Source organism: Barbus barbus (genome assembly GCF_936440315.1).
Source record: "Barbus barbus genome assembly, chromosome: 26".
Classification (NCBI taxonomy): Eukaryota; Metazoa; Chordata; class Actinopteri; order Cypriniformes; family Cyprinidae; genus Barbus; species Barbus barbus.
In genome coordinates this window covers 12,648,850-12,788,856 of record NC_136754.1, presented here as the reverse complement: position 1 = coordinate 12,788,856, position 140,007 = coordinate 12,648,850, and the positions used below count along the sequence as shown (strand labels likewise).

The window sequence follows — 140,007 nt, the reverse complement described above, 5'->3', positions numbered from 1 at the left end:
ATACTAACAAATATGCAGACTGTATACACAACCGTAGTGCAATTAAACTCGTAACACAGCTCAGTTGTGAGCTAGTATTCATGATGCATATTTTCCTGTGCTCTTTCCACAGGCTCACGCGCTCATACCTCTGCTTCAGATAAACAGCGAGCACACAGCAGCACATTCCTGCTCTCACATGGATGCAGTATGTGTTCTCCACTTTCTGAGAAGGAGGCTCCTCTCTCTGGTTGCTGTAAATCATATTTGTAACCTTGGACCACACAGTGTAGTGAGCTCAGTCCAGGCCACAGGCGCAGAGGACGGGACATTGAACGTAGAGATGCTAAACAGAGCAGGAAGTGCACTTAATAGAGACTCTGCCGAATTATTAAAGGAAATAAGTGCCCTCTTTTGTGGCTTGCTCTGGAAATTCTCTAGAAATACTGCTATGAAGTCATGCATTGATGTGTTTAAGAATTATCAATCAAACTCTTTCAGTGTCTCTCTGAAGTTTATCCTAATATGTAAGCGGACTTCAAGTTGATTGGTCTTGTGAGATTTTTGCTTAAACCAGTGTCCTTGTAAAGGTGGATTACACTCTTACAGATTAAAGTATACAAGCAAGGAGATTTCAAAAAAGTCTCTCTGCAAAAAAGTGTTTTATGACAGATCCAATAGTTCATCCCATCAACTTTCTCTGAAAGAAAAACATTCTATAAAGACCCTTTTCAACTCAAAATCCTGTGGTTTATAATAATAAGCCTAGTTGTGAGTCACTGCTGCTTACAGTACATGGTAATTCACATGGACATAATAAAAGGGCCATTTCCGCGATGCCAAATTTTGGATGGATACATCAAAAATAGGTCAGCACACTTAAATCAAAAAGCAATTTTGACTAGTGTCTGTGAATATTAAGCCGCAAAAATACCATTTAAATATGAATTCTTCATGTTCTGTGTGAATGAATGGCTCAGACAAGCGGTTTCATTTACTACAAACATTCTGAAGCATGCGTGACACTCACGTGTTTTCAGCCTCTGCCGCCTCAATATACGAGTACATGAACACATAAACATAATCTCTAGAACAGCTAAAATAAAATAATACAATTTCTTTTAATAAAATCAATTCATTGGAGATGCTTTTGATTGTTAATATTTAATATTTAATTTGATTGTTAATATTTAATTTTTAAAAAGCCGTAAAATTGAATCCAGAAAATTAATGGAAACAGAATTTCATAACAATAAAACAGAATTTGAGAAAAAAATAAAACATATTTCATAGGGCCTTAAAAATGTATTTTTTTGTTAAACTTATAATAAATAGCTGTTTAAGCTGTTAATAGTAGTTTCATGATTTCAATTAGTCAATTAGATATACTTTTTAGATATGCTAATTAATTGCGTTTTTAAGTCTGGGGGGGAGGGCAATATTAAAAAATTAGAAATTAGAAAAATTAAAACGTGAAAAATAAAATAAATTTGAGAATAAATACAACTGATTTCATAGGGCCCCCAATGACATATGTAGAAATTAGTACAGATAAAGGCAATTTTCTTCAAAATCAAAGCATTTTATTTATATTTTGTTCCATTCTATTCTATTCTAAAAGTCCCCAAGGGGAAATTTGGTGTAGACTTCATGTTCATGTACATATACATATGTTATAATGGCAGGGAATGTCACACCTTTTTGCAGCCAAAGTCTCACCACCTACTTTTGTGGGTTTGTCACACTGCTTGTTTACAAATAGACAAGTGATCAATTAAACTTGTGCCTATAGCATTTCTCACAGGTTACGTGTCATGTATTGCAACACCTTTGGCAGCAAATAATGAAGCTTGTTATAAAAACTTGAGGAACTTAAACCATGAACAACAATCAGTCTTTGTGCAGCAAAAAATTTAACCACACTACATTTGTTTGGCTGTGTATAATAAGTCTTCTAAGGTAAGAAGAACTTATTAGTCACTGCCAAGGTGACTTCAGTACCAACCACAGAAATTCCTAACCTTTTGTGCTCTTAACTGTTGAGTTAAGATGGTTAACATTCACCTGCCGCAGACAGTTCTGTGCACCAACTGCCTCTGTTTTTTGTTTAAAAGCTATGTAAATTAAGCTCACAAGTACAATCAATAGTCTGGGCCAATATTCTCACATTGTTTGGAAAATGGGTGTTTTTTGTTTTGTTTTTGTTGCTCTGTTTTGTTTAATATTTGGGTTTAATAGAACACCAAAATTACCTCAGTTAAAGCAAAGAAAATCACATTATATCTTATTAGCATATTAAGCACACATTTTCTTTTACTTGCATCTTGTATAATAATTTTATCATTTTGAAATGTATAGTAATAATCATGTATGGTTTGAATATCTGATTAAAAATGCATGTGTCCTGTTAAAAAAAAAGAAAGAAAGAAAGAAAGAGAAAGAAAGAAAAAATTAAGAGTAATAAAGATTCTCTGTCAGATGTAGCCTAACAGTTACTGTACATTTGGGGGAGCTTAAATGTCACTGACTACAAAGATCCTTTTCAGCACTGTGCCACCAAACGGATCAACTGTCCGAACCCCTATGCAATTGTTTTACAGTTTAATGAAACCACATGAAGAGCAGCACAGCTATTTAATATCCATAATGGCAGCAGGCTTTAGGTGTCGGCACAGAGTGAGCAGTACTAAGTGGTGTATCTGATAGCTTTATCTGCTCCTCTTTAATTAAAGTGAGTGAGGTTTTTTTTCTTTTCTTTTTTTTTTGTCGGACCAGAATATGGTTAAGTGTCACTGTCCTATTTGCCATATGTCACGTCCATGCCATATTGTGCATGTTTCAGTAAATACAGCTTGCATGTACAGTAAAATTAGATTTTGCAAGCCTTAAGATTATCATTAAAAAGAGAATAAGGATTTATAAATACCTTTTGTTTAAACCCTATAACCTTAGTCCCTGCTGATTAGAGTTCCAGTAAACTCCAGATGAACTTATTCATTTTTAATTTCACACCACTGACTTATTTATCAACCAGACGTCTGTAGAATCCATTTTTTTGCAACTGTAATGTTGTAGTGTCTGTGAAGTCAAAGCACGAGACAAAACATTTAGTGTGTGTCTTTGTTTTGAGCCAAAACATAGAAGGAAATTAATGAAACTGTTTACCCACCTGTCCATCTTTAACTACCAATAAAAACTGAGTTGGGATCAAAACAGTGTGTCTAAGAAGATAAAGCAATAATTGTGATGATTCATAGTCATTCTCTGTTTTCTTGTCCCCTATCAAGCTTGGCACATTAATTCAGCAAACTCTGTTTTCCAGTAAACCTGTGGTTCAGTATTACCTGTGTTCTTTGGTTATAGAGCACCCTGTGGTCATATGGGAGGGGAGGCTACACTCTAAACAAAATTAAATTCACAATGCTTGGCGCCATTGTGCCCTGGCAGCGGTCATGCTGTGCAGCTGACTATGTCAGAGTACATTACACCCGATGTGGTCGTCTTTTTATATGGGGCAATTACGGAAGACACCTACTGGTGTCATAACTATTATAAAGGGACACACTGACCAACTGCCAGGTTGTTTGTGTTCCCTATACTACTTTTGTGAAAAACAAGGGGGCCTTGAGTTTATATTTAACTCCTGGCTGATAAAATCACACAATAAAATCCATATTTCTTCATACTGAAAATTCAATTTGAAGATACCTTTTCAAACTGCACATATGATAGCTGTAGATCAACCAACCAGTACCAGCGATGGCAGTGCTGACCAACTCTGACAGGGGTCATGATGAATACGGCTTTCAGAGCTGAACCTGTAAACAATTATGGATTAGATGACTAGAGGGTGGTCTTCATGAGGGCTGACCACAAGAGGATAAATAATCAAACATGTGGCACACAGTAGCTGGAGCTACGGAAAAAAATCAAGAGTTCACAAGAGGCCAGTGTGGTCACAAGACTTCTTTGTCGTTTCAAAGGTTTGGTTTGGGTTGTTTTCCATTGGTCAACTGCATGCCTTCCAGATCATTTTGATCTTCAACATCTGCAGTGTAACATATATTTGATTGCATGCCATTCAAGTAACTATTGACAAACTGAGTGCCTCAAGGGACCTTTATTGTTCTGTCCCATTGTTTGCTGCACGGCAGGGCTGTAAATATCTTTGACAAGCATTGTATTGCTACTTGGCCCCTTATCTTGAAGGAACATAGTTTAGATGAATGTTCAAAGAGCGGCATGCGTGGGCATGCGGTGATATGTCGACATATATGTTTTTAGTGTTTTATTTTTTTCCCTGTAGCACTTTTGGCATGACTTTGCTTATTTAGCTCGTAAAAACAATGTTAACGGATTCCAGCAAAAAAGGCACATTTGAAGAAACTCTGACCTGGATACAGATGTGCAGATTCAGTAGAATCACATGCAAGTGTGACATAAATGCGATTTCACAGCTCAGTTGAGTAAACCTGTCTGATAATGTGTACTTGACAACAGAAGATAACGACATTAGACAGCAATGGCGGCAAGCACATGCAGGAAACAGCCGTGACAGCTGCGCTTTGTTCTTTGTGTACCCAAAATGCAGACCCTTTCTTATCTTAAAGATATATGAGTGATTTCCTGCATTCTCTTGGCACACATTCACAGCCTGCTATGTGCTATTTACTGAGGAAGGAAATGCCATATATGGTCTGGCAGATCTGCCGCGCTCTGATATAGTACAAAGTATGCCGATACAGCTTTTATTGTTGACATATTAGCATATGAATGTACTAAAATGCTTTCAGTTAAATGTAGTTCAAGGACATTTTACAGTGGTGCCAAAATATCAAACCAAAGGGCATCTGGAAACAACTACTAGACCTTTTCCCAGCACTAACGTCGCTTTTCTTCTCATCTTTTTTAATCTACTGTTTTATCAATTTAAAACTAATAAATTTTATGTAAAGTATTGTCAATCCTATCTTTTTAAGTCAGACTTTATCTAAATGCTTATTGTGGCATTGTCATGAAAACTAGTGCGATTATTCACAGACTTTTAACTGAATATTTGGTGAGAGATCATTATGAATTCTAAATATTTGAATTATATCAAATGATCTGGCACAGACTGCACCTTCCACATCAAATGCAAATGAGAATGTTATTCTAACAGCACACCACCCACACTGACAGATCAACTTTTATTCAGCCATATTTCAAAGAAGCCCATTGTCGTATATCGCATTTCACTGCATTGAGGAAGTAGCGGCGGTTTATATCTAAGATGTGCTTTTTGACTGCTTCGCTCACATTTGATACTCAACTCCTTTTAACTCCCACAGCTGCCAAAAGAAACCTCTTTGAACTCTAGCCTTGAGGTCAGCCCTGCTTAATGGCTTAAAACTCCATACTTTCCTCATTACCCCCACAGACAGTTGACTTTACTTGATCTGTCTGCCTGCAGAGAACTTGATACTGTACCTCTGTCACTGCTGACTCACAAATATGTGTTGCTGTCACTCAGCAAACTTTGCATGACAAAGTTTGTTCATACTGCTGTGCTTCATCTGTAACAAAACTAGAGTTATGATAGCAGGATTTAAAGGGGTGTCACATTTAGTTTTGTTTTATCTGGCCTGCAACAGTGGTACTGCCGTTCTACCATTAAATGGCTCCAGACACCAGCAGCGCTGATGTTCCATGTTATTGGCAGAGCTGGATTTCTTTTTCCAGTTGTTATCAGCCCTCCCAGACATGTAAAGTGGAGCCAAGTGGATAAAGTCATCCTGCCAGTGAACAGCAACCTGAAACTGGGTCAGGTAGTTTTGCCAAGCAGCTGGAACAGCAACCAACAGGCACATAGTTAGGCATATCTTCAGTACTTTATGAATATCTTTTCAAATTTTTTGGAAGATGTTAATGATTAGGGATGCACAATAGATCAGTACCATACTGGATATAGATTTTAAAATTTTATCACATTGAAAGATTTCTCTTATGCTCACCAAGGTTGCATTTGTTTGATCAAAATACAGCAAAACAAATATATATTTGAAATATTATTATATTTTGAAATATGTTTTCTATTTTAATATATTTTAAAATATGTCTTCCTGTAATAGCAAATCTGAATTTTCAGCAGCCATTACTCCAGTCTTCAGTGTCACACGATCCTTCAGAAATCAGTCTAATGTGCTGATTTAATGCTCAAGAAATATCTCTTTATATTATTATCAGTGTTAAAAACAATTGTGCTAAATCAGCATACTATCATCTCAAAAACATTGCAGGAATTAGGTGTTTTGTTTCCAGTCAAGAAACTTGTTCATGCCTTTATCACCAGCAGGGTTGATTATTGTAATGGTCTCCTCACCGGCCTTCCCAAGAAGACCATTAGACAGCTGCAGCTCATCCAGAACGCTGCTGCCAGGATTCTGACTAGAACCAGAAAATCTGAGCATATCACACCAGTCCTCAGGTCCTTACACTGGCTTCCAGTTACATTTAGGATTGATTTTAAAGTTCTTTTACTCGTTTATAAATCACTCAGTGGCCTAGGACCTAAATACATTGCAGATATGCTCACTGAATATAAACCTAACAGACCACTCAGATCATTAGGATCGAGTCAGTTAGAAACACCAAGGGTTCACACAAAACAAGGGGAGTCCGCTTTTAGCTATTATGCCGCCCGCAGTTGGAACCAGCTTCCAGAAGAGATCAGATGTGCTAAAACATTAGCCACATTTAAATCCAGACTCAAAACTCATCTGTTTAGCTGCGCATTTGTTGAAAGAGCACTGTGCTACGTCCAAACTGACTGCATTGTATTTTATGTATAATCATTTTTTATTTCTGGCTGCTCTAAATTCATTTTAAATCAATTTTTAAATAATTTGAAATGTTTTTAAATTTCTGGTTTTATTGCTGTGATTATTTTACTTCCTTTTATGTAAAGCACTTTGAATTACCATTGTGTATAAAATGTGCTATATAAATAAACTTGTATATAAATAAACTTGCCTTGCCTAATATTTTTGTGGCAACTGATACATTTGATGAAAAGAAAGTTCAAATGAACAGCATTTATTCAAAATAGAAATCTGTCACAGTAATCATGCTCATTTCTTAGTTTTTTGTAATATAATTAATTTTTTTTATATATAATATTTAGTAGTATCAGCCAGAATTTTATTTCATCCCTACTTATAAAATATGTAAGCTATGCATGGTGAAACCCATGACTTTGGCATTGCTAGCATCAGTTTAGCAAAATCAATCCATTTCACTGATCACTTCATGATCAGGTCTACATATGCACACTGTCTCTGATACAACAAAAGGCTTTCAGAATGCTTTGTCCCTACATGTTTTAGGTCCGAACAGCTGATAGCTCTCCAAAATGTCAGACACATAAAGACCAGCTGTCATAGTTGAAGTTGGCCAGTGCTAAAACTTTACTAAGGGCTATAAAGCTCTGTTGTTAGTCACCCTGAGGTGCCTGGGTGTGGGTAAACATAGCTTTGTCAGGGCACACAGGGTCATGGATAAACCATACATATAGTATGTACATTGACCTGGAAACCCTGAGCATCTGCCATGAAATGTGAGATATAATGAGATGAGACAGACCTAATCCTGGGACATGCTCACACAGGACTTAAGAAGAGATGTGAATGGACTTTAATGTGGTATTGCATGTATTAAATGCAAAGATGGGCATGTGTTTATAACGAATGGGCATGTTCATTGAGATGCCATGAATGATTGTTGACCACCGAAGCATTAAAAAGGTATATAGCGTGTTGTGGCACTGAGCTGGTGAGCACATTGGGAGAATAATTAAGCTGTGTTTGTTTTTCTGTCTGTTTCAGTGTAACACTATTGCTGCTGTCCCTCTCTTATGAGTGTGCAGGCGATTGTGAGCAGCTGCTCTGTCTGCAGTAAACGGTGTAGAGCAGATTACTCTAATGTCCCATAATCACAGTTACATAACCCACACACTAATCCTTTGTTTTGATTTCAAATTCTCTTCATTAAACTCCACACAGCTTTGCTTTCAATGCAGCATTGTAGGGAAAGTAAGGTTGCGTTTTGCTTTCATCAGCCATAGGTAACAAAGTAACAAGGTGTCCTGCCATGTTTGTGGATCATTTTGGTTTTTTATTGCACTTCATTTCATATCCTCAGGTGCATTGGATAGCAAATTTTCCATATCAAAGTTTCCAACAAATGATCTCCTGACAGCAGGCTTGAATTAACATCATACTGTTTTACTATGGAACAGAGGATATCTTATAAAAGTAAGAGTGTGGTAAAGCAGTGTGTATTTTCAGAGGGCTAATGAAGCTTTGCGTGACCAGCAATGATGTGATTTTGGGTGCCTCTTTAAATTAGTAAGATACAAGCTGAAATGATAAAGAACCATATGATGCATTGTGCTGTCTGCTTCATCTCAGCTTTTTATGTAATTTCTGTAATGATGTCAAATAGCATTTCAAAAATAATGACAACTTTCAATCAGATTCTCACTCACTGTTGAGCCAAATAGATAACCCTCACCACTGATATTTTATTTTATTTCAGAGTTTAATCATATTTTGTATCCCTTTAGATTTAGTTTGTGTATTAAACCTGATGTTTTTTTTCTTACCTAAATTCTAAACGTTGTTTATTTCCAGGTTAAAATGACATTTTAATCCCACATTTTCAAAATGTTCTCAGACATATTGGAAGCCACTCTTTATATAATGTGTACAGTATATCTATATATAACAGCACATATATACAGTATGTCAATACCTTAAACATTTACAAGAAATGTCTCATGTTTCCTGAAGCATGTTGTAATGTTTGAAACGTATATGTTCTATGGTGACAGCACAGAATACTTTCCCAGACTGTAAGAGGCCCTTCACATCCTGTCAGGCTTACACAGAAAGGGTTTCAAAGTTAGCCGTTACCAATATACCATGGGCACACCTGTCATGCTGGCAGTTAAGTATCAAAACGAGTACAATCCCAGGAATCCCACCATGTTAGCGCCAAAGGGAAACTCCCATGGATAATATGAAGACCTCCCTCCTCCTTTCATGCACTGAGGAGCAAAGGTGTGACTTGGGATGGGAGATGTAGTACACAAGTATCTATTTAATCAGAAACTGTAAATGATTTCAAAATGATAAGAAAGGTCTAGAAAATTGAATTATAGTACTTAACCATAGCAGGTCCATTTCTCGGGATTAAACACTGTGTCTTAAATGAACACTCATATTAAGTCTTACATATCTAAATCAATGCAAAGCAGCTGTTCTTAAAAAATATGTAAGCATACCTACATTGTAATAGGTTGTACTTGATACATTTCAGTGATATTTAGTGAACTTAGGCACCTTTATCTCTTTATTGTACTTGCGGCACTTTAAAGCTCAATTCATTGCTCCTCTTTGAAGATAAGGCATATTTGACAATGCCGTCTGTGATTTCACAACTAATGGATTACAGAGTTTGCTTTTCTCAGACTAGTTAAAAGACTGTTGACTTACTGACAGAAGTGACAGTTCACTTTTAGTTTACTTAATTAGTTAAGAGATAAAAGCTCAGTTTTACAAAAGCACATTTGCACTTTACTTGCTGATATGCAATTGATTGTATAAGTTTGCATGTATATAGTTTTTTTATGATTTTCTATGGAAATAACTCCTTAATTTTTCTGTTCGTTGATCCTAAATGATAATTCAACAATCCTAATAAATGGTTCGATGCAGAGCAGCATTGAAATTGTTAGTGTTGCATACTTACATTATTTACACTGAGAAAAAAATGTCATAGAATGTCCTTCCATTATTTTGGAATTATGAATCAAATGTGTTGAGCCTAGAGAGCTTGACATTTTATCCCTTTGAATTAGTTTTCAAGAAATCTAGAATAAAAGACTGAGTCACTGACATCAGATAAAATCTGTGCGATAGGATTAGATTAGAGTATAGATTTTCATGTGACGCATACACATTGCTCTTTTGTTTCATTGTATTAATTTCAGTAAAACATGAGGAGGTCATGATCCCACTAGTGTCTGTAATGGGACAATATTCCCCGGGTGCCACAGCATTGGCTGCCCACTGCTCCGGGTGTGTGTTCGCGGTGTGTGTGCACTTTGGATGGGTTAAATGCAGAGCACAAATTCTGTGTACGGGTCACCATACTTGGCCATATGTCACTTCACTTTCACTTTCATTTTCATATGATTTGTCTCTGTGAAAGACGGCTTGCGTTTCAAAAGCCATGCTGATATCAGATATCTTCTAAAGCAAGTTGATAACAAAATAAAAGCTTATAATTATTCAACAAATCTGTAAGTGAGAAGTGTGTGGTGTAGAGTTCCAGCTGAAAAGGTGCATGGCTAATTCTTTGGTTCTGAATAGTAGCTTAATCTTCATGGTGAGCGAAAGGGACTATATGGGACCCTGAGAACGTTATGATGAACATGACATTAACATATGTAAGAATATTGTGTATTTCTCTCCAGAATCTACATGTATTGTGCATTTTCAAATATACATTCATCTCAAATCTGCTTCATTTAAAACACAGGCCAGTGAGTCAGCAAAACCTTCTGCTTATCTTCTGTCAGTCCTCCTGATGCATCCAAATTGTGAGCAAATCATATTAAATGTAAGGCTATTTGTTGACATAAGGACTGGCCACATGGCGAAGCGTTGCTCAAAAGGAAACTATTGTTTGCCCAGTTTCTCCGAATTAAATCATTCACATGCATAAAAGGAAGTTCCTGACAAAGAAAAATATTTGATTTGACACCATGCAACACATTGTACAGTACAATATTTCAGAATTTCCTTCAAAGAAAAAATAAATGTATGTGTGTGAGTGTGTTAACCTAAACTGATTCGTTCTAAAACACATCCTTTATGAGTGAGTCATTGTATTATTCACTCAGTTAACTCATTCAGAAACAAAATTTACCGAGTCACTGAATCATTTACTCAACTGATTTGCTTGGAAACAATGTTTGTTTACTGGCAGAGGAAGAATAGACAAAGTAACTGGCTCTGTCGTGTCTTGTGTAAGTTACTCAGTATAAACAGTTTATTAAACTGTTGTATAAAACAATATCAAACTGGTGTTTGTGCTGTTATTAATTTTAACATTAATTATTGTTGTACTGAGTAGGGCTGTAGCTATCGAATATTTTAGTAATCGAGTATTCTACCGAAAATTCCATCGATTAACAGAGTAATTGGATAAGAAGAACTTTTTCTTTATTAAAGAGTAATCCTAAATATACAAGAGAAAATAAGACAGGTCTCTTAAAATGAACAAGTAATTTGTTTCCTTTTTTAGAAAAATTAACATTTTTATTGCTGAAATTGCATATATTAATACCTGTGAAAACTAAACCCATTTAGTGCATTTAATTGCCATTTTACATTCAAAATACAAATACAAATATATAAATAAAAAATCCTTAATAAAAATATAAAAATCAATTTCAGATTACTTAAAAAAAGGTAAGCATAGTACAACCTAAAACTAAGACATAAATCAAAATAATAGTAATAAAAAAAAATAAAACCTAAACAATGTGCAACTTAGCAGCTACAGCTCAGGCATGACATAAGCATTTACTGTCGTCTTAGAAGGCTTTGTGGCTTTTGTAAGAGGCAGAAATTAGTGGACAGGAAGCTAACGTGGAACAAAAACAAGAGTCCATACACATACAATTTCTTAACACATTTTTCAGCAACATGAAATTAAATTAAATCAAATTTGCCTCGATTTTTTTGTATTCGAGTTACTCGAGGAATCGTTTCAGCCCTAGTACTGAGAATGGATAAGAGTACAGAGGTAAAACATTGTGGAAATGACTCTGAACACATATGGAAAGTGCTTTGCAATCATAATCTCATGTTATGTGATAACATTTTGTCAGTTCAACGCCCCCTTCTTACAGATAAATGGGAAGAAAATCCCAGTCTAGCTCAGTTAATGTGAAACCATTTTAGAGATGATTGATCCCTGTTGATCATGAAAGAGACTTGATATGAGGATGACAGACCTTTGAGTAGTCAACAGTGAGATGGGGGATCTCAATAATGCTCCAGAATGAATCAACTGAATCACTTAAGTGGAACTGAACTCAAGTGCAGATGTTTGCACTAGAAAATTCCTCCACATATGAATGAAAAGGCTTTATTGTGAAAGAGTAAGCCCAGCATGTTCCCAGGGGTACTGACATCTCCTGGGACTGCGGGCACAGGTCCAGCATTGTGCGCTATTTGTCATGTAATGACCGAATGAGAGTTTGATGTTATGGTAATCCCATAAAAGGCCTCTGTTGTGTTTGAACTCTCCTCACACAGAGGTGAAGAATGACCCCCGCTTGGCCTCTAACACATCCTGGGAAGTGAAGGCACGCTAGCTTTGAGAGTTGAAATTCAGTGCACGTGCCCACATGGCTCTATTTTCATTTCCAGTCATCTGGATAAAGACTGAAAGAGGAAAAAACAGAGCCACAGGTCTCTCTGAGCATCTGACTACCTCTTCATCTATGAATGCAACCCTCTCTGACCCTCTCCACATAATACTGCCTTTGTTGTCGAAGCCGTCTGTGCAGATCTTTACTTGCACAAGTGTAACTTCAACTGTCGCAGACTACAACTGACTCCAGAAGGAGCGTGTGTCTGTTTATATATATCAGCAGGCAAGTGTTGTTTATTTACCCTTGTGTTCAATCGGCAGCCCGCCGGAGTCATGGACCGTGGCCGTGGAAGATCCCTAAGGACTCAATGTGGTACCTTCAAGCTGTGCAAAAACTTTCCACCTAAACACATCTGATTTATGGCTCATATATTCAGAAAGCAGACTTCTATACTACCTTGCAAAGGCAAAGTGCTCTAGGTACATATTTTGTCTGACATCAAGTTTGACAGACTGTTATCTGTTTTGTGACATTTTATTAGTTTCAGTGTTGGCAAATTTTGTCTTTGTTAGGCTCGTCTGTATTTCTGAGGAAGAAACTCTCCTGTAGGAAATCCAAAAATGAATTACTTAAAAAAACTCCCATAATGAATGACTTAATCTCAAAATCATGATCTGAAATTTATCAGCAAAGTTAATTAATCAAAGACTTAGGTTAATGTTTAAAGGCAATTTGGGTTGGACATGAATTCGGACTGGGCTGGTTTGAGCACTAAGAAAACTATGAGCTTAATCATTTTTATAACATTCCAGCAATAATGAGTCATATACCGACACAGCACTGGTAATGTTGTGAAAATAACATCAAGAATCCAGGCTGTCTGACTTAATGTGAGATTAACGGCAGGTGTGAGGAACCCACATTTTATTTCACTCCTGTTTTGTATAAAACATAAACAGTTTGAGTATCGTGGTTTAAATCTTAATGGCATAGATTACACAAAAATATCAGTTCTGTCATCATTTACTCGCCCTCATGTTGTTTCAAACCCGTATGACTTTCTTTCTTGAAAGAAGAGCATCAGGTTTGAAGCAATTTGAGGACCAAAAAAAAAATGGTGGCAAATTATTCATTTCTGGGTCAACTGTCCGCTCTTTTCAGCAGTCATTTTAGTCTGTTGAAGTCTAAGTGAAGGTGGAGACCAGACAGTGAGACAGAGCTGTTTGCTCCTCTGAGGTGTTCAGAGGCAGAAAGAGTTGAGCCAGAGAGCAGGGGCATGGAGCAAGGCCAGCCACTGACAACAATGACAACTTCCAGGATTGAACTGTAATCGCTAGTCTCCTAATATCTTTTGCACTTTGCCCCCCATCTTTGTGTGGGCAAATAAATAAAGAAAGAGAGAGAGAAATACCAGAGGAAATCATATTAGAGGTAATGAGGCTGTTTGTTGACATAAGGGCTGCCCACATGGCAGAGCATTGCTCAAAGGGGAACTATTGTTTGCCCAGTTATTCAGTTAAATCATTCATAGCAGACTATCACTGAATGCATAAAAGGAAGTGCTGGTTCCTGCAAAGTGCTAATTAAAGAAAATATATTTGATTCACCCAACACAACATTTTTTATAACACAATATCTCAGTAGCTTTTATAAGAAATTGACTGAATTATGTAAAATCTGTTTTTCCTTTAAAAGATTATTAGTATATATAAAATTATATGTTATGACATATGTATATATTATGCAGTAAAAACAGTAATATTGTGAAATATTACATTTTAAAATCACTATTTTCTATTTTAATATTTTCAAATATACCGTTGCGCGATCCTTCACAAATCATTCTAATCTATTTTATCGTCAATGTCAAAAGCTGTGCTGCTTAATATTTTTGTGGACACCATGATACATTTTTTGGTGAATAGAAGGTTCAAAATTACAGCAATTATGTAAAACATTTTCTTTTGATCAATTGAATGCATCCTTGCTTAATAAATGTCATTATTTTTTAAAACACCACAAACCTTTGAATTATACAATTCTCTCTCTCTCTCTCTCTCTCTCTCTCTCTCTATATATATATATAGATAGAGATATTTTTAGTAATATACACGACATAGAACTTAACATTAATTGCTTTTGGCATTTCATTGAAGATAAGAAGATAGATGCAAATCAGGTTAGATAGACAGATGAGATAAAGATAAATTAATCTCATTTATTTTGATCTAAGCGCAAATAGAAAGTGCTGTGCAACCATAAACCACCCCTTTCTTACAGACAAATGAAAAGAGAATCTCAGACTAGGCCAGTTAATGTGAAATCACTGGAGATGATTGATCAGCATAGATCATGACAGAGATTTGATGTAGAATGGGAGTGATTTAACCTCATCTTCCCTCACAAGGGCAGAGTTTGTCCTCTAGCCTATTTGTCTCTCTGAGAATCCATACACAAAGACCAAATCTTTATCAAATGAGCAAACAGAGTGCATGAATACATTCATATAGTCTCTGACATAAGGCTTAACCTATAGATGGTGTATAAGCTAGTGCTGTTGCTCCACCTGCAGGCCTCACACATAAACTCTAACCCCAGAGAACTTTGACACACTTATAGACATTCAGCCAAATACCCTTGATATTGAAAACCAGAAAGACACACAATGGCAGAAATGTTATGTATTTGTTTGTCAAAATCAATTTCTTCCATGTTAACTTTATTATAATCTCTAATTATGTATTAACCAGTCAAACTATAGAGAAAATATCCACACCCTATACAATATTCATGAAGACTCACATAATGAGCCGTTCGTATGCTTACACCCAGAGAGACAATAAATTGGGAGGTGAAAATAGCACGATACATGGGCCTAACCCTTAATTAATTCACACAGAATTCATGAGCTAGAGCTGCTGAAGAAGAGAATCTGCCTGTTCGTAATTGATGACAGAGGCATAAGGGTGAGTCAGACAGGCCAGTGTTTTGACTGAAGTGGATTAGGGAGTACACTACCTAATTACAGTAATATGATTACACAGCGACAGCTGGACCACTGCCACCATCCTGCAGCCCAATCCCACCCACGGTGCAGCTCAGAGCACCTTAAACACCAGCAGATCTCTGAACAACTCTCTTAAAGCGACAGTTCACCCTAAAATTCTCATTTTCATGATGCTTTCAGGTGCTGATGATTTCCAAGTACATGGAGGAAAAACATAAGTGAGGACAAACTACCTGATCACAAACAAGTAAGTGGTAAGGAAAATGTAAAAGAACGCTTTTCTTGTGTGGTCTTTTGTTCTTGCTACTGAAAAATGTCTGAGTAGACCTTAGGGACATAAGAGCGGATGTCCCATCAGGAAGCCCTCCTTGTAAGCGGTCTTTTCATGCTGAGGGTCCTTCCGTTAACATTGACAGCATCTACTGCGCTCGTGGCTCAACAATTCACTAAAACAGACGGACCTGTTGCATAAGATGGTGCATTAGTGTGACATTGAGTCCAAGATCAGATGTGTAGGTTTAAGACAGGACTCTTATGGTATTTTTCCTCTGTCATAAATCTGTATGTTGGGTCAACATATGGATTTACAGCGTCTCACAAGTTACTGCTGCCATCTGCAGATTCAAGGCTGCACTTATCATATATAGTATATGCACAAACACACTACAGGAGAATAGAAGACATCAGAATGTGAGCTATAGCTGTGGGGTCACAGCAGAGATAAGTCCAAAAACATGCTTCCCATAACAGGATGTAGGAGTGTGCTAAAATACACCAAATCCAACAGTGCTAGTGCTCTCATCTAACTGACTCACAGTCCAAACATTACAAAGGCATTAGTTTCCAGCATCATTTTTCCATTTCAGTTCCAACATTATTTAACATGTTGTGAGATTCAGAATGATTCAGAATGAATCTCAGAGGGCAAACATTCCTCAGTCTCAAATTCTTCCAGCCATTTAAAGGTCAGAAACCTTCCACATGCGAGAGAGTGCACTTGATATAAACGCTGTATTTTTGTATAAATGTTTCTGGATCGCTGGCAAAAGAAAGGCAGGCAATGTCTCCAAATACTGGAAATGTCTCTTGAATGGGGAAAAATGCTATTATTATTAATATAAATTTCATCAGTAGTAATTTATTATTTCTAATTGTTATTCTTTTTTAAATTAAAGCACAAACGTATAATGTATTATTATAACAAATGTATAATACATTTATTTTAGTGTTATATTACTGTACATATACTTGATTCATTTTTCATATAACAGTTCATATAAAAGTCTCATATTAATAAAACTAGTGCCCACAAGCTATTTTCATTATCGTCATATTATCATTTAAGGTCTGACTTAACATTTTAATTCAGCTTTTTGGTTAATGGAATAATTTAAATTTATAGTACTATTTGTGTTGTCAAGGGTGGAACTTGCCTCTTCAATAAGTGAGCAGGTCTGGGTTAAAGGTATAGTTCACCCAAAAATGAAAATTCTGTCATTAATTACTCATCCTCATGTCATGCCAAGCCCTAAGACCTTCGTTCATATTCGGAACATAAATTAAGATTTTTGATTAAATCTGAGAGCCATCTGACCCTCCATTGACAGCAACGCAACTACCACATTCAAGGCCCAGAAAGGTAGTAAGGACATCAATAAAATAGTCCATGTGACATCAGTAGATCAACCATAATTTTATGAACCTACGAGAATACTTTTTGACACAAAGAAGAACACATCTCTCTTAGTTCATCGTCTTTATATTCTGGTTTGAATAAGTAAGGCAAAAAAATCCTCTTTGTTGAAATCTTTAGACATGTTTACGAAGACTGTTTTATGTACAGTGTGCCTCTTCTTCTGCTTGTAAACAAGGTGCAGCGCATCCGGGTTCTACATCAGAACGCCGGCTCCTGTGGTTCTCTCTCGAACACGCAGTGGAGACTGACACAGAAGAGAAGAAATGGTTGAATTAAGTCATTATTTTTGTTATTCTTGGTGCACAAAAACTATTATTGTAGCTTCATAAAATTACGGTTGAACCACTGATGTCACATTAACTATTTTTACAATGTCCCTACTACCTTTCTGGGCCTTGAACGTTTCAGTTGCTTTGCTGTCTATACAGGGTCAGAAAACTCTCGGATTTCATCAAAAATATCTTACTTTGTTTCCGAAGATGAACGAATGTCTCACAGGGTTTGGAACAAGAGGGTGAGTAATTAATGACAGAATTTTCAGGTGAACTATCCCTTTAAGTACAAGGTCCAGAAGTTGGCTAAATACTATGAATATGTAGTCATCATCAAAACTATCATAGTATGGAACCTCAAACTAGGATTTACATGCTCTTTTGTCTCTTTGTGCTTGTTTTTGCTTACTTCTTGTGAAGTCAGAATCCAGGCAGCAGTGGGAAATCTAATGAACATATGGTGTTTGGTCTACATTACAGCAGCCATACGGTGAGGTAGTGCTCTGGAGTTATTGGCAGGAAGTCATCAGAAGTTGCTCTTCTCACAGAACGCAGAGAGGAAAGAGTAAATAGACAAGAATATGGCCCCACGCCAGCCTCCTGGGAAAAGTGTCCGAGCTCATCATGAAAGCCATTATAAAAAACAGTGTGATTCCAACTAGGAGGAAGAACAGTGGGGGCAAGAATCACACACTCCACAGTGGGGAAAGTATGCGCTCGCTGATGACACACGCTGAGCAGCCAGACAAACAGGAGGAAACTGTGTGCGAGCCATCGAGTGAGAAAAAAACACAGTGGAGGTCACAGATACAGAGCAGATAGGATGGCAATACAAACTGGGAGGGGCATCCCGTGCAGATGGAGCTTGTTCCCAGCAGGACCGAGATCAAATACTCCAGAGTGTTGGAGCAGGGGATATATTACTCATACTTCTGTAGAACTAACTCTCACTTCCTGTGCTGGATGATGTGAGAATATCATTCTCCTGACTAATCGAGCAGAGTCAGCTGACCATCAAATGGACAGCTTGGAATTTCGGAACATTCTGCTTTTGGTTTCTGGGGGAAAGTTGAAGAGATGCTAACTCATTACAAGGCTAAATTTCAACCACATGTTTGTTTATTTCTGGCTCCAAAAAGCAAAAGAACGGGAATACAGCCTTGAATGGACGTTATACGATGACGTTCTGGAGAAGACAGTCAGAGGAAATGAATAATCTTGAACTCTGTTAGGTAAAAGGATGTGGGTTTGGAACTAATTATTTTGTAAGTAGTAAAGTGGTGAGAGTACATGGTGATTTAAATGGCCTGTTTCGAAGAAGCCCTTCCTGTATGAGCTGTCAGCCATTCACAGTCCTTTTGGTTAAAATAGCTTTATTCAGTTCAAAAGAGTCATGTTAATAAAAATCACAGTAAATTATGTTATTTAAAAAAAAGCAATACATTATTTGTGGTCCTGCCTGGGCACTCAGTCAACTGTAGAAAACATGGGAAGGGAATGAACGAAACTCAAATTTGTTGGACGCCACACAACAAAGCATCTTTGAAATCTAAAGGTCACACATGACTAAGTCTAACTGGATAAGATGTAAAAAACAAAACTACAACAGTAAAAACAGACTGATAACAGTAGCTGCCACTTGATACATGGCTATTCTCATTGTATTACTAAAACTGCTGAAGCGTCTCGTCCAATGTATTCGAGAGGTAATACTTTTGGCAGACACAGTCAAGCTTGTAACATGTTTTTGATTTGCTTGGAGGTAGTCTCATCGTTCAAATGTTTTGTTGTGTACCTGTGAGAGTCAAGAGAGAATGTTTACTTAATGCATGCTTATTACATACTGCATGGTTTTTGGCAGAAACAAAGACTTGGATTTCTATCATGCTATAAGAGTCCAGTAAAGCTCACAGACCTGAGGGCATTAAGAAGCCCCTCCACACTGTTGGGCGGCTGATACCGCAGTACCTTAATGCATCCTTTCATCTGTGTCATACAAAGACAGACAATAATATTATATCATTTGTATTTGTATGCAGTTTGCTTTTAATAGGGGTGATCACATTAATTTAGTAAATTACTGATTTAAATGCTTATTTGGTGATCAAATGCATTATTTTTTTTTATGTTTTTAATGTATTGTACTGTTAAACTGACAGCCCTAATTAAATTATTTACACAAAATATATTAAAAAAACTTGATTTAATCTCTGTATTTGTATTTTAACTCAGATTTGTATTTGCTTTGTAATTAGACACATTAGCAAATTCATTTAGTTAGTCCCTATTTTGAATTTATTTTAACTGTGTTAAATTGAACCCTAATTTTTAATTTGACCAACTAATCAGCATATTAATGTACTGTAATTGAATTAAAGGAATACATTTAAATAAAATAACTTTTACTAAAAGGACCAGAAAACAGAATAAAGCATACATCGATTTTGGAGGATTTTACGAAAGCTCCAGCTGGATGGACGTAGTCATATAAGATGATCACCCCCACCATCACACGCAGACAGAATAACACTGTGTCCTCACTGGCAAAACGACTGCTGTACTCCCTGATCAATACACACACACACACACACACACAGACAAAGACACAGAGGATGAATTAAAAAGTTACAGGCTGCTACAGAAGAAAAAAAAGGCCAGTGATAAAACACAAACATATAACTTACGGTGTCTCTAACATGACTTTACACACACTTGCCATCGTACTCAGACAATCTGTTGTGTTCTCTACAGGCAGTTCTGCATGCTGGTCAGATAGAGAGAGCAAAATATCTTAGTAACGATTGTTTGTAATGAGAAAACAGTGATTTGGAAGTGAAAGTGATGGAGAAACATTTTTATGTAGATGCATTGCCGAAGTATGTATGCATGTTTTGAGAACTAATTAGGTAAAATTTATTCATGAGCATCTGGAGCATCCATTTATTTAACACCCATTTGAGTGGTTTGTGTTGTGTAAGCACTGGTATAATCAAAATAAAGCAGAATTTAACAACCACCTACCTTTGATACAAATTTAGTTGTGGCATCGCTTAACGTTTTCAGCATGGGCGTGGCATTAGCATAGAAGAGAGACATGCGATTGGCCAGTTCGTTGTCAACCTCATTATGCTCTTCTGTCTGTAGAAAGAACACACGTTTCGTTTTTTTTCAGTATCTAAATGTGAAAAATCCATACTTTTGAAGATTTAAACTAAAGGGGTCAGTTAAGGCCTTGGGCTTTTTGGAGGTTACGAATGCACGTTTCCTCGGTCAGCTTTACTTAAGTAGTTAATCATGGAAATGGATGTAGAAATTGGGCATTCTGGTGCGCTGAAAATGCATTTTAGCTGACTTGAAACATTTAATTCATTACTCTATGCTAAAACGTGAATGTAAATCCTGCTTTAATCCACAGACTGCAGACATGTCCAGAATTCCTAATACGTGCTCTTCCAGAGCCGAGCTCATGTTTCATGAGATGAAAGCGGCTTTCGTAATTATTCCTTGCAGAGAGTGCTTTTAATTGGCGAGGCAAGGTCAACGATCCTTGGTGTCAACCCCTGCTGAGCCGCTCCCTGATGATACAGCACACGCTAATGAGCCTGAAGTCGTTAGCACGCGTTACTGACTCGACGTCAACCGAACGCACTTCAGCTCTGTGTCAGCTAAAAGATAAAAGCGGGAGGGAGACGTACAAAATAAATAGCAGGAAAAGATGGAGAGGATGAGATGAGTGCGATATCTCATGTTTCCCTGACTCAGGATCTTGTGCTGCTCTGCCACCTAATGATCCAGACCATTAGAGAACAGAAGAGCTCCCATTAACCCCTGTGACACGGGGGAATGAGGTATTACTAAAACATAAGCCGTCTGATAATGAGGCACATTTCCATACAGAGCAGGTTTACTCACTGTTTGGTTGATGATACGCATGCGGCTCAGGGTCCTTCTGTAGTAGCTGAAGTCATTCTGGATGGCTGGGTTGGTCATCTGGAGAGAGAGAGAGAGCAGGTGAGCATTTAAATGCAGAACTGGCAGCTTAATATTGCATTTCTGCTGAATATGGGAATGGGAAACATGTTAACATGGCATTCATGCATTTTTCATTTTACTGTGAATGTATGAATTCGAGTGAGCAGCTAGAAAATGAAAAGAGCATATGGGCATTTCATACACCGCTGGGTTTTGTCACAGACTTCATCAGTGCAGTAATCTAGACAATAACAGATTCTCTATGGCACCTTTGAAAGAAAGTGTACTTAGTTTTCCATTAATTTGACTAATTGGTGGCAACTGGACTTTGTGTTCCATTAGTTCAACTAATTAGCTGAATCACTACAGAGCTAATTAAGTTAACTATTTTGATACAAAATTCAGTGGCTTACTAATAAATTCTATCATGCACCTTCTCTATAGCAATATGTGTGTTACAGCGGCTGCTATCAGTTTCAGAACGAAACTGTTAAGAAATAAAAGCAGCTTAGGATTCAGCACTTTTTTTAGAAATGAAAATTCACCCAATCTATTTTCTAAATGCATGTTACAGATGTCATCTTTTAGTGAATTTTTGCAGTTTTAAAGCTAAAATATATCACTTAGCCTAGATGGAATTTTTGTATGTGTGGTTGGGGGAAATCAGTGTAACATTTTACTAAATGTTGATTTTTAGCTTTTTCTGAGTCCAAAATCAGTGCATAATGTGTGTTGCAATGCAGCATGTTTCCTTGAAGGATTCACAAATAAATGTGTTAATGTATGATTCTACTTTAAATCATAATTTATAAGAATATAATTGGATCTGAAGACAGTAATTATTACAGTAGCTGTTTCCTTCCAGAACTGCAAATTTAACTTATGTGCAAAACTGGAATATTGGAAAAAACATTTGCGAATAAAGCACAAATTGCGAAGTCCATCCAGCGAGACGAAGACAACAAAATCACTTCATGACAAACTGGCACCAAATATCACTCAGAACAAGGTAATTTGCTGCAATAGGAGAAGCCACTGTGGTATTTAATAAATTACTTCACCTCAGAATGCGCAGACATAATGTAATAAACGCGGTCATGTTTTACTGTTATCTTACTTTTGGAGGCAGATGCCTGCTGTTTGGGAGCGCAGTCATGTAAGACAGTTCTGAGAGGTTGTTATATCAAACCACTTTGACAACAGACTTTGTCTCAGGCATTTCAAAATGACCAAAACAACATTTCAGCTGTGTAATGAGAGCAGTTAGTCTTGTTATGCCATCTCATTGTGCAAAGTCACATGACTTTTTTGATGCACAGAGGAATTTATTAGGTAAATGTGATTTCATCATAGAGCCTATGCACATTTTTTTTTCGGATAAAGAAATGTATCTGTATCTTTTATCTAGAATTTATGCACGTCTTGGCGTTTCTATTCAGCATTTTTTGTGCGATAGCCCAAAAATGTACATAAAAATAGGTAGATGGAAAGTGTTTTTATACCTTCCCCTGCGGTTTAAAAAGATATTGCATAATCACTGCCAGTATAAATATAATTTACAGATTTTTAACGGTCAGATGAGTTAATTACAGATTTTTGAAGGTCTGAAATGCCGGAGACAGGATGCTGGAGTTCCACTAACAACACTTTTGCTCCACATCCTCTCATTCTGCCTAATTGTTGATTTTGCCCATCTTGAAGCAAGAAAGATTAGACATGTGCAGAATGGGTGTGACCTGAGGTTGCCTGGTTACCTTCAGCTCATCGAAGCGCAGCGTGAAATGCAAAATCTCAGCGAACTGCCGTGCCAGCGCCTGCTCCTGCTCCAGATGCTGAGTTGGGCTGCAGCGCGAGCTGGTGAGAAACTCCAACAGGCCCTGCAGAGCGTCTTCTACACAAGACACAAGAAATAGGACTGCCAATGCTTTTGGTGGATAATACTGGGTTTTGGTCGCTCTGTTTTGACAAAAAAATGAGGCAGAGAAACAGAGTGTCTGGCAGAGGAACACAGCTGTGTGTTTGACAGAGAGATGTTAGGTCAGTCTGACCCTTTGATGTTTCACCAGAGCCTCTCCTCCAGAGAGAGCACTGCCATTGGCTGGTGTTGATGTGTGATTAAGGGCCATGTCATGTTTAATTAGGTCATGACCTATTTCTCAACATCAAACCCTCCATCTGAATCACTCAAACCCACAGATTTACAAGCACAGACAGAGCATAAAAAGTAAAAACCCACCACATTTTTCACAGAGCATATCACGTACTTTGAGACATACAAGAGTATAAGACAAAATATTTCTGCAAATACTGATTAGCAGAACAAATTAGTTAATATGGCATTTCCCATTGCTGCACCAAGTACAGAATCACTCTTTGGATTTTATTGGATATGAATTGTCCAAATGCTATGTGATTTTCCATATCAACCGTAACATCGACGCCACATGTACTCAGTTGTCAGATTTTTAGTGCATTCAAGGTATATGTTTTATCAGTAAGCATGTCAAACTCAGAAATTACATTTACATTTAGTATAAAAAAAAAATTAAATTAAATTGAACTCAGAAGCTTGCCTTTGTTAGAATCAGCTAACATATGCTACTGTTAGTTTGGGGTCAGTAAGATTTTTTACTTTTTTGAAAGACATTAATATTTTATGCAGCCAAAATTACAGTGACCGTAAAGACATTAATGTTGGAAAAATTTCAATTTCAAATAAATACTGTTTTTTTCTATTCATCAAAGGATGTATCAAGCATTTTTAACATTGCTAAGAACTGATAATAAATCAGCATATTAGAATGATTTCAGAAGGATCATGTGACGCAGAATACTGGAGTAATGACTGCTGAAAAACAAAAAACAGTCATTTTTAAATTCTAATAGTATTTCACAATATTGCTGTTTTTATTGTATTTTTGATGAAATAATGCCTTGGTGAGCATAATAGTTTTGCACTTCTTTCCAAAAAAAAAATAAAAAATCTTACAAACTTCTGAATGGTTTGGTATGTTCCAGAAAATGTATTTACTTTGAGGATAATAAATTTATCATTAAGGTACAGTAAATCTGGGGTGGGCACTGTCAGAGATAACAAGAGCTGTGTTTTTGCTGGATGTGGTGAAAGAAACTGGCCTTGCCCAAAGAGCGTGCTAATCCAATTATGACGCACTGCTGCTCTGTTTATGGCTTGTTCCCTAGGAACATGCACTGAATCAGAACAGAAATACAACTTCCCAAGAATATTTTCAAAATATATAGTATAATATATTGTGCAAAGTCATGTAGCTGTGATTCAACTTTAGGCTCGAGTCCTTACATTTATGAAAAATGCAGTCTTGCTCATGTGACATTGCACACAGTCCACATAATGACTTGTTACATATAGCTGTATGACAGTAGGCTGGTTTCAGCTCTCTGGTTACATTTGTTTAATTGAGAAAGGCTTGAGTAAGAGCGTATGAGCTGACGTAAGAGTAAGGACAGTTTAGTAATGCCTAGTCTTATATAATCTCGCTATCGCCAGCTGCTGACGTACATGCTCTTACAGTAATGTGTTCCATCATACTGCTGAATTAAGCTTCAAGAACGATCATCTCAGAAAATCAAAACACGGTCCAGAACAGATGCTAATACTACAGTATATGGTAAGTGGGTCAGTGGACCATATATCCCTGTGAGGAATTGTGAGCGAGTAGATCATTAAAAATGTCCTCTTATTTATCACCTATGCCTCCAGGTAAAAATAGCCATACGTGTTATTATTTATAGTTCTGTGTGCTGTGCACATTAATGCAAAGAGCAAAACGACATACCCAGTTTTAGTGAGAACTCATAAAACTTCTTTAGTTTGCCAACCAGCGGGACCACAGAGGCCCACGCTCTTTCTTGCACACGCTCATCATTGGGATGCTGTATGGCCTGAGGAGACAACATGCACACATTTAAACACAACATAAAGAGAGCTTGTCATGCAAAGTAACATAAAGCCCAGGCTGATGTGCGAAGAACCTGAAGTGCATTATTGATGTACTCACCTGCCTGATGGCTTCACCTGCACCGCTATATGACTGCAGGTCCTGTAATACACTCATAGCCTCTGTTAGCACCTCATTGACCTCCTCCCATACTCTCTTCTCAGCTTCTGTGGGCTTGGCATCTGCAGAGGAGAAATCAGCTCAGTCTTAGATGTGCTGCTGCATGTCATGTCTTTGGTTGGATTTGAGGTGGAGTGTTATTGCTTAAATATTTATATCCATATATTTACATTTTTGGTTACACTATTTTTGAAATTATGTTTTTTCCTATTAGAGGAACTGCCTTTTCAACCATTGTAGCTTATTAGATGTAAGAAGTTAAATGCAATAAAACATAGTTATAAAGAATAAAAGCTTTAAATATAGTTAATAATTTATAATGATGATAATATTAATAATAATAATTATTACTATTATTATTGATATTATCAGAATTATTGTTGGACTATTTAACAGTAATAGCAATTATGAATAAATATCATTTTTAATCAAATAAATACTATTTATATACATATATATATTTATATATACTGCATTAGTAATATTAATGTTATTTATATTAATATCAATGTTATTGTATATTAATTTATGTTATTTGTAATAAATATGATTATTATGATCATTATTACAGTAACTGGTAACAGTAATTATTATTATTATAATGATGACATTATTATTAATGATTATATATAGTTATAGCAATTAATTAGTAATTATATTAATATAATTATAATATTAATTATATACTATATTATACATTATTAATAATTATTAATGTTGTTTACAATAAAAATATTATTATAATATTCCCAGTGTTGTTTCATGTTATATTGTCAGCAAAATTACTGTAAATAATTTGTGAATAGGTGCTATTTCTCCCAGCCCTCAATATCAGATAATACAGGTTGTGATTATTCACTTACTTTCAAAGTCCAGGAAAAAGTTCCCTGTGTTGTTGTCAATGTCTCGTGTGAGAACCTTAATCAGATTCCCCATCCCGATCTGTCAGAGACCTAAAAAACAAGATAAAAAGAAAAAGTGATGCAAACTACTTTATGAATGATGATTTTTGCATGCGATTTGCAGTTCTTTGAAAGTCAATGATGGTGTAGTAAACACCATTTGATTTGCCTATACAAGAACACATTCAGGTCGACTCAATTCGCATCAAGAACTGTGACACCTGTGTTCACGACAGCAAACATCTGGCCACACGTATGAGTGTGGCAAGCAACATTACCCTCCTGAACACACACCCAGTTTGCCTGCAGGTGAAAGCACACATGCTGCTGGGAATGCAGTAGGACTGCAGCACTCATGGGTGGATCCTACTGCAGGATCATGTCGCCCTCTAGCAGTCAAAATCTTCTTTAGTTCAAAACTGACCGAAGTCCCCCTCCCTTTGGGGTGAGGGCTACATCATTATAAGAGTCATATGTTCCCTGAAAAGAGCACACTCTCATTCTTATTCATCTGCTCTGAGCTCAGCGCTCCCGCAGTGAGTCACTGCCTACAACAGATTAAATAACATCAAGAGAACAGACAGACCTCAGAGTTAAACAGCGTGCCAACAAATTCAAAGCCCAAGGTCAGACTTTTCTGTTCAAGCCGAAGAGAAACTTTCTTTATTTCCTTGAAGGACTTTGTTTCTCCTCTAAACGAACAGCCTTGAAAGTAGGTAAATGGGTTGCTACAGTGTCTCCCTGACCTACAGTGCATCCTGCAGTGTGAGTGGGGGTTTGTTGTCTTTATATCTTGGCGTACTCATGTTCTCATGGCATTCAGGAATTAAGAACTGAAGGGACTAAATAAGCACTGCTATGTTGATCTGTCTTGAACCGCCTAAGCCCCCCTGTCAGCTTTACACCCCTCAGATTTGGGGGGATGGTACCATCTAAACCGAGGCTGCTCATTTGACTACAGCATACACACCCTGCAATTCTATTGGCTAAGGAGGGAGACCGAACATTCTGCTGTTTCCATGGAGCCTTAAAATATTTTTCAACCCAAAATGTGCTGACAGCCAATAGGAGCGGAGCACAGGACTACTTGACAGGACTTAAAAGTACTTGAATAATAATGAGTGCGGTACTTGGAAAAGAGATATGACTCAAAACAAATTTAACTCAAAAGTGGAACAGTTTGACAGGGTAAACCTCACAAGCTTTCTTGAATTTTCACAAATGTGCAAAGTATACATTCAAATTATAGACAAACTATTAAAGCAAAAAGTCACTCAAGTTCGAGTATCTCAGTGATTTTAGGGATGTTTTAGGTAGATGCAAAGCTGTTCAAAATTGTCAAATAAAATGAATAAATGAAATTGGTAAGGCTAACACTATGATGATAATGATATAAATGATAAATGGTTATGAATATTATATTTTAAGCACCAATTCTCATTATTCCCTAGCATGCATATTAATAGCATATTGGCTGTTTATTAACTATTGTTGCAAAAGCTATAGTTAATAGTAAGTTAATATAGAGAATTGGACCTTAAAATAAAAGTGTGACCAATTAATTTGATATTTTTACTAATACTTTTTTTTACTAAAATATAATATTATTGATTTATTATGTATTCAAAAAACTCTGTTCTTATTTTTGCTTGTTAATAAATTATAAATATATAATAAATAAACACATCATTTATAAATTAAATCTCAGTATTTTCATAACCATCATTTATTTTGATGATCAAAAATGGAATTTATATATTGCAGTGTTTATTACGACTAAAGGACTATAACTGTTCATGAGGCAAATGGTACAGGTACAAAAAACAAAAATCATGCTTCTAAATTTAAATTATTAGATGATCTCAGTGAGCAGGACTGAAATCCCAGTTACTATTAGCAGAATGTGTCCTCATCTCAGTTAATAACAGTGGTGTTCTGTTCTGAGAGAGCGAGCGAGAGGGGATTTAGATGATGGGTGTGAATGCAGTGGGCCGTTTCTTCCCCACTGCAGTACTCATGCACCAGCGTTTGACAGCATGTGCCTCCACGTGCTTTCGCCTCCACTACTACTACTACTACCACCCAACCAGAGAAGAATACAACCCCACCCTTTTCCTCCCCGCTGCTGCTTCATATGACAGAGTCACGTGGCTGGAGGGGAGGCTCTGCAGTGAGGCGGTCTGCGGCAGTGCAGAGAGCGCAGACAGCGCTCCTCCTGACCCAGATTCCACCGCTGCCACGTCACACCGGGTTAACATTACCCCCAGAATGGCAAGACATGGACAGATTTGCTGCACGTTGCCCCCGGCTAATAATCACACACACACACCTCTGGCCACACAGAGTCCGTCTCTTCCATTAAAAATTTAATTAATCAAGCGAACACTTATTGTGATGATAATACATGTAATACATATTTATGTATTGCATATATATTAATTATAATATTGATTATATAAACATAATATAATATGAATTATTTGTTGTTAATATTAACAAGATTAAGTAATTAAATAGCCTATTATTTTTATTGTACATACAAAATTTTATAACACTAACATGACAATAAATTATGAATAATGATTTCTAATATCAACTATATATAGAATTATATACATATATATATATATATATATATATATATATATATATATAGAATTATATATATATATATATATATATATATATATATATATATATATATAGTAATTGTTATATTATTCTTTATTGATTGTTATATATTATATTATAGGACACCTTAAAATAAAGTGTTACCTATTATTCTTTATTAATTAATTATGTTGTATTATTTATATATAATATAAATGTTAATTTAATATAAATATCATGAATGTAATTAATAATATTAAGAAAAGCACTTTGCTCTGATTTTACTGAATTAAATGTCAACCCAAAACAAGAGCTTGATTTTCTACCATCAGGAGGGAAAGAGAGAGACAGGCGCGTGTCCTGGACAGACAGACAGTCTACAGATGGACACAAGTATGCGGGCCGGCCAGCTGTGACAAGGCAGAAGAGCGTAAGGCATGAGTCAGACAGACAGAGCAGTCACTCCTTCCTCTGCCGCATGATGGAAATTCTGACATCTGTACCCTTCATTTAGACCCTATAAATACCACAAGACAATCAGATTTAATCAAAAATATTGTTGCTACATTAGCCATTACACAACTGTTAAGAATCCGTCTGCTATGAAAGAATATTTATGACAATATTTCTGGTGATTTGTCTGTAATTTCCCATACTGCTTCAGAGCGGACAATGTTATTTAGATCTGCAGCTGTAAGCAGTCCCTCATTAACCTGTTAGGAACACAGCTGAACTTAACATAAGCCTAAAAATAAACCCCTACAAAATCACCTACAAACCGTCTATCATTCGCCCCTGCACGACATTGGATGTGAGAGACACTGAGTCCATCTGCCCACAAGCTAGAAGAGATGCAGACACAACATCCACCCTCCTCGCTATCATTCTCCCTGAAGCACACAGAGGTGTCACTGAACTGACACATGAGATTTACACATCTAACCAGACTCGAGATGACCTTTAAATGTAAAGCTTAATATGACCTTCTACACGATACTTTAAAGATGATATGATACTTTTTAAATCACGATACGATGTGTCAAGCTGACGTGACCTTGAAAAAGCTACAGACATACTGTTTTATATCTACTTCATAAGAGGAAGGTTACTACTGTGCATCTGTGTATAGACCCTGGGAACTGAATGGTTTTATTGCCACCTGGTGGACATCAGATGCTATGTTTTAAACCTTGCCTTGCTGACTTCAGATCAGAGTTGTGCACCATTCAAAATTCTGCTGAGAATGCACTGTAAATTCTAAATTCATTCCTTAACTTAAATTGGATTTGCTGTCAATCAGAATCAGGGTTCAGAACGGCAATTTGAATTTGAAAGTAAGAAAGTAGAATTAAAATAGAAATTGCAGTGCATTTCTTAGAATTTTGCATTTAAATGCTGTCCTAAAGCCTTGTCTGAAAGTTTGGGAAAACAAAGTTTTAAAAGCCCTGAATTTTAAATGTTTATAGAATATGACGATTTAAATTATTTTGCCACAACTACAAATTGTTGCAATTAGCTATCAAATCTTAACACGCAGTGTTTTCCAGATTTACATTTTTGAAAAAACTTAATTATAATATAAAGTTGTCACTTAATACAACTTAACATTTTAAGTTGACTAACCTTAATTATTTTTAGGCTGTATTAATACTTTTTAAAATATTTTTGGTCAGAAACAAGAAAGGACTTTTTTGGCACCTTTTTTTATAGCTATTTTTATGCCTTTTATTGAGATAGGACAGTACAGAGATGACAGGAAAGCACTGGGAGGAGAGAGGGGAGCGGGATTGGCAAAGGACCTCGAGACGGGAATCGAACTTGCCTTGAGCTCAGTTGCGCTGTATGTCGACGCACTAACCACGAGGCTATTGGTACCGACATTTGCACCTTTTTTGACCTTATATGGACCATGTCAATGTTATTTTTGTTAAATACATTTCATACTAATAAAAAAGCCATGGCTATAACCAAGCCCATCACAATAAATAAATGAATAAAATAAATAAATAAATTATTGAAACATCTATTAGTGCCTTAGTGAGCATCAGATGCAGAAATAATGGTTGACACCTCTGGTTTACACTAAAAGCATTGCCAAGTGGCAACTGGCTAACAGTTGTGTTAATTTTGTTAATGTGTTAATGTGTTCATGTTTGCACTTATACTTTGAGCTCTCAGTTTCAGGTCATAGTTCATATAGTTTTATAAATTACATTTATCATTAAACCTCACAGGGACGGGCAATCCCTTGTCAACTCCAAGTCAGAAGGTTCATGTTCATAGGAGAATAATGTTCGATTCAGATATTCATCCTCTGTCCTCAGACCAGCCAGATGCTCAATAAATAAGATAGATAAATCATTGAGATTAAGATTGCTTGCTATTCAGTTATGCTGTTTATGGGCCCAGTACTTTCCTCCTGAACTAAGAGGAAGGCAAGTTTGCTGCATGAAGTTGATTGCATGACATCAATCTCACTTGCAAGACTGGCTACCTTTATACCTTTTTTTTTTACCAAAATGCCTGTTTAAAATAAATTTAAATGAATTATAAACATATTTATACAATAACTTTTATAAATTTTATAGTGAAATGCAAAACTGAATCAGTATCAGTTTAGTTTAACAGAACAAAAAGCAACATTTTGAATCCAAGAAAAAACACTGTGCAAAAAACAACTTTTTAAAAATATAAACCTTTTAAAATACGCCAACATGAGCTTGTTTCCTCTCACAGATGCTTTCCTGCACTCACTAACATAACTTCTGCAATGCATGCTACTGAAATGCCGGATTCACTTCTCTATACCTCTTCCAAAGAAAAAAACAAGCAGCATGGAAAAATGCCACAGGCAGGAACACGAGAAACCTAATGTGAGCCGCAGCTATCGGGCCTGTACAAACATGCTTCCGCTGGCATGACAGCACAGGTGTTTGTTCTCTTCTGATTTTTTGCACAGGTACTGCTGAAAAACACCCATGCTGTGTGTTCTTAGTGTCTAAATACCTTTTCTGCACCACGTGAGGGAACAGATGATAATTACTTTGTATCTTAGAGCAGAAATGCAAGTAAGCTGCCCATATGAATGTATCTGGGGCAGTCCTCGAGCTAGCAGTAAAGAACAGTGCTCAAGAGTTTTTAAAGAGCATCTGACCACAAAAAGGTGTCAACTTCTGTTGATTTGTTTGACTGTGAAGACTGATAAAGCGAGCCTGTCCTACCACAAAGCATAACCAGGAAGTTGAATCAACACTAAAAAGGGTTACCTCCTTCACAACAATACTTCTCAAACTGAAAACAAGATACAGTAAGCTCGCTGTTTTTAAATATTTATTCAGTCACCAATGTCAAAATCCACACACTCAATAATAATACCATAATAAAGTCTAGGCTACTAGCTTTTTTTGTTTAACATCTTGGCTTTATACAGATCCTACATGCACTCAAAAATAAAATATAGACTGAAAAATAACAATATAGACCTCTGCATCAAAATGTAGTTAAAACCCTTGCTAGATATGTGAAGGGCGTACTGCTTCAGTTTGTCACACATGCCTTAAGGGCACGTAAAGTGCCACTAGATGAACCCTGCAGTACAGGAATGCTCCGCTAAATCCAGAAACACAATCACAACTTGACATCTCAAAGCACACAGCACAGAGAAGATGCTATTGATCTGCATCTTTCAGTGATCAAAGCTGTGCAGGTGTTTTTGCTGCAATATTGCTCTTTATAAACTACTGTCTGGAAAAAACAACTAAAGCTGCTATGCATGTATTTGCATCCATCAATATTAGCTTTTGCGTAATAAAGACCATAAGTACAATAACTATGATTTTTTTTTGTGATCCATTCTCTTTTTACATAACACATAATATAAGTTTAAATACATACATAAATACACTTAATACATGTAATACCTCATGTAGTGTAGTTTATAATAAAGTCTTATAAATTATGCTAAAATAGCCTAACCTAGTAATAACCTAGTCTGCAGAGTCAATATCTGCACACGTCTTGGTGTTTTACTGCTGACACTGGTCTGGAGGTCATAATGAAGGATGCTGTGACAATATTTATAGTTCATGCTTTAATTAAAACCTGTGACCTTGCACATCACAGACAGTTCTGCAGTTCCGCAGAAGAGGACAATGACATGGTAGATGAGTGCATATATGAACAACAAACAAAAAAGGTATTTGCTTGCATGCAGAATGTAGTTTCATATAGGCTGTCGATTTCTTTGGTTGCCATGATCATGCAAACATGGAAATATAAGGGAATTTCAAATTAGTACGCCTGGAAATTTTTCTACGCCTGGAAAATGAGAATTAATGAAGTAATGCAAGCATCATGAAATTCTTAAGTCATATACATTTCTATATATATTTTATAGTTAATGCTCTGTTCTAAAATAAAGAGATTGTCCACAAGTTTTTTTCCATTAAACTTAAAATACTACGCGTTCCTTGCTTGAGAGAGAACACACTTTCGTATTTTATGCAAACAACACATTAAATACACAAGTTACCATGCATTCATAAAAAAGAAGAGGGTTTACAATTATTATTGGCCTATCTGCTAAATTATTTAATAGAGACTGTGAGGAGAAACACTTCAAAGAATCGTTTAAAACAGTTCACAATATGGTCTGCAAGATTCATTAGTGAATCAGGCTGAATCAAAATCCTTATTCGATAATCATGCATATCTAGAAAAGTCATGTAACGTTATGAAAATTAATTGGCCTAGGAGTGATAACCCTGTGGTTACTTCAAATGAACCGCGCAATTGTGTCGTGAACATTTTTCATGTTAAAATGATTAACAATTATTTGAATAAACAGCCATTAGCCATGTCAAAATAAACATCGAATAATCTAGATTTCAACCTGTGGCTGTATATGACAGTGAAAATGTAGGAACTTTGAAATGCGTGTTTTGAATAAACAAAATCAGGAAGTGGCATGATCTATTTGAACACAGAGGAAGTCTGAAAACTCGCACCATTGCTTTTGTTCATGAGAACAGTCTCGGTTTTTATAATAAAATTCACTTGTTTCTGCTCAGCAGCAGACAAATAGGCTACCCATAAGACAAGTGTATACATAAACAAACATATAACAAGTCATGTATCTGTAATCACCGTCCATTACAATGAATACAAACCTCAAAGTCAAGTGAAATGTGATCAAACGCCTTGCTTTCATACAAACGTTGTGAAGTAAAAGTTAATTTTCTATTTAAAATCCTTAAACTTGAATTTAAATTAACATTGAGCTTCATTTTAGTTTAGTTTCAGTAATGTTAGACTCAGGTTGTCTTTAGACTCTCTCCTCACCTGCGTGCTGAAGAAAACAAACATTCTCTCGCGCCAGGTGTCAGGTTGCATATTTGAATGGTATTGCATCTTAATCCAAGATTCTTACCTTAATTTCCAGTTAATTGAGTGAAAAGTAAATATAGGGAAACGCCGAAGAACACCCTGCTCAGCGGATCATTGTGAATTGTGTCTACATTTTCCGGATTGGCCAATCAGAAGTGTTGCGTTTGACGCGCAGGTTGAGCTCCACTCGACAAGCTCTGCCTACATCTATAAAAGGAATTGATTTCGAGAGAGGAAGATGACTAGTTTTACTATGCATGTAGCGTTCTCTATCTGTTTTGGATGACTTTGCTTTCACTTGTGTTTTGAGCTGAGATATGCTAATTGCACGCTAAACAGCGCAAACATTACGATAGAACGCTCGCTTTATCAATGAAGCAACGCTCGTGTAATGGAAATATGGAAATACTCCAGTTCTTTTGCACGGTATGGGCCTGATGCAACAGGTAAAGTTGTGCTTTATGGGTCATTCTCAGTTTCCAACCATGGTGACTAACGTGACTTTTTGACATGGTGAAAAAAAAAGAAGAAATCCAATATAAAAGATAAATATTTTTATATTAACCTGTTACCCTGCGCCCCTATTTTTGAGCATTTTGTAAAAAACGATATAACCAAATAAAAATGTCTGTAGCTCTTGAACCCTAAGGTCTATATTTAAAAATCTGGTGTTGTTTGAAACTAGACACTTGATCCTTTGTTACTCTAGAGTCATAATAACTCAAAATTAGTATAGCAATAGAGTAAAACAAGGTAAAATATACATGAAATTGACTCGCGATATGTTTTAATGAAGCTCACTAAGGGAAAAATGGATGAGACTTTCATGCCAAAGGCCTGAAAACACCATAAAGATAAAGCTGAACATCTGACCATGTTTTGATTCAAATTTGAGGATGATACTCCCAAAAATGTAGTTTCTGTAAGCTTTTATTTAAAAAAAATCTAGGCGTCCTTTCAAAAAAGCCATTTGGAGACCCCAAATAGACACTTTGTAAACAAATGTCCAAATGAGTCAAAACTACATAATACATATATGTATATCAATTCAGAACTGCTCTGCCCACCAAAACACACAATAAAAAACTATTTCTGAACAGCATTTGTAGTGCTGACTCATTTAGTCATTTGGTTAGTCTACAAATGGCATTTTTGAAAAAAAACGCCTAAATATTTCCTGAAATAAAATATGAAATAATAAATTTTTTATAGGTAAAGACTTACAGAAAGTACATCTTTATGGTATTTCATTTCAAGAAAAGCTTTGGAAAAGTCATTTGGATATTTTATTTCAAGAAAAGTCTAGGAATCCTTTCAAAAATGCTATTTAGAGACTCCATAAGACACTGCATACTACATATGTATATCAATTCAGAACTGCTCTACCAATGAAACCACAAAAAAACACAAAACTATTTCAGAATTTGAACATAACTAAACAGTCTTTATTCTGAACAATTCCAATAATGAAAACAGTGAACCAAAACAGATTTGATCATTTTTGAACTAGTGAAAACACAAAACATGCAAAATTCATTGTTTTTACAACATTTGTATTTTTTATTTATTTTATATGGTGAATATTATGAATATTACTATTTTACTAATATAGTAATAGATTACTATTACTAATATTACTAAATAATAATAAAAAAAAACTATTTACAGTATTTACAGTGGAGGAAGACGCTCTAGCAGCCACTAAAATGGTTTTTTTTCTGACCATCTGGATTCACCAGACCTCTGAAAAGACAGGGAAGAGTGAGAGAAAAAGAGTGAGAAAGTGTGTAAGCAAAACAAATCAAACTTGCAACACTGTTTACATTTTGTACACACACACACACACGCGCGCACGCACACACACACACACAATAACCGGGACATACCCACAAACAAACACACCCACCCACCCACACGAACAAAACTCATGTAATCCCCTCATATTATCCCTCTCCGTTGTCATTTTTAGAATCTAAAACAGCTAACATGAAACAAAAGCTGCAAATACATGATAAAGACACATAAACATTCAAGAGGAGGGTGGAGACACTTACGTGCTAATGCTATCCACGCTTCCCAGCGATCTCAGCGCGTATTCGGCTACTAAATTAGCCATTTTTCTCCCCACGTCCTCCAAAACACCACCAAACGCCACAGAAACACTTCTCAAGTCGAAGATCCATGATGGAGAGATTCAGATGTGAGCTTTGGACAACATCTGTTCGCTGATAGCCAGTCTGTGTAGCGCCGCGACGCCATTATGTGTACGCTTCATGCGTAACCCGAGAGCGCACGAAAACACACGGACAATACGCCGAGCTATTCTCTAAACAATCTTACGTAAACTATTCAAACTGTCAATCACTTTAAACGTCCTTGTGGTTGGCTAACACTTCCATCCATCAAAACTGTGCTGGCGAGGCATTGGCTGGGTTCAAACACCCCTATTGTGATGTGTCCGGATTGACACCTCGCTGACCCATTCACGGACGCGCTTACTGTCCCGGGTTATAACAGCTCCTGCGATTGAAGGAGAGAGACGAGGGAGGGCTATTCTTACTCGGAAGAGACGATTCTGCTGGAAATAGATGGCGTTTCAAAGCTAGAATACGAATTATAATCGATATTTATTGGAAAATGGACGCTATCGATAACTATAACTCGAATCGCTTATGTAAACAAAGGAGGATCTATCGTGTTTTCCCCTATTTTTTCGTTGTTTTGGATTAAAAAGTGGATGCATTTTGAAGAGTGGACCCTTCTCTTGAAATGTATGCTGGTGTGTCTTGGAATAGTCTGAGCTGACCAGCGCTATTGGCGATCAAACGTGAGTACTGCGGTTCGCTTTGTTCATTTTAAATGGCCGGTCTTTCAGCATTTCTGTTAACCCTTTCCTCTCTGGTGTATTGATTTCAAAAACAAGCTCACATCGTTAATCTTGAGTGTTTTAGCTTTCAAATGATATATAGTTAATGATAATTGATTGAATATTGTTCTAAAACAAAGGTAATAAAAAGTCCGACCACGCCCGACCACGCCCTTCCGGCCCGCCCGCGGGCCGATGCGGGTTAACAGGTTAACATTTAAATAATATTAATAATCCCATCAAAATAATACAATACATAGTAAAACACTCAATAGAGGCTGATTTTCAGTCATTAATATCAAAAATGTTGTATTAACATTTACTTATGTTAAATGTTGTATTTAATAACATTTTAATATCAAATTATTTTTTATTTTTTAAAGGACATCAGTGGTGTTATTAATGTTTAAAACATTTTGAGGGAAACAATGTTTAATGTGTATGTGAAATTCATGAAGATTCATGAAAAAAAAGTCAGTGTCCTTTTCAATTAGTATTGATGTTAATACCATAAACCAATTTTTTTTTTACTTACACTGTATGTCAAATAACCCAGTCTGAAGAATATATAAATAAATAACATAGATGGTTTCAACGTAAGGTCTTTATTTTAAGATTCGAAGACTTGATAGCCAAGTTTGATTTTCTTTCTGACTGAACTTACAGTGCAGAAAACACAGAAAAAAAGATGAGTGGCAAAATTCATCCTAAATTTAACATTTTATTCACTTAAATGTGAAGTTGTCCTTTCGACTGTTTCCAGACTTTATTATGCTACAATATTAGAAACACAAGAATCCATGATCTGGAGTTGTGCTGGATTGAACATCTAAACAGATAGACGTGGTCCAACAGCGGGCTCATCAATGGGCTCTAAACAAAACAGTCCAGGAATGGTGCGTCCATAACTTTATACCACAATCTTGTAAGTTGTTTTGTCTTGTTCACGGAGCAAAGATGTTCTTTGAGCTGAATTCCTGTTATTTATTCCTTAGTTAATATTATGTAATCGTAACATGACCTAAAACAGAGAAACAAAACCCATAATAAACTACACTCGAAGGTTCAATCCCTCACCATGCTGAAACACTTTAGCCCTATAAATGTCAAATACTATCATCATCAAATATAGTACAGGTGGAATTCATTAATACATCATCTTTTGTTAATACAATAATAGTTAAAAACCAAGAATGAATGCTGGTTTCCCTGATAGGGTAACGAGAAAAGAGGCAGCGTTAGTTCATTCTGAGTCATACCGAGTCAGTCACTCACTGCCGGGTCCCCTTGCAGCTCATTTCAATGTAAATGAACAAAACAAACCGAAAGAAATCACATTCCACAGTCACTGTAATCAAACAACAAAACTCCTCTCCTAAGCAACCTTTAACAGATTGTGTTCTGCTCAACATATATCCATTTTTATACAAAGCCAACAACGTTTGACCAGTCAGATGCATGTACAAGTGAAGCTTCATAAATTATGCATGATTCATGACTGATAACCAGAGACCAAATGCATAAGGTACGCTGTTGTATGATCTAATAAAAGAATATTGACAGGAACACTTTCCCAGAGCTGAGGCATTGGTTTTGTCAGATTTGGCATTAAACGACAATGGGGAAGGAATGAAGCGGTCCCACAGATGCAACCAAGGCCGCCACCACAACAGACACTGAAATGTTTAACCAATATGAGCTCTTTAGTGGTTCATTCTTAAATTATTACTGGTTATATGTGGTAACGTCCTTGGATACAGTCGCCATATGAACATACCGGTAGAAAGTGGTAGCAATTTTCTAGGGCTGTAAATTGGTCTTCTACTCACTGAGGCATTCAGGATAAAGATGATTCCTGTCTTTTTTTTCTTTTCTTTTTTTGTGGGTGATGCAAACCGAATGAATGCATATTTTGTTTATGTAGAGCAGATGAGATGTTCAAACCTTTACATTTTGGTTTTGATCCCTGACCAAAATCCCACTATGCTGTGAATTTCAACACTGGTATAGTATTTAAGTATTCTTGCTCATCATTTACGCCTTCTAAAAATTCAAGAGATGATCTTTTTTTCTTTTAAAACAGTACACTAAAATGTCTAGAGTCACTCTGGCTCCATAAGCAAGCAGGGTTAACATACATTTGCACAATTGTACATTATACATACGTACATAAATATACACTTACATCTGTGCATATGTATGTACAAAGACACACTTAAAATGGACATACATATAATTTTATATGTGTGCACATACACAAAGTTACAGCATACATGTTAAGTGCTAGATTTCCATGTATAGCTACTGCAAACCCAGTTTGGCATGCCGGGCTGCCATGGCTACGATAATACTGGTAGGCAGGATAACACAGTTTATGAACAACACATAGTTTACACATTTCACCCTTGAGGATTAAGGGAGCATGGGTTTGATACTTCATGTTTCGTTGGTTTGGAGACCGTTTGGGTTTCAGCAGCTATGTACAGAGGCAATGCCCACAGTCCAGTGTGAGGCCAGAGAGAGCGGAGCTTGTGCTAGTTAGAGAGCCTCTCGGCTGCCGCTTATACGCTGTCAGTCTGACAAAATGTGCACGAAGGACATTGGGAAGACCCCTTTCCGTTCAGGCTGCCCCTCTATGTGACCGATCTGTAAAAAGGCAGGTTGATGAATGTGACAGTCTGTCCTAAAACAGAACTAACAATGCTAGTGGCAACCGCACTGCGCAGATTTACTTACCCACCACTCCTGGTCTTCCTCTCCTGTAACGATTATAACCTCGCCCTCCAGAAAAGTCAACTCATCGTCATTATCCGCTTGGCAATCGTAGATGGTTTTCACACGCCTTATTTTGTTCTTGCCCTGCACAGAGATGATCTCTAGCTATTAGTGTTCCACCTGTTGATCTTTTCCAATACGCATTGCTATTTAAAGTTTTGGGGTCAGTAGGACTTTTTTAATGTTTCTGAAGAGTCTCTATTGCTTACCAAGGCTGCATTCATCAAATCATAAAATACAGTAAAAACAGGACAATGTGAAATATTCTTATTTAAAATAACTATTTTTGATAAATTCTAAAATCTATTTCATATTTATTAAATTATATTCATTTATATTTTATTTCAAATATTTTATATTATATATTTTATAACCATTACTGCATAGTTCAGTGTCACATGATCCTTCAGAAATCATTCTTATATGCTTATTTGGCGATTAAGAAACATTTCTTTTTAATATCGATATTAAAAACAGTTGTGCTGCTTAATACTTTTGTGGAAACCATGATATTATATATATATATATATATATATATATATATATATATATATATATATATATTTATGATAAATAGATTTATGATAAAAAGAAAGCTTAAAAGAACAGCATATATTTAAATAATAAATCTAATTCAACATAAAAGTCTCTACTGTAATTTTTTTTACAAATTAATGTCTGTGCTAAATAAAATGATTAAATTCTTAAAAAAAATTGTTTTTAAATAAATGTATTTTTTAACTAAGAAAATTAAAACTAATGCCTTTTTAATTTTTTAAATTTCACTTTTTAAGCTTAATATTATGCTATAATTAATATTTTTAGTTTTACAATAATAAACTAATAGATATAGGTTGTTAAAAATAGTTCACCCAAAAATGGTACTCTCATGAACGTGCGTCAAAGACTCACACGGAAGAGAAGAAACTATTGAATAACGTCATTATTTTTGTTTTCTTGAGCACAAAAAGTAATCTTGTAGCTTCATAAAATAACGGTTGAACCACTGATGTCACATGGATTATTTTAACAATGTCATTTCTACCTTTCTGGGCCTGGTACATGGTAGTTGCATGCTGTCTATGCAGGATCAGAGAGCTCTTGGATTTCATCAAAAATATCGTAATTTGTCTTCCGAAAATGAACAAAGGTCTTACGGGTTTGGAATGACATGAGGGTGAGTAGTTCACGTCAGAATTTTCATTTTTGGGTGAACTATCCCTTTAAGTGAGGACAAAAAAACTATTTGTGCACTGGTTGTTAAACTCAAACCTTTTGGGTCCACAGTACATATATAAAACTTTTTAAAAGGTCTTTCACTCACCACTGTGTTTATTTTCCGTGGCATCGGGACTGGCATCTCCACAGCTCCTGCAGGTGCACCATTAGTGTCCTCACTGGCCTGTCTTGGAGAGAGCTCCTCCTGCTGACTGGATGACTGCACCTCTGTCAGCTGGGGCTTTGGACTTGTTTCCTCCTGTGTTGTTTGCCTTTGTGTGGTCTCAGCTGCTGAAGACATAGGCTTGGATGGGAGGTCAGAGAGCTGCGGCTTAGGGGGAAGATCCTTAAGATGAGGTTTCGGGGGCAGGTCAGAAAGCTGAGGTTTGGGAGGTAAATCCGACAGTTGTGGTTTTGGGGGAAGATCAGATAGCTGTGGCTTGGGGGGAAGGTCTGAGATATGTGGTTTCTGGGGCACCTCCACAGGCTGGGAGCGTTCTGCGGGTTGTGGGATTTTAGGTGGCGGCTCAGTGGGTCTAGTTATTGTATCTGAAGCTCTGGTGGGAGGTGTGTCCTGGGCCTGTGGGTGTTTCTGCAGCACATCAGGACCGGACTTGTCTACTGAGGGGAGGTGGATTGTGTCGATCTTTCGCAGTGCCACTGAAAGATGTGTAGGTCAATATAAAGTTAAAAATTAGAAATATAAATAAATAACTTGTAGTTAATGTAATGTGAAATGTACCTTTTTGAGGTAGTTTGGGAAGAACTCGTGGGCCAAATGTTGCTTTTGTGTTCAAAGAAGTAGTGCTGAAATCAAGAGGGGCATGTCATTAATATCTCTATAACAGACTAGAAAAACCTTCATGATGGATTTTCAAAGGTAACATGAAAATTATAAATGCTAAATCTTTATAGTCTATTTTTTACCTTTAAGAAAAAAGTCGTGACGTATTGTCAAGTATGGTGACCCATACTCGAAATTGGTGCTCTGCCTTTAACCCATCCAAGTGCACACACACAGCAGTGAGTAGTGAACAAATCCACACACACACACACACACACACACACACACACACACACACACACACACACACACACACACACACACACACACACACACACACACACACACACACACACACACACACACACACGCTGCGGCGCCCGGGGAGCAATTGGGGGTTCGGTGCCTTGCTCAAGGGCACCTCAGTCGTGGTATTGAGGGTGGAGAGAGCGCTCAATACCTCAGTCGTGGTATTGAGGGTGGAGAGAGCGCTGGACGTTCCCTCCCCCCACCTACAATTCCTGCCGGCCGGGGGCTCGAACTCGCAACCTTTCGATTACGAGTCCGACTCTCTAACCATTAGGCCACGACTTCCCCCATTGATTTAAGATTGATTTAACATGCAGTAAAATGCACAAATAATAATTGTGCAAAACAGGACTATTACATTTTAAAAATCACAAACTGTTCAAGAATATTGGTGGTAAAGAATGAAAACAGTCAGAAAACATGAAACAGCAGGTTTATCTGAATGTGAGTGTGGTGCAGCACCTTTGCTGCTGCTGAATTCCCTCAAACTTATTGGCTGGGGATGTCCGATTTGCAGAAGGAGGTGTAGACTCACTTCCTATGAGGTTCAAAATAAAAAGAGGGAAGAGGTTTAAAGTGGGTTAGAAGTTTCTGTATTACATTAAGAGCTTTAGCCATGTTTTACACTCTTGTTTTTATGTGCCTGTGACTTTTATTGATGTTACCAACAAGACATCCTCAAGATGATACTTATTTTATGATGTTAAAATATTTTCTCCAATCCCTGCTTAATATGCCAAGACAACTATAAGAAAGCCAACTGCAGGTTGATTTTCTCTGAAAATATCTAAAAGCTGTGTCAGTTTGTTAAGGCATCACAACCAGTGCAACAGAACAAAATTTGCTCAACCAGTGGCATGAGTTTGGGGCAAACTATCTGTTTATCCGACCAATGGAAGATTAGGAGAGTGTTTGGGAAACCTGTCTGAAAACTGGCACTTTTCACACATACAGTAGATTTTTGCGTCCCTAGACTTTTTATAAAGTATTTTATAAAGCATTAATGTATTATTGGTTTGTTTTTGTTAAATACACTATTATTTAACACAAAATGAACATAGCAAAATGTATTTGGGCACATTAAATGAACCAAGCATGATAAGTTTCTAAACACATCCGATGTCATTTAAAATAAAATAAAATAAATAAATAAAATGGTGATTGTAGCCTGTTCTACCTCTATCAAGTCTTGACATTCTCAACTATATTCAAAAATTAAAATGATAAAACAATGTTACAATTTTGACATTATTTCCTGAACTGATTTTCAATCTAATTGTAATTAATAACACATTTTAATCACAATTTCAATTTTAGTTATTCTAAATTCAAGCTGGTGGAGCTAATAACACAGAAATTATACACTTTACCTTTAAACAAAGTAGTAGGCTAATTTAATCACATAAATGCAACACAATATGAACAAAATTAATTGTTGTTATTAAATCGCAACGCTCAGAATCACAAAATGAAAAGAAAGCAGCCATAAGCTGATTAATATGAATATCAAATGAAGATTAACCACTTTAACTCTCATTGTGGGGTGAGGAAAGAGAAAATACTGAAGAAAATGTAAAGTCAAGCAATAATTGTATTAACATCCTTGGGTGTTTGATATGTCACGGTTCCACTCAGAAAGCTCTCAGTCTTTGATCATTCACACATACTCAAGAACAGGAGCCCTAAATCAATTACTCAGAGTATCACTTCATTGGAATGGGCATATGAAGATCAGTCTCAGAATTCATACCCACCCACTTCACACCAACACCACCACCACTATCAGCACCAAAACAACAAAATTGCAAGAATTTTGCTCTTTTCTGTCAGCAGAGTTGGCGACGGAATGTTGTTTCTGCAGTCACAAAACTGAGGTGTTGTCACCTGGACGCACCTTTGCTCTGCGGGCCCTGAAGTACAGGGCAGGGGGGGTCTGAGAGGGTACGCTTGTGTCCGGGAGGTGGAGGAGGCGCCCTCTTCTTAGACAGAGTGGAGCTGCCTCCTGCACTCGATTGTGATCCCAGCGGCAGGGAGGTGGGCGGTCCAGTGGACGGAGCTGAAAGAGTGACGAGATGACGTGATTGGTCGAGAAAAGTGAGGCCTGAGCGCATCGGAACACAAGGGCAAAGACAGCATTCCCATCACCATACGAGGAGCGTAAAGAGATTTCCATAAACACAACCAAAATAATCAAGAAAACGTCATTTAGAGGAATAGTGCACCCAAAATTAAAATTTGCGGAAAATTTACTCATTTAATGAGTTTCTTCATTAAAACAGATCAGATCCTATGCAGTGAATGGGTGCTGTCAGAATGAGAGTCCAAACAGCTGATAAAAACATTACAATAATCCACGCTGAGGCTGAAGTTAAAAACATTTTAATGATGGATTTATTACAAAAACGCCTTTTCATTTTATAAGATGCCATTTAATGGACTGGAGTCCAGATACTTGTGGATTATTGTGATGTTTTTTTTCAGCTATGTGAACTCTCATTCTGACGGCACCCATTCACTGCAGAGGATCCATTGGTGAGCAAGTAATATAATGCTATATTTCTCCAAATTTGTTCCAATGAAGAAACAAACTCATCTACATCTGGGATAGCCTGAGGGTGAGCATTTTCAGCTAATTTTCATTTTTGGGTGAATTATTCCTTTAATATGATCTCAGAATGGAGGCGGTGGGGCTGATATCCGATTAGTTGAAACAAAAGCCAAAGGTTGCACATTCCAGTTCAGTTTGCAAGCAAACAGTGGTTGTGGTGTGTGAGGATGTTTCACAATCATTCACGATTAGACTCCATTGATCTCACATTACACCTCCCCCGCAATTAGAGTTAACGCAAAGACATCAGGTACATGCAAACAAGTCAATCTACCAACATGTATTACCTTTCCAGGCACCTTTTTTTTTTATCTGTAGTGTCATGCATATTGATTTTAAAGGTGTGTTTACCTTTTGAAGTGGTCTTGCTGGCTATTGTGGGCCCCTCTGATACTGGAGATGCAGGTGTATCGGTGGAGGTGCTGTAGACGGGATTGGCAAAGGCTCCGTAGGAGAGTCGCTGTTTGTCCCTGTGTCCTAAATACCCTGGCAAAGGCAGCTTCTCCTGAGGGGACACGCTTGACGAATGACAGAAGCTCTGAGGTCGGGGAGAACGCTCTTTCTTCACTGGACTGGGCTGGGGATGGAAAAAATATTTATTTGAGACTAGTAAAACCTTTCTTTTACAACTGCACTGGGTGGCACTGTAGATATGCAGTGTTGAGGTGGCCTCTAAATGTAGCAATAGTTTGATTCTCATTGGTGTTTTCGGTTCTCATTTCTCAAGTCCTGGATCTCTGCAGATGAGGATCCACTTTTATGATGCAATCAAACGTGATTTTGATTTTATGTTAAATTTAAATCGCTTTGAGAAACTTCACCCCTAATAAAATCATTTTCTGTGTCTGAGTGGGCAGAGAGTAGGGCTGTTAAACTGATTGATCGCGATTAATTGCTTCCAAAATAAAAGTATGTGTTTGCGTAATATATGTGTATAAATACATTACAGTTTACTGCACTTTGTTATTCTTGTGATTATTTACCTATAGCTCCTAATGAATTGGAAGTCTAGCACATTCACAGAAAATAGTTTGCTTCACATTGCAAAATAAGCTGTTACCATATACCATACTATTTACACTGCCCTCCAAAAATTTGGAAACGCCCTAGAAAAGTGGGGTTTTGGACAATATTGGCATGAATTCTTTTTAATTTGAGATAATTTTGCACTGATAAGGGACAACACAAACTATGAAAACATATTTTATTACATAAACAGTTTATACATAGAATTTTTTTTTTTTCGATTCATCAAAATATCCACCATTAGCAGCTATTACAGCTCTGCATAATCTGGGCATCTGAGCTGTCAGTTTATTCAAACATTGACTTTGAATTGGCAATCAGTTGTTGAAGCTACAGTATTAAGGTGTGCTGACCCAAAAATCTTTTAAAAACCTGGGCCAAGTTTAAACCAGTAACCAGGCATCACAGCTGGCAAAGGGGCATGTCTGACTTTGACATGTATATATTGCCATTATTATGTTTTATTGCTGGTCTTCAATGATAATGTATTTGCACCAAAAAATGATAAGGATTTATGCTGATATCCAAAACCACACTTTGCCAGGGGTGTTTCCAAACTTTTGGAGGGCAGTGTATATGTTCATTACCCTAACCGCAGCAATATACCTCTCAAATTGTTTTCAATGTAAACTCTAGGTAACTCCGGTAATGTTTTTTTGTCTTATTTTTCTCTTTATACAGAAAATTACTTATAATGCTCACGCTTACTATACAAGGTGCATAAAGAGGGAGCTCTTAACCGACAGAGCAAAGTGGAGCACTAGTATAGGGAGATATGGGACAAAACAAAAGGTTGGCACACAAACCTTGTCATCTAGGTCATCGTCACTCTCGTCGATCTCCTCTAGACGCAGATTCCACTCATACTCCACATGCACGTGAGGATTAAACCTCCCGGCTGCTGCCTCCACCAGCTACACATCCAATCACAAACCATTAATGTAATACACTTCTCCTCTCTGACATTAATGCCAGAAAAGGACATGTTTTGAGTAACTACATGGCTGTATAGTGAAATTGCAGGTATGTACAGCCGTATGGCTAAATTCTTCTGTAATTAACAGTGTCGGCAACACAGAAAAATAAGCACTGTGCACAAAATGATCACACTCACTTGCTCTTCACACTGTGCATTTTTCAGTCGTCTGGCAATGTCAAAAGGTGTCTCCCCATTCTGATTCACTGAAATTAAATACATAAATCGCATAAGATGAACCTATCTTAAACTTTGCAATTAAATTAAGAATAAACAATAACTTCTTTTTTTAAAGATATTTAGCAGTTATAAATTATGTTTGGGAATATTTACATATATTTATATTGCACAAGAAGCAAAAATCAAAGCCTCCAGGTTAGGTGTAATGACAACTGTGTATTATTCTGTGCAAAGAATTTGGATGAGCCCCCAAGCGTTCAGACTGGCATGCGGTTCCAGAGGTCCCATTACAACTGATGTTTTTAAACCTCTGCAAAAATCCAATAAACTTTGGCAAATCATTTTATGATTTGACTCATTATATATAAGTTTGGGGTCACAATTTTCTTTTATTTTTTGATAGAAAAAAATTATACTTCAGAAAGGATACATTCAATTCATCTTTGCCATTACAGGAATACATTTCATTAAAATAGAAAACTGTGAAATTGCAATATTTCAGTTGAAATAATCTTCAACAATCAATCATCACACAAATTCAAAATAATAAATATTATACTTAGCTCTGCCTTTATTTGAAATAACTGCAGATGATGTCTCTCTTGAAACATCTTTGGGGAGATGCTAAAGATAACCCACTTACCTAAGTCAATAGATGGTTTTCCCCTGAGCAGCAGTTTGAGACACTCTGCTTTATCATATGTGCAGCAGTAATGGAGAGCAGTGTTTCCACTATCCGTCTGTCTGTCTGGAGTTCCACTGTACACACACAGATCCATATTTACCATCTTGCAGCTTAATTCTCTCCTAAAGAGTGTCAGTGGTCTAACGTGCACAACAGAATATTCTGTCCGATACCTGTTTTGGACGAGAAAGTCCACCAGGTGCAGGGAGGTCTGGTCTGACGTCCGCACAGCAAAGTGCAGCGCTGTCTCTCCCGGGTCCTGTTGACAGTAATTCAGTCAGAATCAGAACAACATTACTGAGAATTATTTGAATTTAATTAAATATGCTGTATAGCTATATAGCTTATTCTTGCAATTGACTGTGTGAATAGGCAGATTTCAGATCCTCTAAAAGGAACAGGAAGCATCTAAAAAAAAAACCTGAATACTGATAAACCTTTGGGCAACTATTGCTTCAACATCACATTTGCAAAAAGCCACACTAGTCATTTGTCCTAAAGTCAGTTCTTGTACAAGAAATATAAATTACTATATTTCTCTAAATAAGCAGCATATTAATCAGTAGGTCCATGACAAACTATGAGTCAGAGATCAATACCTGTCCTGCTTCTGGAAATGGATCCATTAGCTCCACTCCATCTGCATAGAGCTGAATAAGAGCCATCAGGTCTCGAGTTCTCACGGCCTCGTACAAGTCACCCTGTCTAGCTGTGGCTGTAGTGGCTGTCCTCCGAGCAAACCTGTGCACCACATACTTCGCGTTTATGTACTCCTTCCTCTCGGTCCTACAAGATTTAAAACTTCATTTCAAAGCATATACTGCTTTACATAAATCAGTGCATTAACTACTAAACAAAGGGACATTCTCATAGCTAAAGTCTGTTGTTCTGTCTACATTTGTTAATGTATGCTAGCAGTGGCGATTTCTTTAAGACTGCAAGGGAAGCTCAGCTTCCCCTATAATGTCAAAAAATTAATGGTCAAACATGTACTATTGTGTTAACATTTTATTGATTAAAAATGCGTTAGAACACGTTCATCTCGAAGACGAGTTCGTTCAGAATCAGCTACATATAGCAGGTAACTCGATTTCCTTCTCATATATTCCCGTAGCATCAGTGTATTTGCCTGTTGAAGCCCAGCGTCCATTGACTTCTATGGAGCTGCTTTGAACAGTTTTTTTCAGTGCTTCAAAACTAGACGGTCATTGGATAAATGCTGTGATTATGTCCCGCCCCCGGACGCTCAGCGTCTCTGGGGAGATTGAGGTCTCTGCAGAGTAAAAGAGGGCGTTTCTGAATTTGTGGGTGTTTTCAAACTGCTGGGAGTTTCTCAATCATACAAACAAAATGATCCCCCTTACCTAACCCCACCCCTAAACCTACCATCACTATGACGTCAGCCAATCAGGACACATGGTCTAAAAACGCCCCGATCTGGTAACTCCCATTACTTTGCTGAAGAGACATCAGGTGCGTTCGACTTCATGCAGCACTTAGCAGACCGATCGGCGGCTGACTTGAAGCAGTGCATGCCGGTTAGAAATTTAGTCCGACTTGAACCGGCGCCGACCACACGTCACTGTCACGTGTGGCATCAAAGTACCGCGATAGCGTTTCGAGAGCAGCCGGCTGACTCAGCCGGCGCAATTTCTCCAGAGCGACTGCGGGAGCGCTGATGACGACACAGCTGTTTCATGATTGGCCAAATTCACCACATGACAACAATGATATGTGTTTCTAACGTCTTCAAATCTAATACAGCTCACAAATCTGTTTTTAGAGCAGTAAAAGCTTTTTTACTGTAGTCGCAATGTTATATTGAGTCACGTTTATCATAAAACACTGATGAAAGCATACATACCCCCACTTTATTAGTATTTAAATAGTTTACGTTGAACTTTATTCTTGAGCAGATGGCACTGTATTAAGCAGTATATAAAAAGTGTTTCTGTTGCTCATGAAAACGTTTCTGAAACGTCTGTGTATTTGACAAATATTGCATTTTATTCACTTCATCTTTGATAGAGTATGCAAACACCACGTGAGTGTCACTAACGGGAGCAGAAAGTGTCCAGCTTGACACATCCGTTTTCAACTCTGCCCCTGACTGCAAGCGGCTACTCTCGTTGATCGCCGTCTGTAGCCGTGCTTCAAGTCGAACGCACCTCTATACTTGTCTCTGGGGGTGAATGGAGGAGTGGGCGGGGCTGGACTCCGGGCTTCTGCGTGATGATTGGAGGGTTTGTCGAAAGACTGCATCTCCTTTTGATTGACAGCGATTGTGTCCTATAAGAAGTCGCTGATGCTGAAGCTATTCGAGCCAGTGTTGACAACTTAGCGACTTTTCAGACCACCCTAGTGACTTTTCAGACCACCCTAGCGACCTTTTTCCCCAAAAGTGACTAGCGACAAATCTAGCGACTTCTTTGACAAACTTTAGCGAGTCTCTGTGATCGCTGGAACTGCCGCAACGGCGCGAGGTGAGCGCGCACGCACCTCTTTCTCTGTTCAGTGAGCGGCTGAGAGGAGCAGCGCGTTCAGTTCAAATAGATATTATGTTGCTTCTCTAATTTTACATGCAAATATAGCCGAAATCACAGCACAGGAATTGTCTTGTCTTATCTTGTGTGTATTATTTGATTTCATCAGACGACGGCTCGATTATAAATTAGGATTTTTGTGCAGACTAACTTCTTGGAAGGGAGAGCTGGTTATGTATTCTTAAAGGGCTGTGTTTCAGTCACTAGTTCATATTTATCCCGTTGACTGACAACACAAACAGTAAAATATATAAAGGAGAACAGTTTTATTGAGAATTTGGCTGCATTAAAATACAGTATGAGCACAGAGAGACAAACAAATGTAAAAGGCAATGTGACGCGATGACGTAATTAATATGCTAATTAGCGCATGACGTCATCTGGCGACATTTAGCGACTTTTCAAACTGGCTTTAGCTACTTTCCATCGAAAGAAGTTGGCAACACTGATTCGAGCTCAGTCCCATAGTGGACTTTGCAAGTGTAGTCAAAAGACAAACTGCTGCAACCTATTTCTTGATATTTGCTTGGCGAAATTGCTGGCCAATTTTCATTATACGTTTCACACAATTATACACCACATTCCTTGTTTCAGTTTAACCTAATTCCCACATTTCCTCCGTCGAGTTTAATGTTTTTTTTAGATCGTTTGTTCATTCATTCATTCATACAGTAGGCCAGGCGGTGAACTAGCCAGCTAGCAAACTGCACACGATGGTAGAATTTACGTATAAATAAATGGACAATTTTTATGATGTAGGCCGAAAATGAGCTTCCCCTCTTTGAAAGACCAGCAGCCGCCACTGTATGCTAGGTAGGCTGGTACTTACATGTCACTTGACGGTGTTGGCTTTGGTGAAGGACTTGGCAGATTCCCTTCTAATATTTCATTGAAACTGCTGTTACCCACATTCTTAGCCAGCTGTGGAGAGATTGCAATTGGCTATGAGTAACACGCATTTCTGTCAGGACCACTGTCGACACAGATGACTGACAATTAGCATACAGTTTTGGATTGGCGGTATGGTTCTGTTCTGGGCAAGAACTCCCTGCGTATCCATGCAGCCTAGCATGGGTAAGAGCAGGGAGAGCAGCAATAACCCCCCAGGGTAAATAGAATAGAAATTAGTCTGATTCAAAGGAGGGGTAATTAGCTATTGAGCAGCGTGAAAGCTGGTGATAATACTACAAGATATTATCTATTGTGTTTTAGAAGACATGCTTACTAATGCTGCATTTATTTGATTTAAACCACAGTAAAAATAGTAATATTGTAAAATATTATTACAATTTATAATAACCTTTTTCTATTTTAATATGTTTTAAAATGTCAATTATTCCTGTGATGGTAAAGCTGTATTTTCAGCATCATTACTCCAGTCACTCTTCAGTGTTACATGATCCTTCAAAAATCATTCTAATATGTTGATTTGGTGCTCAAGAAACAGTTCTTATTATTATCAATGTTGAAAACAGTTGTGCTGCTTAATTTTAGGCGTGGGAAAACTGTGATACATTTTTTTTTGTTCATAATAAAAAATAGAAAGAACTGCATTTTTATATAGATTATAAAAGTTCTAACTGCCAATTTTGATCAATGAAATACATCCTTGCTAAATAATTGCTGAAAGAATCAACAATTACTGACCCCAAATTTTTTTAAAATATTTTAAATTACAAGATTAATGTTCAGATTACCAAGAGTTCAGAGGTGCCGAGTTTGTCGAGTTCCATGGACTGGATGCGTGAAATATGGACTCCCATTTCTCTGTGAATCCCTGAACACTCGATGCATGTCAGGATGCCCAGGTTAGTAGATAACCATTTAGGCTCTAGAGCAGATGAAACGGGAAAATTAGGACTTTTATTGTATTTGTTGAGGACTGTGTGTCCTGCTATTCCGTTCTCAGCCACAAGGTGGAGCATGAAGCTATAAAACTCTATTTTGATACCTTGCTTGCTGCACTGACAAAGTGGGGACTTGTGTCAGTTCCAACTGCTACAAAACTTTCACACACTAACTCAGCTAACCTGGTGCACCACAGTCGCAACAGGCTTCGTTTCCAGGCATGCGCAGCACATCCTCGATGATAGCTTTGGTCAGGTCTTCCAAACTGTCATCTCCAGCACTCTGCTCCCCACGGAACGCCATGTTCAGAGCCTCCTCCTTACTGTTTGTCAGCACTGAGATCCATCTGCACATCACACATTCACATGTATATGCATTAATCGTTTGCACACCTCTACAGATGGACACACACATGCGATAAATTATGTGAAACACCACACGAACAAATTAAGGTTTGCATACAACGTTTACACACAAACACTCAATATAAATGTGTCATACAGATATTATATATCAACAGACACACAAGCTTAATAACTGACAGCAAAATATACTATAAACAAAGGATGGGCAATATATTGAATATTCACAAAATATTCACAATGAATTTACTGGCTTTCACTTTATTCTTAGATTATACATATATACAGCAAATATTGTCATGTAAGACAAAAATCCATATATATAGTACTGTTTAAAATTTTGGGGGCAGTAAGATTTTTTTTAAAGAAATGCATATGTTTATTCAGCAAGGATAAATTAAACTGATCAAAAATATAATGCACCACTTATTGCAGTTTTCAGTGTCACATGATCCTTCACAAATTATTCTAATATGCTTATTTGCTCCTAAATGTTTCTGAAATAAGAAACATTTCTTATTATCATCACAGTTGAAAACACTTGTACTGATTAATATTTTTGTGGAAACTAATACATAGAAAATTTATAGATTATTTTTGATTGATGAATTTAATGCATTCTTGCTGAAATAAACGTCTGCATTTCATTAAAAAAAACAGTTTTTAACATATTTATAGCCCCGCCAAGGATGAAATACACACAAACATCTCATTAACACGCAGAAGCACTCAAACACATGCATCTTGTTCTCACTCTTGAGCAAGAGAACAGAGAAATAACAGATGGTATCAACTCTCGACCTCACACATTCACACTTACATCACAAACTCCTGTTCATCCTCTGCCTGGAAATGATATGTTCGATTATCTGCAGGGGGAAAGAAGCAGACAGATTATTAGGGGAAAGAAGTGCATTATGTTAACTGCCCTGAACACTGCACTTAGTGCTCTCTAGCCGAGTAATGGACTTAAGACTTCCAGAGGCCTCGCTAGCACTTGGTGTGGATGAAAGTACTCTGAAATTTGGTGGGGGAAATGTGTAGCCACTCACGGGAGATGAGGTCAAAGCACTTCTTATCCTCTCCGCTGGGTTTAACCTGGCAGGTCAGCAGATTCAGTCTCACCGGTTGCCTGTTGGACTGGACACAGCGTAATCACAGTGAGTAAATGACCCGCAGATGGACAGACATAACAGAGCTTCACCAGAGCTCAGCAATGAAGATAGCCTGATGGCCCCTGGGCCAGTATGAGACACGATGGGCCTGTCACTTGCCCAATCAGGCTAAATATGTCATCAGGGTGAAGGCATTTACCTGGCTAACAAACATGAGGCTTTGTCAAAACAAAGAGTGATATATATATATATACTGTATATCTTTGTAATGGGGCCAGTGAAAATATTGGAAGGACAAAAAAAAATCTTGCTCAACTTATTAATTGATGCATGTTACTAAACATACTGTTGTAACAGTATTCAAGTATACAGACTAAACACTCATATTCACAATTTGTTTTTTGTATAACTAACTCAAATACTAGAGAGAATTCAATTAAAAACCTATAAAAAAAAAAAATCTACAAAAAAAGGCTCTTGAGACAAAAGCATTAGCTGGATGTAATGTGATAAAACAGATGGCTACAGCTCCATATTGGTAACAATAACAGCCGTGATGAAATGAACTGCCAGCACAGATCTTGCCTGACATCTACAGTAGGCAGTATTGAAGAAATCATACTTCAGATACATGTCAAATATTTCTCACTGTTTATAAGAAATAACATGTATCTGGTTGCAAATGTAGTATCCAATACATCCTGTATTAGATGCTCCATTTGCAACCAGTTGTTTCTTCAACAATTACAGACTTATGAAAAAACTACGAGATGTATTTAACCCACTGTATTACCATTCAATAAATTCAGGAAACATTCATGTGCAATATTAATGTAACAACTATGATGACTCATTGTTTTGTTACTGAATAATTAATATCAATAAAAACGTCATTTTGTTAAACCCAAGGTGACTAAATAGAAATACCAGCACTGCAGGAGCACTTTTATGCTGATGAAACACACAGACGTGATGGCAGAAAAGTTCTTCACATTAAAATGCAATCAGACAGGAATATGAGCACATTGCCACAGAGATCGAAGCGCAAAATACATTCACTCCACACGGCATCTGCTGAGCAACAGCGTCCTTACAGCAGATTACACAAGGAATCTCATAGACCACCTGGGGCCCGGAGCATGCTGGGTCTCGTTCGTGCTAATATCATTAGTGTATGAGTCAGATCGCACTGGGTGCATGTTTCTATGGTAACTGGGCAGCACTACCCCCCCATGTTCACCTTTACACAGCGAGTGAGAGTTTTTAGTGCTATAATGAGGAAACGAAGTCTTAAGATAATTAAACTGTGGCAACTGTGTTGCTTCACTGTTTATATACAACAGTTTGAAAGCTACAGCTATAATTAAAAAAATCAAAGTTAAAAATATTACCTTCTGTCAATCGGTAAATAGTACTATAATGAGACAAGTATCCTTTTAATGCAAATACCAGCTAGTCTCCAAATGTGAGTATATCTTGCAGTATGACAAGTACTCACTGTGGCATGGGAGATGGTGAGAATGCCATTTTTCACTGAGCACTTCCTCCTCTGCCACACTTTGCGGATCCTGAGAAAAAAAAAAAAAAAAGATTACATCCTTCCTTAGATTCTCTAAGATGTTTTAATAATTGGAAAAAAGCAGGAATTTTTTTTTTTTAAAAGAATTCAATTTCAGTTTTGTCTCATCCAGTCTTCAGTGTCACATGATCTATTAATTTAATTTCTATTAAAAACTATTAATTTCGTACTAGACCACACTGAAAAAAAAATCTTACTGAGCCCGATCTTTTGAATAGTAGTATGTTAGATAACATCTTTTCTATCAAATTAACATAAATGAACATTCAAATGATGTAGTAATTTAAACATAACATGTGTGCCTCTATTTCTTTAAAAAACGCTTATTTAAGGAGAGTGCCAATGTTACATCTATGTATATGTTTATACTCTATTTATTTGAATGGCTTGACATTCAAGCCTGAGAAAGCAGAGCTCAGAAGCAATGTGCTAATGTTGAATCAATTAATTACAGTGTAGCCAAGTCCATTAGGCACGATTAAGAGACAATTAAGTGGCACTACAAAGAATATTCAACAACAACATCAGACTATATTTCACGTCAAACTGTGAGCTCACCCATCACTCTTCTTAAACAGATAGCCCTTCTTCTCACTGCCAAACTCCTTATTGCCCTGCAGCTGGTGCATACTGTAACCGCTCTGCTTGCTCTGAGAATCCTGCACATCACAAAAACAAAAAAAAACAGCCATAATCTAATAAATAAAAGTATGACATGATTATAGTTTGAGTAAAAACTTCAATTCTTTCTTGTGCGATCAAAAGTCTGAAACTGCATTAAAAGTCTGGGATTTTTATTTTTCATTAAAACTGAAAAGAAAGTTTTTTAATTTTGAACAAAGAAAAAAAATTATTCTAGCACCTAATGTAAATGTTATATGATAATAATGTGTAATTCTACATTATTAAATTAGAAAAATGCAAAACTAAAGGAAAATTAAAAGCATTTTTAGTAGCGCTTTCAGACTTTTGAACAAACATTATACATAGAATAAAAAGCAGTCTGGCAACATTAGATGTTACTTTTATGAACTTACTCTCCTAGACTTCAGTTGGAAGGCAGTGAAAGGGAAAAATGAGGAGAGGAGTCAGAAATGCAGATGTCAGATTATTATTATTGCAGCGTGCATAGAATAAAAATAAGAGCGAATCTAAAATTATACAATATTCACAGCCGCGTTTGAGGATAATACAACACAGAACATTGTTATTCAATCGAGACCAGAGACATCCGGTTCAAATGGACACCAACTCCAAACAAAACACATAAAAGATCAAACGCTGGGCTCTACAAAAGAGCTTGTGTTGTCACTGCCTGACCCTCATGTCCATGTTTCCTCTCTCTCACGAGAACGAACGTGTACGCTTGCACACAAACACCGAAAACCTACCCCACATGTCTCACCGAGGCGGCAAATGTCATGATAAACTGGACATAAAAAGCAAATTCACATCCGGACTCATATCTTAAAATATCGAGAACAGCATGTAAATCCATTTTTAAATTCTACATGACATGGAAGGAATTGGCACTATTAACTAATTATTCTCTGTGATCAGTAAATAAAAGACAAAAAGTTCTCATCAAACCATTTTGGATTAAAAGCAGAGGATATATCCTCCGGTGATGTACCTACCTCTTTCTGGTCCAGTTGTAAAGACGATTTAATGAGGTCTCTGAGAGCTGTGAGCTGTTTTTTCTCTTCGTCCTGGGTCTGTTTTATCTGACAATACAAATTGAATGTGTTAAAATACAGGGCGAAATAAGCAATATAAAACAAACACCTCATTTTAAGATGTTTGGTAACAGTAAACACTCTCTCGAGAAGGCATTGCTAGTGAACATTTATTACATGTTCGAAGGAACAGTTTGATCTGAGCTATACTTTTTTCTGTCTGAATATGAGATCATATTTTACTCTCATAGGCTCATATTAATAATGCTTGTCTCATGATATCATATTTAATATAATCATAATATTCTCACAAGTAGAGCTGCATAATAACTGAACTAACAACATATTAACAGAAAAACAGCAAAAAGAATTATAAAATGAAAGGTTAACTAACATTATAGAGATCAGCTGCTAATTTCTCTATATACTGCTTCAACTTGTCAGCTGTTTTCAAGCCGTCCTGGAAAAAACTGAGAAAACACAAGAAGAGCAAATGAAAGACTGTAAGGCATTTGTTCAGCACCACATAAAATAATGTTCAAATGTTTGGGGTCAGTAAGACTTTTTCTTAATGTTTTTGAAATAAGCTCAGCAAGGCTATATTTATTTGATCAAAAATCAATACAGTGAAATATTACTACATGTTAAAATAACTGTTAGTCCAATTTATTTGTGATGACAAAGCTGATTTTTTTTTGTTTCTTTGTGAAAACCGGGATACATTTTTTTAAGGAACCTTTGATGAATAGAAAGTTCAAAAGAGCAGCATTTATTTGAAATAGAAAACTTTTATAACATTATAAATGCCTTCACTGTCACTTTTGATATTTTGTCCTTGCTGTATAAATTGTAAAAAAAAAATTGGAACGGTAGTGTACATTTAATAACTGTGTACAATTTCAAATTCTTTAAAGGTAATATATCGCCACTTCACACCCTTAATACGGATATCTTAACCAATCTAGGAGACAACTCTTAGGAATTACAGTAACAGACCGTACATCTGTTACAAGAAAACAGGATTCTGGGACACTCACTTGCACTGTGCATGATAATACTTGATGAGATTCTGGAGGAGATCCACTCCCTTCTTGGTCTTAATCTCGTTCACTTTGATCAGGTACTGTTGGGAACGATGGACAATAGACACTGGTGTGTTAACAGGAAACTACATCAACGCTGCACCCTTCTAAACACACACATGCATGCTTTGAAGTGGTTAAAGTGGCTCAGCTATAGAAATTGTGTTTAAATGCTCCACCCTACCACATCTGGTATAAAACAGATATATAAAACAGAGGAGACCACTTTAGTCTGCATCAGCTGTTATTATAATTTACACAACAGTTCTTTCTGGTTCTCGATTCTGATTGGCTCTGAGGAGTGCAATATTCTAGTGATATCAGAACAGAAACTGTTTTGCCGTTAGTATCACTCTGCTTAGAGTATTTCTCACAGCGACTGTCATGGCGGATGTCCAAATCCACTATAATTTTATAAATAATACAGTGTTTGTGTCACGGAATGTAGTTTTAAGCATTTTTTAGGCAAGAATGTACTTGTTTAGACTTCAAATATGGGGATTGTTAAGAAAGATAACATCTATTTGAAAATTTGCTTCAAAGGTTTTGGAGATGTTAGCTCCAGTTTGTCAGCGGCCATTCAGCGCTCTTGAACCCAGTGAGAACAACCTCACCTCGGCCAGATCTTCTGGAATTTGCCGCTGGCTCTGATGTGTCTACATTATACTTTTTTTGCTTGCATTAAAAGTGTATCTGTATATTGTTTTGATTAGGAAATCCAATTTTATTAAAAGCTGTTTTATTTGATTGAGCCTTGGAACTGTTTTTGATTAATTTGATGATTAAATGATTATTCAGCATTAAATTGTTGCTATAATTTTTTGTTTTGATCTCAAAGATGACCAAATGCTCTACTGCAGACCTGATCTCCAGATAAATTCATCTTGGATAAACAGTTGTGCTCATAAGTTTACTTTTTACTTAAGTAAACTTCTGAATGGGGCCATTTTTATAAATTCAGTTATTATTTTGTCTTGTGGAGTATATGTAACTAATTAAAAAATAACATGCAATTTTCATGATCCCTCTTATTTTGTTTCAATTATTAACATTTTGCACATTCTGCAATGGGAATGTAAACTTAGCGCAACTGTATATGTGTATACAATATGTATATAAACAGCAAAATTCCATGTAAAATTATGTTTAAACATAAAGCTGGTCTGATTTCCTGGTATATCTATACTCAAACATATTCTGCACCTGAAAATACAAAGCCCACTGTTGCTTGACTCATGAATAATAATCAGGTTATGTGAATGGATGGTTCAGCAATGTTACCTAGCAACGTCAGAATGGCCTAATTAATATTCATGAGCTAAGACACTGCCAAGCCATGATGTCTCAAGCAGCCGCTTCAAAACTTGCTCCAGAGCTGCTGAGTGAAACACGAATGCATTTGAAAATCTCCTGGCAACACCTCAAGTTAGAGAGGTCGTCACGGCAGGAGAGAACAAGAAACAACCTGAAGTTGCTGAACAATCAAAACTACCATCAAGCTAACTTCTCTTGGTGAAACAAGAAGTAAAGAGACAGAAACTTTCAATTTTCACAAGCCCACACACCTCACACATCTGCAGTTGAAAGATCCTTCGTTCCTTCTCCATCTCCTCTGCGATCTCTGCACCGGTGATCTCTGTACGGATCATGCCGTGCTGCTTGGCATGTTCCCTCTTCTCCTTCTCAATCTTTGTGCTACAACAAAAAGGCAAGAAACAGAAGATGACAGAGAAACAAATAGCTTAAATTCAGCTAGAGGTTACCGCAAATGGCTCTTTGACTATGATGATGATATATTGAGCATAGCCATAAAACTAATGCTCCAGAAGAAAAAGCCATGCATTAAGAGCCTTGAAATGCATTGAAAACTTTTGAACAGAATGAAGATGAGTAAATTATTCTTGTTTTGCCTAAATATCATATTTTTTCATTTAGTACTGCCCTTCAGAAGCTACAGAAGATACTTACATGTTTTCCAGAAGACAAATTAAGTTAAATGAACCTTGATCTTCAAATTAAAAAAAGTTTTCACGCCCCAGCTCTTAATGCATGGTTTTTCCTTCTAGAGCATCAGTGAGCGCTTGAACCTTCTGTAATAGTTGCAAATGAGTCCCTCAGTTGTCCTCAGTGTGGAAAGATGGATCTCAAAATCATACAGTCATTGTTGGAAAGGGTTCAAATACACAAAAATGCTGGAAAACCAAAGAATTTGTGGGACCTGAAGGATTTTTCTGAAGAACAGCAGGCAGCTTAACTGTTCAGGACAAACAAGGGACTCATGAACAACTATCACTAAACAAAAAAAAACACAGCTTTGGATCGTTCAGGTAACACAGTATTAAGAATCAAGTGTATGTAAACTTTTGAATGGGGTCATTTTTATAAATTCAACTATTATTTTCTCTTGTGGACTATATGTAAACATCTTTTATGTGAAATATCTTATTCAGGTCAGTACTAAATAAACAATAACATGCATTTTGTATGATCCCTCTTATTTTGGTAAAATAATTAAGATTTTGCAGATTCTGAAAGGTGTATGTAAAGTTTTGACTTCAACTGTATCACCACATTCCATTAAACAACATTTTGTATACATGACAAAAGAATATAAACACACAATAAGGACACTTACAACTTGGTCTCATAGTCTTTCCAGGCCTTGTCGAAAGGCTTTTTAAGATCCTGTGTTGGGGAAATAAAATAAATAGTGCAGGAATCAATTAGGTTTAATGTGCAGAGTTATAGACCATTTTTCACAGTTGTTAAACTGAACACATTATTATACAATATAAAGCACCAAAGAATCCAAGAGATTTGATCACTACTCTGAAACTCACTGCGCTGATGTACAGTAGTGACTGATATGGACTGTGGTAATGCAATTGCTTTATCAGATTTTCCCACTCTCTGGAACCTATTCTCTGGACTTAATGAAGTTATTCATTTTGCTACTGCCCAAATGTTCATCTGCTCAAATAATAATTAATTGATCATGAAACATTTGCGGATGTTTTGGAGTGTGTTACTTTACCTGAGGTGTATCAGCTTGCTGGCTTCTTAGAAAGGGCATGAGCATTACTTTGTTTACATCATGAATATATTCATACTGCTGAAGCAGAATCCAGAAGCTTACAGCAGTTTTTGCTTCTAAATACGTGTAATTCAGAGCACAGAAAGATGTGACAGGTCCTGCTCTGCACTTTTATGTAGTTTTTCAGTCCTATTTTTAAGAGTTCCCATCTATTGTGCTGTGTAACACATCAAATAAAGCTGGAAGCTTGAAGCTGAAGCTGGACTTTTATATATATATACGGGTGGTGATGGCGCAGTGGATAAGACACATGCCTTTGGTGTGAGAGACCCGGGTTCGAATCCACTGTGAGACACCAATGTGTCCCTGAGCAAGACACTTAACCCCTAGTTGCTCCAGAGGCGTGCGACCTCTGACATATATAGCAATTGTAAGCTCACGCTTTTGGATAAAAGCGTCAGCTAAATGAATAAATGTAAATATATATATATATATATATATATATATATATATATATATATATATATATATATATATATATATATATATATATATATATATATATATATACATAAACACACACACTTTTTTTCCGGTTCATTTAAAATCTAACATTTAATCTTGACATTTAATAGTGCCTCCCTGTATCCCATATTATAACATTTAGTGTTTAACAACACCATCGTCTAACACTCACTTATATTTCTATACATTAAATTGCATTAATTAATTAATAATAAAGATAATAATAATAATATTATAATTAATTAATTTAACAAATGAATTTAATAAACCATATCTGTAAAAAATCTTAAAATAGACATCAACTTTTCTGTACTTTCCATAATAATCTGCATTTAAAATGACAGATTTTAGTTTTAAGTGTATCCAAATTATTTTGGATAAATTCTTTTTTCATTAAATTATATTATTTACTACTCCAATAACAGTAAAAGAATACAGATTAACATTAACATTTACTTACACAAACATATATATATATATGTATATATATATATATATGCACACACATACACACTTTATTGAGCTCTGCAGTAATTCTGATGCAACTGAATATAAAAGCTGTCTTGTGTTTTGGTGTTTTGTCTTGATTTCTTAATAGAATTTAAGAGTCTCTGAGTGAGTTCTGGTTACACAAACAGGAGCACTGGTGTAGGCGCTTTTTAATGGTTTATAAGGCGTCTGTTCCAGTGCAGGAAAGATTTTAGAGAGAGCTGATAATGTTCTCCAGGGACAGCCCTTATGCCCTTCAACTGCCTCTGCCTCTGTCAATAAGAGCTTTAGAGAACGGTTTCGTTTCCGCTGAGTAAGAGGGTTAAAGAAAGAGAGAGACAAAGTATGAGCGAGATAAGAGAGTGAGAGCGAAAGAATGGGGGCTGGTAGGTATGTATCCTCCGTCTACTGAGCAAAAAAGTGAAGCCTCATCACTTCCACTCAGAATTTCAGCTGATGCTGCAGAGGCTCTTATCCTGGGTCATGCTAATGTGAAAACAATCAGACAGCCTTTCCAAAACCGCTCAGTGTGAGACGGCGCAACACTTAGTGTAAGTCATTTTCACAATCACTACATGTTTGCCTTCATGCCTGAGACATCAACAAGCGGCTGACAGGGGTGGTCAGTCTGACGCCTGAGCTCTTTACCTCAGTCAACCAGTAAACACTTCAAACCGACTGAGTCAAAGGGCCTTAAACACTCCCACACAGTTTACTAGCGCTAACAGCGGCCATTCCTTCGGCACTGTGTTTTATAGAGGACAGTGGCATGAAGAACCCTGTAATTTAACTCCAACCAGATTTACAGTGTGCGTTTTTTGGTCCAAAGGGATTCATTTAAAGCGGGTATGGAGCAGTAAATTAGGGCGTTCCTCAGAGGGGGCCTTTCCAATTAGTTTAGTCCAGAGACAGCAATGTAAATCTTACCCCCTTCACTCCCTTTAGATCTCCTTTGAGCAGAGAGTCCAGGGTGAAGATGACATTGTGGCTGAGACTCTGGAGCTGAGGAGAAGAATCAGTGGAGAAATCATACAGCTTGTGATCAGAAAACTTTACAATAAATAAAAATGAAAAATGTTTAAAAATGTAAAAATAAAACAAAATAAAATAACATTTTAAGACTAAGAAAATAAGATAAGAATAAAACTAAATAAAAATTCCACTATTCCTCACCAGGTTCTTGAGGAGAGCAGCCAGTTCCTTGACAAGGCCAGAGAACTTGATGAAGGCTGTTCCCAGATCAGAGTTATCTCGGCTGATGAAATTGCTGCCAAACTTGTCCAGTGCCTGCCCGTAATTCTCCTCATTCTGCACATGCTCTGAAGAGAATAAAAACAAACCATGCATCCAGTCATCAAAAATATCTTAATTTGTGTTCTGAAGATGAACAAAGGCCTTACGAGTTTGGAATGACATGAGGGTGTGTAATTAATGACAGAATTTTCATTTTTGGGTGAACTATCACTTTAATAGGTGTGTTTGACTTGAAGCAGCACTGTGCAGACCAATCGGTGTAGGACATCAAAGTACCGCGAGAGCGATTCAAAGCTTACGGAGCTGTTTGCTCTCTAATCGCTCTCATGGTACATTGATGTCATACAGCAATCAGTCTGCTCAGCACCGCTTCCAGACGAACACACCTATTTAAATAGCATAACCTATTTTAACCAATAATAAAGGAAGAAAAGAGAATTCCACAATTCCCTGTACATCTGTCAACTAGAACAGCTTTCTGTGTAAATCTCAGCCCACAGGATGTAAACTAAACCAGTAATAGCCCTTCCAGTACAAACATGCACCTCACTGGGCACAGACAAGAGAGTGCGGTCAAGATCATCAGCACCCGCAGGAAAATAATGGAGGTGCCGATTAACAATTTGTCCATATAAAAAAAACAACAACAAAAAAAAAAACATCCACACACAAAACAGTCTTTTGTTTAATAAAGAACATGAAACGAAGTTGTATTATTACCATCTTTAGAGTCGTATAACTTTAGGGTCTCCATACATTAGGAAACAGTATTGACACCACCAGCATCTGGGACTGATTCATCATCTTCCCCTAGTTCCACACCGGGACCCCAGCCCATGACAGAGTGACATTATTAGGTAATTTGTCTTGTTGAGTGGAGTCAAGACATCTGGTACCCTGAAATAGGGGACTGTCACTTTCTTTAAACGAGCAGCTGGGAGGGTTTACTGCTGCCTTTTTGGACTCAGAGGAACCTAAGGGAACCTCAGAGTTTTAAAGGTGCTAATTTTTATAAGGTCTTATAGGAGCTTATAAATTTCTCTCAAATGCACATACGGAAGTCCAATGTATGGACTTGACATTCCAAGTTTGACATTGGAACTCAAAAACGTATTTTATATTACTATTTTCCACATTTTAGAATAATAGAGAAGTCATCAAAACTATGAAATAACACAAATGGAAGTGTTATTGTGTAAAATGTTTCCTTTTCTGTTTTTATTTTTTGATCAGTGAAGCACTTTGCAATTTTGAGCTGTGTTTTATGTATGAAAGGTGCTACACAATTAAAATTATTATTTTAATTTGATTTATATAGAACCTTGAATGCAAAATAAACACTACTACTATTTATTATTCATTTAAATTTTTAGATTTTATTCATAAATTACATACATTATAACTATAAATGATCACATATTTTACTAGTGCTACTAATATTTATTATTATTTGAATAGCACCTTTCATTAATTACATTTTTACATCAAGTAGACATTAATTACACAATTACATACATTTAATACTAATATAAGCCATTAGATTAAAAAATAATAAAATCATTGCAAACATAAATTTCGTTAACTGTCGAGACTTCTGAAGGTAAGTAGATCGTGCATGTCACAGACGGATTAAAAGATCGTAGACAGATCTAAACAAGACTGTAAGCAAAGTGACATAAGCAGACCTCTGCAGTTCAACAGAGAATAAAAGCCCCATGCCAAGTGTCAAGAGCTCAGGTATTAATCCTCAGGAGCCGATTAGAGTGCTTACTATACAGTCACATCTGATTAAACAGGATCGTGACACAGAGGCCACCTGCAATGCACACAGCAAAGAGTCGATAACACAGCGGGAGCCGGTTTACATCCTCTGCCTGCCGCCACAGTAACGCTCTACACTTAATAGCATAACATGAGATGCTCCACACTTCAGGAAGACATAAGTAAGCAGAGTGATGTGCATCATGAGGAGTGACATTCAGCTGCAGCTGGTGTGATTTCATTCACAAACCCAAAAGGTGACAATCTGCTGGCATTTGCTGAATCATGATGGGAGTGTCTCTGCATTGCTGAAGAGGTGTAGAGGACAAGTGCTCTCTAAGGGATACTGAGGTCAGAGAGAGGTCAGCCAATCAATCTGATCAAGCACTGCAGCTCACAAGAGGAAGTCTTACATATCACATCACTGAAAACCGCCACATAGAGATCTGGTACCCAGAAACAGTGGACTGTCAGCTTCTATAAATGACCAGCTGGGAAGGTATCTAGACCCAGAGGAACAACCTGAGGGAATCTGAGAGCATTAAAAGTGCTCATTCAGGTTGATGTGCAAACCATTAATGAACCAAAAAATTCAGTTTTTTATTGCTGACCGTTTATGTCTTTGTAATCAGCTTTTAAATCTCTCCAAAATGCATGCATTTATATGTATGTATATATATATATATATATATGTATATACTATATTCTAATAATATATAATATAATTATATATTATATATATATATTTACTTATTTATTACTTGAAATAACACAAAAGCAAGTACTGTTGTGGAAAAAAGTGCTCTTTCTAAAGTTTGATGTCAAATCGATAAATCACGATTAATCACATCCAAAATAAATATAATAAATAAGAAATATTTAAGAAATAAATATATTTCTTAAATATACACAACACACACACATATATTATGTCAACACAAACTTTTATTTTGGATGCAATTAATCGATTTGACAGCATTATTTTGATTTTTTATTTTGAATTATATTGTGAAGCACTTTGAGACTTTGAGCTGTATTTTTGGTGTTATAATAATAAAATATTATTAACATTTTAAAACTAGTAGTATTGCTGCTATTAATAATAATCATCATAATCATAATTTCTGGAATTTCTTATTCATTTCTCGACTGGAAGCCCTGTATAATTAAGCAGCTTTGAATCCCAATCAAATGCAGCTCTTAAGACTCCTTTGATTTTAATAAACTCATTACAAGCTAACTGATCAGACAGCACAAGAGCCAAAGACATCTGTCTGAATATGTATGGCTGTAGCAGTGCTTTTATCATCTTTTTAGCCTTTTCATACTTTTATAGTCTAGTCGTCCATTGTGACCTATCTCTAGGTCACACAGCAGCAGAACACATTCATCTGTCCTGTTTTAGAGTCCTAAATATACTTACATCCACACACTGTTTGGTTCTCAATCTCCAGCCCTGATCCCAACTTTGCAAATGTCAATGTCTTTGTCAATTTCCGATCCACAAGAGACGACTGAGTGTAAATATTAGGCATTATGAGGCCTTGATCAAACAGGCACCGATACTTGGCATATGGACTGTGTGCTTGGTCAATAGGAGAGGAATGACATTGAAGAGTTACAAGCTGATAAAGGGCAAAGAAGGGACTGGATGCGCCAAAAACCACTCATGAGATTGTCTGGAGGATTTCCTGAACTTTCATGCTGATTTACCCTTGAGGGCATGTAAGCATTTGAGTTTCCCTAGAAGGAATGGGGGAAGAGATGGTAGCAAGGAGCCTGTGAAAAGCAAGCGCTATGACTTCTCACTTCAGGACTGTCGGTTAGAGTAGCACTTCATCAGGAATTTGTCAATTAAACAAGTCGAGAGTCACTTTGGCCTTTTTTACAGCCATGCATTGTATCAAAAAGTAACTTTCTCTGGAAATTTTGAATCATATTTTAATATTTCCAGAAGTACTGTTGAAGAGCTGGGTCAAAACTCACCTTGACCCGAGTTGTAGATTGCTTTGACGGATTTCTTGACCTTTTGTAAAGCTGTTCGGTCCTGGTCCAAAGCCTGGAGAGGCAGACAAAAAGAGAAGAGACGGGGATGGTTATAAAACACAGCTAAAAAAGGTCTGTGATTCATTTATGATTCATGATCTTAGAATTCCAGAGGAACTGCATCACTGGCCACACCTCGAGGGGCAAAACCAAACATTGGGAATCTGGAGGCATTTCAATGCTCATATGGGCCAACAGGTGGAGAAAATGCCAGAGATATTCCCTGTAAGACCAAAATTACAACTAGAAAAGCAGCTTATACCTTTGTGAACTGCAATATTTATACTGATTAAAAGTAAGTCAGCCAACTAATAAATGTAATCGACATTGGACAAGTTCTCCTCAGAAAAGACAGGCTGGAGTGGCTAGACAACTTAACATACCAGTGACAGACCCTTGACACGCAGTTTCCTAGCAACCGTGGCAGCACGAGGGAAAACCCCTCGACCGCGCTTCATTGTCTTGGGGTGGATATCATTTAAAAAATCAAAACCGCTGTGAAACTGAGAGCGTAGCGAACAGGACATGCTCCTGAGGGTCTCAGCTCATGGAAATCTCTTCAAACATTTTGATGAATGACAGTAAACAACAGAGTGTCAACGAATCCTGTTTCCTCCAAGCAGCCCACTGACCGTCTATCTACTTGTTCCTATCTTTAAAAGAAAGAAAACATGTATGAGTTGCTGGGAAACATGTGAACGCTTTGCTTTACTCTTATACACGCTTTGAACTTGTGTCCTGGCTGATGTCCTCCTCCCTCCTTGATTCTATCAGATGTGTGTCTCTCTGGATGAAAAGGAAATTATGCAAAGGTACAGAATATAGGCAAGCTGACTCATAGCAATTAACTTGTTATCACTGGAATAAAAGAAAAAAATATGAGTCAACTTTTGGCAAAAAAAAAAGTATTTTGCGAATTGAATTTGTAATGCATTATAATGCATTCATGTGCTCTGTTTCAGCTGGTGGCTAACAGATGTGCGTCTTAACAGCCACAGCTCCCAACACAAACACACTCCTCCCAAGGACACACACACACCCAAACGTACCCAAAAATAATCTGTGGTGTCTTTAAAGAAGCCCTTCAACGGTGATTAATGAGAAAGACAGAGCTTAAGGCCACAATTTGAAAGCAAATCCCTCAACATTCACGACAGCTCTCTGAAAATAAAAAGTACAGAGGACATTTTCAAAGGCCTTGGTGAATATTTATACATATCAACTACTAAATGAATGTATTAAATGCTTTATCATGAATTGTGACGTTATTAGAATAATCAGTCATACATGTACGCTACTCTTACTTAGAATCAGTAAGAACTGAAAAAAATGTATACTATTTTTTTTTTTAGCAAGGACATATTCGATCAATTCAATTGAAAGTGACAGTAAAGACATTTTAGAAGTTTCTATTTCAAATAAATACTGTTTCAATTTTTGTTTTTCTAAATAAACAGTAACACTTTACAATAAGGTGTCATTTGTTAACATTAATGTATTAACTAACATGAGCAAACAATGAACAATGCATTTATTACACTACTTATTCATCTTTGTTAATGTTAGTTAGTTAGAAAATGCAGTTGTTCATTGTTTGTTCATGATAGTTCACAGTGCATTAACTAATGTTAACAAACACAACTTGTGATTTTAATAATGCATTAGTAAATGCTGAAATTAACATGAACTAAGATTAATAAACGCTGTAGAAGTATTGCTCATTCTTAGTTCCTGTTTAGTAATGTTAATTAATTAACCTTATTGTAAAGTGTTACCAAATAAACTTTCTATTCATCAAAAAATCCTGAAAAAAGTATTAAAGTTTCTACAAAATATATTTTTCAACATGGATAATAATAGGCCATGTTTTAATAATAATAGGCCACTGATGTCCTGCTATATGTTTAGAGATGAGTTGTGTTTCTATAAACCACTGATTGTGTTCATGTACCTCCTCCTACAGTGAACACAAGGCATGCTGAGGCAGAGGAATAATGAGCATTTGCACAGCTGTGGCACACTGATCAAGAACCTGTGGTGATGAAAGTAGTGGTTCTGAGCCACTCATGTGATAAATGATTTCCCTCTGTGGCCATTCTCTCATTTTCTTGCAGCTATGTTTGGACATCGGTACACCAAAATTGGACTGCATACTGCGGTCCGGGGAGAGACAGACTCGTCAGGTCGAGTCTTCAGAGCTTTTTTTTTTATCCCCAGTCATTTCCCTTGTTATTTCATTGTTATGAGCTACAACGCCCTGTAGCTATACCAGGATTTAAAGGAGCACGGGAAACGTAAAAATTGTACTTGGAAACGAGCACTTACAAGCTGTTACATCCATCGTTTGTAAAAACGAACAGAAAATCATTTTCAGTAATGCACTTAGCAGGCAGCACTACAAACAAACATTTAAAAGGCAACTATAATTCTTCATAAAGCATAACTAAACATTGCCTGTTTTAAAATTAAACTAGAATATATATATATATGTATATATATACTGCTGCTTAACATCTTCCAGTGATCCAAAAAGAAAAACGTCTTAAAAGCTTAATGTCAATACTTTTTCTTTTTACAAATACAGTAAACACTAATATTGTGAAATATTATTACAATTAAAAATATCTATTTTCTATTTTAAAATGTAATTTATTTCTGTTATGGCAAAGCTGAAATGTATTACTTCGGTGTCACATGATCCAGAAATCATTCTTATTATTACACATTTCTTATTAACATCAATGTTGAAAACTGTTGCTGTTTAAAAAATTTTGTGGAAACCGGAATATATTTTTTATAGGATTACTCATGAATAGAAAGAAGTAACCGATTTCAGCCACAGCTTCAGTGTCTGTTTGTTGTGTAGGGACGGGATGCTTGGGATTCTAGAGAGCATTTACATTTATTCATTTAGCTGACGCTTTTATCCAAAGCGACTTACAACTGCTATATATGTCAGAGGTCGCACGCCTCTGGAGCAACATTGCTGTCTCACAGTGGATTCGAACCCGGGTCTCTCACACCAAAGGCATGTGTCTTATCCACTGCGCCATCACCACCCCATCACCCCATCACCATTTAATTGGACAGAAAGTTTGATGAGAAGCTGAAGTGCAGGGTGATGTCATCAAAATCGTTAATCCATATTGGCAGAAGTGAGAGACTGTAAGTTTTGAATGCTTGTATCTTTTAAATGCAAATTTTGTTTTGGAACAAGCTTACAGATAACCTATGTAATAACCTAAGGCTAACATAATCATACTAAAAGCCAAAAAACTTTTGATTTCATTGGGACTTTAAAAAGAACAGCATTTATTTGATAAACATAAGATTGTAACATAAATGTCTTTATTGTGATTTTTGATCAGTTTAATGCATTCTTGCTGAATAAAATAATTAATTTCTTCCAAAAACAATTGTACTGACCCCAAACTTTTGAACGGCAGTATATACTAATTCAGTTACCCTGTAAGCGTGAAATATCAGTCTTCAGCTGCGTGACCAAGAGGGTAATATCATTACACAACTAATTACAACAATCTAACCACATCCTCAAATGGTCTTGAAGGCTATTAGGCGTGACCAGAGTGAACAGAAGAGTGAATCAGAGCACTGCAGAGACGATAAAGCTCAGCAGGTGACTCCATTACGATGTGGAGAATCTCTCAACCTTATGAGTTTGAACCAACTTAGGTAACATTTAGCTGTTTTATACATTTGACATTAATATCATTTACAAGTACTGTTTGATATACCCTAGCCAAACTTCCACTTACATCAAACTGAAAAGAGCTGACGAGATATTCTTAAAAAAATATTAACCTTGTTCCATTGAGAAAGGAAACTCATACAGAATGACACGAAGGTGAGTAAACAGTGCCAGAAATGTCATTTTTGAGTGAACTATTTCCTTTATAGTCAATAAGCTACTTGAATTGTATGCATTTTTCAGTCCAACACCATCTGGATCCTGAAGAGACAACAAAAATGAAATGCAGCACTACAGTTATTATACAGACAGAGATAGTTAAGTGCCCTATTGAGAACAAATGCAACATTACACTCACTGGCACCATAACAATATGACACTCACATTAAAGGGCTACTTTGTCCTTCCATGACTAAGCAGTTTGCTTCTTTATGACGGGATAGACTGCGGTAACGTGCTAATACTCGTCTACAATACTCACAACAAACCTTGACCCTCTGTTCACCCACTCAACCGATGGGCATCGCTGAGCCCTTGGCTCTCTTCCTGGAGCACTCAGTAATCCTAGCCTAAATTGAAAGCACCTTTCACGACAATATCTCAGAACCGGTCAAATAATGGTTTTTTTGCCGGGTCAAAAAAGAAGCAAATGATAAACTAAAGTAACGACCAAACCTCTCACACCATTCATCCGAACAAATCTCAAAGATACTAGTGGAAAAACAGTGCTATAATACACTTTTACTGCCGCTCAAAGAAACCACAATTCATTAGATTCACACTACGAACAACCAGATCGATATTGGACTTTATCAAGACAGCCAATCGAGAAGACCAACACAGGCCTGCCAAGCAAGAAAAGACACTCTCTATACGGCCGGCCAAAAACGATCAAACGCTTTTACGAGAAAACTTTTCCAGGACTTAAACATACTGCCATTTAGGTCAGGAGAGACCTGCACCAGCTATCAGCCCCAAGAAACATGAACTCCTTAAGGAATTACTTCTCGCTGCTAAGCCAAAGCCAGCAGACTTGACTGGGGTTGTGGCGAGGCAAGGGAAAGTGCTCAGGCCAGGCAAGTTTCATGGGGTTTATGAGTCAGAACTGCACGTCAAGGGTGATCCAACTTTATTCTGTCTGTTTTTATTACAATAACTGTGGAAGAAAAAGATACAAATGACTGAGAGAAACCCAATGGAAACATTACATGAAGTCAACACCCAAATCACCGAGCCACTGAACACCCACAGGCCTGGCAAGCACCACTCCTGCACTGGCAGTGATTGAATCTGTGGCTCTAGATATGAGAAGAACAGGTCATTGTGTAAATTATGGTCTGTTTGGTTCGTATCCATGGCAATGGGCCCTCCTACTCACGCAGAATGCTAGGTATGCCTTTGGTTCTGAGGATTCCATGTTCTGTCCAAGTCTGATTAATAAAACACAGACACACACACGTAAACACATTGACACAAAGACCATACAGAGAGAGCCAGGTGGAAACTCTCGTGGAACTGAAACACTCGGGTCAATGCTTTTAAAAATGCAGGCAGAAAACTCTGAAATCTGACCGATGTCAGTGCTTGTCATATTTGTAAATTAGCAGTATCACTCAATACTAGATATAAATCATATATATTTATAATTAAATTATGTGAATTTAGTCAAATTAAGTAAATTACCATCATTTTGGTATCAGCCAAAAAAAATTCCGTGAATGGCAGAGTAGCACATTAACTTGAGCTCATCGTAGCTGAGAGCACTGCTGAAATTAACTCTGAATTATCAGTTCAATGGTATGTAATTTAATATTTCTTTAAAGGTCTCATGACCTTTTATAGGAAAAACAAAGTTAATTTTTGTAAATATCATAGAACATTATCATAGAACATTACCATATAATATCATAGAGACAGTAAGATTTTAGTTTTTGTCAAGGCTGCAATAATTTGATAAAAATGCAGTAATATTGAGAAATATTATTACAATTTAAAAGAACAGATGATTTATCATAGCCACTTCGTCAGTGTCACATGATCCTTCAGAAATCATTCTTATACTATATGCTGATTTGGTGCTCAAGAAATATTTTTTATTATCAATGCTGAAAACAGCTGTGCTGCTTAATATTCTTGAAGAAATTTTAATACAATTTATCAGGTTTGTTTGACGAATAGTACGTTCAAAAGAACATTTATTAGAAATAGAATTGTTTTGTAACAATGTAAAAAGTCTACACTGTCACTTTATCTATTTAATACATTCTTCCTGAATAAATGTGTTAATTTTCTTTCAAATGACACCTATCTTTTGAATGGTAGTGCACCTTTAATGAATGGACTGAATGAATGACTTTTCTGAAACAAAGGGAATGACTTTTTCCTGTCATCTGCTTGGTTGACCGTCATCTGGCCGTCTTTAGAACAGGGTGGAGAAAAGATGTAACAAATTCCAAAGGAAATTTTTTCCAGAACACTTCTCCACCCATCATATTAAACTTCTACTCAAAGAACCAACAATGTGCAGTCTTTTCCATAAGGTTGGAATTGCCCAAACTAAACAGTATTACCCAAACAATGCATTTGTATTCACACTGCCTTCCAAAAGTTTGGCAACACCCCTGGCAAAGTGTGGTTTTGGAAATATCAGCATAAATCCTTATCAATGACCCCAAGCACACTTCCAAGCTGTGCAAATCCTATTTGGAGAAGAAACAGTCAGCTGGCATCATGTCTGTCACGGAATGGCCTCCCCAACCACCCAACCTCAACCCAATTGAGCTACTATGGGAGGAACTGGACCGTAATGTCCGTAAGAAGTGTCCAACCAGTGTGAATCATCTTTGGGCAATCCTTCAGGAGGCTTAAAGTAATATATCAAGTCAATGTTTGAATAACTGACAGCTCGGATGCTCAGATTATGCAGAGCTGTAATAGCTGCTAATGGTGGATATTTTGATGAAGTTTTTTCTATGTATAAACTGTTTATGTAATAAAATATGTTTTCGTAGTGTGTGTTGTCCCTTATCAATGCTAAATTATCATAAATTAAAAAGGATTCATGCCAATATTGTCCAAAACCCCACTTTTCTAGGGCAATTCCAAACTTTAGGAGGGCAGTGTATAAGGTCAAATGAGGATGACAAGAATGAATGAATCAATCAAGGTCCTTCCTCCACAAATATCTAAACCGAAAACTAAAATGGTCTTCAACTAATGCTGCTCCTAAAAGTATAATTTTAGCATTAGCGGTGCCAGTCAGAGCAGGGTGGCTTTTGTTGACAGAGGGGTTGGCACCCCTGAAGGCCGGTGAAGAAGACAATTCGTCCATGCCTGAGAGTACGTCTGGTGACCTCAACGCAAGGACACGAGACGCGGCACGCTGTCTCTCCCTCAGCTGCTGCATGCACTTGTATAACCATCCAGCTGAGCTTGGCCTGGACAATTCTCAAATGACAGACACACAGCAGCAGAGTCAAAGCCAACAGCAGCAGCACTATTATTCTGCTGACTAACACTAAGCAACCACTGTTCAGTAATCACAGACTGCTACAGAGAGCGCTACTTCTGCCTGATAATGACATAACCGCCAATCAAACGCTTATGTCTAAGTGATCAAGCTAAGCATAGTGTAAGATGTTGACATTTCATTTAAAGGGTTAGTTCACCCAAAAATTCTGTCATCAATTACTCACCCTCATGTCATTCCAAAGCTGTAAGACCTTTGTTCATCTTCGGAACACAATTTAAGATATTTTTGATTAAATCTGAGAGCTCTCTGACCCTCCCATAGAGGTCAATTGCGAATTGAAAATGCCTAATGGAAACACATCAATTTAGCAAAAACTCCCATATATCGCAAAAAAGTTTTTACACTTATATGAGGTGGTTTTTCAGGCAATTTGAAAAAGCAATATATTGCAAAACTGTAACGGAAACAATTTTTTCGCCTGGAATACATAAAAGTCACATTAATGTACTTTAACCTCCGAAAAAACACTCATGCATGGCCGCTCTAAAGTGTAACAGCTTTTCCTTTCCATTAATGCTTGGACAACCCCTTATTTACACTGCACACATCTGTGGTGCATTATGGCTCCGACACGGGCACTCTAGTCAATACTTGTGTTTATACGAGCTGCACCCCGGCACATCTCAGAAGCATCCCAGAAGCGACACTCCGTGTTCCTTCTCTAAAGATACATGCCTACATCTCCGATTAAAAATAATGGCTAGTGCGGTGGCTGTGATATACGTAAACTTATCAACATCTGTCGCCATGACTTATCACGAAAAATTAAGTTTTAGTCACATAACATGGGTGAATGGAAACACTGTGTCATTTCACAATAGTTTTTTATCGCCATTTATAAAATATCGCAATACTTTTGCGCAAATCTGTAATGGAAATGCACCTACTGAGAGCCAATCAGAAACCACCAGAATCCAGCAGACGACAATTGCAGCATGTGCTTATAATAAACAGAACTAACATTTCGAAATAACATTTAGTTTCGTCTCGTTTTGGTCAACGAAAATGAAGAGACATTTTAGCATAATTTTTATTTTGTAAACCACATTTTTTGGACTCTGTTTGCCCCTACCTGGACCATAGCTTGTGTACCTGGATTACCCCTCTTGTCAAGCCCACTGGATATTGTTCGCCGATCGAAGACCACGCCCATTTACTTGAGTACTCATCTGTTTTGCACTCGATATACCTGTTTGCCATTTGTTTGACCCTGCCTGTGTTTTTGACCATGTCTATTAATAAAGCTTGCACATGGATCCGCACGCCTCATGTCTCGTTTGCCCCGTTACAGTGGTCTTGGCAAATAAACTCATTGTTTCCAGAGCCATCAATAAAAAGCAATGATTTGATTCCTCAATACTGTCGTAATCTCTGCTTGGAGTTAAAACTACGCAAAATGGTACCCAAAATTACAAAAGAATAGAAAAAAATAAACAAATTAAAAAATAAAAAAAGTCAAGAATTATTAAAGAGAAGACTATTGTACTCAATAATACAGTGCAGTTGTGACTCCTTGTTTTATTTGCTTGTAGCGAACAAAGCAAACAATAGAACATATTGTGAGCAAATGGTGAGAAGGGTGGACATCTTTTATTCATATTTATATGGTTCTAGAGAGAGGAATGACTAAGCAGTGGGTGTACATTAGTGTCAGTGTGTTGTTAAGGAGGTATTCCACTGACCCATTTAACCCACAGAGTCAGAGTTTGACTAAAAAACATTCAACTGATCATTCTGTTCTCATCCTAAACGCATAAGACCATAAAATATCCAAGTATCTGGCCTGTTTTGTCCACAGTTCCCTTTAATACTTTAAGCTCCACCTCAGGCATCAAATGAGTGAATTCTGTCTATAGCTGGATGGGTTTTGCTGCAGTGCAGAATATTACTGCACATCTCTGTGCAAGGGATTTATTCTATGCTCATATAAATGAAGCACTAACTGCAGGATCAGTCATTGGGGACTTCTCCCTTAAGCACTCCGGGACATTTTTACTTTTTTTTTGTTGCCAAAAGGATTATCAGTGCGGGCATTACCCCATGCTGGGCTAAAACAGACAATCTCTTCACTAGATTGTTCTGTGTAAAATAAAACAAGCAATAAACAAGAAGCGAGTTTCCATCCAAGCTTCCACAACAAAGCTGTGACTGATCATTTCTGAAATCACCAAAAAATGGAAATTAGAGTAAAATGGAAATTGAGTAGAAAAAATACTGTCTGTGGGTATGCACGCCAGCAGCTTATCGATTAGGCAGTCTATACATCTACCTTGCCATCTGGTCCTCATGAGGAGAATGTACGAGCACAGTGCCATGGAAACCATTATCAAGATGGAGAGGCTTTGTATGGAATGCAGTATTAGGGCAAAGGTGTTGTGGACAAAGTGGAGTGAAGGATGGTGAAAATGTGGAGATACAATACAGTTATTTGAAATCCTACTACTGTTTGAGCACGTTTGAGCACTCATGTAGTTCAAACAATAGAACATGGTGCTAGCAACGCTAAGGTCATGGGTTTGACTCCAAGGAAATCCATGATCTGATAAAATGTATACCTGAAATGCAATGTAAGTCACTTTGGATAATGATGAATATGAATGATAGTACATATAAATGCACTACAGCGAGAGAAGCTGAATTTCACATATTTACATATATTTTTCTAAAGTTCAAGTTGAGCTTTATTGTCATTCTGCTACATGTGTGGACATATAGTGGAACGAAATGTCGTGTCTCGCAGGACCACGGTGCTACATACTAGTTAAACATAAGATAAACATACAACAATGCAAGTATAAGAAAAAAACAACAAAAAAAAACAATAGAGCTTCTGACTATAGACAAAAATAGACCATCTGACTATACATATACTATAAATACTATAACTACTATACCTAGTTGCCTAGACATACACAAACTGAGACTGTACAAGACCTTTACATAAATACTGTACATAAAATTATGCAAAAGAGATATTTGTACATGAAATTGTGAGAAAATAAAAAAATGATATATATTTTGTACATTAAATTGTTGTGCAGATTAAAGAGAGATTTTGTGGGAAGCAGCGCATAGTGCAAAAAGATTTGTAGTGCAATGCTCAAGTAAACATTATTTTTAAAGGCTACAAGGCACATGCAAATTAACACAGTATGTACTTCTGTAATAAAACACCACAGACATTTGAATAAGCTAACAATAGACTCTTGAATGTCTGATGGAAGAACAATAAAATATATTTGAAACTGTTTGCCAAAACCGTGAGTTGCCTAAAGAAGCAAGATTTAAGTTATCACATTCGTGTTCTTTGTGGATAAGGAAATCCCAGAATTCACTGTAATGAGTTCAGTCAATAAAATTAACAGAAGACAGCAGATGAGGCAAGAGAAACATTAGAACCCTTTATTTTAAGACACCTTATTTTAAGGTGTCTGTTATAGAGTAATTATACAGTTAGTATTACTTAACAACATGTACTTACTATAGGGTTTGGTTTAAACTTGGTTTCTTGTAATTATGTATAATTTACTGTTATTACTACAGTAAGTACATGTAACAGAGTCTCTATAATAAAGTGTTACCTAAGCATATATTTTGTTCAACACTGAAAAGTACTGTGAATAATAGATCAGTGCGATGAAAAAAAATGATTAATTGATTATAATTTATTTTGACCTCTAAGTCAATTGTAAGTCGAGTCGCTGATTATCTATGAAGTTTTATGACAGTTAGGAAGCTGCCATAAAAGTCATTCACATAGAACAAGTTATGTATTTAAAAAGTTTTTTCAAAGTTAAAAGAACTTCTTCGATTTTAGAATGCAGGAAGGTGCATCAAGTTTACATAGAAGAACACTGGAAAAGCAGTGCTGTGGAATGCAAAAACACATTCTGTAAAAATGTTGCCTTAGAAGGCAGCTGTCTTTGTAGATAGGAAGCAACGAGGCAGGTTTTGGAACAGAACTAAAGATGACTCACTAAAACAAAAGCACTTCACTTTGTGCAGCTGGAAGTGCTGACTCCAGTAAAACCGCTAAACACCTGGCAGCTCGAACACAGGTGAAACTGTATGCCTCAATAGCTTCGTTTACATGCACCCGAATAATCGATTTATAATCTGACTGATGGCTCAATCAAACTGAAAATTCTTCATGTAAACATCTCAGTCGATTTCGACTGGATTGAAAGGGGTGGTGTAGACCTGAAATAATCTGATCAAACATGTCAATACTTGAATTTTATTTTGTCAATATGATTTAAAAATATCATGCACATGCAGTGCCACAATGTTTACGTAAGCTTTATGTATATCTTGTAATGCACATGTGAACAAATATGTGAATCAGAATGCAACGTTTAGGGTTCATATAAACAGAGCTTTCAGTATCTGAAATTAGATTGGATTCATGAATATTAGTGCATGTAAACACACCTAGTGTGTAGTGTAAATAGTAAATAATTTTTTTTTTTAAGTCATCTGAACTCAAGCCTGATGGTTAGTGCATGTGCTTTGAAACGTAATGTTATGTTGCTCATATGGAGCAATGCAAATTCATGTAATCTGTCATCTCATCTGTCATTTCTCCATCCCATTCCCTTCTTCGCCCTAACATTCCTGTGTCTTCTAACTCTCAATAAATAGAGAGAGGAAATCCTTTGGATTCCTGATGATGCTTTCAAAGGCCAAAAAAACATGTAGGGCTGACAAAACGAAACACCACGGAGAAGTCTCTCTAGATCACCAGAAACATCATTAGCTAGAACCACACTAACGGGCTCTTTACACATCCCAGCCTGAGCTTTCTGTTTGTTTCCTTAACACCCTCGCTTTAAAAAATACGGTCAGCCTGCCCATGTGCATTATTCAGAGCGCTGTTCATTCACCTCCCATTCATTCCGCCTCACAATGGCTCCTATCACTACCCTAGACATTGCTAATTCATGGTGGTGACATTGATGTCTCCCAGAGTCATTTGGGGATCACCATGTCTTTCTTGGCCATTAAAACAGTGTGTCAATAAAGAGTGGGCTCTGTGGCGGAGCAAGAGGAAGCCCCTTCATTCGCCTGCAGAGCTCTCTGTTGTCTTGGCAAGTCAGGTGTTCGCTGGCCCATGTAAGTAGGTTAATCCCTTCTCTCTATCTCACTCTTTCTGCTCCTAGAACTACTGCTCAGGAGAATAACCTTTCCTTGTTACACAAACTATTCTTAGAACATCACAAATCTCAGATCCACAGAGGATGAGAGATGTTGGCATGACTTGTGGGATTTCTTTGGGAAGCACAACTGGCTGTTCCCGAGTCTTACGTTTACTTCTCCAAAACAAATCAAAGCATGCAAATAATCTAAGCGAATGCATTTTCACGTCTGTGGATGGAACTGAAAGAGAGAGCTTGATGCATAAATTATTTAATAGCTCACATGATGAAATAAACAAGCTGATGCTTGGTATATTATCCCAAATGGCAAAATTATAGACTGCTGTAGATCATGTGATTTAAAGGCATTCATTAAACACAAAAACATATACACATTAAAACCACTTTCAAGTAAAGGTTATGCAGATTCCTAAACCCCATTCACTCTGCAAGTCCATGCTCATTTATGAACATAATAACATACAGACATCTAGGTCATGGAGACCATTAGCCCATCTGTCTTCGCTTATGTTCCAGTGCATTTGTTGCTTTATATTAATTAACTGAGGTTGATCTAATCACAGCTGCACTTGTATGAGGTGGTTTTATATATATATAAAGGAATTTACTGTTGATGAAAAAAAAATGTAATAAATGTGCATTTGTATGGTAATTATGCCTAAACATGCTCACTCCAAACATGTAATGAATGACCATTTATTTATAGTTGTGTTTAAATGAATTTGCGTGCTTGGTAAAGCACTTTATTATAAACATTATTATTTTAATAATTAATATTATTAATAATAACTGCCAATTGCACGATACAGCAGGTCATGTGATGTCAACATGGCAGCGACCATTAACAGCTTTATTATATTTCTGATATCATATTTCTGAAAATGTTTTTTTAATTACGAAGTAAAATACTGAAGGATGTTTCATTACACAAATAAAAATGGTCATAATGCTCCAAATACATTGCACATCCACGGCCTCGACGACATCACAGAGTTCTTCAAGAGAATTGCGCCAACACTCCAAATGATGACGTTTTCTCTGAGGAAACAGCATCATAATCAATAAAACGATATTAAGTCCAAATGACCTTCTCGCGTGAACGCAATTCTAGATAAACAAAATTCATTTTTATAAGCGCATTACAATAGACCTCTATGTTAAAATGAACTAGAATTATGAAATGCGCATAAATCAAAATAAAATAGCAGTTAAAACAGTTGAGCGCGATTAAAAATCAGAAACGGTCACAGAATAATATTACTGAATAATGCAAATTGCAAACTATGTTACAGGTATAACTGCTGCTAACAATGGATCATAATTTCATAGACTGTTCATCAGCGCCGCATTCTAACGTTACTGTAAATCCATATCTACCGAACTACAAGCAACCCAACGGGAACAAACCGGGGCTTCAAAAGAGAGACAGAGAGTCAAGGAGAATTAAGAGGTTGTAGGACAGAAATGTGGAGGAAAAAAGTGGATCCTCCATTAATCTGGGACCGTTATTTGTGTCTTGCACAATAGTGTGAGTTGAGGCTCCCTCGTATAGCAGTGACAGAGCGGCCTTACCTCTTCCAGAACATTGACCGTGTTCCGACAGCTCTGCAAGCGGGTGGTGAAGCTTGATGTCGTGGGGGAATTGTAATCCTCCGTCGTCTCCGAGAGAAACTCGGACACGGAGATCTGATCCGGCATCCTTGCAAACACAGTCGCCCAATAAAAATGGAGGGGAGAAAAATCACAATAGCACCATGAATTAGACAGGGGTGGTCAAGAACGGAGCGATGTCTCTGTTTGGGTAAGGTTGAATGGCAAGGCAATGCGTAAAATGACAAGAAACGTGGCCAAATGTGTGGCAGTGCCCTTTTCTTCACTGACTATGCAGTTCCCGTCCCTAAAGAGGGTCGTTGTGTGTAATTTCCACGTCTTTCCTCTTCCCTTGTCTTAATTATCCACTTGCATCTACATAAAACGGTTCAGACTCCTCTCCTTGTTCTCTCAGTATAAGCTATAAAATGCTGGTTTAGAATGCCCTCATTCCGCAATCTAGCTGATATTTTGAGTATGTCCTTCAATTATTGCTGTTCCGGTTTCGGAAGCGGTTTCATTCTGTTTTCCCTTTCTCTTTCCTCCGTTTTCCCCCCGTCCTGACGGTCTGAGCTCCCTGACACCAGCGCGTGCACGCTCATCTCCTCCCACCACTGATGACGGGATAAACAAGGAGAAACTGCGCATGCGTCAGAACGCAATTGAGAGGGCTTTGTGACAGACCACATATGAAAAATCAAGAAATAACAATAAATACAGAATTAAATAAATGCACGAGTAAATTCAATAAATACAATATATTATTGGTAAAACGAATGCATTATTATATTGATAAAACCAAAAAAACTCTGGACTAAATTATACAAAAAAAGACCTACAACTATATGTATTTATGCATTCATTTATATTTATTAGTATTAATCAATACTTTATAAATGTAATGCAGTCTATAAAGCATATAATGTGCCCTAATGCTGATAAATGTATGGTTTCATGCACTGAAGGTAAGTTAAATATAGTTGTAGATTGTATAACCAGTGGTGCCTGGAGAAGTGGGTATACTCCCCCATCCCCCAGGGAAACGCCAACTAAACCTGTTGCCTTGACCTGCCTGTACATGCTACTATACCAGGGGTCTGCAACAGGGTTTGAAATTAACTTTTTCACTCACCAGACAATTTGGCTAATACATTTTTAAGTTACCGGCCATTCACAACGTCTACTAGCCAAAAAACAACAACAACATAGGCAGTTTTTTCTTAACCTTATTAAATATGTCATCAACCTTTGTTTCATAACAATTTTTTACATTTTATTAATAATTTCCAGTTAATATAAGACATTAATCAAATGAAATCAGCCTCAACAAAAATTGATCTTTCCACTGCAGAAAAAATGGAAGCAGGAGAAGTCAATGGCCTTTATTTGCATTCACACAGACAGTTTAATGACACTGAAATGTAACATGAATGCTTTTTCCAAAATTACAACTGCATAAATAATGCTATGTGTTTTAAAATGAGATTTTAAATACACAAATATGAAATGTTGGGGAAAATACAGTAAGCTACTTTTAAATATGAAAGTAAACCGCCAGTAGGTGGCAGCAAGTGACTGTCTTAATGAATGAGTCATTGAGTTATTTATTCAAACTATTTGATCAGAAGACTAATTAATTCAAGAATGAAGCAAGGGCTTTTATGGATGGGTTATTGAATCAATGACTCAAACTTTTGACATAAAAGAAAAATCGATAAATTTGACCAATACACGTATTTTTGGCTTTTGCTACAAATATATCTGTGCTACTTATGACTGGTTTTGTGGTCCAGGGTCACATATGTGTATTATGCTGCTATAACACAGCATAAACATGTAACTTTTGCCATATAAAATGGTTCATTCTCTCAAATTCACCAATTTTACTTTGTAGGCACTTTAGGTTCTCACTGAAATATTGCTGCACATTATTTGGACATCTCATAACTGTGAGAAGAGCTGGGGACATCCATAAAGGCTGTTGCCCAGGGCCTCACAAGACCACAATCTGTCTTTAGGGGCATGAAACCATTTCAGAGGTCAGGGAGTTCTTTGATTAAACTCAAACATACTTTGATTACTGCGCTGTAAATTGAGGAATGTTAGTATAGACTGATGTGCAAACCTAGAAGCAGAATAAACTCATAATAAGCACATATGATGTGCAGATGGAATATTTAGTGGTATAATGCATGAAAGAAGAGCAGTGCGTTCAACTCACCGACTCCATAAAGAATCCCTGGAGGAAAAACTTGATAAACGCGAGGATGAGGACCTCATGGCTCTGTAGTCACCTCAATAAAACAACCTTGAGCTAAGACAATAAAAAATAATAATAATAATTTTTAAAAAAGTGTTATTATCAGAGAGTGGAGCTAGATAATCAAAGCTTAAGCTAGTAGCTGGTTTAGGACCATCAACAAAACCAGCATCTTAAAATGGTTAATTTTTGAAACATGTTAGTTGGTCAGTCAGCTAATGGCAATCTCAAACCAGCTAGAAACCAGTTATGTTCTAAAACACATCGCCCAGTTTAAGCAGTAAACATGTCCAAAGCAGTAAACATGTCAATAATTAAGTGTGATTCTCATCTTTCCGAGGAAAAATACAATCTCTAGATAAAGTGCGCCGTTCCTGAAGTTTCTATTTGCTGCTGACATCACATTATCTAAAACAAATTTTGCCACGCCTTATAACTTACCGAGACAGCTGCGGTTTCACTCCTTATTAATAGCTTCAAAAGTAATTGCAAAGTAAATTGTGCACAAAGCTCCTTGTTTCCAAGTGGCACCATATTCACTGCATTGTGCTCAATCCAGCGAGCGGACATTACGGGCTGAAATCACATGCCGCTACAGTTACAATGAGCTGGAATGCGCGCATTGATCTGCCCCATCTGGAGCTGCTGGACAGGAAGCGAAAATCAAGCATGTAGGCCGGAGGGGGCCGGAGGAGGGAATCCTGCACAGGACCACAACTAATGGCAGGAACTGGGAACGCTTAACTTTTAAATAGAAATCTGACACCGTTGGCGAAATGAACGCGTTATGCAGTATTAAATTCAGCTTTACTGACAGAAATGACATTCTCGCTCTTTGAGAAAACATCATGCTGATCAACCTTCTCTCTGAAAGTAATGCGCATCAAAGAATTAAGGTCATCAAAAACACAAAAATAGAGGTTTTGCACATACGCAAAAAGAGATTTAATATAAGTTTTTATTGCATTTAATTAGTTTCAACGTATTTTGAAAACAACTAGTGACTATACTGACTGCGCGTAAAATTAAGTTAAATGATGCATAAGTACATTTGTTTACTTTTTTGCAAATATGTTTTTAAATTAATAAAAAGATCAGATCAGCATCCTCCATCTCCTTGAGACATTAAAAATGTTTCTATAAACATTCATAGAAACATGATAGACACAAGACATACATATACATAGTAAATCCTATATTATATATATATATATATAGTAATCATTGCTAGTAATCATAAATCCATACAGTGCCCTCCAAAATTATTGGAACAGTAAAGACAAAATTGCTCTGTTGGCTGTGGAGTCAAGACATTTACAAATATGATTAAAAGATGAATATGAGACAAAACTACAGAATGTCAAATTTTTTTATTGGGTGATTCAACACAGATGTTTACCAGCTAAGAAGTTCAGCACTTTTAGAGTTTCATCCCTCTATCTGATGTGAGCATAAGTATTGGAACAGTTGACTTTCTAAGTGATCAGCTGTGTCCTGTTGCATTAATTCTTCAGATATTAAAAGCAGGGAATGTGTCGTATCAGTTATATCTATTACTTTTGTATTCTGAATCTTGAATTCGATGATGACACACACAAACCAGGATGAAGATGAGGGAGCTGACTTTGAGAGAAAAGCAAGCAATTTGGATGCTAAAAGAAAAGAGGAAGTCAGTTAGAGCTCTAGAAAAAACAAAGGGCATGGAGAAATCAAGAGTTTGGAAACCACCAGCGACACCAGCAACCAACAACGACCTGATCGGCTGAGAAAACAACAGTAGTTGATGACAGACAAATCAGAAAAGCGGTGAAAATTAACCATAAAAGACGTGTCTGTAAAATCACCAACAACTTCCAGAAAGCTGGGGTGATGCTCTGACAATCTACTGTCCTCAGGAGACTTTGACACAGAATTACAGATGCTACACAGCAAGATGCAAACCTCTGACCAGCACCAAAAACAGAAAGGCAAGATTAGAGTTTGCAAAAAAAAGCACAAAGGTGAGTCAGAAGAGTTTTGGAACTGTGTTTATGGACGATGAGACAAAGATGAACCTTTATCTAAGTGATGGGAAAGCAAAAATGTGGAGAAAAAAGGGAACTGCAATGATCCCAAGCATACAGCCTCATCTGTAAAGCATGGTGGAGGTGGTGTCATGGCATGGGCATGTATGGCTGCCTCTGGAACTCTCTCTCAACTTTACTGATGACTTGATGTATGATGACAGCAGCAGAATTAATTTGGGTACAAAACCATCTTGCCTACCAATATTCAAGAAAATGCCACCAGATTCATTGGGAAGTGCTTCATATTGCAAGACAATGACCCAAAACACCCTGCCAGTTCAGTCAAGGAATTTATAAGGGCAAAGAAATGGAAAGTCTTAGATTGCCCAAGTCAATCTCCAGATTTAAATCCGATTGAACATGAATTTCACCAGCTGAAGAGGAGAGTAAAGGCAGAAACTCCCCAAAACAAGCTACAATTGGAATTGGCTGCATTAAAGGCTGGGAAAAGTATTTCAAAGGATGAGACCAAGAGTCTGGTGATGTCTATGGGTCACAGACTCACTGCTGTGATTGTGTGCAAGGGATCTGCAAATAAATAATAGCTTTTAGTCTTCTATATCTGCCTTATGTTCAACTGTCCCAATACTTATGCTCACATCAATGAGTGGGATGAACTCTAAAAGTGCTGTTCTTTTTATTTGGTAAAACATGTATGTGTTGAAACGGCTAATAATAAAATGTGACATTCTGTAGTTTTGTCTCATATTCATCGTTTCATCATATTTGCAAATGTCTTGACTCCACAGCCAACAGAGCAATTTTGTCTTTACTGTTCCAATACTTATGGAGGGCACTGTATATATATATATATAGCTTTATATATAATGATTTATTGTTTTTATCATTATTATGATCCTTTATGGAATTTATTATTATTAGAGGTCTCTATACTGAGGGTACCTCGGTTGGTTGAAAGTCCTTATCTGGATCTATAAAGGTTGTAAATCATTGCATTGCCCTAAAGGCATCTGTGATGTTTTTGAAATAATTTAAATAATTTGGCACATTGGAAAACCCTCCAATCCAAATACTAAAAGTCCCTTTGCAAAACAGTATGTGAATATCCCCTTTCACACGTTTTTGAAAATACACAATTGAGTACAAGAGGAAAAAAGTGCATTTATTATTGAGGATCTGCAACAGAATGATCCAAACAAGACTTGAGCAGCTCATATAGCCCTCAGAGCCCCAGCAACTAAGTGAGGCAAACAAATATAAACAGGAGAACAGGAGAATTCATCTCCTTCATTCCAAAGTCTTTTATCCCTAACATCCACCTCCAAGCAACCCTGATACTTTCCTAACTTATAAAAGCTCAACCGGTTTAAATGAACAAATTATTTTCAAGTTAAAATAAAAAGAACAAAACACAGATTTTAATAACACACCTATATAAAGGCAATAAAATTTATGCGATTACTACACATGTAACACAGCTCCTTTAAAAGAAAAAAAGAAGAAAAAAAACAACAACAAAAAATACAGTTGTCCGATTGACTTTAATTTGCATGACACATGGACGCAGTAATGGGGAGAGCTGTTGGCCCCCATCCTGTTTTTTTCCCTCTAAAGATAGGGAGCCAGATTACTGCATGCTGTGAGCTCACAGCTACTGGACCTCCTCCCCATTTTCCGGGAGGGGTGTTGCTAGGGGGTGTGTCCGGCACAGCCCCCTCTAAAAGGGGGTGGGACAGGTTAGTCTGAATCAGAGTCAATACTATCTTCTGATGAGGAGCTGCTGGAACCGTCCGATTGGTCATCATCATCATCGTCGTCATCATCATCGTCATCTTCATTCTAAGTCATCATTAGAAAAGAATGAATACCAGCCATAATAACAAAGCAGATTTTCTAGATTTTAACCAAAGCAAAATTAACCTCGTCATCATCATCATCATCATCATCACTATCTGTGCTGCCAGATGACTCATCATCTTCATCCTCCGAGTCTGATGTATCTGTTTTCTCATCATCTTCATCCGAGTCCGACGTGTCCTGCTGGAAACCAAGAGTCACACATCTCTCAAACTCTCTTTATATGTCCATATCACTGTTTTTGCATGTGTACACACAAACACACACACCATCAGCAAAATCAAATAGTGAAATTTAAAATGATATAACATCCTAAGCCACTTCATATAGAGTCCACAGCCAGTGTGTGGGTGAGTTGCCCAGAGAGAGCGGGCGTTACCTTGGCCCGGTACGCCATGGAACGCTTGCCCCCCCCGGGACCCACCGTCGCGGCTCTGGCACCTACCGCCTTCCCCTTGGTGACTCGGACTTTCGCCCCGGGACCTCGTGCTTTTGTAGTGCTTCGCCGTTTCTGTGAGGGCAGAGAGGGCGGGGCAGGGGTGCAAGGACAGAGCGGCACAAAAAAAAAAAAACATGTTCAAGCTTAAGCAATGATTAGTAGCCCCACAGTACAGCCCTAAGAACAATATCCATTCAAGTCATGTTAGTTTGAGCCAAGAGATGTGATTCTAAATAGGGAGAAAGGAAATAATGAAGCCACATGTGATGGCATGGATAGAAACAGTTTTTACAAGCAAAGTCAATCAACTAAATTAACCAGGGTGCCTCATCTTGCCATGCAGTTCAGGGGGTATCGATATAGAGAAGAGTAAATCACAATCTCAGCTATTTGAATGACTGTGTGAGAATACAGAACTTAAAGAGCAAGTTACAGCTGCAAAATGAGCAATTACTTACCGTAGATGAGAACTCTTTATATACCGCACGCTCCTGAGGGGATAGCGACTAGGAAAACCAGAAAAAAAGAGAGGGAATGTTACTGCAATTCTCCAAACTCGTATTGCTCACACAAGTATTTTTTTAATAAGGTCATTGAGGCACAACGTTTCCCTGAAAAAGAAAAGGGAAATCTTTTTAAAATGTGCCAATTTCATAAAAGTGCACTCTTTGTATTCTTTTTGGTTTCATATGGTATTCTAAAAATGTAGTGTATAGTAACCCTCAAGTAAAAATGATTACATCTTAGTCCTTCTATTAAAAATAATGTAAAATAAGTATTTTTATGCATATTGTTTTTGTTGAGTCATACTACAGACATTTTAAACAATCTGAGCAACTAACTTGTTTTTTCAAAAATTAAGTAGTGAAGCTTTTGTTAAAATAAAAAAAACAATAATAAAAGCTTAATTTAAAAAAGGTAACACTATTTTACGGTATCCTTGTTACACGTTACATGTTAATAACAATACTTAATACTTACTATTATAATAACAATAAAGAATGCATAATTACATGCAAGTAATCCTAAATCAAACCTTAATCCTAACCATATAGTAAGTACATGTAGTTAATTAATATCACTCAGTACTTAAATGTATAATTACACCATAACAAGGACAACTTAAAATAAAGTGTAACCTAAAAAAATTATGCAGGGTCAGAAAGCTCTCAGATTTCATCAAAAATATGTTAATTTGAGTTCTGAAGATGAACGAAGGTCTTACGGGTTTAGAACGACATGAGGGTGAGTAATTAATGAATTTTCATTTTTGGGTGATTGCATACATAAATTGTATTTTTAATGTATTTTTCAATAACTTAATAAACAGGACAATAAATATGCACCATATAATAAGCACCCGATAATAAACAAAGTGTATTTGATTTGTAGAACTGAAAGATTCAACAAACTTCCTACCTTTACCCAAGCGTCAAGCTCAGCTTTGTACTCTAGTTGCTGCTCCTCAACCTGTTTTTTATATTTGTCCTTCTGGCTCTGACTAAGCTTGTGCCATCGCTTGCCGATCTCCACCATGCGCTCCTTCAGGCTGAAGTGATTCAGCTCACCGTTAGTTAGCAGTTCCTGAGAGAACATTTGATACCCGCTCCTGAGGTTGGACAGGAGAAGACAAAGTAATATTGAAACAGTGAAATAGACAAAATAGTATTTTTCAACATGGAAAGTATGTCTCTCAGAAAGCAACAAGCTAAAAATGTTACACTCACACTGGGGGCTTCTTAGGCTCGCCATCGAATTTTGGTTTTCTTTGTCCCTGTCCTGACAGAGCAGTCCTCATCTCTAACAGCTCTCTCTGCAGGATGAAAAACAAGAAAAATAAGCAAAGATACTTTTTCAATTCAACCCTGAACGCAAAGACAGGACATAACCCACGCTGAAATACTTGTGAAAACAGATGAGCAGGCTGATGAACGAAAAACTACATATACAGTTAGGTCCATATATATTTGGACACAGGCAAAATTTTGATTATTTTAGCTGCTGACCAAAACAAATTCAAGTTGCACTTATATAAAGAATATGGAATTACAGCGCTTTAATATGTACCTCCCCCCTTTTTTAAGGGACCATAAGTAATTGGACAATTGACTCAAAAGCTGTTGGACATGCGTGGACTATTCCTTCTTATTTAAAAATTCTGGAGTTGATTCTAAGTGTGCCATTTGCATTTGGAAGCTGTTGCTGTGAACACACATCATGCAGTCAAAGGAGCTCTTCATGCAAGTGAAACAGACAATTGTTAGGCATCAAAATCAAAACAAATCCATCAGAGAGGAACATTAGGAGTGGCCAAATCAACAGTTTGGTACATTAAAAAAAAAAGAAAACAAAAAGGAACGCGCTGGTGAGCTCAGCAACATAAAAAGGCCTGGATGTCCACGGAGGACAACAGTGGCGGATGATCGGAGGATCCTCTTAATGGTAAAGAAAAACCCTTTCACAACATCCAGCCAAGAGAAGAACACTCTCCAGGAGGTAGACGCGTCACTGTCAAAGTCTACAATCAAGAGAAGACTTCCCAAGAGCAAATACAGAGGGTTTACCACAAGGTGCAAACAAGGCCAGATTAGACTTTGACAAAAAAATATCTAAAAAAGCCAGACCACTTCTGGAAAAGCATTCTTTGGACTGCTAAAATTAAGATCAACCTGTACCAGAACAACGGGAAAAAAAAGTAAGGAGAAGGCTTGGAACAGCTTATGATCCAGAGCATACAATATCATCTGTGAAACATGGTGGAGCAGTGTGATGACATGAGCGTGCATGGCTTCCAGTGGCACTGGGATACTGGGTGTTTAGTGATGATGTGACAGAATACAGAAGCAGCCGGATGAATTCTGAAGTGTACAATACTCTCTGCCCAGATTCAGCCAAATGCAGAAAAGTTGATTGGACGGCGCTTCATAGTACAAGTGGACAATGAGCCAAAACAAACAGCAAAGCAACCCAGGAGTTTTGAAGGTAAAAAAGTGGAATATTCTGCAATTCCCGAGACAATCTCCTGATTTCAACCCGTTTGAGCATGCATTTCACTTGCTGAAGACAAAATTTCAGGCAGAAAGACCCACAAACAAACTGAAGTCAGCTGCAGTAAAAGCCTAGGCAAAGCATCACAAAGGAGGAAACCCAGTCTTTGGTGATGTCCATGGATTCCGGACTTTAGGCAGTCATTGCCTTTAAAGATTTTTTTAACAAAGTATTAAAAATTAACATTTTATTTATGATTATATTTATTTGTCCAATTACATTTGAGCCCCTGAAAATGGGGGGACATTTATGTTACATTTTTGTGCAACCCCTTGAATTAAAGCTTAAAGTCTGCACTTCAATTTCATCTTGATTGTGTCATTTTAATTCTATTCTGGTGGCATATAGAGCCCAAATAATGAAAACTGTGTCAGTGTCCAAATATATATGGATCTAACTGTATATAAACAAGTGTTAAAACAAATCAAGATGTCAGATTCATGAGAATATGCAAGAATAAGTGACAGAACACTGAAATGAAGACATTTAAACATCACTGCAATAAGGGCAAGTCACGTTCATCAAACGTAAGTACAAATTCCACCAACTTCCGCTAGACACAGCACAAACCGCCTCTACTCTGGGGAGGAGGAAAGTTAGGGGTGACCAACATTTTGACATTTCTTCAGCACAGGTGAGAAGACAGTGGTCAAAACGTCTGGTCACTGACCACGGTCTGGTACTGAACCTCGTATCGCTTCTGGTCCTCTGCAGCCTTCTTAATCCAAGAAATCTTCTCCTTCTTTTCCATGGCCTTCCAAGCGGCATCCATTGCATTCTGCACTTTCTTCCGGTCGTTCTGTGAAGAGCAACAGTTTAAGGTTATAGTTTCTAGATGATGTTGTTGTCAAAACAAATCTTTCTTTAGCATTCTGTAATTCTGCAGGGGTCTCTTTGTATTTTATGAAAAAGCATTAATGTTGCTCTTACTCTGTATTTAGCCAGATAGTCTCCTATCACACTCTGCTGCCACATCTCCTCTGGAGTCTTCGGTGTTTCAGGAAGCCGTGTTTTCTTCTTACCGTCTCGCTTCTCTTTCGAAAGCCCATGTACCCATTGATCCATCTCAGGGTCACGACACCGTTCCTACGGCACAACAAGAAGAAACTGCTTCTTATTCTGATTCAGACAACATACCACCAGAGCATAACAGCATGCAAGTACATAAACAAGGGCATCTTGCACAAGCCCACCTTCACAGATGGTGATTTGACCCTTAGGGGGCTGCCTGCCCCCGCTATGTTCAGCTTGGTGCCTCCCAGCTTCTCCTCTACCAACACACGCTCCCGCTCCTCTTCTGGGAGACTCTGCAGAGAGACGAAGATTGAGACAAAGTGTCAAAATAAGCAAAGCCTCCCTTTAAAAGCAGGATCAGGAATTCAACAGTAATTAATAGAATTATTTATTTTTAATAGAATGAATTTGTAGTGCTTTGTATTTACCTCAATAAACCTCTGAATGTCGATCTCAAACTGTTTCTTTCTCTGATGAGAGAGATAAACATGTCATTTCTAGTTATAGCTAAGGCATAATGATAATGTAACAACTGTGTTATTGAGAATTGTAATAATAATAATATTTATTATTATTATTAACCATGCTTTCTTTGCTGATTAATATAAGTGTTTACCTTCACGCTTTGTCAGTTAAAAATTCAATTGACAGTTTTGTCAGTAAATAGTAAAGAATTTCTGTTTTGTTTTTTTGTTTTTACATTTTGAGTAAATGTGTACTGCTGAAAATTCAGCTTTGCCATCACAGTTATGAAATACATTTGAAAATTTATTAAAAAAAAAAAAAAAGTTATTCTGAATTGTAATAATATTACACAATAAATGCAGCCTTGGTGGGCTTAAGACACTTTCAAAAACTTTTGAAAGAATAATGTATATATACACACATATTATATTGGCCTTTGACCACAGAGCTTCCTACAAATCAGGGTTTGCCATTATTGGTCAACCACAGAAACTTTTCCAGATTACAATTATTTTACATTTTTATTTTTACAAGTTTAAACAAATCAAGAGTGGACTGTTCTGTCAGACCTGTTCGCATTTTTTCTGGAACATATCCTTCTCTTTCTGGGTCATCACCTTCCACTGCTTACTGCACAGCACCATTCGCTCCGTACTTGGCACATCCTTCATGTTTACCATTAGTTCAGCACAGTACAGAGAATAGCCATTTCTGCAAAACAAGAACATAGCATTAAAAATATACAAGAAATTAATACATATATATATATATATATAATTAATTGAACATGTCCCAAACACATCATATATACAGTGCATTCAGAAAATATTCAGATCCCCTTCACTTTTTTCAATTTTGTTATGTTGCAGCCTGATACTAAAATTGTTTAAATTCATTTTTTTTTTCATTAATCTACACTCCGTACCTCATAATGACAAAGTGAAAACCGGATTTTAAAAATGTCTGTAAATTTATTAAAAAGAAAAAACTGAAATAGAGGTGTGACCTCGGCATCCTGGCCAAATTTCCCCATTGGTCTCTGACCATCATGGCCTCCTAATCATCGCCTTACATTGATTGGCTTCATCACTCTGTCTCCTCTCCACCAGTAAGCTGGTGTGTGGTGGGCGTTCTGGCGCACTATGGCTGCCGTCGCATCATCCAGGTGGATGCTGCACACTGGTGGTGGACGAGGAAACACCACCCCTCACAATGTAGAGCGCTTTGAGTGCTTAGAAAAGCAGAAAAGCGCTATATAAATGTAATAAATAATTATTATTATTATTATTAAATATCACATTTACATCAGACCCTTTGCAACAATACTTGAAATTTAGCTCAGGTACCTCCCATTTCTCTTGATCACTGCTGAGATGTTTCTACACCTTGACTGGAGTCCACCTGTGGTAAAATCAATTGATTGGACATGGTCTGAAAAGGCACACATCTCTCTATAAAAGGCCTCACAGCTGACAATGCATATCAGAGCGAAAACCAAGACATGAGGTCAAAGGAACTGCCTGCAGAGCTCAGAGACAGGATTGTATTAAGGCACAGATCTGGGGGAGGCTACAAAACAATTTCTGCTGCACTAAAGGTTCCCAAGAGCACAGTGGCTTCCATAATTCTCAAATGAAAGAAGTTTGGCACAACCAGGACTATTCCAAGAGCTGGTCGCCCAGCCAAACTGAGCAATTTATGGAGAAGGGCCTTGTCTAGACTGGTGACCAAGAACCTGATGATCACTCTAGTTGAGCTTCATGATCATATATGCAGGTGGAAGAAACCTACAGAAGGACAAACATCACTGCAACACACCACTGATCTGGGCTTTATGGCGGTGTGGCCAAACTCAATCCTCTCCTCAGTGAAGACACATGAAAACACACTTGGAATTTGCAAAACAGCACCTAAAGGACCCTCAGACTCTGAGAAACAAGATTCTCTGGTCTGACGAACCTCAATTCTAAGCATCATGTAAGGATGAACCAGCTCTGCTCATTACCTGCAGAGTACCATCCCCAAAGTAAAGTGTGGTGGTAGCAGCCTCATGCTGTGGGGCTGCTTTTCAGCGGCAGGGACTGAGGGACACATCAGAGTTGAAGAAAAGCTCAATGCACCAAAATATAGACATAGCCTTAATGAAAACCCAGTCCAGAGCATTCAGAACCTCAGACTGGGCCGAAGGTTCACCTTCCAACATAACAATGACCCTAAGCACACAGTCAAGGCAACACAGGAGTGGCTTAGGGACAATTCTATGAATGTTCTAGAGTGGCCCATCCAGAGCCCTGACTTGAACCCTATCGAACATCTCTGGACCTGAAAATGGCTGTCCACCAGCAATGCCCATCCAACCTGACTGAGCTTGAGAGGATTTGCAAAGAAGAATGGCAGAAAATCCCACAATCCAGGTGTGCAAAGCTTGTTGCGTCAAACCCAAAAAGACTTGAGGCTGTCATTGCTGCCAAAGGTGCTTCAACTAAGTACTGAGTAAATGTGATATTTCAGTTTTTTTCTTTTTAACAAATTTACAGACATTTCTAAAATTCTGTTTTCACTTTGTCGTTATGAGGTAGATTAATGAGAAAAATGTAAAAAAAAAGGATTTAAACAATTGTAGTATCAGGCTGCAACATAACAAAATTGAAAAAAGGTGAAGGGGGTCTGAATACTTTCTGAACGCACAGTATATAGATGAGAACCAATAATGAATTTCAAAATGGTCACCAACATTCTATTTCTATTCTAACAGCAGCATATCTTGGTATAATAAACAAGACTTTTGGTAAGATAAGACAGCATAAGCCATGCAAAACAAATGCTTCTTAGTGGTTTGAAACATACGGTGGTGGTTTGGTTGGCCGGCCATCAAACTTGTCCTTGAGCTGCCGTTCAGCCTTGGTCAGGACAGATTTGACGTGTTCCTCAGAGTTTGAATCCGGATGAGCTTCAAAATACGCTCTCATGCTGTCCTGTATGAGAAAGCAATATTTCACAAGTTAACAATGTCCTTTATCCCTCTAATCGACAAAGACTTCATCATTTTAGCTTCAGTGAGAACACCAAGAGATACCGCATAGTGTTTCTGCAGCTCTAGAGCTTTGCTGATCCATTTGAGCCTCTTTTTGTCTGATAACTGGGACCACTGTCTACGTAATGCTTCCTTCAGCTCCTTCTGGCTTACCTACAAGCATCAGACATGGAAAAGTGAGTGTAGGTATTTCCATAAACAGTTAAATCCGAAATGCTCTCAAAAATAAGAAAACAACATTTAAATTGTCTTTGATTCAGTTACACAGCACTAACTCTTTGTACTAGCTATGACAACACAGTAAGATTCAACTATGACCACAAGGTTCCCCCTCCCCCTGCCAAACTCTTTTACCTCCGGGTGAATTTTCATGTAGGCCTTCTTCTCATGGTTGTACCATAGCTGCTGAGGGGTCTTGGGCTTCTCTGGGAGGTCTGACTTCTTTCTCTCTTCTATTAAATCTGGGTGGTCCTCTCTAAAAACAATAAAAGCTTCTCACTGAATCACCAAAAAAAAAAAAAACGGACATATATTTGTTAGGTATTTTTGTGCAGACTAGAACGTGGACACTAACTTGAATCTTGCCATGTTCTTCTCAAAAGCCTCTTTCTCTCTCTGGAACTCTTGAATGTACTTCAGCTGACAAAAGTAATAGTGCAAATTCAAAAGCAAAACAGATGACCTTCAAAAGTAATATTTACTGTAAGAGAAACCTGACTCTTCATTCTACAAATACCAGCACGTTACATATAGTAGGACTTTTTTAAATAAACATCAAGAATTCTCGTTAAAATTTATAGGAATGTAAGAGAAAGTATTTATCTAAGGTTTCCATTTCTGAAACAATATTTACCGTTGGTAATCATTTTGCTATTTAAATTGTCCTTTGGTGAGATAAATGAATACTAATGTACAAATACTTTCAATTAATGTGAGATTATAAGTATTATTTATGTAAGGAATAATTGACGACGGGCCGTTGAATTATTAGAAAAATAATGCACACCCGAGGTGGTGATGCGGCCACGACGCGAAGCGGAGTGGCCGTTACACCTCGGGTGTGCATTATTTTTCTAATAATTCAACGGTCCGGAGTCAATTATTCCGCTTATACTACGGTTGCCACACCTCAAGACATCGATCAGATTATATATTTCAAGGGATTCGTCCGGTTTTTCTACTTAAATCGCTATTGTGAGTAGGATTATTTCTTCCGCATCTCATCCAACGACTCTTTTGCTAGTTCCAAAACGTCATTTTAAAGATGGCAATGGAGGCTTGAGCCGTTGATAGCAGACTAATGCAGTTAATAATGAAGTTATTAGAAAGAGAGCGAGAGAGACACAGAGAAAGAGAAACAGAGAGAGAGAGAGAGAGAGAGAGAGAGAGAGAGCGAGCTTGTATGAATTAGGCTACCTCTGTGTGTCCCTCAACAGTGTTCTGAAGCACCGTCTCTAAACTGTAAGTCTGCTTTAAGATGCAGCGCTGTTATTACCTCGCTAGTGAGAAATGTCATGTGTAGCCTTTAAGTTGCTACACTAGGCTAACTGATAAAATCGTCAGGGCAGCGCTGACAACGATGCGAAGTGATATGGAACTGTAATGCGGTCAAGAAAGCTGCCTGGAACTACGTTCGCCGTGCGTTTCCCTGAAAATAATTGCACACCTCAGAACGTTCGTCAGCCAATCAGATTCAAGCATTCAACGGCCCCGTAGTATAAATACTATTAAAGTATTTGTATATTTTTTCAATTATATTTTATTTTTCATATATTTAAATTTTAGTTTAGGTTTCAATCAATTTGTTATGTACTTTTGTAATTTTACTATATTTTTATATTTCTATAGCTTTTTTTTTTTTTTTTTTTTTTTTTTTTTTTTTTTATTTAACACACTTATTTACAAAACACAATTTACAAAACACAATTTACAAAATCTCTCGTTGGGAGACTTATAAGCAGAACATAGTTAAACAATTAAATGGAACAGATTACAATAAAGAAAATATATACAAAAAAAAAAGTAAAATAAAATAAATTAAGCAAGGCACTTCAGTCAATAAGGCATGTCAAAGTTATTCATATATATATATATATATATATATATATTGACCTCGGTCTTCATATATTCTTAAAATAAAGTTACATGGAAGCTTTACAAGTTACAATGACAAATATTTTGAGACATCTTCACATAGAGAGTAAATGTTGCCACTGGAGTCTTTCAGAAGTTTCAAAGAAGCAAAGTATTCCCTCAATTCAATTTTAAACACCATTAGGGATGGATTTTTGTTTTGCCATTTACATTTATGAATATGGTATTTACCCATAATTGTTATGATATTATACATTCTAAAAAGTTCCTTCGGAAGGTTTTCATTACCAAAAAGAATTTGCTCTAACTTTAATTGTGTAATTCTCTCCATTTTTGTTTCCAGCCAACTCAAGACATCTTGCCAAAATATTTTTATCACTGGACAAGAGAAAAACAAATGTTCAATAGTTTCATCTTCCTGGGAACAGAACACACATGGCTCCACTTCAAAACCAAATCTCTTTTTAAGCATATCTGCTGCTGGATAATATCCATTTATAATTTTGAATTGCATTTCTTTGATTTTAGGAGGTATAGGCCATTTCATGAATTTGATGTATTTATTCGTTATTTTGTCATCATAATGCCTTATTTTTATATTTTGGTCAAAATCATGAAATAGTTTACATTTGAATATTTTGCTAATACACTTGTTGTTAAATTTTTTGCTATTTAGGGGAATTTGGTTTAGTTGCAGTTTAGGCAAATTTATTTGACTTTTGGAATAATGTAAATAGTTTTGTATCATATTTAAAAGGGCTATTGGTATTGCTTTACATACCTTATTATAATCCCTTATTAAACTTTGTATATTAAATTTTGTTTTAAAATCCGTAAACCTAAGAAAATTACCTTGTTCATCTAATATATCTGTGATGAAAATGATTCCCTTTTCAAACCAATTTCTGAAAAAAAGTGTTTTTCTACTTATTGTTATCACTCTGTTGTTCCACAAGGTGGAGCCATGTGGTGTAAAATTATGAGTAAATACCATCTTCCAGTAATGGAGAACTTGTTTATGATATTCAGACAGTTTTAGTGGCAATTTGGATACCTCAAAATCGCACTTTAAAAGAAATTCTAAGCCTCCCACTTTATCAAAAATATTTTTGGGAATATGATACCATAGAGATTCAGGTTTATCTAAAAAGGCTTTTACCCAGTTAACTCTAAAAACTCCAACCATAGATTCAAAGTCAATTGTTTTTAACCCCCCTTTATTATAGTCCTTTACAAGTTGTGATTTTTTTATATAGTGCGTTTTATTACGCCAGATGAATTGGTAAATTATAGTGTTTGCTTTTCTTATGTTTTGTGAACTAATATAGAGAGAATAGCTTGGGTAAATTAATTTAGAAATCCCTTCTGATTTTGACAATATGTTACGTCCTAAAATAGTTAAGTCTCTTGTTAACCAAAGATTTAGGTTTCTTTTTATTTCTTCAATTTTCTCTGTTATATTTTTGGATTCTCTTATTGCCAAGTTGTTAGATAGATGAATTCCCAAGTATTTAACATCATTCTTAACTGTAATCATCTCCAAGTCTGTCTCAGTGCAATTATACAAGGGTAATATTTCACATTTTTTTAGATTAAGGCAAAGGCCTGATGCCCTTGAAAAAACAGAAATCGCATTTAAAGCCTTCTGAAGAATCGATTTGTCCTTTAGAAATATCACTGTATCGTCAGCAAATTGGCTCATTTTCAATTCGGTATCACAAACTTTTATTCCTTCAAGGTCTTTATTATTTACTACATAATAGGCCAAAAGCTGCGTACAGAGAATGAATAATTTTGGTGAAATTGGGCAACCTTGTCTTATTCCACAAGAGACATTGATTCTTGGAGTGATGCCTGATTGAAGTGAAATATAACTGTATATTTGGTCATAAAACATTCTGATTACCTTACAAAAGTTGTTGCCAAACCCAAAAAGTTGGAGCGATTTCAGTAAGAAGTCATGTTCGATAGAATCAAATGCCTTGAAAAAATCAATAAACAATATTAAGCTTTCTGTGTTAATAAGGCTCTGGTAATCTAACATGTCCATAATTAATCTCACATTGTTATGAATATGTCTACCTTTAATAAAAGCTGACTGAAATTCGTCTATTAAATTGTTCAAGACATTTTTTACTCTGTTAGCATATACTAAAGCTAGTAATTTATAATCATTGCAAAGTAGAGTTATAGGTCTCCAATTATCTAATAGTAATAAGTCTTTATTGGGTTTGGGCAACAAGGTTATCAGACCAGTTTTCATTGTAGGGGATAACTGACCATTTTTTATGCAGTCGAGATACGCATTAAATAATAAATTTTTAATATCTGTCCAAAAAGTCTTAAAAAATTCTATAGATAAACCATCAATGCCCGGTGATTTACCATTTTTCATTTGTTTTAAAGCTGTTTCAATTTCTGATAAAGTTACATCTCTTTCTAGTAAAAATTTGTCTTCATCTGTTAGTTTTGTTACATTTTCTTTTACACTATTCATAAAGGCATCACAATCATCACTCTGAAATTTTTCCTTATATAAGTTGCTATAGAATTGACATACTTCCTCTGTTATTTTATTTGTGTCTTGAATAATATTTCCATTTTGGTTTAATTTTGTTATACATTTTTTAGTCTGTCTCCGTTTTTCAAGGCTATAAAAATATGATGAGTTTTTTTCCCCCTGCTCAATCCATTTGGCTCTTGATCTTACAAAGGCGCCTTTTGCCTTTTCCAAGTATATAACATCTAATTGGTTCTGAAGCATGTGTAACTCTTGTGTCTCTTCTACAGTTATGTTAGGTTGTCCACATAATAAACTTATCTTTTCAACTATTTCCTTTTGTTTACGTTTACGGTTGGCGGCTATTTTCTTACCAGTTTCAATAGCTTGTTGCTTTACTCGAAATTTAAACCACTCCCACTTACTTATATCTGACAAATCCATGTCATCAGTTTCAAGACATATTATTCTAATCTGACTACAAAATTCTTCGTTCAGCAACAAGGCATTGTTAAATTTCCAAATATTGATTGATTTTTGTTTTTGTTTGACTATTGAGAGTGACAAACCAATAAGACAATGATCCGTGAGAGGAGATGATTGAATATCACATTTTGGTGTAAGATTAGTAATATTTGGAGACACAAGCCAATAATCTATCCTTGAGCATAGGTTAACATCTGCTGGGCTGATCCAAGTAAATTGCATTTTGTTAGGGTGTGTCACTCTCCAATAATCTACCAAGTTATTGGATAAACAAAAATTGTTTAACATGTCATTATATTCTGGTTGCAACCCCTTGGGAGGTTTCCTGTCAAGCCAGGAATTAGGTGCTATGTTAAAATCACCTCCTAATATTATGCTATCCGTACCATAAGTTGCACTCCATTCCCTGATAGCTTGAGTTAACTTTAACATCATATTTTTATTGAGAGACCTGTTGTTGTACCCATATACATTAATCAAAATCATCTTGAAATCAAATACTTCTACCACAACCATTAGCCAGTGACCTGCTTCATCACTTTTATAATCAATAATTTTCCCCACAAACCTAAAAAATAAAATCATCACTCCTGCAGAGTGAGAAGTTCCATGTGAATACAAAATATTGTCTCCCCATTGTTGCTTCCAAAATTTTTCATCGTCCTTATTAGAATGTGTCTCTTGTAGCAAAATAAGGTTGGCTTTGACTTCCTTACAAAATAAAAAAATGGCCTTACGCTTAATGTTATTCTTTAAACCTCGAACATTTAAAGAACTAAAAACAATAGACATACGAATGAAACAAAATACACGCTCTTAGATGCGCTTAGAAATAGGATTTCAGGCAGGAATGAAACAAATCTATGAAATCTGTCATAGATTTGAACTTTGACATTAACAGTAACAGACCCCTTAATCAAACTTCTGAATCAAGGTGATGACACTAAACTTAACCTGTGAAAGGTGCCTCCACTCTTTTTCCGTCTATAATAGCATACCCTTCCTTCAAGTAAGCTTTCTTCCCGTTGCGTCTGGCCTCCTGTACCGTCGGATACAGCTTTGCCCGGGCTTCACGATCTTCTTTTGACCAGTCCTGTCTAAATTGAACATGCAGCTCCTTGCAGACTCTGGCCTCCCTCGACCTCCTCCAGATCTCGTCCCTCGTCGTCCGCATACCAAACTGCATGATGATCGGTCGTGGTCTCATGTTGAAGGCGGGATCATCTTTCTTTCCCAGACGATGGACAGTATCAACCTTGTCTCGTAGTTGTTCCACTGAAATCGGAATCACTCTTGTGAGAATGCCGATCACCATCTCTCTTGTATCCTCGTTTTCCTTCTCCGGTAGCCCGATCAATTTGAGATTCCATCGTCTTCCGTATCGCTCGATTTCCCGGCATCTTTCCTTCAGCTCCTTGTTCTCTTTTGTCAGCCTATCCACTTGCACTGTGAGTTGAATTATTCCATTTTTATTTTCTGTCACCTCTTTTTCGTTATTCTGGATGCGCTGTTCAAAGTTTTCAAACTTTCTTTCGAACGCATCCAGCCTTTCCTCAAATCTTTGTGATAGAGTGTGAATAGCATCGTATATGCTTTCCATGCTTATTTCTTTTGATTTATCTCTCCTCTTCAGTTTTTTGGGATTTGGACTCTGTAACGGAGTGTGGTCGCTCAGAGGTTTTGCCCTCTGCATCTCTTCTTCAACACATTCGTCAAAACATGCCTCACGTATCCCGTCCATGCTGTAGTCATGATCTTTTAAGCTATCTTGGTCCTGAGTATTAGCCATTTTTTTTTCTTTTTCTAGTGTATTATTTTGTGCGTCTTTTCAAAAAGTGACTCACAATAGTCTTTTAAGAGTGTTGTTTACCTCACAATGGCTTGAGGGGTGACTGTTGTTCAAATTTAACTATTTTGAATGTCAAAATCACTTTTTCTGTCGGACCCTGCGACTTTTGCGACTGCTCACTCCGCCATCTTGCTCCTCCCCATATTTCTATAGCTTTGCTTAATTTATTTCAGTTTTAGTCATTTTAGTATTTAAATTTATTTAGTTGCCAATGCACCATTTCTCATTTAAGGTACTTGTCTAATATTGTTTTACATTATTTCAACTGTATTTCAATCAAAAATGTTTAACAAAACTCCAACAACAACACTGAGTTGCATGCATATTAGAAACAAATAAGTAAAATACAATCTTACAGTTTAAAGTATAACATGTCAAACACTAAAGGACACTTACCAAAAGTGTTTTATGTCAACTATCCCCCCCCCAAAAAAACTAACCTTTTTCTTTTCAGGAAGCTCTTTGTATTTTTTGGACAAAATCTTGGTGAGATCCAAGTTGCTCATCTCGGGATGGATTTTTGCATACTTGGCTCGCTTCTCCATAAAGAAGCGAAAATAGGGAGTGAGGGCTTTCTTTGGGAAGTCTGGATGAGTCTAAAACAGAGGTACATGCATAAACAATATACAGCCTTTTAGTTGACAGCACATTAGGCTAAAACATGACATATTAAGAAAAAAAGAGAACATTAAGTATTGAGACCTTCTTATATTTTAGCAATCTCACCTTCAGCTTTTTCCCTTTGTAAGGGTTCTTCACATATTCAATGGCATCAACAATGAGCTCTGTCATCGTTCTGTATTTACGCACCTAGGGTGGAAAAATCGTTACACAACTCCAATGAATGAAGGCAAATAATAAGTTTAATAAGCTGGCAAATCTCAATGTAAAATAATCTTTACATGGACAATCTAAAGAAAGTGTCTTTAACATAAACACTTATTACAGCTACTTGGAAAAAATGCACATTATTGCTTTAGCTCACTGGAATTTGGCTCACCTCGGTGGAAACTTTCTGCCATTTCTGCTTACACATGTCTCCAGTGAAACCCCCAAACCCCACCTTCTCCCAGTCAAAATGAGACTCTGTGGTTTTATACTTCATTGTGTCTCCATCAGGTAGCAGACTGCGTATCCTCTCCAGCAGTGTCAGACAGTCCTCTTTGCTCCATGTATCTGCAACTAACAAAAACAGTGCACATCAATCCATTAAGCATGTTGACTGGCAAAAACCAGAGGTTGTTTATTCTGAATATAACTGTAGTGTGTCTGTGTGAATTTGTCCATCATGGACCGTATACGAGCGTACCTGGCACACTTTTGAGTCTTCCTGTCTGGGTGCCAGACACACTGGTGCTGCCATTCATGATGACAGAATTCACCAAGCTCCACCTTGACACTTCACTGGCCAAGTGGCTACATAGAGAAAACAAGACAATTCAAAATGAGGCTGTAAATATGAGCTACTGACTGAATATGGCAAACCTTTTCAACATTTATCCATTTAAACTACTTCAGTTACTAGCACTTTTTTTAATTACTAGTTATTCAACAGTGACATTCATTAGATACTAGTGCTTATTTCTACTAGTCACTAGGCTAATGTCTAATAAGAGTTATTATATATTAATACATATTTATGAAATATTAGTACATGTTCCTTTAACTGTTACTACTAATAGAATAGGATCTTGAAAGTAACAATTCCTTTTTGACTTGTCATAAGTAATAAATAATTTGGAAATAATTTAATTAAAAATTATACTTGAGATACTATTTGAATTGTTACAAGTACTTAAAGGACATGCAGCATTACAACCAAATTAATAGTTACTTGTAAACTGGAATAGGCACAATCAACAACTGAAATACATGGTAGCTGGAAAAGATTTTTTTTTTAAATGTATAATTTGTTACCAGTAACATTCGAATAGTTTTATGTCATATTGAATGGAGGAATAAGTACTAGAATGTAATTAAAAGCAGTACTGACTAATTGTACAGAAACAAGTATTTAAACTAATTCATCATAGAAATAGTAGTATCTAAAAAAAACAGGTTCTACTAAAATTGAAAAATATATTAGTTACCACTGTATTGCTTAATGGAGCTTTTAAAAAGTACAGAAAACATAAAAGTAACAATTAGCATGAACAGACGCTAGTTAGTTTTAAGGAATAAATGTATTGTCATAACACAGGAGATTAGTGACATAAAATCTCCTAAATAAATGAGACACTCGATTTTGTGAATGGTCGTCTAATTGTGATTAGATTAATGAATATTCTGGATGTCAGCACTGCCACCCAGAGGAGCACGTGCCCATGCTCCGCCTCTGGACCACCTCGACGCGGACGCGTCATCACACCGCGGCCAGACAGTGCACCAGCGGCGGCGGCGAGAAACCATCACAATGATGCCCTAACCGCACATTTCCAACGCTTATCCATGAACAAACCGCGAATTTCGTCTAGGTTCGCCTATAGCAAACGGCTAAGCAAAGCATTGAGGAAAGGACCGACAACTATCCGGGCTTCCAGACCGATTCAAGCCATGATTTGAGGATGCGAGTACACGGTGAGGAACGCACGTACACGGTGTCGGGGGTCATCTTGGCAAGGAACGGCAGTAAAGACTTTCCTTTTGGATTATGTAACCACGAGCAGCGAGATGTGAGGACGAGCACGACCCTCGCTAAAGTGCATCAGTGTCCCGGAAGCCTCGGTTTCTCCGCGAGCGCTCTCTGTTTACATGCTGCCAGTAACTTAGGCGAGTAACGTTACTTCATTAACGTTATATGCATTCAAATATTGCAGACATTTTACTTTTTGATCCATACCGGTTTGCTTTTTAAGGAATTGACTGATTTTATAGCCATAAAACTGTATTAATGATTTTTTTCTTTCTAACTGATAACATCTCATGTAATTTGTGTATATTTCAAAATAAATAAATACGAAAAACATTTACGTCCGGGATCCGGTATTATGTTAAGCAAAGACTTGTGTGTATACTTTTATATACTTTGCCAGTATCGCAATATGTGCTGTATTGTGTGTTGTGGTGTGTCCGGGAAGTGTCCGCCGCGTCCTTCTCGAGCTGCGGCGTCGCTGCGCGCCCGCACGAGGCGCCGGTGTCCCGGTTACAGTCTTCCCCGCCCGCGCGCAAGGTCACCCGAGCCAGAAGAGATAAAAACACGGAAAATCTGTTTTTCTGCAATATTCGAGACTCTCTGGTAACAATAAACCATTATTGGCCGTGTTATGTTCAAGAGGTATTGCACTAATCACTTCTGACAAAGTATGGCATAAAGTAAACTGTCCAAAAATGCATTTTGCTTTCTTAAAATTTATGTTAGAAACAAGTCTACGCATATTTACTTTAATAATTCGTGTGAAGGCCACTCTAACCGATTACATAAATTAGTGTAAAATACGTTTCTTGTAGCGCACCGACCGTTAGTCTGTTTCCAACCCCGGTAATGGCGTCTTAATTCCGGCAGGAGTCACCACGCAGCTTCCGCTGGCACGAATGCCTCAGCTAGCGAGCAAGCTACTGGCGAAAGTACGAGGAATATCGCTTACGCCGATTAAATTTGTCAAGTGATGTCATAATATATACCTATCAGATACCTCCTTGCCGATTATTCAAGTGTAGATTCATGCACGTTTGAATTTTTTGCAGTGATTGTGACAATATAAAATAAAACGCATTATTTCACAATAAAATCAATTTTGTCGTGAAAATAAATGATTAAATGTTTCATTCTGGTCATATATTTAGTCTTAGTATAATAATACTATGTTTTGGTGAATCTGAATCCCAAACCGAGCTATGAGCGGCCGCTTGTGCCTTCCCTCGCCCCAGAGCCCTCACTGCAGAGCCGCCATGAATGTTACAAAGACTCGGGGACGAGCAAATTGAAAAACGCTCTAAACGGGCTCAAAAATCGTCAAATCACTTACCTTTTTCAATAATCCGTCACGGATGTGCTTATTAACTAGCGACGTGTTCGTGTTAAATGCTTTAATTGTATTTAAGTATCTGTTTTTTAGCTGTAAACCCCGGGGAGTCAGGTCGAAACGAATCCGACAAAAGGAGCGTCTGGTTCGGTATGAAACTCCGCCCAGCGCCGCAGGGGGAGGAACTCCGAGGGAAAACATGCGAGAAAAAAAGGCGGAGGCTAAAACTTAAAAATAATATTTATTTTTAACATTGATACATTTCCGAATGATATTTGGTGTAATGTTTATTAATTTTGCAACATTTTAAAGCGCTACTTTCTCAAGCGTTAAACTCACCTAAACCGAAGTAACAAATACCGTGCATGCATCTAACAATAATAAACTACGTTAATATTAGTTTACAATTGCTAGAAAGTTATTTTTATGGCTGAGAATTTACCAGGACAAAAATATCTCCTGGTTCCCATGCAAAAGAGCAGGACTCTTTGCCAACCCTGCAAGGACTTCAAGTGCTAAACCGATTATTTTGGGTGCCCACGTTCATTCTGCTGCCGCTGAGACTCACACGGCCTCCGCGCTCCAGAAACCTCGCCTCTGCAGCCCCAAAAACACTTGTTCCCATGGCTTGAACTGAGCGTAAAGATCACAGTCAAAAAGGCACCGTTTCCTCTCAGCCTGAGTAAAAGTGCCATTGACTGTATCTCGCCCTCATGTTCTCTGATTGTACACAATCGTCACGAGATTTCTTTATGTGAAACTGACCAATGGCACGAGGAAAGGAGGAGACAGCTGTGACTGACTCAACCCCCTCAGACTGACCAGGCCTGGGAGAGATGCTTCATACAGATCATTGGAGCGACTGAGAAAACAAGCATGCCATTGATGAGCATTTATTTAGGTAGCATTTTGTGATATATATTGAGCTGAATGTTTCATGAATAGTGAGCATTAGTGGTTTGTGTGAGATCATTTCTCTCAAGATTCTGGTCAAGGAAAACCTGGAAAAACAAGTAAAAGGGCAATCATTTACACATTTTACAAGGTACACAATATACATTGTCATGTTGAGCTAAATATTTCACCAGCTAGACAATGTTCTTATTTAAAATAAAACTTGCTTGATTTATAGTGATTAATGATTTGAGAGTGAATTGTTATTTTGGGTCAGTTCTTTTTGTTAGGGGTATTTTACTTGTTTCTTGTAACTGTACTGAGTCAGTCTTACTGGTTAAAAACTAAATGCTAAAATTAAACAAAAAATGTATGCCTGTATGAAAATTACGCAAAGGGACTATAATATTTGAAATTCAGTTTATGTAAACTGTTTGTTTAGATCTAATTACCAAATCTCTTCCACTCCTTATGGAAACAAATGTGTGGGAGGTCAGTTTTGAGTCATTATGACACAATTGTTTCATACATTTCCAAAGAAGATATTTTGAAGAATGTTGGTGGTAGCCATTGACTTCCATAGTATTTTTCCATGCTACATGGAAGTCAATAGCTTCTGTCAACTGCTTGGTTACCAACATTCTTCAAAATGCCTTCTTTTGTGCTCAACAGGAGAAAGAAACTCATACAGGCTTTGAACAATTTGAGGGTGATTAAATGATGATGATATTTTTATTTTTGGATGAAAAATAAGATATATTTTTTACTTCCCCTGAAAATGTTGTTTGACCAGATTACAGCCATAAATTAGGCATATGTGCAATACTTAATGTTGTGGAAGTGCGTGGATCAAAGTGAAGTTTGTTTAGGTCTTGTCTTGCTGGTTTCTATGTATGTTTCTAAGCCTAGACTTTTTTTTTTTTTGCCATCACTAAGTAATGGCCATGAGATGGCAGCAGAGGTGCATTAACAGAGTGACCAGGCTGTCATTATTGTAGATCACTGCCACTACTGCATATGAATTACATATCTAGCACATGGTGTTTTATTGTCAGTTTGTCCTGTCCTTGTAAAACATGCCATCATAGTACATAGAACGTAAATGGTGCACTAGATAGAGGATATATGGAGAGTATCTACTCTCAAAGTAAAATATATCCACCGGTGACTGATATACACTAGATTGGCAAAAGTATTGTGTCATCCCCTTCTAATGAACATGTTTGACTACTTTAGTCATTTCTATGAATACAAATCTTAATGTTAAAACATATAATGATATTCTAGGAATTGTGTGCTTCTAATTTTATAGCAACAGTTTGGACAGGACCCTTTTCTATTCTAACATGACAGTGCCTCTGTGTCTAAGGCACGGTTCAAAAAGACATGATCGATTCAGTCAGCGTGGAAGAACTTGACTGGAAATTGGGAAAATATTGTAGTGGCATTACCATCTAATACCACACTCATCTAACAATACAAGTCATTATGACAAAACATTATAGCACATCAGTAAGATACACCAGCACAATTTCATTATTAATTTGATTTATGTGTAAAATTATGATTGTAATAAATAAAAACAAAAGGTGTAGTGTTAAATCAGTGCCATTATTTTATTAGGTTTTGGCCTGTATTCTAAACATTTACAAAGCTAAAACAAAGATCATAGTCATCATTGACATTCTACAGTAATATGTTAATAACCACAAAAATCTATTGTTGAACAGCTCTTTTTCTTTCATACTTGCTAAGGTCACTTTTTTCAACTTTGTGAAGCAACATAATATCTGAAAGTAACTATCAAATGAAAAAAGGCACTACTACAATATGTGAGATTGTAATGAAAACAGTCAAATGAATGTCTGTGTTTGCAGGGGAAAATACTCATTTTGACATTACGCACACACAACAGATTAAATAACATCTTAGATGTAGTCCCTTCTTCATAAAAATAATTGTTTGCAAGATCATCTTTTTGATTGGAATGTACATGAAACACACTTAAAAAAATGGATTACAGCACTATACCCAATCTACACCTGTTTGGTATTTTTTTGCTTTAAATTATTTAGATTCTAGTTCTGTACCTCAAATGACAAATATTCACCTATGAAGCTTGTTAATAAAAATAAACAGTAGTGCATTAAACAATCAAACCATTTCATGTGCTCGGTGAAATTTTAATCATAACATTATTCATCATAACAGATCGTGTAAAACTTCACCTTTTGAACTCATTAAAACATTTTAAAATGACTTTTCTCTCTTTCATTTTTCTCTCAGAAAAACTAGATAAATGAAATCCACTATAATCAAATGACTCTGTATATTTATGTATTATTGAAACTATTAAGACTACTTCTATGATTCTCTTTTAGTGTTCATGTTATATAAACACACAGGCCTCTTCGGTGCTCTGGTGAGAAAAACAGTTTCAAAACAGCTATGCAACAATTTTCAAAAGAACATATTCATAGATCAACATATATTTTCTTTTTTCAAATAAACTGGTGACCAGTGTTTTGTTGCTATAAGCAATATTTATATATATATAATTTTTTTTTTTTTTTTTTTGCATTGAATACAACATAAATGTGTATTATTTGTGTTTAGCTACAAAAATATCAACCATATATAATTTGCATTAATGTCATTCTGTACAGTCGTTCATTTTTAGGAGTACATTGTATGTCACCTTGCAATGAAATAAAACAAACTGATAAGTAGAAAAGGCTTCATTTTAAATTGACCTTAAAGTGCTTCCTGTATTATTTGATGCTGACTGGATATCATAAATTAATTTAACCCTCCAAAACACACACATAGTTTGATAACGTTTTAAATAAACAGAAAAAAATATATATTAATAGTACAGGTGACAAAGATTTCTTCACGCAACAGATACATAGTTGCTCAAGTGACATTGAGCAACCTCTTAACACTTTTACATACGTATAAATATAATGTTTACATAATTTAAGCAAAAACAAAATGGGGGAAACAAAATGGAGATAAAAACTGATTAATGTAAAAAAAAAAAAACAAAAAACAGGCAGTACATGTGGACATCTCTGACTGAAAAGAAAGGTAGTGACAGGTGAGGAATGAGGTCATACTGGCATTTGCATCTCTGTATATTCATCTTGGCCTTCTTTGTCATCCAATGACGGCTCTGCATCATCTGCATCAAGCTGTCACAGACAAAACAAACAACATTAAAGACAAGCAGCAAAATAAGATTTAATATTAGTCCTGAAAACAAGATGTTACTGTACAGTGCAAAACATTTTTTCCATTATTTTTCAAAGTATATAGCCATAATATAAATTTAAATATATAAAATATACAGTTGAGGTCAAAAGTTTACATCCCCCTTTCAGAATCTACAAAATGTTAATTATTTTACCAAAATAAGAGGGATCATACAAAATGCATGTTATTGTTTATTTAATACTGACCTGAATAAGATATTACACATAAAATATGTTTGCATATAGTCGACAAGAGAAACTAATAGTTGAATTTATAAAAATGACAAAAAAAGCTGTTTTTGTTGTTGTTGTTGTTGCTCTGATAGTTGTCGAGCCCCTTGTTTGTCCTGAACAGTTAATGGAGACGCGTACATTTTTCTTATTTTGCCTAAATATATATATATATATATATATATATATATATATATATATATATATATATATATATATATATATATATATATATATATATATTTTTTTTTTTTTTTTTTTTTTTTTTTTTCATTTAGTACTGCCCTTCAGAGGCTACAGAAGACAGTTGCATGTTTCCCAGAAGATAAAAAAAAAAAAAAAAATTACATTTACCCTGATCTTCAAATTCAAAAAGTTTTCACCCCCCGGCTCTTAATGCATGGTTTTTCCTTCTGGAGCATCAGTACTAAATAAACAATAACATACATTTTGTATGATCCCTCATATTTTGGTAAAATAACTAACATTTTGCAGATTCTGAAAGGGGGATGTAAACTTTTGACCTCAACTGTATTTTAATCTTTAATCTCACTATACTTTACACAACTGTATAAGATATAACTAAACATGTTAAAACACTGTCACTGTCAATACAGCAATATGGTACAGTTGTTAAAATACAAATAACTCATCTACAAACATCATTTTTCCTATCAACAAAAAGAAAAGAAACACTCACACATTGTATCTCACGGTGAGTAAATATTCGGGACACCAGGAACCTTCTGAATGGTACAGTGAGGACAAGAACAAACGGGAAGGCTAATGAGGCCGAGGTTGACATTATGGCCCACAGCACAGCCAGGCACACCAGCTGCAAACACGTGAACAGGTGCATGCGTAGAGTACGCACCTGAAATAGACAAGGCCATGGTTAAAGCACAGCTAAATCTGAAGAGACAATTTGAGAATGGCGTTCCAGACTGTCATCTGATTATTGATTTAAGAGCGGTGAATATTGTGCTTAGTGGAGTTCTCAATGACAAACCTTGCGGACATAGGTGTGGTCAGGATGGTACTTCGGTGGCATAAATAGCAGCATCATGCGTTCTGTTAGCTGGATCCCATTGAGAGACATCACTCCCATATAGAGGAATATACCAAACAACACAGCGATAGGAACCTGCCGCAAAACATCTCCAATCACAATGGAGAGACCTTTGGAGGAAAGAGAGTTTATCTACTGTCAGTTCCAAACAACAAATATTAAGAAATTATAACTAATAACTCAAGGCATTCACTGAGAGTAACATGTTAGAATTTATTTAGCGATGCAATGATATTAAAATGACCAATAAGCCAATAATTAATTTTATTTTACGGCTAATAACCAATATTTTGAATACTATTTTGAATTAAAAATAAAACATTAAAAACAGGGTTGCCAGGTTTTCACAACAAAACCCGCCCAATTGAGTTTTGAGGGGATAAAATACACATTTTTTTGGCGAGGTTCCCCAGGTAAATTTCGCATTGCAGGGGCTAATTATCACTTTATTGGGGTCACTTGGATCACTGGAAAACTCTTTGGAACACTGATTAAAAACCTAAACTAAAAACCATCTTAACGAGTATTACAAACAAGTGTAGGCATTACAAAATCGTACATTTGCTAAAGTTAAAATTTAACATGTTCAATTATTTAAATTATTACTATAAAGTATTATTATTTGTAAATTATTATTAGTAAGTATTATTTATGTTATTAAAGTATTAAAATGTGAGCATAAGATAATGACAAGGTAATGGGAGAAATAGGTACATCCAAATTAAAATCTAATATCAGCTGATATATTTACAATATTGTCTGATAACGATAAACTATATCAGCTGCTAAACACTGTGGTGCAGATATAGGCCTACTGTAGATGATATTTATCATCCACTCACCTACTAGAAGAGCCACCAGAAATCCTGTTACTCTCTGCTCTTTCACTTCCTGAATGCGTGGTTTGTCACCAGGTGCAACGGCTTTGCTCATCACCGTAAGGCTATTTGCATGAGTGACAGAACGAACAGTAGCACCGGTCAACCACGGCAGCCCAAACAGCGCTGAAACACCACCCGCGACCACAATGATCAGCAGGTCCAAGTGAAACCCTGAACCCTTAACCAGCATCCTGTCCTTCTTGCTCACAATAAGACTGTAAAGGAAAACTGAATCAAAATAAATCCAGGAATAATATAATGGAGGTTTATAGGTATAGTCAGAACAGGATAGTGAATGCCGCTGACTCACGTGGTGATTTGAGTCTCCATGAAAATGAGGATGTAGACGAGTAGGGCAGGTAGAATGCTGGCAACCATCATCCAAATGGGGAACTGGCCATCAGAGCCCAGTGGGTGTATTAACCAACCACGCTTGTCCGGGCTGGTCACAGAGAAGCCATCAGGCACACTTAGTTTCTATATGGAGAGGAAAGAAATTTAAAGATCACAAATTGTCTGGGAGTCATGTGTCAGGTGACTTCTGGGGATATGGAATCATTTGCTATAAAGACAAACAAATATTTTCCAGTCTTTAATCAGTGAATAAGCTCAGGGTAACTTACAACCCTTAAGGTATGGTCACATTAGCGAAATATCACAGGCAAAAAGGTCCATTGTCTACTGAAGCACAGCTCACAAAGAAGTCACTTTTAAACCAAGCTGCTTTTTGTCGGTCAGCAGCAGAGTGAATCTGCATGATCAACTTCAACATGTGAAATCTGTGTGAGGAAATCTTTCACCCTCGCGCAAATTATGTGGATTCTGGACTACTAAGTGACTGGATACCGTCTGCAAACACTTACAAACAGTAAATTTGACTGCTCTTTTACAAAAAAGCACTGATATAATACTTTGATAAATAGAGGAATTCACTTTTTCAAATGTTACTTTTCAAGAAGTCTCTTAAATCACAATAGCATATAAAATATCGTATAAAAAGTAAAAAATGAATGACTAAATGACTTTTATAAATCTGTGGTCTTAAAGGAATAGTTCACCTAAAATGAAAATGCATCATTTATTCACTTGAACACAAAATAAGTTATTTTGAAGAATGCAGGTAACCTCATGGTAGACTTTGACTTTCATAGTATTTTTTCCATAATAACCAAATAATTTCTTTTGTGTTCAACAGAAGGTTTGAAACAATTTGAGGGTAAATTATGACAGAATTTCCATTTATGTGTGAACTATCCCTTTAAATTGTGTTTACATTTTTTTTTTAAATTCCATTTTCAGTTCCCATAATTTCCTCTAATGTACTTTAGAAATGTCACATGTCTAAAAACATTTAGACGCAAGTAATTTTGAAATGTGTCATTTAAAATTTTTCTTGATGTACAATGAATTTGGGTGTTTCAGTGGAAAATGCTAAGAGAAAACCAGTTCATAGATTATAGATTATACATTAATCAAATTATATAAACACGTCTTCATGTCTCACCTGTGTGTAAGTGTCCTTAATGCTGTAGTCCAACAGAACCATGATGGAGATTGCAATAGGAACTCCAAAATCTCCAATAGCCCTTCGGAGCTGAGCAAAAGATAAAAGACAACATCGCTATGGTCAATGCCACTTTATCACACAAAGATATTTGACACTGTCATTAAAAACGTGTCTTACGTCTATATGTTTATCTAGACATCATTGCGTAAATGGCACAAAACTGGGACACTGGCTTACCGTGCCAGGGAAAAAAGTGCTATTCTTGAATTTACGCAAATAGAAGGCAATGAAGAAGGTTCCGGCCGTGAGCACCAGGGAGAGGAGAGCTGTGTTTGGCTGGTTTAGGGTTTGAGAAACATCTGGAGACCTGCCATCACTTGTGGGTGTTGGTAAAGCAGTGTCATTTTCTTCTCGCCCACTGCAGCTTCTGAGAGGATGATCCATGAAGATCTGCACAGTGTACAAGACTGTCTGAATATCCACTAATTGCTTTTAAATCTCTTACACTACACATACACTACCATTCAAAAGTTTGGGCTCATTAAGATTTTTGTTTTAATCAATTAATACTTTTATTCAGCAAAGCTGCATCAAATTGACCAAAACATTTTCAACATAAATATTAAATAATAATAAAATGTTTCTTGAGCACTAGATCAGCATATTAGAGTGATTTTCACACTACTACTGTTTTACGGTATTTTTGATCAAATAAATGCAGCTTTGGTGTACATAAACATTAAAATTAAAACAACAACAAAAAATCTCAATACTTTGCCCAGCTTGTAGAAGGTCTCGTAGATGAAGATGAGAGAGATAAGGAAGGAGAAGATCTCTTGGGTGAAGCGTGACACAAATCGCACCAGGAAGCTCCCTTCAAAGGCGACCGTGAGAACTACAATGATGATCAACCAGATTCCAATCCACAAACGTCCTGTCAGATACTCCATTTCATTGGATTTGCAGAACTGCAAACACATTGATTGACTGATATTCAGTTTTGCTGCTATATTATTCCAATGAAACATTTCACATTTGAGTTGTGGGGCGAATTCACTAGACAGTTGTGCCACTTTTGCATGCTAAAGTTGAGTCTTATTCACTAACCCAGGTTCTAAATGCATTGCAATAGCACAGAAAAGTATTTCAATTTATTATATACTGTGATTTTCATTCCAAAGATGCCTTTATATTCAAATTATGCTCAATATAGAATGCTTTATTCTCAAAAATTAGTGCTATTTGCATGTATTTTTTAAATAAAATAAACTAAACTATTAGCAGGCACATTTTTTTCTTAGTGAATTGTAATATTTGTATTCATTTATCAGAAATACTAACTGAATAGAAGGACTCTTCAAACACTAGAAGGGGTCCAGAGAAGCCCACCACCAGCAGAGGTTGAGCCCCAAGCAGACAGAACAACATTCCCTGCACGGCAGTGGAAATAATCAGCTCTGACACACCTATCAAACCATCTGTCTTTTCACCTGGGGAGGAGAGAAAGGATTTCATTAAGCAAAAGTTTTATTTTAGATGGATCATTAAAACAGTGGCTTGTATAGAAGAGCTCTGACTAACCTAATAGTCCTCCAAAGGTGATGGCAGGAGAAAGGGCAGCAAAGTAAATGAATATGACCGTGGCCATGCATTGAGGACTTAGGGCATCTTTAAAATCACTGATGTATTTGGGGTAGCGGCGCCGTGCATCTCGGATAACCCCGCCAAACAGCCGACCCGTCCTCCGAAGAGGATCGTCTTCAGGTTTCCGAGGAGGATGAAGAGCTGACAACATTAAGAATGAATGCAAAAGGTAATTCAATACATTTATTTTGGATAAACAGTAAACTGATCTGTTCACTTTTGTATTCTGTATATGAGCGAGAGCCTTCTACCAATGTCCTCGGGACTCTTGGGTTCCTTGGCCTGTAGTTTGACCTCTTGTTCATGTCTCTTGTGCAGAATCTCTCTCTGGAAGCGAGCGATAGAATGCAGCAGCTCATCTCCTCCAAATTCAGATGGAGGAAGCACAATACTGCAGTCCAGGAAGCTGTTGATAGCTGTCAGCAGATCCTGCCGCTCATCTGCCAAATACGCCGCTTCATGGAAGTGCTGGAAGAGACATTTGAAATGCTGTTTATACTTCTGACTATGTGGCAAAACAAATGTATAAAAGATATGTTTTCAAAGTCTTGCAGTAAAATTACCTTGTTTCAACGATTTTTAGATATTATCCACTACCATTCAAAAGTTTGGAGTTGGTAGAAGTCTCTTATGTTTGCCAAAACTGCATTTATTTGATCAAAAATAAAGAATAAACAGCAATATTGTGAAATATGTGACCCTGGACCCCAAAACCAGTCATAAGTAGTATGGGTATATTTGTAGCAATAGCCAACAATACATTGTATGGGTCAAAATGATCCATTTTTCTTTTATGCAAAAAATCATTAGGATATTAAGTAAAGATCATGTTCCATGAAGATATTTTGTAAACTTCCTGCCACAAATATATCAAAACTTAATTTTTGATTAGTAATATGCATTGTAAAGAACTTCATTTGGACAACTTTAAAGGTGATTTTCTCAATATTTTGATTTTTTTACACCCTCAGATTCCAGATTTTCAAACAGTTGTATCTCATATTCAAACAATCCATACATCAATGGAAAACTTATTGATTCAGCTTTCAGATGATGTATAAATCTCAATTTCACAAAATTGACCATTATGAGAGGTTTTGTGGTCCATGGTCACATATTATTTCAATTTCTAATAACTTAATAATTTTCAGCATCATTGCTCCAGTCTTCAGTGTCACATGATCCTTCAGAAATCATTCTAATATTCCGATTTGGTGCTCAAGAAACATTTTTTATTATCAGTGTTGCAGTATTGAATTTTTAAAGTTTTCTTTGACATAAAGAAATTTCAGTAGCATTTATTTAAATCAGAATCTTTTGTAACATTATAAATGTCTTTACTGTTACATTTGATCAATTTAATATTTCCTTAATTTCTTTTTCCAAAAAAAACTAAGTTTTACTCACTCCAAATCTTTGAACGGTAGTCTATATATCATAACATGACAGCATATTAATTTTGGGTGCACTATCTCTTATTTAATGAGACCTACTTTATCAGACATAAGTGTTGATATGGAGCGGCCGATTTGGTGGTAGTCAATGTTGGCATTGGGTGGGCCGAGCAACACGAAAAGAAACCGCACTGGAATCGACACTTCTAGAACTGACTCTAACAGAACCGCTTCCTGCAGTCTCACAAAGGCCATGGTGGGCTGGTCCAGGAAATCCACACTACCTGTGAAAATCGAGATCATCTGCATCATGGCTTCAACAGATGTAATATGTCATGTGCTGACTGTTGTGAGTTAAATACGGACAGTTAACTGACCCACAAGGACAACGGTTGCTTCTGCATCCTCTGGGATCTTCTCAAGCAGCTTCAGCTCATGTTTAGATTTGGTCTTGTGCAAACCAAAAAACTGGGGTGTGTCTTTCTGTGGAAACAGAGAGGGAAAGTTCTAATTGTCTATTTTACCATTCTTTGCCTCTAAAAAACCCACACAGATTTTTATGTGCACAGCACCTCATTCTTGTCTGAGTCTACACTAATGCGTGACTCAAAGTTACGTAGTGCTCCGATGAGCGGGTCTGTGGCAGGGGGCTCCGGTGCAGCGATATGGTTACTGCTATGGTATTGAGATATGAGAGAGCCAAGGCTGGTTGCTGAGATGTTCCGTTTAAATAAGCTGTGCTCCTTGCCATCACTCGGATGACTGACAAACAGAAGAACAACAAAGCATGATCCAAATGAGTAAGGTGTTCTTTATGCAGTGTAATGCTCAAATAATCTATGTGAAACTAACCTGTGTTTGAGGAGCAGGGCTCGGAGAACATTGGCTCTGTCCTGTGCTCTGATTTGATCCGAGATAATCATCTGCTCCACAACCTGATGAGCAATACCAGGCAGTGTCTTCTGGTCCAGATCCAACAACACTGCACCTGTAAAATTACACCACTAATACATCAGACACACCAAAAAGCATTCTAAATATGTAAGAAATCAGAGAAATTTTAAACTAAAGTTAGCAATCAATTCATACATTGTATTTGTATTCCTCTCTCACCATGTGAAATGGTCTTGCGGAGCTCCAGCAGGCTGCGAAATGAGAGTGAAGCTACATGAGGTTTGCCCCAGCGCTCGGTCTCCTCCTCCACATCCTCCTCAAACTTTATCCAACGAGCTGTTTCCTTCCAGTGCATCTCCTGGTTCTTATCCATCAGTAACTCATTCAGCTCAACAAACACCTGAGAGAACACATACATTTATAATTTATGTGACCTTTCTTTCAAAGTTGTAAATTTTTAGATCCAGAACAAGTAATTTGATGGAAAGCCATATGTTCATGTTAGAAGAAAATATGTGTTCATTCAGTCAGATTAGGTTCAGTAAACATTCTTTCTATATAATGTAAAATGTAAGAGTTTACAACACCTCACAACCTTATGGGAAAAAAAATGTTCATGCATCATTGCAGGTAATGCTAAACACGTCATTTGAAGAAGCAGACAAGATTAAAATTAGTCTACATTTCCTTGTGGATTATATCTGTAGTTTTGTTTTTTCTTTCAACAATCTTGAGCAATCGTTTCAGGCAAGCCATCCAAAAATATTTCAGCTGTTGGAATAAAACCTCATTTATTGTGTTGAAGTTGATGATGTCGGTAGAGCTGTTCAGTTACCTTAAAACTAATTTTAAGCATTTGAAGTTCTCTGAGAAATTTCTAATAGGTTGTTAGAAAAGAGTAACATCACTACTTGAAGAGACTTTAAATTACACGTCAAATGTGAATCCTAAATATATTGTGTACTTTAAAAATGCCAATATGCCATAATATATACATATATAAGCTACACTGCCATTCAAAAACGTTTGGGGTTGATAAGATTTTTTAAAGTTTTTGAAACACATCAGTTGAAAACAGTTGTGCTGCTTAATATTTTTGTGGAAACTATGATTTTTTTTCTGGATCTTAGATGAATAGAAGGTTTAAAGTCTCTTTAAGTAATGTTACAAAAAATAAAATAATGTTAGTACTGTTAACAGACCTATTCTACTCAAATCAAAAAGTGGCATTCTATAATGACTGAACAGCTCTACACAAATACAGTTCTACCAGCTTAGTTATACACAGTTCTGATACTGTAACCATCCAATGCCTTCCACAAAACCAGTGGTACACATTTCTTAGCAAACAAGTGGTGAGTAAAAACCACACGCAAGCTTCAGCTGTTCCACAGCTCTGTGTCACCCTACCTTCAGCTGTCGGGCACGACGAACCCTGTAGTCCATGTAACAGGGCCATGATCTCCTCTAATAAACAACAGCAATGGTAGTAATACACCAGCTTTGTACAGTATGCAAACTAAATCTAAATCTTTTAATGTATTTTTTCTCATCAAGTATAAGTAAGCATTATAGCTAAAGTAGGCAAGTTGCTTGATACTGAACATTTTGTAGGTTGATTTCCTGAAAACATTGTTCTTTTTGTTTGTGCATTTTGACCAGCCAAATACAGCAATAACGACTCTGCTAATCGGGCGAGTTTGGGGTGGGGCTATTTTCAAAATAATCTTTTAAGATATTAATAATCATATTTTTACAATTCTGTTATTGACCACTACAAACTACACTCTTTAAGGTGATACTGATGACATAATATGCATTTTCTATTAGCTACACCAAACACCCAAGCCTAGAAAATAGCTCCAAGTGGACAGAGGAAAGATAATCTAGTTAGCTGGCATCTCACCTCATGAGGGGTTCGATCCAACTTGGTCCGGATACGACTGCTGGGCTCTTTGTGGTCCTTGCCGATGTGAACCACCTGACTTTTAGCGCTCTTCTTAACCAGGTGCCGCCGCACACCAGGGACATCTTCAAACCTGTGACCTGTAAGAAAGACAGCAAGACAATGCTGAAATACTAAACAAAGAGTTAAAAAACAAACAAGTCAGAACAACACTGAATCCATTGTAACACACCAGAAGGTCCGTGAGTATCAGTAACTCAGGTGCTTACCTATGCCTTAAAATACTGGCTACATTACACACAACACTCAGCATCCAAACACAGAAACACACTGAAAACTCAACTGGGCGCTCACTAGAACATGACTCAGTTTTGTATCTCAAAGTGATCTATTGTTCAGTCAAAATTATCTGTATTTACAGCACACACACAAACATGCATACAAAAGAGACGTCAAAGGCGCAGTTGTAGTGGGCAGCTCTGCACCCTTTGAGAATGTCCACATTCCTGAACCACAGCCATAGATGGTTAGATGTACAGACTGAGAACATGATTTATTCTCAGAAGAATGAGAACAGAAAGGTAAATAAAGGAGTCCTTTATAACCTTAGAAAAAAACTGAAAAGATGGCAGGAAAACAAACACATTTTCCAGCACTGAAAACACGTTACTGATGATCTATGATCAGCTGAAATGCCCAATATTCACTGAAAAACAACCTAATCTCACAAATAACTAATATAATGCTACACTATACCATAAGAGGTACTTAAATAGGTCTCATGGGTACTTGGAAAATTCTGAATTTGCTGTTAAACATTAAACAGAATTCATCATATATATTCATTAAGGGAAAAAAGTTTTACCAATGTGTAGATATGTATACAGTATATCACCTAACCGATAAATTAGTATATATATTATTAGTAAATGTTAGATTGCATTGCATCATTGATTGTATACATCATTATGTATATATTATTTTTTAGAATGTACATTCAATTTTTATTTAATTATAATGATCATCATCATTGTGATCATTCTTGGATATATCTTCTACGTTTGTTTACGCTTTTATTTGAACGAAAACAGCGTATCCGTGTGGTGCGGCTGACACAGAACAGCGTACGCAGTTTGCAGATGTTTCCGATGGCAGATGGGCTATTTTGGCGGTCTTTCATACTTTTCTGGGCCTTGACAGTGTTATTTACTTGGCAGTAAATCGGACAATCACAAACCTCCCGGTTTACATCTAAAATATCTTAAATTGTGTTCCGAAGACAAACAAAGCTTTTATGGGTTTGGAACGACATGGGGGTAAGTGATTAATGACAAAATTTTCATTTTGGGGTGGAGTAACCCTTTAAACAAACCTTACCGACTTCAAACTTTTGAAAGGTGTATGATTTAATAAAATATAATATTTACACACAAATAAATGTTAAACTCTTCACTGGTTTTATGTTGCCAAATAATTTTTTTTCAAATTTTACACGAACACACATACTCACTTTTAATGCCATCCAGGTCAACGGTGGCGAGCATCTGTGCCTCGCTCTCATCAGTGGGCATGTATTGGTAGTGTTCTAGTGAAGTGCCCGTCATGTTGCCCGTCCGGCGGCGTTCCTGCAGATCATAGCTGCGGCCAGAACTCAAACTTGGAAACAAACATGGTGCAGAAACTCGTCTGCCATTGGGCAGATTACGAACCCAATTTCTGCCCCTGCGGTGGTAACAGAACATAGTGAGGTTGAACACATGTATTTGAATCTTTCTATGTGTTTGTGTATGTGTGGGTGCGCATGTACACTTACGCAGTTGTTGTAACATTTTCTGGGATGCTGATACTGGTGTGAAGTGTTGAATGGGGTATGATTGGCAGCTTTCGTTGTGGTGAGGCTTTACCGTTCTTCTTTACAGTGGAGTCGGGATCATCTTCTGATACAAAAAACTGTGGGCCAACAAGAGAGAAGTTAGTAAGATCATAACAAGTAGTGTGTGTGTGTGTGTGTGTGTGTGTGACTTGACTACCTGTGCGTCTACCTCTGTGTCCGTTTCCGGTGTAGGTGTGGTGGTGACATTGCCCTCTTTATCCTGCTGGCTACAGGAATCTTCATCCACCTCTTCATCCTCTTCATCCTCATCTATCGGGGGAGCTGATCCCATAGATGAACTTCTCCTCCGCCCTGAGTCCTTCCGCTTCCTTCCGGGCTTTTTCCTCCGGCCCTCTGGGAGGTGTTTAGACAGAGGGTGGTGAATGTGTAGAGAGGTGTGACGGTGATCTACAAATGCCAAAAACATCAGACTTAGAAGAGCATCACTACAGAGCCCCTGAAAATCATTATTTCAATGTGTTTGTTCAAACTTTGCATTCCCTTGCAAAACTTTTGAGGGAAAACTATGTATCAGTACTCTATATTGCAAACAAACACAAAGTTTCTAGTGAAATGCAAATTTTTCTTTGGTGAGAGAATGCAAAGTTTCTCAGGAGAGCACAATACTTCATAGGAAACTGCAAATGCATTGAAATTTTATTTCATAGCCTCACTAACTATCAATTAAGCCATTTATGATTCATTGAGCATTTACGGATTGAATGTTTTGCGCACCATAGAAGAAAGGCATACAGATTTGGAATGATATGAGGAAGAGTAAACAATAACAGGCTTTCAATTTTGTTGTTTTCTTAATATTAATAAAATTTTGTGAAATATTTTAGAAAAAAAAACATAAAACACTATCAATATCTATAGAACAGTCAAATTAATATGCATTCTCATTTAATTTAGTCATTTATAATATGAAGAATGTTTTTAAGGCTATAGACCAGATGCATCAATAGTAAAGCTCTCACACTCAAAGTCCTCCTCATTAAAGGTGCGGTGTTGTTCGATGGGCACACGCTGGGGGGGTGTGAGGATCTGGTGGAAGCGCTGCACTCCCAGTGTCTTGTTCAAGTCCCCTTCATCATCATCATCACATCGCTGAGGCGGAGAATGCACTGCAACAGGCTACATGTAACCAAAGAGAAAAATATTAACTTTCATTTCTTTTCAAATAGCCTATGTAGATATCAAAGCAGACGTTGTGCAGGAAAAGAGTCATTCAGACATGCATTCTCAGGTTCTAATTTGTATCATAGACAAGGTGAAATAATTTATATAGCACAGTTTATACACAATGCTAATTCAAAGTGTGTTACATAAAAATTATTTGAAAATTATCATAAACTATCCGAAACAGATGCATAAGAAAAATAATAAAAAGTGATTTAAAATTGATTCAAAATGAATTAAACACAAATAAGGGGAAACCAATATATAAATAAGATGATTTTTGTATAAAACTTAAATAATATATCTAATACATGAAATCTCCCACAATAAAATCGCCTTTTTCTCTGAAAAATAATTGAAAAAATACTATACACTGAATATTTTCAGATTTTCAGTTGATTTAAATAAATAAATGGTCATCACTGCTTGTATTATTTAATAAACAAGCTACTTGTTCCATACTTATAAATACTGTAATTATGCATGCAAAGAAAAAAGAAAAAAAGGACTGTTACATCGGACTCAAAAAAAGCCTTTCTCGATTGACAGTCATTCAAAATTAGCTGTGCATCATGACAAAATACATCTTATAAAAATAAAATGTACTTTCATATTTTACAGTTTGCCTTCACCCAATCAGCACTATCATGCCATTTTCCTGCATCAGCTGATTAATCAGTCACCTGGCATTTACAGCTCAGCTGATTGGCTAAAATAAAATTTGGATGCAGAATCAAGTGCTTATGTTGCTCACAGTAGATTTCAAATCACAAACATCCAGGAGTCAACTCTCAATTAAATGATGGTGAATGCTCTAGGTATTACATTGTTGACCTCCTTCATAGTAAATTAATAATATATCTGTATACATTTATGCATGGTATCTCTCTCTCTCTACGCTCATTTTCTCATTCCATATTTTCTCCCCCGCTGTCTTTGGTATGCTATCCTGAGGATAAACTGAGGTTTGTGGTCATGTGCTTCATTTAATTCTGTGTTTTGACAGAGGGGCCCTGCTCCGGGTAAAACTAACATGCCCACAGATAGCAAACTCTGGCACGCACATGCTCAATCAAGACGCTGCTCATCCCACCAGAGCCACAGAGAGTGAGTCAGCACTCCTACAGCCACTCACAGAGTCGCTACAGTACATCATGACTAAAGTCGGCCAGTGATGCTGAATGCGTCAAGGAGCCTTGTGAAGCTGTTGGACCATGGATGTCTCGCTGCTTAGGCTTGTTAAGAAGTCTGGTATGATACACACATACCAAACTGCCAATGAGGTGGACCAAAAAACATAGTATGCGGTAGTGACCGGCTGCTCTTGTCAACCATTGAGACAATCAAGACACTGAATGTTCTTCTGAGTGCACTGTATAGTCATGGCAGCCACATGCTAGGTAGCCCTCAAGAAGAGGAAACAAAGGATGTGGTATCAAGTATAGAGCTGATTCCTTGTAGCATGATCTAATCAGATACGTATCTACACCCCCAGCCTCTGACATCATCAGCCATATCTATAGTCACATCCTGATCCCTTACACACATAGTCATCTTCCTATTTACAGAACTTTCACATCTTAACACAATATAACGTAGGCATACAGCTAAGTTGTATTTACTTATAGTCAGAGAACCGACTATGATATGACATGACTATGATAAAATTATTATATACGTGTATTGAGAAGTTATATCATGATGTGTCAAAATTCCTAATTGTCCCCAAAATGGGGGGGGGGCATACCAATTTTATCCATCCAATGATATTTCACCTTCTACAGGTCACTTGTGTAATAATTTAGAACATTAAAAAAAAATATATCAAGGCTGCTCCACTCAATACTATGGAAACCCGTTTCTGCCACTAAATAAAAAAGGTAATTGTGACTTTTTATCTCACAATTCTGACTTTTTTCTCATAATTGCGTGATATAAATTGTGAGATATAAACTCGCAATTGCAAGAAAAAGTCAGAATTGCGAGTTTTTATCTCGCAATTGTGACTTCATAAATTGTAATCCTTGCAATAACTTGCAACTGTGAGTTTATATCACGCAATTCTGAAAAAAAAAGTCAGAATTGTGAGATAAAAAGTCGCAATAACCTTTTTTTATTTTTTATTCAGTGGTGGCTTCCATACAGAACTACTAAATATCAAGTCACGTTAGTTTATCAGGCTTACATAAACAAATACATGTATTAGGACAGGATTTGAACCCAGATTACCTTTGATGCTAAACTATTCCATCAGACTTAGAGGTCATATACACAGAATGTGTTTTTGCAGCTCCTCTGCTTTTCTATTGTTTTTATATCTAAAAAAAGAGCTAGATAGACGTGTTTGAACATTGTGTTTTGCAGTGTCTCGCACATTTTTTTGTTCCTGTGCCCTGCATCTTACATTTTTAAGACAAAACCGTGCTTAATGTCCCCTTATTCAGTACAATCCAGTACAGTACATCCTAACCAGTTGTAATACAACCAACAAGTGATAAAAAAGTATCTGTCATGTTAATAGCCATGACCGCTACAAGTGACACTGCTCGTGGAGCAAGAACAAAATTATCACTGCTCATTTATATTAAATTTATCAAACATGGACGATGAGAGACTGACTGTGTACATTTAGAATCATATATATTATATGACAAAATCCCTTAAATTGTATGGGTAACACTTTAGTATAGTGACAAATTCTCACTATTAACTAGTTGCTTATTAGCATGACTATTATTAACATACTGGCTCTTTATTAGCACTTATAATGCACATATTCTGCATGACCATATTCTACTTCCCTAATCCTACCCATTACCTAAAATTAACAACTGCCTTACTAATTAGTAATAAGCAGCAAATTAGGAGTTTATTGAGACAAAAGTCGTAGTTAATTGTTTGGTAATAGTGAGAACTGGACCTTAATAAAGTGTGACCGCTGTATGAAAATACAAGGTGTGTGTTTTTACATTAAGTCCTAGTTTTAATTTGTGATCCAAATGTACAAGAGTAATGTACAAACAGATGGGAACTTTTCTGATTGGCTGTTTTTATTGTGTTGCATCACACGTCTTATGACAAACAACTGCTTGTTGCAACAACCTAGTTAGGATATTGTAGATATAATTCTTGCCATCAAGCGCACCAAGTCGGGACTGTTATTGGTGCCCCAGGTGCACGAGGCCCCAGAAACACACACACACTCACATTCCACCTCCTCAAATCCATCTGTCTCTGATTTGCCTCCATTATATACACCTGGCTCAAATATTTCTGATATAACTCAAAGCTTTGTGTTTCTGAATACTGAATCCTCTACACAGGGATTAAAGGTTTTTTCAAAGAATGAAATGTGATGCTCCTGTCACCTCACTTTCCTCCCTCCATCCACACAGCGAGCGACTCATATTAACTTACACTTTTCCACAGAAATGTCATTGCCTCTGTGAGATATGAGAATGATTTTAAAATGGGGAACAATGTTCAGACTGAATGAGCTGAGATTCTGCAGAATTACACAATCATTTTACCAGACCGAAAAATGACTTCACAGTGAACCCGCCGATGACCTTTATTTAGCCCTTTTATCTCATCACAAAAAAACCCAGATCTTTTGCATAATCTCATAATCAAAACATCATCATGTAATCAGGTATTAAAATGATGCTTCAGGATGTTCTGTTTGTTCCACCTATTCTGAAGTAATATTTATTTCAAGAGACATTTCCTGTGACAATGTCCACTTTATGTGACTATAATTTATGTGACTATACTTCACTTATTAATGATTAAACATTATTTCTATATTTTATGTACTCATGTATATACTTGAAATGAAATAAACAATTGCTTTTTTCAATAAATGGTTTTATTAAAAATATTATTTAAAAAAAAGAAAAAAAATAGGTTTATGCTTGAAGGAATAACTTCACCAAAAATGAAAATTCTGTCATCATTTACTCACCCTCACGTCGTTCCAAACCTGTATGAGATTCTTTCTTATGTTGAACACAAAAGAAGATATTTTGAAGAATTTTGAGAAAGCAAACAGTTATTGGTCCCCATTGACTAGGGAAAAAAATACTATGGAAGTCAATGTGGACCATCAACTGTTTGATTACCAGCATTCTTTAAAATATCTTATTTTATGCTCAACATAAGAAAGAATCTCACACAGGTTTGGAATGACATGAGGGTAAGTAAAATGATAACAAAATGTTAATTTTTGGGTGAACTATTTCTTTAAAAAAAAAAAAAAAAAAAAAAAAATCAATGGGGTAAAAAAAAAAAAAAAAGTTGATGTTTAGCAATTTTTACTGAAAAACAAGACAATGTGTGACTTGTTAAGTTGAAAGACATTTAAAGTTAAAACTACTGTCTGGTGTCATAACTAGATGCTTAACAATCATCTACTGTTCAAATGATTCTATTATGTAACAATATTATTCACACTGCAGAATCATCAATACGAGCTTTTATCAATACAAGCTTTGTTGACAGGAGGTTTGATTTCTTGATTGTTACCGCTGAGAGCACCCATCATGAGTCTATCAAGCCAAGCATGACTCGAGGAGGAGAAAACCACCCAGATGAAGGCTAATTGAAACACTACAGACACAATCTGCACAGCACGTCTTCATCTCTGCTGTATAATAGCACAACGTGTTCCTCAGAAGTAAACTGATTTCTGGGTATGGCACATTAGGTGGCTCCGTCCCCATGGTTACACAAATTGTTTTTAAATCTTATTCTGGTGAATCAGACCTCTAGAGGATCAATGGCAATTGAGAGCAGACCACTGCTAAATCTCACCAAATCAGCAGAACAGATACTTAATGATGTTCCTAAGCACATATACCACCCAAACGCACACAACAAATCACCCACTGCTGAAAATAAACCAAACCTGTACCCCTAACCTTAGATAACACTTTGGCAGCTATTTATGCCACTAGTTCCTCTGTGTGCCACAGAAAACACTAAGCTGCACAACATCGGAGAGCCAAAATCAGAGATCTGCTGCTTTCTGAAAGCTTTACCTGCGTAAACCCAACAGAAACACTTTAAATGTTAATGTAACAATACTGATTGTCTGATTATCTGCAATCAACATTTGAACTCTCCTGAAATCAACTGTATTTTCAGCGGCTGCGTGAAACTGCACTACCAAAACCTTATACAAAACGTCTTTACATTGTGTTGTATTGACATACAACAGACCAGTGTAGTTTGATTCACAAACAAATGACTCTTATGAACCAATTCTTTTTAAATAATCACAAACACAGCGTAACCAAGTGTAGTCCAATTCTCAAACAGAATGACTCACGTGTTCTGGTTCTTTAATAAATTGCTAAAAAAGGCAATTAAACAGTTTGAATCAGTACTGAACACTGCTCTGTATTATTTGCAACAGGTATATTGTGTTAAAAAAAGTAAACAGGATCACTGTCTCACTCACTTTACTAATATTTTGTGTTAAATAGAAAAGCAGTGGATGAATACCTTTGAAACTAACCTTAGATGTACTGTATAGGCAAAACATATTCCAGCTTAATCATCTTCATAGCCTAAAAAATTAAAAAGTTAAAGATTACTTACCAAATGCCTCGTCAAGCCTGCGGCTGAAGTGACGTCAGTGGCATCCTGAGGGTCACTCATTGCTTATGGTCAGGTTTGTGGGAGGTGCTGTAAAGTGCGCTGGCTTTAGCCCTTTTCTCTTTCACTCAGACTCAACTGGGAACTTTCGGGCAGCATAACCTGAGGTGACACATGGAAAAAGAAAACATCTGCTTGGTTAAAAGTTCAATTTACAATATTTTAGAGACAACCGTTAATGTTTCCTTACTGAGCTTCTGTTTTTTTGTAGTTTATTGAGAAATGCAACACTGAGAAAGCTCTCGACTTTAAAGACCATTAAAACCTTTCCATTAATGGCTTTAAAGCCCTAAAGTAAAGATTCATATAGTTAAATAGTAACATAAATGATACATTCTGTGAAATAGCATATTGCTGGAAATCTTCCAAGCACCCAATAGATGGAACAATTTTTCTTCCATGTCATTTCACTTGATTATTATGAGAGAAAATTACAAAATAACTTGTACTCATAAAAAGGATTGCAACATCACACATATGCACATTTTCAAGTTTAAAAATAAATTCGGAAGAGTAAAATATAAATCAAATTTCCTGGGGGCTGGAAGATGTGCTTTTCAATGCTACATTTCATCTCCAACTTGATGTTTGTGTGCTGCATTAGAGAGACATTCAGACACCAGTCAGCAACAAGGTCAATGCTCATATACAATATCACAGTAACAGCATCTCATATAAATTGGGCAGGGCACGGGAAATTCAGTAACATTTCTCAATGGAAAATACCAAAATTAGAAGCCACATCCTTATTCAGATCGCTAGAGATGTAGGTGTCATATGAGTATATGAAACGTCACAGTATTAATTTCTTCCTATAGGCCACCAGTAAACATTTTTAAAGAAAAAAAGCATCAGTTGTTTATAATATTATACTTATAAAGGACAAGTTAACAATGAGGAATCACAAAACCACATGGCAATTGAAAAAAGGGAAAGAGCATGACATTAGAATACAAACATCTTGACAAAAGAGTCATTCATACCTGTGAATGCCTAAATATGAGAACACTAAAACCATTGCCATTGCAGTCTAAGTGTGCCTGCTCACTCAGCTTATCTATTTCCTCTGACTCTTTCTTGCAGTTTCCTGTAGCACCCTCCATTCAAAGGTTAAGTAATATATGTGACGTTGGTGAAGCATGCACTTGCCTAAACAGAGAACACTCTTTTCAAGGCTGAGTAGTTATAATGGCTGGAGTTCATGTGCACTGTTTCCTTTCTTATTAGGACTTAAAATGTCTTCAAAATTTTAACAAGATGTTTTATAAAGTTATGTTAAACTGTGAAACTGTGTTATGCTATACTGTGATGTGTTCAGACCCATGGGTTGATGATATCACCTCAATTTGGTGAAGGTGCTCTATTTTCAAACTTAAACTTTCATATGTTAAACTTTTACTATGAATGCTGTTGATGTACCTTTTGTAACAAGGCCTTTTGCTTTGATCCAGGGGTATCCAATCCTGGTCCTGGAGAAGCAATGTCTTGCAGTGTTTAGCTCCAACTTGTGAAGATTCTAGTAATCCTAAAGACCTTGATTACTTGGGTTCAGGTTTGTTTAATTGGGGTTGGAGCTGAACTCCAGGAACAGGACTGGACACCCCTGATTTAATGGCAGCAGGACTCAAACTGCATTATCTCCACATTTTTGTGTCAGATTTGATTATCATTTTGACAAGCATGATTTGAGAAGGACTCAAAGAGCATCTTGCACTTTAATGGAAGGAAATCTGAACTTTTATACAATGTGGTTCACATGGTCAGTGTCATATATTTCTACAATCTTTCACAACACTTCTTTGCTCTGAACATTTTTTTTTTATTATTCTAAATACAAAATCATAAAACATTTGCTTTATTTGGAGATTTAAAAGTGTCCTCGTAATATATATAGTTTATTTCAACCTAATTTATTTGTTTTATGTTTGTCAAACTCTTGAAAGTTTAAATAAAAATGCTCAGATTTTCAGTGCATCCTCAGACTAAAGGTGCACTAAAGGTGACTGAGGACAGTGATTCAGCAGAGATGTTCCCCAGAGACTATGAGCATCCACACTGTGAGGCATACGCTTATGCTGCTGCTGTGTGAACACTAAATTCAGAACCGTGATATAAATAATAGTTTCTAACAACAACAACAAAAAAGACATGCACTATTGCAGTTTCTTTACAGCATGCAATCACAGCACATTGGCTGTTGCTATGCTATCCATGCTATTTGCCTGTCTGGTGACAGTAGATAGTCAGAAATAGAAAAGTCAGAGCCATGTAGATAAACATGCAACAACACTGCATTGCTTTATATTTAGTGCTAAATTTAGATAAATGTACATTTTTATGCATATTTATGCACCTGGTAAAGTAACTTTCAATCCATTCAAGATACTAAAAATATGTTTTATCAGTCCATGCACTCCCTTGGAAACAAACCAACAATCTTGACGGTTCCTACCACCATGCTCTACTGTTTGAACTATAGCAACTCTAAATAGAACAAGTTTGTTAGAAAATGAGTAAAACCTTCAGTATTCCAGTCCATTAGAAGAATCACTGAGTCATCCAATGCTCTTAATCTGGGCCAAAGTCATTGTTACTCTGATACCAAGCGTAACTCTAGAACCCTCATCATCACTGGGTTGGATATACAAAGGATGAAAGAGAGAAAGATCCACATTCCTGACAATCACAGACCAGTGACAACAAAGAATGAGCAAAAAATATGATTACAATTCGTTCAAGCATATTCCTAAGCGTATAATTCCTCGCTCCCTGATAGTGTGTATAAAATTGAAAAATTCCAACAGGAAACACTTTGTAAGACAGGAAGGGCTGCAGTTACATTTTCAGCAAAATACAACTCCAAACACTTTATATGCCTGTTTTTCCACCACAAAAATATGAACATACCCTTCCTATATAACAAGCACCAGAAAACCAAAGATATCAAACCTAAAACTTAATTTTTTTCTCTGAAACATATATTTCAAAGAACAACCAAGTGTTTTTTGTCCATACAATGAAAATCGGAGGTCACCAAAATGGTTCAATTACCATCATTCCTTAAAATATTATCTTTCGTGTTCCACAGAAGAAACTAAGTCATACAAGTTTGGAATAACATGAGGGTGAGTAAATGACAGAATTTCCAATTTAGAGTGAACTGTCCCTTTAACTAGACCTTGATACACAGAAGAAAGGCACATGCTTTGCTTCTAACAGAGAAACACAGAGAGAGAAACTTACCTCAGAATGGTCACTGCAGGGAGGCTACAGCTACAGCAGTCATTGTAGTGCGATGGCAAAGACCCACTGAAGCCAAGCAGCCACCAAAAGGCAGAAATAAAAGAGAGACAGAGAGGGAGGAGGGACAGGAGATGAAAAAAGAACTGATTGGAGAACAGAAAAGCTGTTCTGGAAGTTGAAGCCGGTTGGAGCGCACTATCCTTTCACCCTAACCTCTCTGTCTCTCTCTCTTTCTATCTGTCACACACGTACTATTCACTTCCAACCTTGAGGCACCCACTGATAGCTGTCCCTCCCCCCTCGATTAAGTTTCCTCCTTTAGCCCTCTGACAAACATGTGACCAAAGGGACATGACTCAACAATACGGCTCTGTGGCATTAACTCCAGGAATCATTTGAAAAAAGACCGAGATACACACATCCTAGGCTCTGTTTGGCACCTACGGATATACTTCGTATATGTCCATGTACGCTTTTATTAAAGATTGTGTAAAAGTGACAGCTTTGACTTGCATACTTGCAAACTCATTTAACAGCATTTGTGGCATAATGTTGATTACCACAAATTTAATTTTGACTCTGAAAACATGTATTAAAAATTACAATGGACGTGAATTCGGCAAATATTTCAATGTTACAATACATTTTCAGTAGTAATGCCACAAGACTTAAAAATATGCACCTTAACATGGTTTTAGTATAAAAATTGCTTACTAAAAGTGTAATGTGACATCCAATTTTAAATCACAACAAACTCTAAAATGGCAGCTTTACAGATTAAATACACAAGTTTTAACAGAAGAATTAATGTATATTCATTTATAAAATTACAAGCTTCACATTTCTGCTTTTAAATTCTCCATAAATTGGCCCCATTAACTTCCATTATAAGTGGCTTATAGTAGCCATGTTTTTTGTTTGTTTTGTTGTTTTTTTTTAAAGAAAATAAGGTACAAATCTAAATAATTTTTTGAGATAGTCAACATTATGCCACAAATGCTGTTAACTGAGCATTACTGTTGCTACTGTATTGAGCCTGGAATGTATCTTAATCTTTATATTATTGTATTTTATTATTATATGCAAAATTGAGAGTTTAATTGTGAAACAATAAAACAGAAAGGCTCAATAGTCTTTATAGCCAAAACAATGTTTTCAAGCAAGTAAATTCACATGCTTGCTCTATCAGTGGAGATACGCTTTATCCTGCTTATGACCTCAGCGGCCACTGGACGTTTCTAAGTCTCGGTGACAAACTACAGCACAATAGTTTGTGTTTAACTGATTATATGTCCAGCATTGTTCTAGGAAATTTGCCTCATATCTTTTTTGTTTCCTGAGGTTATAGTCTTAATTGCAAAATGACGTCTTCATTACGCATTTAACAGAGAAACGTAATCCTTGTCCTGAACATTATGATATAATGGATCACCACGATCCAGCGATGACGTGAATTCACGGCTGACTTGTTGCACACCATGCAATCCAGCCACCAGCAATGAAATAGTACAGTTTTAATTCCACATTACAAGCATGCTATTATAACTGTAAATTATAACTGAACACTGTCATTTCCTGTTTGACCTATGCAGATTTTCTTTTTATAAATACACCCTGATGATTTCAGCAATCACGCCTCGGTACATGGCAGTCAAGGGTTTGGCCGCAAGCTGATTCTGTGTCTGTTTTCTGATTACGGTACTTGTGGAAGACATGGCCCAGCAAAAACCTTTGATAAATCAAAGCAATATACTTGAAAATACAGTCATTTATTTGCAAGTGTTATTATGTGGATTAGATGAATCTGTTAATCTGATTAATATAACTGCATTGTTAAATTAATAATGAAATATTTCACAATGGGTGGTTGAATAAAAACTGAAACTGGAAACTGGAAATATGACATAAGGGGACAAGGTGGGTTAATTATGGATAATTATTGCTTTGGGGATAACCATAACCCTGCCAAAACATTTTTTCAACTCCAGCAGCTGTGGTGGGAGCACTTGGAGGGAGGGGCGCAGGGTGCTGGGTTATTTTTACAGCGACAAATATTTGTTGTTAAGGTCTTCATTTACAAATGGAGATGTCTCAAAAACAAGCATACCGATTCCCCATCCAGCCACCGTCCAGAACAGCAAACTATATTTCTGTATGTTCAAATGAACACTACTCAGCAAAGTCAAACTGGCCTAAAAAAAAAATCAATGGTCAGGAAACACAGAGCCATTCATAATGTCTATTTAGCAAGCTAACCTAATAATAAACCAAGAGAAACAATGTGTACAATGAACAGTACAGTGTTCATTGACCATGTTTACATACACATCATTTTCCAATTAAGATCCATATTCAACTTAAGACTTGTTCCACATTTTACATGTAATTGCATATTTGGAAAAACTAAGAGCTTTTCTTGATAATGTCTTCTGCTAACTATTGCAACATTGAACAGTAATGTATAAACCTTCAAATTTAAACATATCTTAGGGGTGAGAACTAGAAGGGCGTAAGTGACATTTTTGGTGAAATGGAGAAATGAAAGCTCTTAATGAGCAAAAATACTGTCATCCATTAGTGTACAAATCTGTATTATAAACAACTGAAATCAGTACACAAAGTCAAATCAAACTATGGCAACATGTTTGTTTTGGCTCTCCTGTAAAGGTGAAATGTCACTTACGCCCTTCTGGTTGTCACCTCCTGTTCAGTGTCATATAGTGCTTCTTATACTACTTAAAGAAAAAGAATAGAAATCTCTGTCTCAGGCTACAACAGAAATGGTAACGTACAATTCAACTTTGGTAGCTTGCAATTACCACGACTGTCGTCTGATAAATAAATAAATAAATAAATATAATAATGAAAAACACACTGGCAGAAATAATGCTTAAAATGCTTTAAGGAGACTTCATTCAAATTTAAATAGGGTTTAGAACACTGACCTATAATAGAGAATTCTTCTATATATAGATCAGTGGTTTATAATAACAATAACTCTTGTTACCATGGTATTGTGGCGGGAACTGATGACTACTGAGCTTTAGACGAGCTGCACTCTTTTTACTAGTTTATCACATAGATCTCTGCTGTTTGTTCTCGCACTTTTTACTTATTTGTCTAGTACAGTTTAACTAACGTCAATGTCTCATTTACCGTCAAATGCAAATGAACTCGCTTCATGTCATCTGTCGGGAGCAAAACCTGTTCAGTCCCAAACGCTCAGGAAAACGTGGACATGCGGCATGCAGGTGTTTGTATCCATGACACCCTATCTACACAGCAAACGACACGACAAAACTACGAGACGAGACATTATTGCCGGTAAAAAAGAGAGAAAGAAATCATCACTGCATTATTTACAATTAACATCCCGCGCTAGCAGCTCGGTAGCAGTCAGTGTTGACTGGGTGTGTTAAACAACAACAACAACAAACCATGACATTCATGAGGCGAACATCAGAGCACAAATGATTACAGACCACATCAACTGTCTGGACTTCATCTACCGTGCGAAAAAAACATGTGAAATGTTCTATAAGCTCCAAAAACATATAGCATGAGCTGCACGCTCCGTCAGCCTCTGTCAAATATTGACCATAACTAGAATTCACAAGTTAATGACCGGTTAAAAACAGATCTGAAGGTTGAGCATCAACCACCCTAAAACAATACATTAAAAAGTAAAAAATACCTACCATTTTTGGTTATGAATTTGTACCATACTCACAGTAGAAGGGAGTTTCAGTTAATGACTATTCCGGTGGTGCACAGTCCCACCAGACAGGAAAAAGAAAAACTCACCTGTCATGCAAGAGATGTCCAGTTTTCCAAATGCTAAATATTTGTGTTAACAAAAAGATGATGGAATCCCTCTGTCAAATATTAGTTATCAAATGTCAGTCAGATCATGGAGAGGGAGGTCTCATCTAGAAACCTTTGCATGCTCTCTCATGAAGAATCAGTCAACTTTTTGTAAAGGGCACTCAAGACCCACTTTATATACAAGAAGTGGTGCATGGTGTGTGCTTGTGATTAATTGGTCAGCTTTTAAATCCCTGGGGAAGAAGTTCAAAACGTAGGCTAGCAGTCACATTACAAATGCACAGCACAAATATTAACCCACAAACGAACACTCTATGTTTATCACTGTGTTTGTCTAATAGTCTTGACACTTGTTTTAGATGTAGATGTAAAATGTGTTTGTGATTGTATTCTAGTGGATCCTGAAGGGAGAGTTTACCAGTAAATGACATTTCAGGCTTATGACTCCACAGATTTGACATGAAGGTGTACATTTTTGGGTGAACTATCCCTTTAATGTTAATATTTGACAACACAATACATTTACATGTAAGCCTGAGTAATCCATATTAAATACTTGTAGCATCAATCAGCACTTATTTCAACCACACAGCTGTTTACTGCCATAGCAAAGCACACAGCTGTATCTTTGAACTGCATTTGGAGAATAAATAGACCTCTTATTCTAACTTGTGTGTCTGAAATGATGTATATTTCCATTATTAATAATTCACCTAATCTGTTCTTTCCCCCAAAGTTTATCAGTGACAAATGACAGATTGTTTAAACACAAAGTGTGCACTCCATGTCTGATCTATATACCGGTGAGTAATTGTCCCTGCTTACAAAAATGCACATGTAGGTAACTGAAAAGGTCAATTTAGCGAACCTTAGTCAAAAAATGTCAGGGGTCAATATCACTTCTCTGCAGTGTTCTTTCAGGGAAAAAACTAAATACTTATTCTGCTGAGGTACAATTATGATAGATCAGTACATAGTGAACCTAAAACAACTGTGGAAGCATGTCAGTTTGTTTTGCATTTCTTTTGATCTAATCACTTTGACAAGAGTGGTACCCTTTTCTAAGTGGCAAATAAACAAGCTGTTCTTTTCCAACAAAGAATAATCCTGTGAAAGCAGATGATAATATATAATTAGACCATAAACATACAAAGAATATTGATGAGAGTTGAACAGAATGAAAAATAACCACCCTTTGTGCAGGTGTTCTGTGGGAACAATCGCGTCTGTCGGTGTTGTTAATAATTAGGGATCCTATGACAGAACAGTGTTATGCAAACCTGCTTTACAAATATCTAGATAATTAAAGGCTTTTGAATCAGCATAAATGATGGACTTTTTTACACTGAAGGGTGGGAAACAAAATATTTGTGAGAAGTAAGTTACTGGCATAATTATATCCAGAATAACGACTAATTTGTTAAAAAGAAATCCAGCAAATATTCTGTTTACCAGTAAGTTAAACTTAAAATAATATGCCCAAAAATTATGTGAAATGAACAAGCTACCTGATTTATCTTTTAGGATGAAAGACTGAATCACATACTTTACCCACAAGGAACTTAAAGATGCACTTTAAAATGATGTACCCTTACATGAGGTTCTGTTTTTGTTTTTCATGGGGTGGTCTTCCTCATGGTAGCCACCATATTGAAGTCACATGACTTGCCAAACACAATTTTCCTTATACCCTTATTTTTCACTCATTTGACATTTCTAAATTTACAATGGTAAGCGAAAACCTTTGCGTTGAAGGAATAATACACCCAAAAATTTTAATTTGCTGAACATTTACTAACTCTCTGGCCATTCAAGATGAATGAGTCCATCGGAACAAATTAAAAAATTAAGCTTTATATCACTTATTTAACTGGACCCTCTGCAGTGAAGATGGACTGCAGTCATGTGGATTCCATGTTTTTATCAGCTGTTTGGACTCGCATTCTGACGGCACCCATTCACTGCAGAAGATCCATTGTTGAGCAAGTGATGTAATGCTAAATTTATCCAAATCTATTCAGATGAACAAACAAACTAATCTACATCTTGGATGGCCTGAGGGTGAGTACATTTTTAGCATATTTTCATTTTGGGTGAGCAATTCCTGTATTGTTTTGTTGGACCCATGACACTAGGTGTCAGTAAAAATGCACTAAGTGAGAAGAAATCAGTGGAATAACTCCAACATGCTAAATGATATGCTAAATTTACTTAATCAACAAAAAAATCATCTTAAAACCATTTAACAGTCTTAGTCCAATAAAATAAAACAATAAAATAAACAAATAATGAATTGCAATCCATGTTCCTTCATTTTCTATAAGCTGAGAATGAGGTTTTGTTGAAGGAGATATCAAGAAAAACTTTTTTTTCCCCTTGTTTTTTTCTGTGAGAGAGAAACCTAAATCTTACAGAAAAAGCCTTTCATAAAAATTAAACCTGGCTTCACATTGTTCATAATACACATCAAAAAAAGAAAAAGAAAAACAGTCAATTCAATAATAACTCAGCATAAAAAAAGAATCAGAGGGGCTGTTGGACGTTTTACCACAATAACAGAAGTTCTGCCTGAAGCAACGCACTAACCTTTTGTGCATGGGGCAAAAATTAAATAAGCAGCAGCAGACATTATTGTTATAAAGCTAAATCCAAATAGCTTACATGGTTCTGGGCACCTGGCAGCTTAAAAAAAAAAGAAGCTTGAAAACGTGCATAGAGAATGAATGAACCAAGAACAATAATAATAATAAAAAAATCAATATAAAAAAGAATTTTCCATAAAGGGCTCAAAAGGTCATTATCCAATAATATCACCTGCATGCATGCTTTCTGCATGTTAACACATTGTGAACTACAAAATCAGATAACATTCAGTCACCAGAGTGAGCATGTCAGAGGATGGAAATTATGCGACTTTATCAGAGGAAAGTAATCACAGCACAATAGAAAGATCATGTAAATCGTCATTTTCATCCTTCAAACTTGACAAACTAGCAATTATCGTTCACATGACTGCTTGTCAGTATGAGGGCAGCAAGAGAAGTTATTTTAGTTGCAAACCGGAATAAACAAACTGACCAATGCTCATTGAGAGGGAACTCACTTAAAAATAAAAGTTACAAAAGAAGCTTTTATCCATTTTTGGTTCCCTAACAAACATTTAGCTCATAAAATAACCATTTATTTCTCAGTGTGAAGAAGATTTTAAAAATCCAAAGAATTCAAAGAAAGATTCCATGGATGATAAAGGTTCTTCATGGTAAAACCCATGTTAAAAACATTTTGTGTTATTCCCGTTGCACTTTTCTAAGAGAGGTATAAGTCAAAAGGCGAAAAGATTTGAGGCCTAAAGGCATTGCACAACATGACTCGTGACATTCAGTTTTGTGCCACTATAAACTTTTTGGCCCACCTCATGCCCCCTAGACTGATATAAGATTTGAGTTTGAATGAAAGTATGAGCTGCTCTTATCTGATGAGCCATACACTATGAGATCCTTAATTACTAGTTGAGTCATGTTGATCTCAGCCTCATGCTCCCACTGCATCTTTTACCACCCAGGCATGACATGACCACACTCAGAGCGCCCAGCGCTAATGCATCCCTTCGCCTTTATTAGGACGGCACTCGCTGTTCCCACTATTAATAATTATGGGTTTAAAATATCATGTGTGGATTCTAATACATTGGGAACATGATGACGCAGCAGCTCTTCCAGAGCACTTTCTGAAAACATCTCTCGTGAAGCACAGAACAGATCAGACGGAGCTGCCGATTTGAATCTTTTAGGTCGTTTACCCTGTAGATTAGAATGAGAGAATATTTAACTCTCTAATTGAGAAAGAGCATCATCTTCAGAGAATAAGACCAACATTTGACTAATGGTTTAAAGAGTGAAAAGGATCCGAGGCCAGTTATTAAGTAACTAAGTTAATCTAATTTTCCTTTAAATTGAAGCACTAAAAATAGCAGAGAAACTTCTAGGCACCAGCTTTGCTTAAGTTGCACATTTTGAACAGCACCTGTTCTTTTTAAAAAGATATTATGAGTTAAACATAGGAGTTGAAATCCTAATATTTATAAAGACATAAGGAAGTTAGATGTAGATATTTTAATGTTTATGTATTGTTTCTTTTTCATGTAGTGTCTAAATGCCACAACCAAACTACCTTCAAGAAACGAAGACAAAGTAAACCTTACGTTTCTGCATCTTTATGTCACTCAAAAGTTTGGTTTCTTGAATGATCTTTAGGAAATCTGAACACATACTGACCTCTACAGTGCATGAGTTTTACTGAATTCAGGTGTCAGAACCAACACACACACACACACAAAATTCAAGGACAAACATTTTGTTCACATGTTTATCAAACCACTTCTCACATCAAACACATTAACACAAGTTGGCTTTAAATAAGATTATTACTCGTTTCATTGCACT

At 36.7% G+C, this 140,007-nt stretch overlaps 5 protein-coding genes across 13 annotated transcripts in view; all 5 read right to left on the bottom strand.

Moving 5' to 3' along the window:
- Positions 1 to 18,479: 18,479 nt before the first annotated feature.
- On the bottom strand, positions 18,480 to 34,504 carry LOC306846025 (CYFIP-related Rac1 interactor B-like). The gene is made up of 11 exons (XM_079379092.1): positions 34,391 to 34,504; positions 26,314 to 26,403; positions 25,391 to 25,512; positions 25,169 to 25,274; positions 23,108 to 23,244; positions 21,294 to 21,371; positions 20,403 to 20,519; positions 20,066 to 20,145; positions 19,819 to 19,945; positions 19,297 to 19,367; positions 18,480 to 19,176 (listed from the first exon to the last, which is right to left on the bottom strand). Exons 2-11 carry the CDS (start codon positions 26,384 to 26,386, stop codon positions 19,110 to 19,112), a joined length of 978 nt encoding a protein of 325 aa, XP_079235218.1. The 5' UTR covers positions 26,387 to 26,403; positions 34,391 to 34,504; the 3' UTR covers positions 18,480 to 19,109.
- A 3,301-nt stretch (positions 34,505 to 37,805) lies between these two features.
- On the bottom strand, positions 37,806 to 83,974 carry LOC306846339 (arf-GAP with SH3 domain, ANK repeat and PH domain-containing protein 1-like). 2 transcript variants are annotated; one of them, XM_079379653.1, is made up of 30 exons: positions 83,777 to 83,950; positions 83,297 to 83,389; positions 81,058 to 81,184; positions 67,029 to 67,101; positions 63,201 to 63,346; positions 62,955 to 63,029; positions 60,615 to 60,664; positions 59,545 to 59,674; positions 57,935 to 58,020; positions 57,292 to 57,367; positions 56,859 to 56,945; positions 55,780 to 55,880; positions 55,141 to 55,210; positions 53,580 to 53,667; positions 53,348 to 53,396; positions 52,348 to 52,511; positions 52,015 to 52,148; positions 51,147 to 51,238; positions 48,374 to 48,560; positions 47,948 to 48,033; positions 47,733 to 47,848; positions 47,048 to 47,115; positions 46,740 to 46,847; positions 45,259 to 45,484; positions 44,194 to 44,355; positions 42,762 to 42,837; positions 41,949 to 42,013; positions 41,313 to 41,866; positions 39,950 to 40,072; positions 37,806 to 39,859 (listed from the first exon to the last, which is right to left on the bottom strand). In XM_079379653.1, the coding sequence occupies exons 2-30, from the start codon at positions 83,353 to 83,355 to the stop codon at positions 39,785 to 39,787; spliced, it is 3,453 nt and encodes a 1,150-aa protein (XP_079235779.1). In that variant the 5' UTR covers positions 83,356 to 83,389; positions 83,777 to 83,950; the 3' UTR covers positions 37,806 to 39,784. The 2 variants fall into 2 exon arrangements, with proteins under 2 accessions (XP_079235779.1, XP_079235780.1); XM_079379654.1 differs by lacking the exon at positions 44,194 to 44,355 and having other exon boundaries at positions 83,777 to 83,974.
- Positions 83,975 to 86,503: 2,529 nt separating this feature from the next.
- On the bottom strand, positions 86,504 to 106,282 carry LOC306846338 (nucleolar transcription factor 1-A-like). 4 transcript variants are annotated; one of them, XM_079379649.1, is made up of 20 exons: positions 106,114 to 106,282; positions 103,458 to 103,564; positions 103,149 to 103,330; positions 102,875 to 102,958; positions 102,589 to 102,744; positions 95,794 to 95,858; positions 95,574 to 95,694; positions 95,262 to 95,372; positions 95,033 to 95,160; positions 92,755 to 92,896; positions 92,149 to 92,190; positions 91,900 to 92,013; positions 91,637 to 91,792; positions 91,377 to 91,505; positions 89,386 to 89,471; positions 89,078 to 89,267; positions 88,117 to 88,164; positions 87,599 to 87,730; positions 87,283 to 87,402; positions 86,504 to 87,201 (listed from the first exon to the last, which is right to left on the bottom strand). In XM_079379649.1, the coding sequence occupies exons 2-20, from the start codon at positions 103,513 to 103,515 to the stop codon at positions 87,100 to 87,102; spliced, it is 2,166 nt and encodes a 721-aa protein (XP_079235775.1). In that variant the 5' UTR covers positions 103,516 to 103,564; positions 106,114 to 106,282; the 3' UTR covers positions 86,504 to 87,099. The 4 variants fall into 4 exon arrangements, with proteins under 4 accessions (XP_079235775.1, XP_079235776.1, XP_079235777.1 ...); XM_079379650.1 differs by having other exon boundaries at positions 87,283 to 87,399; XM_079379651.1 differs by having other exon boundaries at positions 91,395 to 91,505.
- A 3,299-nt stretch (positions 106,283 to 109,581) lies between these two features.
- On the bottom strand, positions 109,582 to 132,006 carry LOC306845502 (anion exchange protein 2-like). Of its 4 annotated transcripts, none has more exons than XM_079378350.1 (24): positions 131,741 to 131,964; positions 128,441 to 128,599; positions 122,638 to 122,794; positions 121,815 to 122,065; positions 121,598 to 121,734; positions 121,295 to 121,506; positions 119,785 to 119,924; positions 119,289 to 119,345; positions 118,098 to 118,278; positions 117,837 to 117,972; positions 117,557 to 117,746; positions 117,362 to 117,467; positions 117,084 to 117,268; positions 115,842 to 116,058; positions 115,528 to 115,731; positions 115,288 to 115,436; positions 114,720 to 114,914; positions 114,184 to 114,396; positions 113,944 to 114,033; positions 112,750 to 112,916; positions 112,401 to 112,654; positions 111,499 to 111,668; positions 111,190 to 111,363; positions 109,582 to 110,198 (listed from the first exon to the last, which is right to left on the bottom strand). In XM_079378350.1, exons 2-24 carry the CDS (start codon positions 128,498 to 128,500, stop codon positions 110,118 to 110,120), a joined length of 3,726 nt encoding a protein of 1,241 aa, XP_079234476.1. In that variant the 5' UTR covers positions 128,501 to 128,599; positions 131,741 to 131,964; the 3' UTR covers positions 109,582 to 110,117. The 4 variants fall into 4 exon arrangements, with proteins under 4 accessions (XP_079234476.1, XP_079234477.1, XP_079234479.1 ...); XM_079378351.1 differs by having other exon boundaries at positions 121,827 to 122,065; positions 131,741 to 131,828; XM_079378353.1 differs by lacking the exon at positions 119,289 to 119,345 and having other exon boundaries at positions 121,827 to 122,065; positions 131,741 to 132,006.
- Positions 132,007 to 139,664: 7,658 nt separating this feature from the next.
- The window catches only part of LOC306845960 (tetratricopeptide repeat protein 19, mitochondrial-like), a 5,051-nt gene continuing 4,708 nt past the window's right edge, over positions 139,665 to 140,007 (bottom strand). Inside the window, exon 10 of one of the 2 annotated variants that reach the window (XM_079378986.1) lies at positions 139,665 to 140,007. This exon is cut by the window's right edge and continues 537 nt beyond it. The gene's annotated coding sequence lies outside the window, so the exon portion shown is untranslated. The other variant, XM_079378987.1, reaches the window with a different exon arrangement.

Bases quoted from the DNA above. Each gene is read 5' to 3' on its own strand.
- LOC306846025 (XM_079379092.1), bottom strand. From the start codon at position 26,386: ATGGGGAATCTGATTAAGGTTCTCACACGAGACATTGACAACAACACA. The intron at 25,275-25,390 runs GTGAGTACATCA...TTGTCTCCTCAG, and splicing joins CAGGTGAAGCCATCAGGCAG to GCCATACAGCATCCCAATGA. The intron at 19,177-19,296 runs GTCTGTGAGCTT...TGACTCTCACAG, and splicing joins GGGCTTCTTAATGCCCTCAG to GTACACAACAAAACATTTGA.
- LOC306846339 (XM_079379653.1), bottom strand. From the start codon at position 83,355: ATGAGGTCCTCATCCTCGCGTTTATCAAGTTTTTCCTCCAGGGATTCT. The intron at 60,665-62,954 runs GTAAGATTTACA...TCCCCAACACAG, and splicing joins ATCTAAAGGGAGTGAAGGGG to GATCTTAAAAAGCCTTTCGA. The intron at 44,356-45,258 runs GTAAACACACCT...TCACTCTTTCAG, and splicing joins CAGCAAGACCACTTCAAAAG to CTCCGTCCACTGGACCGCCC.
- LOC306846338 (XM_079379649.1), bottom strand. From the start codon at position 103,515: ATGAATGGCAGCACCAGTGTGTCTGGCACCCAGACAGGAAGACTCAAA. The intron at 95,695-95,793 runs GTTAGTGTCCAC...TATTGTTTTTAG, and splicing joins AAGAACATGGCAAGATTCAA to AGAGGACCACCCAGATTTAA. The intron at 95,373-95,573 runs GTAAAAGAGTTT...TGATGCTTGTAG, and splicing joins ACATGAAAATTCACCCGGAG to GTAAGCCAGAAGGAGCTGAA.
- LOC306845502 (XM_079378350.1), bottom strand. From the start codon at position 128,500: ATGAGTGACCCTCAGGATGCCACTGACGTCACTTCAGCCGCAGGCTTG. The intron at 119,346-119,784 runs GTGAGATGCCAG...GTTGTTTATTAG, and splicing joins TGGATCGAACCCCTCATGAG to AGGAGATCATGGCCCTGTTA. The intron at 114,034-114,183 runs GTAAGCCAGTGT...TCTTTTGCTCAG, and splicing joins GCACTTTTTTCCCTGGCACG to CTCCGAAGGGCTATTGGAGA.